At 42.5% G+C, this 133,877-nt stretch overlaps 2 protein-coding genes across 5 annotated transcripts; both read left to right on the top strand.

Annotated features, from left to right (window-relative positions):
* Positions 1 to 310: 310 nt before the first annotated feature.
* Positions 311 to 13,527, top strand: LOC105285369 (cytochrome P450 4C1-like). Its single transcript, XM_026969582.1, has 9 exons — positions 311 to 325; positions 438 to 528; positions 876 to 1,070; positions 1,188 to 1,254; positions 1,644 to 1,770; positions 3,191 to 3,269; positions 3,463 to 3,575; positions 11,018 to 11,255; positions 13,141 to 13,527. The coding sequence occupies exons 1-9, from the start codon at positions 311 to 313 to the stop codon at positions 13,476 to 13,478; spliced, it is 1,263 nt and encodes a 420-aa protein (XP_026825383.1). The 3' UTR covers positions 13,479 to 13,527.
* A 36,040-nt stretch (positions 13,528 to 49,567) lies between these two features.
* On the top strand, positions 49,568 to 132,948 carry LOC105281462 (lachesin). 4 transcript variants are annotated; one of them, XM_011342713.3, is made up of 8 exons: positions 49,568 to 49,691; positions 84,049 to 84,146; positions 106,209 to 106,416; positions 116,999 to 117,145; positions 121,857 to 121,985; positions 123,112 to 123,249; positions 125,127 to 125,279; positions 129,858 to 130,099. In XM_011342713.3, exons 1-8 carry the CDS (start codon positions 49,619 to 49,621, stop codon positions 130,097 to 130,099), a joined length of 1,188 nt encoding a protein of 395 aa, XP_011341015.1. In that variant the 5' UTR covers positions 49,568 to 49,618. The 4 variants fall into 4 exon arrangements, with proteins under 4 accessions (XP_011341015.1, XP_026824048.1, XP_026824045.1 ...); XM_026968243.1 differs by lacking the exon at positions 49,568 to 49,691 and adding an exon at positions 59,900 to 61,457 and having other exon boundaries at positions 129,858 to 132,948; XM_026968247.1 differs by lacking the exon at positions 106,209 to 106,416 and having other exon boundaries at positions 129,858 to 132,948.
* Positions 132,949 to 133,877: the final 929 nt, after the last annotated feature.

Genomic DNA, 133,877 nt, shown 5'->3' with positions numbered 1-133,877 from the left:
CTGAAAAATTCAGGTTCTAGCTTTAAAATAGTGTATCGCACGACCTTTTAATGTCACGGAAAGTATTAGTTATATTAGTCTGAAACATGCTCTAAACAGTTATTTTCGCAACTTTGTCTCAACTTTTCGACAACTCCCGCGACTTTTAAAAGGGTAAAGTCCATGCAGATTTTTTTTCGCACAATTCAAACACAAAACTTTTTATTGAGAATTGATATAAAATTTTGCGTTCAATTTAACTAAAAAAATCTGTACAGGCTTCTCTATCAATTCAATACGCGTTATATGCCATTCTGACATTTGCTTGAACATGCAAAATTTTATTGTTAGTTCTGTTATTGCTGAATTTTAATCCGTCCTCATTTAGAAAGCAAAAAGAATTGTTACAGATGGTTTGGAAACTCTGTATGTTTATATATTGCTAAATTGTTTTCTAGCCTATTTTGACTAGTTCTGTGAATCTTGACAAGGGATTAGTTTACACCTTGGTAAAACAAACCATAGGGAATGGACTTCTCACTTCTGGAGGTATAAATAAATAAACAAAATTTTCATGAAACTATTTCTATAATTTCATGAAATAGTTGTCATATGATAGACTTACCTTGTACATATGTATCTGTTTATTTTACTTTTGTTATATAATTCATTGGATTAGTTATACGTTTATTCGCTTACTTTGCTAAAACGCGAAACTGAAGCACAGAGAAAAGAAAATATATTCACACCATTTTAAAAATAATTGAAATGATAATAATGGACGTACAATGTATTTTTTACTTGGCTTCTATATTAAGGTTTTATCAATATTCGATTATCTCCTAATATTCTGTTAAATAATACTACTTGTCTGTTTCATTTTCATACTGCTTCAGGAACACAATGGGTCCATGATAGGAAATTCATTGCTCCAACATTCCATACAAGTATATTGAACAAATATACCATGACTATATCGGAAAAAACAAATATCCTAATAAAATGCCTCGAGAAAGAAATCGAAAGAAATTCAGGCAATGCTATCGATATTGTTCCTTTCGTTGGAAAAGTTATTCTCGATATTACATGCGGTAACGTTTGTATAAATTATACTTATTACTTCGAATTTCAACTTTATAAGTGACATATTAAGAAGAAAATCTCACTACAAGAAATAAAAATAAATCTCACTAGGTGTTAAATTGCAGATACAGCAATGGGAGTGAATTTACGAATCCAAGAAGTTGAAAGTGACCTTAAGTCTGTAATAGATAGGTCAGCTTACATATTTCGATACATCATTGTTAGATATTCTTAAACTAAATTTATTGAGAGTTAACACAGTATGAAAGGAACGAAACAATGTAAAGAACGTATATAAAGAATCACGGCTACACGAAACTACGTCTGCTCCGAAACGCGCCTGATTGGCAAGAGACCGGAGCACACGTCGCTCGGCTACAAGAACCGAATACTTGATCGTTTACACATGCGCACTTTCTATCGTATCGATTATCCTATCTATCGATTTAAACTTCGATTACATACATCGATTATATATCCCTTAACAATCATAATTAGTTATTCATCCTATTAATAAAATAATAACATTTATTAATTAAATAATATATATACATTTATAACTTAGTAATTGTATTGCTTAGAATGTTTCAATTAAACTTTGAGCGGATACTTCAACCGTGGTTCTGGATTGATTGGCTCTACTATCTGTCGAGTAATGGAAGAGAATTTAAATCAGTACTTAATAAATTTCAAAAATTTTCAAACGAGGTATGCTGAACACTGACAATATATACATGTTATATCATTAAAATAGTAGATGCGGAAATTAATTCGGTACTTTTACATTTAATAAATCATAACTCCTTTAAATTCAAATATCTTCCAGCAATTTAGTGGCTTTTGAAGTGCTACTCTTAAGGTCTAAAATGTGCTAGATATGTAGCTTTACGAAGCTGACAACATAAACTCGCAAAACAGTAACGGATACAATGATATTCGACAAGCAGCATATCAGACACTGCATTCTGTTGGTTTTCCAACTGGAGAAAAATGCTGCTCGGGCTGGAAAAATGATTTGCTCCGTTTTAGGGGAAAGTGCTGCAACGCATAAAATCTGTAAAAAGTAGTACCTTAAACTTCGGAGTAATTATTTCTGTCTTACCGATAAAAAAAGTGCTGGAGAAAATACTTGAGAACGAGGAGCTCGAGAAATTATTCAATGGGAATCCTTCTCAGATTTAAAATGAACTTCCGTTACAAGTAGGAGTAACGTGTAAACCCATGTTGGTTTATATAAGTTGGGGAAGATTCAAAAAGTAAAACGATAAATTCCGCATGAAATCAGTTCGGAGCAAACGAGATTCGAAATAGCGGTTCTGGTTAAAACGATCCTGATAAACGATACACGTAGAAGATATAAGAAAATAAAAGACACTTTTTGTACAAAAGCATTACTGGCGATGAAAAGTGGGTTTTGTATGACAACCCTAAAAGAAGAAAATCGTGGATTGACCATGGTCAACCACATCGACCACTAAACCCAATATTTTCGAAAACCAAAGTTTATTACCTATATAGTGAGATATGAAGGCCGCGATAAATTATGAGTTACTGCAAACAATTAATGCCGTCTATTACCAACGATAACTGGTTTGTTTGATCGGTGAAATAAAGGAGAAAAGTTCGTTTAGTAGTCATGAAACACGGCCAGTCATCTTACAGCTATAACGCTCGGCCACATGTTGCAAAAGTGACAAATATTATTTATTCGTAAAGTTGGAAAGTTCTGAGAAATGCGGTTTATTTGACCTCAGCAGTCTCTACAGATTACAATTTATTTCGATCGCTCCAGCAGTACTTGACCGATGCATATTTGAATCGCGTGATCCACTAAAATAAAAGATATCCGAGAATACATCAAGGATTTCATTGATTCATAGCTGCCTTTTTTGCGAGAGAAGATTCGTCAGTTACTCGATAGATGAAAAAAAAGAAAATCATAATGAAGTTTTCCAAGATTGATATGTTTATTATTTTTCTATAAATAAAGACTCGATTTCTTCAACCAAAGATACCGAATTAATTTCCGCAACTAATATTAGCAAATATATTACGTTAATATACGATAGCAGTGTATTAAGCGTTACAAAGATTGACCAAATTCTTATTACAAGTAGAAAATTTTCAGATAATACGCAAGAAAAAAGCTTTACGGCAATCACAAGGCAACCACGTCAGTATAAATAATGATGACGAATTTCACATAGGTATGATTGGGAATGATTGAAAAGTCCAAGCGAATGTTTTTAACAAAATTTAAAACCACTTTATATTAAGTATTAATACAAAGTGTTGCGTTGGAAATTTGTTTGAAAAATTCGCACAGATTTTCTTGTAACGCAATATAATAATTTTGCTATTTTATATAAATTGTATTTAACAAAAACTTTTTTGCTATAGGTGTACAAAAGAAAACAGGCTTTTTAGATTTGCTGTTAGACGAGAACGAAAAAACTGACAATCCCTTAAGTGATGATCAATTGCAGGCACAGGTTCATACATTTTTGCTTGCAGTGAGTCAAAAATGTTATTTTCATGTATTTTAATTGGTATTGGTTTTATAATGTATATATAATAGATAAATGTGGGATAGATGGCCATAGTCGTTTTTTTTAGTGCGAAAAGAACACTGTCTGCTTCTCAATAATAAAATGTTAAAAAAATAAGCTAGTAGTATCTTAATGAAACATTAATGTTTATAAAACGAAACATATTGTAGAATGGCAAGAAGATTGTTTTAGTTTTGGAAACGCGACGTTGTAATTTTAGTTTTGTTTTAATAGCGCGGTGATCGCGTTCAGTTTGATATGCGGTTGACGACTTATGTTACTTTGTTTCCGCGGGCGACCACGCAGCGGCGTGAGCAGCGCGAAGGGAGTCGAGATCTGGCAACGAGCGAGTCAAGACGTGTTACGCGCAAGCCAGTTGTTACATTACGTTCTTCTATTTTATTGTACCGTATCTCAGTAAATTCTTGTGTGGATCATCAAGGATTCTTGTCATCTTTATCCCACTTTCGATAACATCCCACATATAAGTTGGGGGCTCGTCCGGGATTCGGACAAAATAGAGGAAAAAAGAAGGCGCGGTGGCAAGATGGCGTCGAACGAGGAGAAAGGCGAAAAGAACGATGGACAAGACGTTGCGGAAGCGGAGGCCATGACGGTAGCCCAGTTAAAAGACGAATTGAGACGACGTAAATTAAAGACGACCGGAAACAAAGCAGATCTGGTGGAACGTTTTCGTGCGGCCATGTTACTCGATGATCAAAAAGACGAAGATGCTGATGTTAGTGACGACGATGTGCACGGCCAGACCGATAAAGACGACAGCGAATCGGACACCAGTGACGAAGCGGAAGACGATGGACGACGAGGGGCACCCTCGGGCGCATCACGCAGACGAATAAGGTACACGCTAACCTTTAAGGACGTTGAGGATTCCATTGATACGTTTAGCGGCGACGACGGTAAAAATATCAAACAATGGATCAAGGATTTTGACGAAACAGCAACACTGTGCCAGTGGAATGACGTGCAGAAGACGATTTATGCGAAAAAACTTTTACGCGGGTCAGCGAAGATATTCGTGAAATACGAGACACGAGGGAAGACATGGAAAGACGTGAAGATCGCATTGAAGCAAGAATTCGCCCAGAAAGCCGATAGTCATGATGTACACCTGCAGTTACAACGGAGAAGAAAGAAGATAGACGAGACATACCAGGAGTATTGTTATAAGATGGTGGAGATCGCTTCCAGAGCAAAGATGGAAATTAGTGCGGTAATACAGTATATAATAGACGGCATTCACGACGATGAGGTAAATAAGGTTATTTTGTATGGTGCGAAAAGTATTTCGGAATTGAAACGTAAATTAGAGATATACGAAATAATGAAAGGTAAATTAAAGCATGTAAAATTAGATGATAAGAAAAAGAAGTTTGCGCATGTTGAGACGGGTAAGCAAAACGTGAAACGTTGTTTTAATTGTGGTAATCAAAATCATTTAAGTGCGGCTTGCCCGAACAAAGAAAAGGGCAACAAATGTTTTCGGTGCGACGAATACGGGCATATTGCGGCGAAATGTCCCACGGTAGAGAATAAAAAAACGACGGATAAAGATAAAAGTTGTAACGCGACGCAAAGTAAGACGGGTAAATGTTACAAAAATATTACGGTGAACGGAATTGAATTACCGGCTTTAATAGACACGGGCAGCGATATTAGTTTGATGCGAGCGGATTCGTATGTAAAAATCGGGGCGCCGACGTTAACAAAGCGACAAACGAAATTCCGTGGGGTAGGTTCAGAGGAAATCACCACGTTAGGTGAAACCCGAATAAATGTTATTGTAGATGAATGTACGTTTAGCGTAACGGTTCATGTGGTTCCGGAGGCGTTTTTGCAATGTGAAATTTTAATTGGTACGGATGTTTTGTTTAGAGATAACGTTGAATTACGAGTAAGAGATGGAATTGTTAAAGTGTTTGAGATTGTTGAACAATTCGCCGAATTACCTACAGTAAACGCAATTAATGTTAGCAATGAAGCGAACGCAATAGATTTAGTTCACATCGAAGATTTGGAATGTAGAAATAAAATAAAAAAGTTGGTATCAGAATATAAGCCTGAGAAGATGCGAGACGCAGGAATTGAATTGAAGATTGTTTTAAAAGACGAAATACCAGTGTATACGCGTGCGCGTAGGTTAGCCGAGGCAGAGCGAAAGACGTTAGACGAACAAATACGTAAATGGTTAGATGATGGTATTATTAGACCATCGGTTTCCGAGTACGCTAGCCCGGTCGTACTGGTTAAAAAGAAAGATGGAAGTACGCGAGTATGCATTGACTATCGGAAGCTTAATTTGAAGTTAGTAAAGTTGAGATACCCGTCACATAATATGGAGGAACAGATAGATCGTGTACAGGACGCGCGAGTATTCAGTACCATCGATTTGAAGAACGGATTTTTCCACGTTCCCGTTGCAAAAGACAGTTGCAAATATACGGCGTTTGTGGTCCCTGGCGGACAGTACGAGTGTTTACGTATGCCGTTTGGACTGAGTACCTCCCCTGCGTATTTTCAAAAATATATTAATGAAGTTTTTTTGGATTTAATTGCTAGAAAAATAGTGGCATTATACGTAGATGATGTGAATGTTTTAGCACGTACTGTACATGAGGCGCTACAGAATTTAGAGGAAGTGTTACGAACGGCAAGTTCGTATGGTTTAGAGATAAACTGGGCAAAATGTCAGTTTTTAAAGACGAGGATTAATTATTTAGGATTTATCATAGAGAACGGAACAGTTACTCCGTCTGACGAAAAAACGAGCGCGGTAGAGAAATTTCCCACACCAATCGATAAAAAAACGATACAGAGTTTTTTAGGCCTCACGGGGTACTTTAGAAAGTTTATTCCGAAGTATGCCTCTATCGCATATCCGTTAACAAACCTGTTGAAAGATAACGTTCCGTTTCGTTTTGACGAGAATGAGAAGTGCGCATTCGAACAGCTGAAAACAGCTCTGAGTCAAAAGCCGATTTTGCGGATTTATTGTCCCAGTGCCGAAACCGAATTACATACGGACGCGTCATCCCGAGGTTACGGAGCGATATTGTTGCAAAGAGATAGCGAGGATCGTCTTTTTCATCCTGTATTTTACGCGAGCGGCAAAACTACCGAAAGTGAATCGAAGCTACATAGTTACGAATTAGAAGTTCTTGCGATTGTTAAGGCGTTGCGAAAGTTTAGGGTATATTTAATCGGAATACCGGTCAAGATTGTCACAGACTGTCAGGCCTTCACGCAGACGATGAAGAAGACTGACATTAGTCCACGGATTGCACGATGGGCCATCTTTCTTCAAGACTTCCAGTACGTAGTTGAACATCGCCCCGGAAGAAACATGCGTCATGTCGACGCGCTCAGCAGAAATGCACTACCGACAGCTATGGTTGTGTCAGAATGCGAGAGTGGGCTGCTGGCTAAACTACGCAAAGCCCAAGGAGATGATGAAGAAATAGCGGGCATTCGACAACAAGTAACGAATAATCAAATTGAAGAGTATGTTATTGAAAACGGATTGTTGTGGAAGAAATTAAATAGTGATAAGTTAATTGTAGTCCCGAAGTTAATGCAGAATAGTATTATCCGACAGGCGCATGAACGAGGACACTTTGGTCCAGAGAAGACCGAGAAGCTGATCAAGATGAATTATTGGTTTAAAGGAATGCGCAAGCAGATCGAAAACATCGTCCAGAACTGCATAAATTGCATCTTAGCCGAAAGAAAATCGGGTAAGAAAGAAGGTTGGTTACATCCTATCCCGAAGGGGGAAAGTCCGTTTGATACCTACCACGTTGATCACCTAGGTCCTTTACCGTCCACCAAGAAGAAGTATCAACACTTATTCGTAGTTGTAGACGCCTTCACAAAATTTGTTTGGCTCTATCCTACGAAGTCGACCAGTACAGCTGAGGTATTGGATCGATTGATGCAGCAGAGTGCTATTTTCGGAAATCCTAGGAAGATAATTTCCGACCGAGGGACAGCATTTACCTCACACGATTTTCAAGCTTACTGTAAAGAAGAAAATATTGAGCATGTAACTATTGTGACAGGAGTTCCCAGAGGAAACGGACAAGTCGAACGGGTTAACCGTATATTAATTCCCGTGTTGACAAAGTTAGCAGCGCCGAATCCAGCCCAGTGGCATAAATACGTTGCACAAGCTCAGCAATGTTTGAATAATGCACCATCACGAAGTACGGGTGTATCACCATTTCGTCTCCTGTGTGGAACACATATGAAGATGAAGGAAGATCCGAAGCTCAAAGATCTCATCGAAACCGAAGATGCTGCGTCGTTTTTGGAGGCACGAGATGATATTCGGCAGCAGGCGAGAGAGAACATTGTTAAGGTTCAAGAAGAAAATAGACGAGGCTATAATAAGGGTAGAAAGGCTCCGAGCGTGTACAAAGAAAACGACTTGGTTGCCATTAGGCGAACACAAAGCGGACCCGGATTAAAATTGGCGTCAAAATATTTCGGTCCATATCGAATCAGGCGAGTACTCCGGAACGACCGATATATTGTGCAGAAGGTCGGTGAAGGAGAAGGACCTCGTGAAACGTCTACAGCAGCAGAGTTTATGAAACCATGGAGCACCCCATCGAATGATAACCCAGAGAAACGAGCATAACATCTGAGGACAGATGTCGTCGGATGGCCGAGAGTGTAGAATGGCAAGAAGATTGTTTTAGTTTTGGAAACGCGACGTTGTAATTTTAGTTTTGTTTTAATAGCGCGGTGATCGCGTTCAGTTTGATATGCGGTTGACGACTTATGTTACTTTGTTTCCGCGGGCGACCACGCAGCGGCGTGAGCAGCGCGAAGGGAGTCGAGATCTGGCAACGAGCGAGTCAAGACGTGTTACGCGCAAGCCAGTTGTTACATTACGTTCTTCTATTTTATTGTACCGTATCTCAGTAAATTCTTGTGTGGATCATCAAGGATTCTTGTCATCTTTATCCCACTTTCGATAACATCCCACAATATATATTTAAATTTTTACAAAAAGAATGTTAGAAATAGATTCGCTTTCATATACTAGAGAAAACTGACTCTAAAATTTAAAATTAGTTGAGCAACTTTAAAATTAACGTAAATATAAACAGAGGAGAAGAAATAATTTTCAAATTAAAATAAGACGTAAGCAAATTTCTTATATTTTTTAAAAAAGAGATTGAGAAAAATTGTTAATACTACCTCTTAGATCTTTTTCTTTCCTTCATGGATGTAGCGTTAAATACCTGATGAAAAATAAGAGGGAAATTTCGTAGAAAAATATAATAATAATGATAATTCAATGACAACTTGACCAAGTATTTCGAGGTGCTATAGCCACCTCTCATAATTATCCGAGAGAGATCAAAACACTTCGTTAAATATAACGGACGCAAGTGGAAATTGTACATCAGGCATACGCAGAGAGTTTTGAATAAACCTAAATTCTGTCAGTTTAAGCTAGATATATTTCTGATAGTTAAACCAAAATAGTAACACACAAAACAATTACCAGCAGACAGTAAAGATTCAAATAGAAATATTTTCTAAATTATCAAGCGACGCGGTAGCGTCGCGACGCCAAGTACATAAAAAAATTAATAGCCGCATGAGAAATAGCCTCTTGATACAGCACTGGCGTGACATCGTCGAGGCGCTACCAAGTAGCTTATCCGGAATTTACATCGTTTGACAGGTCACATAAACTTGTGATTACAATATCTCAGGAACTAAAGCCGTAATAAAAAATCTAACGGCACTTTTATAATATAATATGGGTGCACGCTTTCGAACGCGATCAATTAGAATTAAATTGGTGCAGGCAATCCTGAGATATTGCAATCGCTATGTTAAAACTGTGACGTTTCGGTTTTCATAGAATTCAGACCACTCACGTACGTATGCTCGCACAAACCCATGCAAAGCGATTTTGTCCCTCAAGCTTGCGTTCACACATGTGTTCATACATGCATGATTTAATTTATTCGACGACGACGTTGCACGACGACGACGACAATGACGACGTTGCACCACATCGACGTGCTGCAACGTCATACGGCAACGTCGTCGTGGTCGTGGTCGTCGTGGTCAACGTCGTTGACGTGGTGCAACGTCGTCGTCGTCGACGTGGTGCAACTTCGTCGTCGTCGTCGATGTGGTGCAACGTCGTCGTCGTCGTCGATGTGGTGCAACGAAAAAAAAGTACAAAATCGCTTTGAATGTGTGTGTGCGAACGTATGTACGTGAGTCTGAACCTGATTTCGGAAAAGGAGAACGAAACGTCACAATTCTAACATTTAATTACAATATTTCAGGATTAACTGAACCATTTTTATTTGAAGTGGTCGCAACCGAAAGCTTGCACCCATATTATCTTATAAAAGTGCCGTTAGATTTTTTATTACGGCTTTAGTTCCTGAAATAGTTTAATCATAAGTTTATGTGACATGTCAAATGATATGAATTCCAGATAAGCTATACGTTAGCGCTTGACGTCTATGCACTGAACTTGGTAACGCTCGATGTTTATGCAGTGACTCTCATTGTTCGGTACCTTATTGTTTATTTTTATGTACTTTTCTATAAAAACATTAAAAATTAATGAAATATAAAAATGTTTACAAAAAGTAATGAGATCCCTCTAAAAAACCTTACAAAGGTAAAAGAATACGCCAAGTACATAAAAAAGCAAAACCAAATATGATGAAATCCATTGTTAACTAGCCAAGTACCTAGAAGCAATTCAGTTTGAGGATTTGTAATTTGAAATAATACTTGGCGTGCCCGGGTCGCATTAAAACGTACGTCCTACCTATACTTTGTGTAAACTGTATGTGTAAATTATTTGTATTGAGTGAGTAATGAAAAGGGATATTTATAATCACTCCGCTAATGTGCAAAACTGTAAACGTATTTGTTTTAATATTACCAAATACAAAGATTTACGAGTCATTAGTGAAAATACTCAAGGCAGTACAAATTTAGAAGAATGCATGTCCAATGCGACCCGGGCACGCCAAGTATTATTTCAAATTACAAATCCTCAAACTGAATTGCTTCTAGGTATTTGGCTAGTTAACTATGGATTTCATCATATTTGGTTTTGCTTTTTTATGTACTTAGCGTATTCTTTTACCTTTGTAAGGTTTTTTAGAGTTATATTTTTCTACAAAACCTCCTTTTGCAAACATACTAATTAAAACTCATCACAGATTTAATGATAACACAGTTGTACAGCCAGTAGCGAAATTAGAACGATTGATTATCTCTCTCGTGTGGTCATCTATACTGGAATTACCCCATAATGATAATACATAAATATATATATTTTGAGATATTGCATGTATGTATGTTAAATTGAAACCTAAATTTTATACATATAGGCCTCTGATACAACTGCAGCTGTACTAATTTGGACGCTTTTCCTCTTGGGTAATAATCTCGAGCATCAAGAAAAACTTCACGAAGAACTTGAAAAATATTCTCAAGATGCGGAAACACTAGCTGATGGAACCAAGTTATCTCAGTTAAAATATCTTGATAGAGTAATAAAAGAAGCGCTTAGATTATATCCAGCCGGACCTTTCATCACAAGATATCTAAATGAAGACGTAAAAATAGGTACGATGTGCTTTTCTTTTCATTTGTCAAAATCACCATATATATATATATATATATATATATATATATATATATATATATATCAAGCGACGCCAAGTACATAAAAAATAAATAGCCGCATGAGAAATAGCCGCTTGATACAGCACTGGCGTGACATCGTCGAGGCGCTACCAAGTACCTAGAAGCAATTCAGTTTGAGGATTTGTAATTTGAAATAATACTTGGCGTGCCCGGGTCGCATTAAAACGTACGTCCTACCTATACTTTGTGTAAACTGTATGTGTAAATTATTTGTATTGAGTGAGTACTGAAAAGGAATATTTATAATCACTCCGCTAATGTGCAAAACTGTAAACGTATTTGTTTTAATATTACCAAATACAAAGATTTACGAAAGTTGCTAGGCGCGAGAAGTTGTTTATTACAAATGGCATGCCTAGCCATTACCACTGCGATCGCTAGGTACTCGATCGCTAGGCGGTCGCATCTCGCCGCGCGCTTGCATTCGGCGGTAGGTCAGACTAATAGCACGATTTTTAATAATTAATAACTTGTTAACTATTGTGAAAATTGCAAAATGGTATAGGACTTTCCATTCAGTTCAGTCCGCTTTATCCACTCACGAGCGTTGAGTCGTGAGTTACCGGACACCCTGTATACACAAACACACACACACACCCTCTCTCTCTCTCTCTCTCTGTGTGTGTGTGTGTGTGTGTGTGTGTGTGTGTGTGTGTGTGTGTGTGTGTGTGTGTGTGTGTGTGTGTGTGTGTGTGTGTGTGTGTGTGTGTGTGTGTACAGAGTGTTAAAAAACTGGCGGATTTGCTCAGCACCATTCGATAGAGAAAAAAATATAAGAAAAAAATGTGTAATACTACTTTTCGATGCGATGAATAGTTTCGTCGCAATTGATTATTGTAATCAGTCAATCAGCGCGGAGCTACAAGAGTAAGCCGGGAGCGGAGGGCGCGAAGTGAAACAAGCTGCGACGCGGCGGCTACCGCGCTCATGCTCTCGTTACGATTGGAGAGGAAGTGCTCGCGACTTATTTATTTATTTTATTCAGCTTGCTTATAATATCAGTAACAACATAATTTACAGAAGCAATCATCATGCAAAACATTTGCGTGATTCTGTATCTATTATCATTGCGTGAGTCTGGTTCTATCATAATATCATAATGTCAGAGTTTGTTAATTTAATTAAAACTTTAGTTTTAATAAGCGGGAAGATAAAATAATTATTATCTAGAATAATTATTTTGCAATATTATTGATCATTAGATAAGCAGACTTTAACTATTGAAAAACCGCTTACGCAAAAATTATCAAACTGACTCTTATTTTGATTGCAATTGACATTTATCTTCTTATGAAGTTCATTGTGCGCGTTGATATTAAATGTAAGTTTTATTAGAATAAAAGTTGGTTGCATGCAATACATGCAATGTAACAGAGTTATGATACAAAGTAAAGAAAAGTTATTTAATAAAAAAGTAAATTTATTTATTAGAAAGTAATAAAGCATTTTAATTAATTTTATAATTTTATATTTAAATAATTTTTTAACATATTGACTTATTTGTATTTATTTATATTTATTTGTGGTCGATTTAATTCCAGTATTTATAGAAAGCAAAGTATATATTTCTCAAATGTGGTTTTTTGTTTGTTAACGAATAAAGATGAATATGATACAGTGGCTATTATAATACTTTAGCCTCTATAATAATAAAAATAATAATTTTGTACAGAATCTTCATATGTATATATTTTTACTCTTTTATATAAGTTGTGTATATATATTTATTTATACATATACATTTATTTAGAAAACTAATCTACATATTATTTTGGGATTGTTATGTTGATCCGTTTTATTTTAGGTGATTACATTCTTCCGCAAAATGTTGAAGTTGTGTTGCCAATTATAACACTTCATCGAAATCCGGAACTTTGGCCGGAACCAGCAAAGTTTGATCCGGATCGATTCCTTCCAGAAAATTCGAGAGACAGAAGTCCTTATGCCTATATTCCATTCAGTGGTGGGCCAAGAAACTGCATTGGTCAGAAATTTGCTTTACTTTCAATGAAAACCATATTAACGGCGATTTTCAGAAAGTGGAGGGTGAAAAGTGTAAAAACTTCGGACATGATTCATTTCCACTTCTCGATAACTTATCGACCAACCGAAGTTTTCCTTTATTTTATTCCGAAAAAATAACTAGCTAGCGAATATTATTATGTCTTGCACAGTGTGGATTTATTTCTGAAATTGATTGCAATATGTTATTATGTTGTTATATTGTTATTATGGTGTTATTATGTTGTTATGTTATTACATGTTATTATTGTATTCAGGTATCAAGGGCTGTATATAAAATATAATTTAATATTAGGAATATTGCAATTACGCAGATTTCAATACCTTTTGCGATGGAAATGGAACTGATATTTATATTATTTTAATTTTTTTCGCCTTTTCGAATATTCCACCGTTTAATAACTTGACCCTCACGCAACTAATGCACGCAGCGAATTCGTATTCGCTAATGATAATACGCGCAACATGGTCGGCGTGCGGCGTCACTGCAGCTTGCAACTTCGCTACTCATGCATAGTTAAAATATATTTTCGATTTTTTCTAACATGTAGGAACAAAAATGCATTATTATACGTTTTCTTATAAATAGAACCTGTCCACTAGAAAAAATTTCATGTTTATTAGTGGAAAAATAAAAAAGTTGAGTTCTAGAACTCGTATTTTTTTATGCAAAACATTAAGTTTTATGTCGGTATATAGCTTTCGAAATTTTGTACATTTTGTATATTTACAAAATTGCGCTATCATGCTTCATTCAGAAGTTATAGCCGAAAAACGAAAATTTCATCGATTTTCGAGGGTTGATTTCACCTCTTAAACATGTTTCGTTGCCAATAAAAAAAAAACACGGATCGAATATTTTGACCCCCTCTACAAACCCACCAAGTTTCATTAAAATCGGATAGGGACACCTGGGATATCTTCCTTGTCAGTTCAATTTACTGATTTAATAGGAGTAGATGCTTTTCTATGTAGAGTTGTGCATGCATATACGAATTAATGATTGAAGATTGGTATAAATCTTAACATGTTCAGTTTAAAAGTTTTCATAATAAATTTGTTTTTAAATCCAAAATATTTTTCTGCCAGTTTATTGAATCTATATTATATATATATTTTTTTTTCATGATTGATTTATACCGCTTAAATCATTAATTTAAGTTTTTGTCGTGGATATACATAATTGTTCAAATACCGTCGAATAAGGCGGTACTGAAATTCGCAGCAGTCGTATCAAATACGGCGCCACACAGATTTCGCGTAAATACTTTCTCGGATGAATTAATATTAATTGTTGCGGTAGTTAGTTTCATTCATTCATTTGATCGAATATATATTTTGCTCGCAACGCTATTAGAGACACGGCTATTAGAAACGCGGCGCGGTTATACACGCGACCAAACAATAAGATAAAAAGAATTTCAATTATTTTACTAGTATTTATTGAAAGATGCTGCAATCTAATCGTGATTCTAGTTTATTTATTATTCAATTTTTCGTTATCCCATTGGTCATTCGTTTATATGCTATTCGTGTATATACTGGAAGACTTCGCGATCGCGTCATAAATCTCATTTTGAATATAGAAACGTAAAACATAAAATGTTGTTAAATTTAATTAAAAGTAAAGTCGTTCTAAAACTAAAACTCGTAATAAATATATCGTACATACAATCTTCAATACATTACGGAGCAATGTCCGCTATTGCGGAAATAAGCTTCGCTGTTGTGCGGAGTACTTGCACGCGTGCGCTTAACGTTTTTTATTATAACGTTTATTATAACGTTTATTGTTTCACGCAGCAACACCAACTTGTTTCTCATAAAAATATATTCAGTATATTTTCACAATATATTGTTTTCGTACTGCAAATATATTCCTCTTATATAGTTATGAACAAACAGAAGGTAGCTTTTATATATACATATATATATATATATATATATATATATATATATATATATATATATATATAGCAATGAAGAGATGAATTACAGATTACGTTTGTATTCAGATTTGTACCGCGCATCGCCAATAATGCCAATTCGTTGTTGCGATCTTCGCGAGCGAGTGAGACAGACAGTGATATGCTTGTCTTCTTCTATTGCCCGACGTTACCTGAAATCGCGGCGCGCACGAAACCATCCCCACTCCATCTCCACCAATACTACCGTCTACTGTTAGAGTCCCATTACTGGCAACACTAGTTCCGAGACGGCCGGGCCCCGGCGATATGGCAAGTGCATCGAAGTACATTATATGAAATTATTTTATTATCGCAAAAAGATTGGAATAATGCCGCAAATTAGAGATCCGCAGACTCTAAGCGACGGCCATCGTATGAAACGCGTCGCGAGTATTCGTTCTGCTGTCACGCATTGTCAGCCCGGGCGAACGTTTTGTTTGCTGATCCGCACATCAGCCGACGCGCGACGCGATCCTTCCATGGTGCTAAACCGCGTTTTAACGCTTCGCGAAGGCCGTCGCGTCGGGAGTGCTGTATTTTCTATGCAGCGCTAGCTTTAAACTTGGTAAACCGATGGATATATGTGATCACAGTTACGAATTTATTTTGTCCGAATTGAACCTGTTGACACTTACGAATCGTAGATCGGTAACTGATGTGATGTTCTTATGTAATCTTATTTGTGGTCATATTGACTGCCCGGAGCTGCTGGAATGCATTAACTTGCATGTTCCTGAAAAGTCCCTAAGGCATAATAATCTGTTCTTTATAAGACACCATAGTACCTCTTATGGACAACATAAGCCGCTGAATCGTATGTGCGGGATGGCGGATAAATTTTCTCTTCAATTGGATCTTTTCTTTTTGACCCCTCGGGCTATTAAAAGCTTTTTGTCGAATCACTTGTTATAATTTATGTTTGTGATTATATTTGCATTTGCGTTGTGTGCTATTTTAAGATATGTATATATTTGAATTGTTATTATTTGAAGACTACAGTATTCTTTTATATTATATTTACAATTTTTATATCATTTTACTTATTTTATATTATATTATATGGTAAACCTGAAGAAAAGGGGAGCAGTCTCCGATGACCTTGACCTTGACATATGTTATAACGGTGACCCTCCCTAAAATCTTTTGAAGTGACCTTCAAAAGATTTTAGCCGGCGCTCGTTGTTTATTAAAAAGTTATTAACAAAAGAAGTTTCGAAATAGGTAATACTGAAGGAGAGTCTCTTCCTCACCGTTTTCGCGGGGTTCAAAAGCGGGAATCAAAAACGGGCTTGGGTTGGGTTAGGTTATATTTTCCGACTCTGAAGCCCCGGATAGAGACGCATCGTTTTCAGCCCGCTTCGCGGGAGGGCGGGAGGCAGGGGCTTCGCCCCTCCCCCCCGCCGGGTTCCGTCCCGTGTACTACGTGATCACAATAGATCTGTTCTTTTTAGCTGCACTACTGAACTAGTGCAGTTAGTTAGAATGAGACGAATATACTTTCTTTCACTCTAACTTCACTAGTTCAGCAGTGCAGCTAAAAAGAACAGACCTATTTTGATCACCTAGTACACGGGATGGAACCCGGCGGGGGGAGGGGCGAAGCCTCTGCCCCCCGCCCTCCCGCGAAGCGGGCTGAAAACGATGCGTATGTGTCCGGGGCTCCTTGAGGGATTCTCACCCTCTCGCGTGGATCTCCATTTGTGTGTAAAATTTGTGTAAAAGTATTTAACTTCTTTTGTTAATAACTTTTTTAATAAACAATGACAGACGAGTAAAACCTTCTGTATGTTACTTAGGGTCCTCTATAACATATGTTAAAGTGAACATGATCGAAGCTGCTTCTCCTAATATATATATAATTACACGAAAAAATCGATATCTCGAAAACCAATAGAGATATCGATTTAAAACTTTCAGATTCTTTTTTCCCATCCAAAATCGTATAAGAATCCACTGTCAAACTTTGGGACCACGAAAATTATAATCTTGCCGAAGATCCGGAAAACTATGTTGGAAAAAAATAGTTATTGTAAAAAAATATGAAGGGTGTGTATTTTGCGGGCTCCCCCGATTGATTATCAATGTTAGAGTCACAACGAAGATTTTTATCAAAACTGCTAAAAAAAATCGGAATTCGGAAAAGGCCTTATTGTAAATAATTATCAAACATTAGGTTAAAGCAGAGAATACTTTGTAAATACTTATAGTAAAACAAACTATTCTAAATATTAACGATTCACTGCTTTAAATGACTTTCTTTCCTTCGTTCATATACATATTCGTCGTTTATGTCTTTGAATATTCCAAATAACTACTACATTTTCGAAACTTCTTTTGTTAATAACTTTTTAACAAACAAAGAGCGACGGGTGAAACCTAGTGCGGGTTATTCGGGAAGGTGACCTTTGTAATATATGTCAATATCATGTTCTTGCTTTGCGTGGACAGTTGAAAATTCGTGCGAAATCATTAAACTTTTTTGTTAATAACTTTTTGATAAACAACGAGCGACGGCTAAAATCTTTTGAAGGTCACTCAGGAATGTGTTCTCTATAATATATGTCAAGGTCAAGGTCATCGGAGACTGCTCCCCTTTTCTTCAGGTTTACCGTTTAAATTTTGTATCATTATTTATGTATGTGTATTTTTCTGATGGTTGTATTCTTGGCGTTTCTTTCGTATACCAGAGGGTTTGATTTCCCGTTTATCAGAATAAATATTTTCGAGTGCAATCAATCAAGGACTGAAAGGAGGAGGAGGAGGCTCAGGAGGATCAACGGGCGATGCCAGAGCAATCGTAAGGTGAGTAATTGATAAACTTATTTAACAAAAGTCGAATTTATTTAACAAAAATAAATGAGTAATTGATAAATGTATTTAACAAAAAGTCGAATTTCCACGTTTTATTATTCATGAATGAGATAAATACAATTCTTCTATCAAATTTGACTTGCAACATCAATTAATCACAAGTTTTAATTGCAATAATGTAGGGCTACCATATGTATTATCGAGCATATATCGAGTATAAGTAAGTCGGCGAAGCACCAGAGAGCGATGCGTCATGACGTGAGCCGCGAACGCATAGCATCGCAGCGAGTGATTGTAAGATGAGACTGTGAGTGAAGGAGTGAGAGAGAAAGAGTGAATTCCAAAAAGCGTTTTATCTAATCGAGCGATGCGGTAAGTATAAGGCGACAAAGAAAGAGTTGCAGAGCCGAACTGCAGAATCGCTGAGCGAAGAGTCTAGCGAGACACCCCACGTGAGAGTAATAAGACCGTGCAAGAACGGAGAATCGGTTGCGTGTGGTGTGACGAGTCTTTATCTTGTACTGACATATTCTGTATTGGTTATATCATTTTTATATTTTATATTTCATGTATACAACGTATATTACAAAAAATATATATTGACATACACTATATAATTTTGTGCATAGAATACCACAAAATTTGGGGGCTCGTCCGGGATCGATCAATCAAGCCAGCCAGTCGGGATTGTCAGTGAGTCGAGATAAAGACAGGGAGCTAGGACTGAGTGTCCAGCAAGCAACGACGATTGTGTGATCAGGACTGAGTGTCCTGCAACAGCGAGGATCGTGCAGCCAGGACTGAGTGTCCTGCGACAGCGACGATTGTGTGATCAGGACTGAGTGTCCTGCGACAGCGACGATCGGTCGAGAGAATCGTAGCCGAGCAATTGGAAAGATTGGTTCGTGAAAAGCGTGCACTCCGAGAGGAAGTAAAAGGATTGAGGCAAGAGGTAACGTTCTTGAGAGCGGGATCGCAGGCAGCTGTCCACGCGTCAGGAGCACCTGCTGAAGGATTGAGTCAACCGAGGATCAACATCAGCGGCATAGCTGAATTGCTAGCTACTTTCGACGGTTCAACGGGTAACGTAGGAGCATGGGAGAAGCAGCTAAAATTATTAAAGCGAACCTACAAACTGGACGACGAACACGCCAAGATACTAATTGGAATGCGGCTAAGAGGAAAAGCGCAAGAGTGGCTCCACTCGAGGCCGGAATATCTTGAGATATCGACGGAGACGTTACTTTGTGAGCTGAAGAATATGTTTGACCCAGCGTGGTTATGTTGCGTAAAGAATTCGAGGGGTGTGAATGGAGAAGAGGCGAAACATTTAGCGACTACATGCATCATTCTTGGAAATCGTATCCCAATCAACGAAGACGAGATGGTCGAGTACATCATCGACGGTATACCCGACCGCATACTCAGAGACCAGGCACGTGTGAGCGGACATAGGACGAAGACGGCGTTACTAGAGGCGTTTGATCGGATCACATTGTGGGACAGGAAACACCATGCCGTGAGTGCTGTAAAGAGAGGAGATCAGCAGAAGTCAAGCGACGGGAATCAGCGGCAGCGAGGAGGCGAGAAGGCTGAGAAGAAGAACGCATCGAGGGATGAGACCATGAGGCGTTGCTTCAACTGTGGATTGCGTGACCATATAAACGCGGATTGTCCGACGAGAGTAGAAGGACTCAAATGTTTTGAGTGTGGTGAGCGAGGCCACATTGCGTCGAAATGTGTAAAGCGTCAAAGAGCGGTGAGAAATATTGATACCAACATCCGTACCGTTTATAAAAAATGTAGCAAAGAGGTAGAGATTAACGGTCATAAGATGTTAGCTCTAATTGACACCGGAAGTGACATGTGTTTATTGCGTTCCGATAAATACTTCCGTTTAGGATTTCCTAAATTAGATCCGAAGAAGTTCGATTTCGCGGTGTAGGTTCAGGCGATAATTTAACCTTGGGTGAATTTAACGCAAACTTGACGGACGGAAATACATATCCTATTCTTGTACATGTCGTGTCGAATGCACTTTTAAGTTGCGAGCTGATTATCGGTGTAGATTTTATTAATACGGTCGAAATGACGATAAAAGGGGGTGAGATTACTATCAATCCATTGCCAGAGCCAGCGCGTGCGGATGAAACTGTGCCCGAGATTTTGCAGATAGATTTGGATCCGAAAGCTAACGACGAGATAGATGTAGCACATGTACCGAACGAGCATAGAGCTCAAATCGAAGATATGATTACTAGTTATAGTCCTAGTAAAACGCGAAACGTGGATCTTAAGATGTCGATAGTCCTCAAAGATGAAGAACCTGCCTACCAATGAGCTAGACGATTATCAGTGTCGGAAAAAGAGCACGTAAATGCGCAGATAAGTGAGTGGATACGCGACGGTATTGTACAGCCATCACTATCAGAATATGCGAGTCCAGTAGTGTTAGTTAAAAAGAAAGATGGTTCTGTTAGATTGTGCGTTGATTATCGATTATTGAATAGAAAAGTCGTTAAAGATCGGTATCCGTTACCACTTATCGAAGATCAGTTGGATCAGTTGCAAGATGCTAAATATTTTACCACGTTAGATTTGAAGAACGGTTTTTTCCATGTAGCGATTGACAAGCGAAGCTGAAAATATATAGCTTTCATAGTTCCAGACGGTCATTATTATGAATGTTTGTGTGTTCCATTATGTAGATTATGTGAGTGATGATTCAGAGAGTGAGAATGATGCGGAGATTGATAATGAGAGCGAAAACATTCGAGGGCGAATGTTCGAGCAGGATGGCCGAATGTAGGGCTACCATATGTATTATCGAGCATATATCGAGTATAAGTAAGTCGGCGAAGCACCAGAGAGCGATGCGTCATGACGTGAGCCGCGAACGCATAGCATCGCAGCGAGTGATTGTAAGATGAGACTGTGAGTGAAGGAGTGAGAGAGAAAGAGTGAATTCCAAAAAGCGTTTTATCTAATCGAGCGATGCGATAAGTATAAGGCGACAAAGAAAGAGTTGCAGAGCCGAACTGCAGAATCGCTGAGCGAAGAGTCTAGCGAGACACCCCACGTGAGAGTAATAAGACCGTGCAAGAACGGAGAATCGGTTGCGTGTGGTGTGACGAGTCTTTATCTTGTACTGACATATTCTGTATTGGTTACATCATTTTTATATTTTATATTTCATGTCTACAACGTATATTACAAAAAATATATACTGACATACACTTATATAATTTTGTGCATGGAATACCACATATTTTCTTTTTTATATATTTCATATAGATATTTTTTATGTTTTTCTATATTTCTTTTGTATTTACTTATTTATTTTATATTTTTATTAAATACGTGTCTGAAATTTAATCAGCTTTTCATCATTTTTGTTTCAGAAGTGAGTAGCAGAATGCAGCCGATCCTGAATTGCGGCTAGTCGGTGAGTGAAGAATTAGCAATATAGTGTTTTCTATGGTGGTGGATATATTTTTATAACACTCAGTGTGATTTACTGATTTAATAGGAGTAGATGCTTTTCTATGTAGAGTTGTGCATGCATACTTATACGAATTAATAATTGAAGATTGGTATAAATCTTAACATGTTCAGTTTAAAAGTTTTCATAACACCCAAAAACAATATTCTAGTCTTAAACTGGGAATTCCTCTAAGGATTTCCTCTAAGCAAAAAATCTTACATATTAATGGTATATTCTTTTAGATATACGTATTCATCTATAAAAGAGTGAATACGTGAACTATACTCAATAGTAAATTCCTCTATCAGAAATATTACTATGTAATTTGAATAGCCTTTTGAAATAAGAGGATATACAAGATATTCGCGGCACGCGCGCTTGTTAGAAGAAGATTGTTATTTAAGTATTTGTTTTGTGACAATCGACTGCACGATACGTAGAGATTCCTCTAGCATTAAGGCCCGCTACTACCAATGCCGTTTAACTTTAACCGTAGTTTAACTCACTCTTCGTCCTTTTCTAACTACCTGCCTTAGAAAGAGACGAAGAATGAGTTAATCGACGATTAAATTAACTGGACTTTGGTCGAAGTGATCCTCCCTAAGAGGATTGTAATCTTAATTTCAGGATCTCATAGTTATAGGATATTCCTCTAGATTTCAGAGTATCATCTTGAGACCATATAACAGAGGAAAATCCTCTATAATCAAAATGGAACTATTCAATTTAAATATTATACATATGCAGTACGGCATTATTTAGGAGAGCACTTTTCAATTAGTGTAAAACAAGATGCATCCGAATTTCTTACAACTCTTTGTGCAAAATTTGATTATATAAAACGTTTGGTTCAACATCAAATAACTTCTATTAAACGATGCAAAAATTGTGAGAATACAAAAACTATTATTGACGATAATAATATTCTTCTTTCAATTTCTATTAATAATTTAAAAAAGAAGAGTTATGATCTTAATGATTTATTATTAAATCTTATGTTATCGCATTGGTGTGAGTCATATAAAGAATCATGTGAAAATTGCGCAAGTAATGACATGTTAGTTAAAACTGAATTAACAGTAACAAGAGAGATAATAATCATTCATTTAGTATTATTTTCATCACAGGATGGTAACTTAATAAAAACGAACAAAATTAATTTGCGTGCTGTTCCTACTACTAAAGTATTAGTAAAAGGACAATTATACAAGGTAATGAATGCTATATTCCATCATGGACGGAGTATTGAAGAGGGTCATTATACAAGTATATGCAGAGAAGCATCTGGTTGGATTGAAGTCGATGATGTGAAAATTAGAAAAACGCAATGGCCTAGAAATGCTAATGATGTTTATATCCTCTTTTTACAGAAAGTTAAAAATAATAAAAATAAACAAGTATAATAAAAAATATCAATGGTTTAATATCAGATATGATATCTATATTTATTCATGTTCAAGATAACTGTAATAATTATATAATTATAGCTCAATATTTTTGTATATAATTTTATCTATATAAATTTTTACTGTTTTCTTTCTTCACAATAGAAGAGGATTGTCGTATTTTACAAACTGAAAATACGACGGGGGTGGTGGCGGGCCTTCTTAAAAAATCTAATAATGGTTTTACCAGTCCTAAAAAAAGAAATGATATCTCACAAAAATTACCTTTTTTAAAAAAAGGGAAAAAGGCGCCAAGTACACGTGCCAATCGCACCCAACCAAATAAAAATTAACCTATTAAAAAAATTTTAAATTAACCAAGTAAAAATTAACTTATTAAAACAATCTCGTATATAAATATGTTTGTTATATACATAAACCTATAAAAAATATGATATCAGAAAATGGCGCCAAGTAAAAATTTATAAAATAAAAATTAACCTATTAAAAAATGTCGTATATAAATAACATTTAAAAAAACTAAAAAATCTATAACATATGAAATTCATCATAGATTATATTTTTATATTACAAATACTATTTCTATGATATTTCTATTTATATATTAATTGTTTTAATTAATCAATTAATTATTTTTTAAAGTAGTTAAACAATTAATTATTAAACCAAATACTTAATTAACAAACAATTAATTAATTAATTAAACAATATTTAAAACATTTAGACAAAATCAAATGAAATTTAATTAAAATAAAAAAATAGTATTGCTAAATAACTTGGCGCTGCTACATGAAATAATACATTAACTGAAAATGTTGACTAATGTAAAATTGTTATTTACTTAGTGAATATTGTTCTATATTGTTCTATGTAGCAGCGCCAAGTTATTTAGCAATACTATTTTTTTATTTTAATTAAAGGCTCTAGCAGGGTATGTAGGGTGAATCGGCCCCAGGCGTGAATTTTGATGACACTTGGCTCAAAGTTAGCTCCCTATATGAAATTTAAATACACCAAGTTTTAAACATGGGAATCACTTTTTTTAGAAGTTATGTTAATAAATGTGATTTCATGATTTTTGCGAATATCTCAGTGGTGTTTAGAGATATTTATTTATAAAAATACTGGTAGATGCAGGGCCTCAAGACCAATAAAGGACTATATATCAACTGGATTTTGGCGCGAAGTTCAAATTTTTAAAAAATATTAAAGTTTTGAAAAATTTTTTTCGACATGTTCCCTTAGAGCGACAATCATAAGTTTTTTTCTATACAATGCTCTACTACAAACCTACCTATCAAAAAATCAACAGCCATGTATCCGTGGTGCAACAGTATGAAAAAAACCATAAACCAACTTTTTCGTTTTTTGATGTTATTATTCATGAAAATCACATAAAATACATCCGCAGGGTCTATATAGCTTTTATTAATGTCATATAGTTATATGGTTAATTAAAGATCGCGAAGGATTTCAATTTTATTATAAAATAATTGTAATGAACACACAATTTATTCTTTAATCCTCATCACTATCTTCAGTTATTATTGGATTCACCAAGACTGTATCAAAAAGTTTTGTGAGTTTTTCAGCTGGTCTCACAATTTTCGATAAATATCTTGCATGCGCAAGGTAATAAATGACCGCTGCTACATGAGAGCAGCATCCAACCGTTCGATTACCATTTGGACATTCGCAGCAATAACGTGATATACCAGAATATCCATTTCTGTTAGGAACATACTCAACAAAACAACGATATGTTTTTCTACTTATATGTCGAGATTTTACAAGAACTTTTAATATATTGATGTGATCCTTCTGATATTGTAAATAAACCGTACCATCTTCATCAATCATTTCTGCTAAATACGATACAGCTTGAGATAACTGATAAGAACCTGTAAATAAAATTTTCAAGTCTCTTTCAGTCATTTCAGGGAAGTCCAGCAAGTCTTTTGATGTTAAACTACGGAAAGGAAGCTTTCGTCGTATCCATTTTTTGGCTTCGACCTCGGCAAATAGAGTAATTTTTCGTATCTGCGTAGTTTCATCATATCCACAATTTCGTCTGTGAGGTCATGATCCGAATTTAAACGTTTCCTAAACTTATTGTGCAGAAATGATGCAATCTGAAAGTATAATTTGGCATTTGGAAGCACTTTGTTGTCTAATTTTTGGTCTAATAGCTTGTATTTTTTTTTCATTATTTCATGAACAGCTTCAAGAAAGAGAATAAGGCAATTAACATATTATCCAGCGAAGCTTTGTGACAAAACGTGATTCGTTAGAACATAACTTCTAAAAAAAGTGATTCCCATGTTTGAAACTTGGTGTACTTAAATCTCATATAGGGAGCTAACTTTGAGCCAAGTGTCATCAAAATTCACGCCTGGGGCCGATTCACCCTACATACCCTGCTAGAGCCTTTCATTTGATTTTGTCTAAATGTTTTAAATATTGTTTAATTAATTACTTAATTAATTGTTTGTAAATTAAGTATTTGGTTTAATAATTAATTGTTTAACTACTTTAAAAAATAATTAATTGATTAATTAAAACAATTAATATATAAATAGAAATATCATAGAAATAGTACTTGTAATATAAAAATATATAATCTATGATGAATTTCATGTTATAGATTTTTTAGTTTTTTTAAATGTTATTTATATATGACATTTTTTAATAGGTTAATTTTTATTTTATAAATTTTTACTTGGCGCCATTTTCTGATATCATATTTTTTATAGGTTTATGTATATAACAAACATATTTATATACGAGATTGTTTTAATAAGTTAATTTTTACTTGGTTAATTTAAAATTTTTTTAATAGGTTAATTTTTATTTGGTTGGGTGCGACTAGCGTGTGTACTTGGCGCCTTTGTTTCCTTTTTTAAAAAAAGGTATACTGGAAGACTTCACGATCGCGTCATAAATTTCATTTTGAATAGAGAAATGTAAAACATAAAATGTTGTTAAATTTAATTAAAAGTAAAGTCGTTCTAAAACTAAAACCTCGTAACAAATATATCGTACATACAACCTTCGCAAATACATTGCGGAGCAATGTCCGCAATTGCAGAAATAAGCTTCGCCGTTGTGTGAAGTACTGCATCGAGGGTTCACGCCACCAGTGAAGTGTATTGAAGTGAATTTCGTTCAGACGATATTCCTTACATACATTATTCAATCGATAACTTTGATGACAGTATCGCGAACGCGAGTGACAGTGCAAAGTAAACTGAAAGACATCCGTGCATTTTATGCCTTTTCGAAATTTCAAGGAATGGTTTCTGCAAGTTAATCCGTTAATACATTAACATTCTACAGCTTTTCTCTTAATTTAGCTGTCTCTCAGAGTTTAAAAGAAATACTAATATATTAATTCTTAAAATAAATTGCATTAAATTTAGGAATTTAGTTAAGATGTGTAACGTTTAGTCAGCGGACCCACACTTCCGAAAGATGTTAATGTGCGAAGCTTTGCGACTAGCGTTCACTTCCTGTGATTTTTCTTCTCAGCTTCGGGCTCGGCGCACGGGAGATGGGGAGCGATCTTCCTAAAACTCTCGCGAATAGGCCCCTTCACACTTGGAACGTCCACCTGCCGTACGAGTCTCATGAGTCGCGGAATGACTCGTGGGGTTTGTACATATGTACGGCGTCCAAGCATCGCGTAAACGCGAAGTTAGCGCTGTTTGCGCGGGTCGAGAGACTGGGAATCCCATTCGCGTTAATCTCACATTAATCTAGCTCGTTTTACCTCGTGCCTAATCTGGCCCTCTGTTCCGAGACGGCCGGGCCCCGGCGATATGGCAAGTGCATCGAAGTACATTATATGAAATTATTTTATTATCGCAAAAAGATTGGAATAATGCCGCAAATTAGAGATCCGCAGAAACTAAGCGACGGCCATCGTATGAAACGCGTCGCGAGTATTCGTTCTGCTGTCACGCATTGTCAGCCCGGGCGAACGTTTTGTTTGCTGATCCGCACATCAGCCGGCGCGCGACGCGATCCTTCCATGGTGCTAAACCGCGTTTTAACGCTTCGCGAAGGCCGTCGCGTCGGGAGTGCCGTACACCGTTAAAAATTGTGCGTCCATATGTTAAAATTTTCTTGTGTTGCCATGTTTTGATTACTACTTCAATGTAAAATTAACATACAACTGATATGTTATTATTTTTATAACAATTTTATATGTTACATTACTGTTACCTTCATAACTTAACATTTTGTGTATGTCTCTTAGAAATGAAATATTATTTGAAATGCTTTTAACACAATAATTTTTAAAAATCAACATGTCACAAAGTCAGTTTAACATTCTAAAAGAAGTTAAAGTAAATCTTCAAATAATCATGAACTTTGACATATAAAATAATCAAATTTACTAAAATTAAATGTTTCTATCAAAAATAAGTGTTATATTCTTCAGGATTTTTTGAAATATATGTCAAAATTTACATATTTTTGTGTTAAAACATTAACATGTCATGTACGGTAATATGTTAGGTGACTGAAGAATTATGTTAAAATGTATCAATTGTTTTGTTCATAATGTATGAACGAAAATGTTCTATCAACTTTTCTGATGAGTTATTGTAACTTCTCTTCCATGTAGTTTTCAATTACTTTGTATGTTATTTTTACATCACACTTAAAGTTACAATAACAAAAATAAATGTAAAGTATTGTGTTAATTACTTAACATTTCTAGTTTGTCAAGAAGTAACATATGACGAATGAGTTACTTTAACTTAAAATTTAGAGTGGACTTTCTGGGACATGCAAAAAATGTTAAAATTAACATTTTATTTTTTACTGTGTATTTTCGAGTGCAATCAATCAAGGACTGAGAGGAGGAGGAGGAGGAGGCTCAGGAGGATCAACGGGCGATGCCAGAGCAATTGTAAGGTAAGTAATTGATAAACTTATTTAACAAAAGTCGAATTTATTTAACAAAAATAAATGAGTAATTGATAAATGTATTTAACAAAAAGTCGAATTTTCACGTTTTATTATTCATGAATGAGATAAATAAATTTCTTCTATCAAATTTGACTTGCAACATCAATTAATCACAAGTTTTAATTGCAATAATAAAAGTTGGAATAATTATTTCTGTTCCAGATTGAGCGGATCTTACGATCTCTGCGACAGATTTGCGGCACCGGGGGATCCGGTTCGGGCCAAGCAGGTTCGGCTCGAAGGTAAGTTAATAAACTCTATTTCACATTTTTTATACTTTTTTGCGGTCTTGTGGTTCAAAATGCATTGGTTAAGTTAATTCAAATCGCTACGTAACACCGCAAGGATTTATATATTTATTAAATATGTGTCTGAAAGTTAATTAGCTTTTCATCATTTGTGTTTCAGAAGTATGTAGCAGAATGCGGTCGATCCTGAATCGCGACTGGTTGGTGAGTAATAAGCAACAAAATGTTTCGCTTGTAAAGTAGCAGTAATGCATGCCGTAGTTTATAAATCGTATTTAGTTTCACAAAAAGAGTTAAATGTGTTTTACATATACATTTCCTACGAAATTTTTTAAAATTTTTAAAAAGCTTTAAATTTTTTTTTTAATTTGTAGGAAATAAATGTATAAAAGAAAAGGAAATAATGTTATGTCTAATAAAAATTTCTTTCAGTGACTATTATTATGCTCATAAATTGTTTGTAGAAGTATATTTATTGTATATAAATTAATATTTTTATTATGTGTAATTTAAGAGGTTTAATAGGATAGTAAACGAATTATAGAAAAACGTACAAGATAATTCTGTCTACATGAAACACTATAATGCAATTTAAGTTTTGCGCAAATGTCATGAGGATTGCAGGAAAAGCGGTACGTTGTAATTGTTATTTTACAGGTTAATTTGTAAAATAGAAACTTATTGTTAAATGCGTGCGAAATCTCTCAGTAGGCTTAGTTAGGTTTGCGAAGCGATAGCATTACTGCACAATGTATAAATCTGAAGATATAGAATATCCATCTATGAATATATCAACACTTTGATATATTGATAGATGACTTTGATTATTCTGCGATTTGATTATTATGCGATTTGTTATGTGCATACTTCTTATTACTTGTGAAATCTTTTTTATTTTTGCCGTTGTCTGTGATGTACAAAATGTATAAAATTAAATTTTACAGATACATTTAATATTTCTATGACTAATTATTTTTATATCTATGCAGCAATCATATTTTTTTAATTATTTGAATCTTACTTTACGTGAGAAGTCGAAAAGATTATTTTTTGAACTTCTCGTTATAACAGTTTTTCATCACTGACGGAAAGTCTTTAATATTCATTATTATTACAGAATAGTTTTTAAATAAGTAATAAGAAGTACCTTTATTGAAAATGTCAACATTTATCAGTATAATGTAACACATGTTGTTTTATCAATAAATGATAAGACAATTTGTTGTATTATTATATTATATCAATTGTATTATTTAATTGTTTTAAAATTGTTTATTAAATTATAGAATATTATTTTTATTGTATTATGTAAATAAAATAAAATGTAATAAATATTTTAACCAGATGCAAATGTACTTTGGTGAAAGAAATATTTTATGGCAGAGGCGATTTATTATATCATTTCTTTAATAAATATTTCGCATTAGATGCACATTGTAAGTGCATTCTGGTTAAGAAAAAAAAATCGGAGAGATGATGAAACAATATATTGGTTGCGTCTAATAGAAAATGTAATTGTTATTGCACATACATATTAAATATTTGTTTTGCACGCGTAATATTCTTTACTGTTTGTTGCAGCTGTAAGAACAAATGATGGTAAATATATACAATAACGGACCCAGCTCCGATGACCTTGACCGTGACATATATTATAGAGAACACATTCCTGAGTGACCTTCAAAAGGTTTTAGCCGTCGCTCGTTGTTTATTAAAAAGTTATTAACAAAAAAGTTTAATGATTTCGCACGAATTTTTAGCTATCCACGTGAAGCAAGAACATGATATTGACATATATTACAAAGGTCACCTTCCCGAATAACCCGCATTAGGTTTTAGTCATCGATCGTTGTTTATGAAAAAGTTATTAACAAAAGAAATTTCGAAAATATAGTAGTTATTTTGAATATTGAAAGATATAAACGACGAATATGTATATGAACGAAGAAAGGAAAGTCATTTAAAGCAGTGAATTGTTAATATATAGAATAGTTTCTTTTAATATAAGTACAAAGTATTCACTTTAACCAAAAGCACAAACAGTTAAATACAAAGTATTCTCTGCTTTAACGTAACCTAACCTAACCTAACCTAACCTGGTTAGGTTATATTTTCCGAAACTGGAGCCCCGGACACATACGCTCATTTTCAGCCCGCTTCGCGGGAGGGCGGGGGGGGGGGCAAAGCCCCTCCCCCCGCCGGAGCCAGTGTAACAGATTTCACCGTGCAGATTTTGATCACCTGATACACGCCACGGATCCCGGCGGGGGGAGGGGCAAAGCCCCTTCCCCCGCCCTCCCGCGAAGCGGACTGAAAACGAGCGTATGTGTCCGGGGCTCCAGTTTCGGAAAATATAACCTAACCCAAACCTATTTCTGATTTAAAGCTAAAATTCCATCAAATATATTCTTTCGTAAACGTATATGGTATCGTAAAATTATGCTTTATTCATTAAACATTTTTGTTAATAACTTTTTAACAAACAACGAACGAAGGGTGAAACCTAGTGCGGGTTATTCAGGAAGGTGACCTTGTAATATATGTCAAACTCAAGTCCTTGCTTCGCGTGGACAGCTGAAAATGCGTGCAAAATTATGAAACTTCTTTTGTTAATAACTTTTTAATAAACAACGAGCGACGGCTAAAACCTCTTGAAGGTCACTCAGGGAGGTGACCACTACAATATATGTCAAGGTCAAGGTCATTGAGGCTGGGTCCGTTATTGTATATATTTACCCAAATGATATTACAATTGGAGTACATTATCGTACCCTCCAGAAATAATATTGGAATCATATAATTCAGAGTCGTGCATGCTAAAATCTTCATAAGTCACGTCGGCAGAATTGTAAATGTAAGTCTAGAACCTGCTATCAGCAGGTTCCTTAGGTTATAAGAAGACTCAGTCTTCACGTCTTCCAGGATCGGTTAGGGCAAGTTGGTTTGAACTTGCGTTTTATCTATGGAGGTAATCTCGAGTTAAATTTGCATTTAATCTCTCTCTCTCCCCCCCTCTCTCTCTCACCCTTTCCCTCCCTCCCTCCCTCCCTCGAAGTGTTATATAAATCTTGTTTCAACTTTAGTTAAATGTACATTATAAATGTAGTCTAGCTTGAACAAAATCACGGTAAATGAAACTTTCTTTGGTTCGACAGAACCCGATTGCATCCTGAAACGAAATGTGCTGCAAAATACGCGAACGTATTATGGTATGTAACAAATGGTTTGCCTAAATTACGCGCATTTTAAATTTTATGTTTTACATTATTTTAGCATTAGGCAAATTATCCGCGTACAGGTACGGAATAAAACTCACGTTTTTCATGCGAAAAATTATTGATGGCGATGCCGACAAACAAGTTGTTTTCGTTTAGAGTTATGCTGTGGTACTAATCACGGAATTCACATCCACCGCTATTTTCTTTGTAGCGGATTGCGTATCTAAACGGTGCATATACATATCTTCACTTTCCACTTTCGAGAATCTACTCGGCACGCATACTTTGCATACTTTCGAACGTTTCTCATTCACTTCACGAATGTTCCGACAAACACAACCGATCAGTTTCGCAAATAAATTTCTTACGTCGATCGTGTAATTCGGTCGTTGCTTTGCATACCAAGCGGCATGTTCGCATGAAAAATTTCGGGTATTTTGTATCTGACTTCGGGTGGAGGAGCGTCGATATCCTGTCGCGGATGTTTCCAGTGAAACAGCTGCGAAAATACCTTTTTTTCCGAAGGTCCCGGCGAATAGCGATATATTATACATACACATTACCCGTCCCAGAATTTGAGGACACGTGGGCATTAGGTACCTGCAAATCCATGTGGTTGACCTCGACGAGGAAGACGCGATCCAACATCCAGAATACGATATATATATATATATATATATATATATATATATACACACATATATATATAATGTTTTTACTTTTACGTAATTATACTTTTATATAATTATAATTAAAAATTGTCTCGCATCGCGAAAATGCTAACCAGCTATAATAAATAATGACTGTCCAAAATAAAATCGCTTACGTGAGAAAAACCATAAACAGTTTTTAGTGCTGGTCTGTATTGAGATGTACCTTTTAGCAAAATTACTCGGGGATCTCGAGACGAGAAATTTCTAAGTAGAAGTGAAAAAAAACACTTTCCTTCTTCTTTTTTTTCCAAACGCCAGTAGGTTTATTAAATAAAAAATTTATCAAATTCCGTCTCACTCGTGACACAGAATCGCGAGATATACGGGGCGACCTACGCATTACTGATTGTGTGTGCGTATATTCGGACAGAATAATCTTCCTTTTTCGTAGAAATTCCCAAGACAACTTTGTGAATAAAATTTTGAAGTTTGTGTTTATCCAAATGATCTAATCCTTCGCAAATAAATTACGAGCGGGATTTGCCGTAGTCCAGGGAACTGTACGGTCTGAAAGTATGGCTTAATCCATAGCTTGTAAAATAACAGCTGAGAAAAAGTACGTTTTAAAGCAAAAGTGTGGTATTAGAAGAATTAAGTTGTAATCTTATTATTAAGTGAAATTGAGTAGAAACCGTAAAAATATCTTTGTAGGTTTTTTGCGCGACGCACATACCTAACTGCAAATATTTCTAATTTTCTCAATTATTTTTTTAATTTCATTTTATACAGTTTTTTAATATTTTTTATATTTATACTGTTAAGTATAATATAAATCGCTCGCATTGCGTAATAAATTGTTACGCGCGTCTCTTATTCAAAGTCAGTTTACATAAAAAGCAAAATGAATCCTTGATCGCACTTGATGAATCCCATTTAAAGCATTCCAGTCGACGATTAAAACTTTGCTGCATAATATATTTCAAGCGTTCCCGGATGGATCCCTGCCGATATTATTTCTTTCTAAGCGGTGGTACGAGGTTAAATCCATTTATCTTTCTCCTGGGTATCAATTCGCGAAATCGATAAACGTCGTATCTCCATCCGTTAATGCCGTCAAAGTCCTCTCTTCTCTTATGCTCTCGCAGTGATTTGAATAAGTAACCGATACCCGAAGCAGCCTCCAGAGAGCATCTGGGAAAAAGTTCGCCGTACATTCTTGTATCTCCTGTGATGGACACACTCAATGTGAAGTCGGCTGTGCGTGAGGCGAATACTTTTCCACTTTTACCCCGAGTTCGAACGCCCAGATACGGATACACTCAAAGCCAACGAGAAAGATGCTCTCTTCTTTGCAATCCATCTCAGACTGCAAACTTTAAACTTCATACTCAATAAACTCGAATCGGAGCATACTTTCTTGATATCCATGATCTGACTTATGATTTATCGCGCGCGTTATGACTTACTGCGTTGCGTTCACCGAACACGCATATTCAATTTTCCTGAACAATAATCGTTGGAAACTTAAGTCGTTGATTATAATAACGGTATACAGGCGCGCACTGCACATTAGCCTGTTACTATACCTGTCTCAGCTATGTTAATATATGTAGACACGCGGTATAAGCTTTGTTATTTTACGAGAGCTCGTGTATGTACAAGAAGCAACGAAGTTAAACTCGGGGGATGATCGCCGGATTGACGTGGCGTGCTCGCGTTTTGTTATTTATTACGTAGATTGGCGGCTCGTGGTTTTTTAATGCCGTAACAAGTGACGTGGGTGTACCTACCTCCGCAATCCAGCCGTTTGTGACGAAATAAGATTGCGATTACCATCGACTCGTTCGCACGCGTCAGGGAAGATGACGTTTCTTGGAAGACGAGTCCTCCTCAATCAAACGCGAACGACGCAGATCCATCAAAACTACAGAACGGTCTCATAAAAAGAGGAGACGGGGAAGCATAAAATAAGAGACAGATTAGAAATCCGAGATTGTCGCGAGCAAAGAAATAGCGGAGGAGAAATTGTCGCAGAAGGATGCACCGTGCAACCGCTTTTCGCGCACAAGCTGATCTTCCTCGGGTAATTTAGGCGTTAACGGTCGTTATATTATCCCTGTTTGTGCAGGACGATCTCGGCAACAAGAAGCCTCCGCTAATGTAGAATGCTAGTACGCTTTCTGAGAGTGGCTTCTTGAATCGTGATATTTAGCATACGTACACACCGCGTGTAAACCACAGCATACTAGAGTCCCTATAATAAGAGTCTTGCCATAAGGCGATCGGGAAAAATCCTGCGAGAGAGAGGGATACATTGGGTGCTTTCCAATTGCTTACACATCTTAACATAAAAGCATTTTATTGGCTATATATTATCTTGTAAGGTTTTTTAAATAATATATAGCCAATAAAATGTTTTTGTGTTAAGATGTGTAAGCAATTGGAAAGCACCTAATGTATCCCTCTCTCTCTCAGGATTTTGCCCAGATTGCCTTATGGCAAGACTCTTATTATAGGGACTCTACAGCATACCAAGTTTTCGCAACGCCGGGTAAATAGCACACCGTTAACGTTATTCTCATTCGCGTACTGTTATCCTTATTTGGATATTACACCACACGCGAGTTGCTCGCATCTGTTTCTGAATTAATCCGATTCACGCTTGTTGAAAATTTGCTGATGAGAGGTCGAGAGACGCAGGCGGATTGATACTCGTGTAATTCGCAGGGGAACCAAAATGTGATTTACGATATGGTATAATATAATGCATGATGTATTTTGATGCGATTTTCGCATGATAAAATACTCATGTAATGTTAATCAAATAGACATAAATCACGACGCGCAAACGGATGAAGATAAATAATTGAATTATCAAGGCAAATGTGCTAACTTGTGTCTGTCACGGCGAAAGCTGTGAAAATCGCATACGAAAGAAAGTGATCAAATGAAACGCGATACGTTTTCAATCAAGACGATGTCCCAGCGCGCTCGAGTTCTGGTCATCAATAACTGGGTTTTGATTAGACAATTTATATATTGCGACAAACATTCTGCATAATCTTAACGTAACTCGTTTGCAGAGATTAATCCTGCGATGAGGTTCAGAGAAAGAACGTGTCAAATTTGGAGACAATTAAAACGTGACAGAACGTTGCGTTTTAACAGACCTGGATAAACAGCCGCCGTTAAAATTCTTAGAAGATCTCGGGATCGGGGACCATTCCCAGAACATGCAGAATCAATTGCATAGACATTCTGTTGAAATCTGCGGAGATCCATTTGCACGTGACGTAGATTTCTACGTCTTTATCCTGAGGAATAACATCATCAAATCGAACGAGCGTGCTGAATACCCCGGTCAAATCGACAAGCAACACTCGCGTATTTATCCCATCGAGTAGCAGCTCTGCGGACCAGATGGCAATCTCGACCGCGACGAGGCGCTAGGGTGTGATCCAAAAGGCGCGGAGTCAAAGAACGGGGTGTGCAAGAGATGGTTTGCGCGTGTAGCGCAACGCATCCTCTAGAGTGAACCAGCATTTTGAAGCGTTCACAGTTCGCCTACGAGGTTCCCAGTACGGTTGTGCCGTACTCTGTTGATCTGGTACGCCAGCTTTCCGGCACGCGATGGGAATCGAATCGAAAGAAGATGTACACAATCAGTGCAGATCACCGACATAATACATCCAATATTGATGAGCCGATCAGACAATATCACGAACGAGCGAGGACGGCAGGGCGTGACAGATATGCGGATAACGCGTCATTCAAATTCCCGAGCCAACGTGAAACCCGTCGTCGTGTTCGCGTTACCACCCGCGACAATGACACGAGCGCTTTCATCTCTGACCCGCAATTCTTGACCGTTTGCAAAGGTTGAGAAAAGAAAGAAGAAACAGCAAATATCCGTTTGAAGATCCTGGTTGCAAAGTGGCAAAGACGTGAGATGCATGTTTCTAAGAGATGTTAAAAATTTAATCGACGTGCACCTGTTAATGACACTTTATAACTAATAGCTCGTTAGAGCAGCGGTAAATGTCAAACATCGATGTCCGTCGAAGAAACTAAAAATGCTAAAAATACTTCAAAGATTACCGTCAGTGTCGACCAGTGACGTGATCTACGAAAGGGGAGAAGTCGCCGAGATATTACAGTACGATAAAAGGATCCCCCAGAGGAAGAATGCTCGAATTAACAACCACGCCACTGTAGAAATCGACCACTCGTGGCACCGGGGCGACTTCGATCACAAAGTAATTTTCAGTCGCCTTCTCAATGAAATACCCAGATTGCGGCCTCAGTAACACACGTCACAATCATCGTTGCCGCGCATGCGCGTATCCTCGAACTTCCACAATCTTATTATCCACGTAGACCATGTCACTGGGAACAATAATTTCCCATTGACAAATTTACAGCGAGATCGATAGATCAGAGCCAGATCGAAATCACCCCGAATAAAACACATACATAGCGATAGTCTCCTCAACTCCTGTCAACAAGTTTGGCAAGCAGCGCGGTTGTCACGAGCCGAAGTCGAACGTACTGAATAACACGGCGAACTTTTAATGCAGACTCCGCATTCGTAATTATATCATACGCATACACTTTCAGCTAGACAATCCTTAAGGCCACCATAATGTCGCTCGCCGCCTGGCATCTGATTGTGAGTTGAATCGCAGAATCGGTAACCCTCAGACCAATCGATGCGAACGAATCTGTGTGCATCCGAAGGAGAAATCACATGAGACAAATAAGTGAGGTCACAGCGCGCCGCCACGATCGCGCACAGCAACCCCGCAATATGAGCGGCCTATCTCAAGTCTGTACAATTGCAGCGCCGTGCATCCTCGAGCTAATTACCCTGTCCGGCATCGCTGAGGGAGAGCTTAGCCGCGCCACGCGCCACGGCACATAATCGCGATTTATACGCGCGCACTTGACACAATTCTCGAGCGAATCGCGGCGTTTTTTGATTCTGAGGGTGATGTTAACGAGAGACGAGGTGCGTTGAATCGCTTACGGCAACTTTTCCGTGGATGTTTTATGCATCGCCGGGCACACTGAATCGCTTACGGCAAATCACGGCGGCCAAGTTCCGTAAGTTCGGCATTTAAAAATTTTCCAACAGGTAAGATCGACAAGAAGGACGAAAAGAGAGAGAAAGAGAGAACGAGCAAGAGGAACATCGATCCGCAAAAATAACCCGCGTAGGATGCAAGCAAAAATTTTAAGCACGACGAATGTCTACGAAGACGTAATTTTCATTGATAATTGATAATTGATAACTTCAAATGTAACATAAATGGGATCGGGAGACTTACATTTGCGATTAAATTATGTGATTAAATGTGATACGTTGCGGTGCAGAAATTATTATACGATTTTCTGTACGATCCCTTTCGTCGTCGTCGTTACCGCCATATGCGCCATATCCAGCCGTACTTATTATAAAGTATCATACGGGATTATTGCGTAAGGAGTTTGCAACGGTATCATGTTTGCGATATTGAATCATCATGAGCAATATCGAGTCGCGAACAGATGCTGATCAGCGAACGTCACGAGTCCGTATCTCGATGCGGCGTTTATAACGGTGTCGTAAAGGATGCGCCGGTAGCATTCCGCTCCGCGTTGCATGAACTTGTAGCGAGGCCGAGAAACGCATCCCAGACGGCGAAACACGCGCGGAAACATAATTAAAAACATAATTAACTTCTTCACGCTGAAGGTAGAATTTCGTTCGCTTTACTCGAAGAACTTTATAATATTGCAACCATTTCAACGAAAAAAAAGAGAGAGAAAAGAAACACAATAAAACGAAGAGAAAATGATGCAAAATGTCGAAAATAATGCCTATTTTCGGTAAGTACTTTTTTCAAACTTTCGAGACACTTGACGCGCGTAAGTCACCGCGGGTCGTCACGAAACTGAAACTGACTCGCGCAATCGTGGAAGGATGTGAGGGCAAAAGTTTGTCGTTCCTCGCTGTTTCATCTGCGAAAATGAATAAGCGTGCAACGGCGTTTGCGTCTGCTTAACGCTTAACTCCAGAGATGAAAACTCATTTCCTTGCTCATGTGATTGCATAAAAGTGAGTTTGCCCGTTCCGTCCCGACGCGCGTTACGCGCTTTACAAAGGCGGCTGGGCCAGACCGAGCCGAGCTGAGACTGAGGCAAGCCGCGGGACCGTCTTTCCTCTCGTCTTTCCCCTCACTTATTGGAGAGTGTCCCGCGTCACGTACAGGCGAGTCACCCCCGCGGAATTTATAGATCGACCACGGTCGATCACTTGCCTCCTCGACAGTGTCTCGCGGATCTGATCTCACACGCGTTGATTTATTCTCTTGGAAGTATCTATAAGTAGGCATCTATATCTATCACGGGATGAAGATAAGGCGCGCGAGCGTGCTCGTGGCACGTGGTGGTGCGCGGTGTCGCGGGCATCCACCGATCCTCCTACGCTTCGCTCGTAAGTCACGCTGATGGGACGGCTCAATAATTAACTTCGCGAGAAATCGGTTATCGGGACGATATTATTTCGGGCTCTTACTTCCCAGGTAATAACCGGGCAACCGCCCGCCGCCACCGCTTCATCCCTGCGCGCCACCTCCGCGCCAAAAGGAAGAACCGAGAGACTCGGTCGTGTCTCTCACTTAGCGGATTCAATTTAGATGTAAAATTTAGAACCGCGGTCGCCTTTAGAATCGCTCTCTCCTTTCCTCCGGCACTCTCGCGGGGGAAGTACGAATGCCACATTATTATAATAGACCGCGCTAATGGCGCGAAAATAAAGACTACCGGAGCAATGAGGAACAAGGCGCGACCCGAGAGGGGTGCGGGGGATGCAAAATGAGCGCCACGGACGCCACGAGGTGCGTAAATTCGCGCGCGATTCCTTGTGAATCGGCGGCGAACAATTCTTCCTCTGTCCCGTGACTTTTCCACATCGTGATTCGTGAGGGAACACGAGGGAAAAAGGGAATACTGCATCGCGCGAGTAATCCATCTCATCCACTTGTCCGCTTCGCTTCTCCGCTTCTCGAGTTACTTTCCCGGATTTCGCCCGTCCGCCATCTATGCTTCGACGATCTAACGGCCCCTCCGCGCATGGAAATGACCAGCAAGAAGTACCGGCAAAAAACTATTAAACGCTCTCTTACCTGAAGTTGACGCGCGGACAATAGTATCCCTGGCGCTGGGCGCAAAAACCTCCGGCCGTTGTCCGCGTGCCAGCTTCAGGTACTACTGCACATGCACTTCTTTTTGACCCGCAGCGAACACACGTTAATCCGCAAGTGCGCCCGCGTACCGCGTTGTGGGGCTTTTTACCTTTCCGGTTCACCGTGAGGGAGGATCGGGAAGAATGAGAGAGGATTGAGGGCGGTAACTCGCCGCCGTTACACGCCGCACCGATTGTTACCGATTTTGAACGCGCTCGAATTTAGCAGAAACTAGAACAATTTCAATAATCAGCGTACAATTAGCATGTAAAATGGCTCGCGTATAATTTAAGACGAGTCGCGAGACCGAAACGATCGATGCTATGAATTATTACTGTAGATTTTCGCCACCGCGGAAAAATCCCGTTGTTTCACGTGAAAACGTGGTTGATATCGCGGCTAGTGGTTCCCCGTTGCTTTCCCGCAGTCGCTCCGTTTAAGGCGAAATTAAATGTACTGTGTAGCTGTCAATTTTTCGCGGCGAACGTTTCGGAGTGCGGTACGAGAATTTCGAAAATTTCCAAACACCGCGCGTTTCTGAATCGCGAGCTTTATTTTAAGAGCATCCGCGCTACACAGAATATATCGCGACGCGGTGCGTGTTCTAAAATGCGTACGCGTGTATATTTTGAAGCGCCGTCTTTGCCTTTTAGATTTTCAGACACTACTTATTATATATTGTTTCTGTTGCAGCACCACTGTCGTAATTGTGGCAACATTTTCTGTAACGCCTGCAGTGACAATACTACAGCTCTGCCGAACTCGGCGAAGCCGGTGCGTGTCTGCGACGAGTGCTACGTGTTTCTGGTTAACCGTTACTCAGTGGTGCGTTAATAACCCGCGCCCCATTGTGCTTTTTCGTAAGCAACTCCGGCAAACACGGATATTTCAACTCAGTATGCAGTATCTCAAAAAGGGCAGGATCAAGGACGCAAAGCGGAAGGAGGAACAAGGGCAACACGAAATCTGTCCGAAAATGTAGTGCACGAGCGTTTCAACCTGCGTTTCACTTTTCACGGCACGATCGACTACGTTAACGGTATTCCGCACGCTTTGCGGCTTCCCGAAATCTTTTCGCGATGTTTGAGAAGCGCGCGTTCTGGTTTGCACGTCCAATCTCGTGGATGAGTCGCTCCGAGTAAAATTGGGAAAATCGATGAAGCATTTTTCGCGAATATTACGCGCGACACCATTATTTGCAGTCGATCGTTATGTTATTTCAGCGTTTATGCCTGAGCATTCATTGTAAATTGGTTGCGTGCGATGACAGGTGAACCAATTTGCCGTGAGCAACATTTTGTTTCACGTTGATTCTTTTTTCACGAAAATACTCGTACGATATTTTAAGGTTTACACGATTGGGTAGGGCGGGAGGGAGGAGCGGCTGGAGAAATGTACAATTTATCAAATTTTACTGCTGTGTAACGTAATGTTTAATACATTTTATAAATGACCGACAAAATATACGGCCGATGGGGAACCGGTAATATTTCGTTTTTGTCCAGCGGTATTTTATTTTGTCACAGAGATGCGTTTCGCTGTGCTACAATCACAATTATCTCAACGGCGGCGGGCGAAGGAATATCCGACGATTGTATCGGCGTTAACCGCGAGAACTTTACGGGAATTCAGCGGGAATTGCACCCTGCTTCTAGTACGTCTTGATAGCAGCCGCATCCGTCACGTTCCGCTCATGAGCGGAGCTAGGTCGTATCATTGTAAGAATCGAGGGTCGATTTGTAAATTCTCAAAACTGCGGAGTCGCCTGCTCGCGCTGCAGTGTCCAAACGCGTGTGCCTGTACAACGATATTTTTCAAAAAATGTTCTATACCGCCTATAAAAAAAAGATTATACGGAAATAAATGAAATGGTTTTTTAAGCTGCGTGTCATTATTATTGCCCAACTCTCTTCGATTCATTTCTTCAAAAAATGCAGATAGATCCACTTACGATCTCCGGACAGCATTTATGAAAATATATCACCCAACCACATGGCTCATGATTTTCACGGAATGGAGGAGACATTTAATTAAAGATGGTACCATGAAAGGAAGAAAACGACTTATATTTAGAAACTCTTTGGTAAGTACTTCTACTGAGACGTTCTCTTTAACCGGAAACTACAAACGATTGACGTGAAAATTAATTAAACGCACTCGTAGCGATCTTATTAGCTTAGTAACTTAACTTCGTACGCGTACGAATGTGTGCGGTGGTGCACCAGAAGACAGTGATTTCGTCCTTCGAGATCAAGGAAATTTTCCGAAACTTTTATCACGAAGTACTACGTTCGATATCAGAACCTTCAATTGTATTTAAGTCAATCGTATGACCCGATTGTTGTCGAGTACCTCGCAGAAACGAATCTACCGATCAAAACCCTCGACTTAGAGTTCCCTTAGAGCGCCATTGCGGAGAGACGCATCGATCCTTCAGGGAGAATTAACGAAGGGAAGAAGCGGGATGGCTTCTTCTTGCACGAAAGCGGCTCGCAACGAGAACGACGGTGGCCGTAATGTGTAATCTACCTGCCGAACGTAAATCCGTTTCTCAGGTGCATACTCACTCGCCAACCATCTCTCCTTTTTTCTCTAATCTCGGCAACGAGAGCCACACGCCACCCCATCGACTTCTACGCCGCTGGAAAAGCAGTAAAACAGTCCGCGCGGCCGCCCTCCATCGCGCCGTCCTCCTTATCCTCCCCGGACAAGTTAACAATGCCTACCGCCACCCCTGTCCTGAAGCCCCTGAAGCCGCATTACGTGCATCCGTGTGTACGCGCTCGTGTAACGTCCACCGGTATCCAACGGTGAGGGAGTTAGCGGGTGTCGTGTTACGTGTAACTCGCTCGTGGTACTCGCGCCGCCCGACCGCGGGGTGAGACTCGCGCTTGCTACCCCCTCGTGCGGGGGCCAACTTGTCGGGGTATCTACGACTTTCGAAAGCTCGTTAGCCGCGAGCGTGCACACGTTTAAACGGCCGCTAAATTGAAATCGATCCCGCAGCCGCGGGGGAACGATCGATCGTCTGCTGCAACCACCTCGACGATTGGGGAGCGAGCGATCCGCCTGCTCCACCTGCTCGCTCGCTCGCGCGAGAAGTATGTACCTAGCACGAGGAGCGTGCACGCGACAATCGTGCGAATTTTGTAATACTCGTGTTGCCACCAGGATGCTTCGAATTGTCAGAAGGCAGACTCGAGTCTTATAGCGCGTATACACGATGACACCTAGAGCGGACACTTATATCTAGATTAGTGTCATTACAGGTACAATTTTCTTTAGCAACACGGTCTCAAGCGCTGTACACACGTCGACACTTAATGTATACACTTCAATCTAGACACAAAAGTGTCGTCGTGTATACGCGCTATTAACGTTGCGATGACAGTTAAGTGCACTATTCGCGTAAAACAAAGACCAGATAAAATTGAGATGAAATTACAACTTTGATCTTCCGTGACAACTATGTACTTGGAGTTGATGATCTTTCCTTTACGCTTCTCATTACGCGATACACTGTTTTTCATGCAATCATAAGGAAAGCCTGCTGCGATAACGTTTGATTCACGTAATCATGATGTGAATTTTGCGTTACAGCTGAAAGCGAGCGAGCGTAATGCCGTGATCGCGGATCGTTCGAAATCAACTAGCGAGGAGAGATATAATTCATGGAGTGCTTTTTCGTAAAGGCCTAGATTACACACCGAGCACTGTCCGACCTGTCCAAAATAACGAGTCAGCGCAGCTGACGATCATGCACATAAAATAATGCACTGTGTACCGCGGGACACATTAATGATGGCATGGCGTGTTTCACCAGTCGTGGAACGCGGTGCCAAGATCATGAGGGTAAAGTTGCCTTTACCGTAGAATCACTGACACGCGAAGTGGTTTGGTCGCACGTTCTCGTGTCGCATGCCTCCGTCAGAAGCATCGACTGGTTGCTCTCCCGTCTTTCACGACGCGAAGCTAACATGTAGCAATGCACGGTGATCGTTTACAGATGTTTGTGTTAAGACATTATTGACATCTCAGATAAAATAATGCGGATTATGACGTCAATCGCGAGAGTTAAAACTGGTACGCGATGACGTAAACTAAAGATTATTTGCATCCCTCGTTGATAATTTTTTAAATGTACGATTATTTTAACACCATTGAACAAATTTTTAGACCCGCAAGCGACAGGAACTTTCGATCAACATTACTATATATACCATATAAAGTACAGAAATATTTGTTCATGTCATATATCGAGGTTGCTTTAAATTTCTTTTTTTATCCACATTGACAGCTACAATTGACCGTAATGATTGCATATTTTTACGCGAAGGTTGGATTGACGATGGAACTCGCGCATATACATATATTTTAGAAACCCGCTCGTATATCATGCCAATCGCTTCAATATTTCGCGAGCAGTATTTTAGAATGGAATACATGTTATTTGACAATATGTATATTTAGCCCTCCATGAAAACTGTATGTTTCTGTTTCCTACGATTCTTTTTTCCCTCAGTACTAAAACGCAATAGCACATTTATCCCTTAACACATTATTTTCAGTATTAACGTAGGTCCTTTTTAATAGTAACGTCGACGAGGTTTTTCTCGAGTCCCGCGCGCGATGACGAATTGAAAATTTCAGTCTCGTTAGGCTCGCGAATGAAATGTATTCTCCAATTACATCCAAGAACCGGAACGGACGTAAGGGTGTTTCTTGGCGCGCACTGCACATCTGCACCCCGCGGGAATCGCATGCATGTAACAAGCGAAAACAATTGTACGTAATAGCACCGAACCGGAGGTGCGATTCCATCAAGTGGCACGCGTGCTCGAAATAGCATCCGCGCCGGGCATGAATTATCACGCGAGCCGCCACCGCTGCGATTCCTCGAGGGGCGGAATCGTCCAAGAAGCGCAGCCGGTTCGCCGCGGGTGTCCCTTCCGATCTCGCCGGTTTACGTTCATCTGTCATGAAACACTTGTTCTGAGTCATGCGGATTAAACCGCCGCCGCAAACGTATCAGTTACGTACGCGCGACCGGCAATCGTGCGGAAGCGAAATTTTCCGCTACGCCCGAGCGCGCAGGAAACTCGCGCGAGGAGATCCACGCTGTACGAGCACCGCCAACCGATTCGACAAAATGGTGACAAAAAAAAGAAAAATGTAAACTATACGGGGGGGGGGGAAGCAATATTGCGCGCGTATCGTGCTACCGAAGCTGAAGTGGACGATTCGCCAATGCATCGAGGCATACAGAGAGTTACGGGCTGCAGTGAAAACAAATAATTGTTTTCCGTAACGGTGCACCGATAAACTGCTTTGTATTTCATCCGCAGTTGTATTTATCCGGATATTACCAAATTTCGGTGACGATTTCTTGATTTAACTCTGACGATGATGCGTGATGATGAGGCAGGTAGGTAATGCGGATTTGCCGAGTGAAATTAGAAAATGCTATTTTGAGTGTGACAGCGATTTACCAAACGGCGCAAGTTAACTGCAATTTGAATAGATGAATAACAAAATTAAGCGTTATTAGGTGTCATCCGATAATAGAAACGATTTAGCCATCGAAGAAAGATATATTGTTAGATCTTTATGATGTAAAATGAAATATCTAAAATTATGTTTCTCTTCTCTCTATATTTGTCAACTCCTAATTAAAAGAGAAACAAAAAGATATTTCTGATATTTCTGCGATAGTGTGTGTGAAGCTGGCGTATCATTTCGCGGAAAATCATTATAATTATTGAGAGTTCTGGCTCCCTTTTTACTAGTTCTAGAGTTCCTGATAGGTTAAACGCATAGTTCTGGCCATTAAGCGAAAAAATCGCATAGTGCAAAGTGAGACGCCAACTTCACGCAGCGTCTCACTTTGTCTTGCGACAGTTTCCGCCATAAGTCCGGCTAGATTTTAAAAGATTTACAGTTCTACATGAGTTCTAGAAAGAGTTCTAGCGAAAAAAATTTTTTTCATCTTTTTATAATTATTAAAGCTAAAAAATGTTTAAGGGAATGACGACTGGTTAATTTCAGAGAATTCTGTGCTCTATGAAATATTTCGCGTGTAGTTCTGAACATATTTAACCATTTTCCAAAGAGTTCTGAATGCAAACATTAACAATTATTTAATAAAAAATTTTATTGTCCGAGAAAGACGGATATACAGAGATATGGGTGAGACGCTGGTCGATTTTCGAGAGTTCTGTGAAGATTAAAATATTTCTCGTATAGTTCTGAACGTATTTAAGCGTATTCCAAAGAGTTCTGACCGCAAACATTAACAATTATTTAATAAAAAATTTTTATCGTCCGAGAAAGACGTATCTACGGAGATATATGTGAGACGCTGGTCGATTTTCGAGAGTTCTGCTTATTCTAAAACAGTTCTCGTATAGTTCGGGACATGTACAATGCCTTTCCAAAGAGTTCTGACAGGAACAACGATTAAAAATTTTTTAAAAACTTATTTCACCCGAAGAGTGGACGTTTTCGACTTTACCAGTGAGACACTGGTTGATTTTCGAGAGTTCTGCTTATTCTAGAACAGTTCTCGTATAGTTCGGGACATGTACAATGCCTTTTCAAAGAGTTCTGACAGGAATAACGATTAGAAAATTTTTTAAAAAATTATTTCGCCCAAAGAGTGGACGTTTTCGACTTTACCAGTGAGACGCTGGCCGAAATGTCGGAGTTCTGGCTTTCCTAAAATATTTTTCGTATAGTTCCGACGGTACTTATGAATTTCCTAAAGAGTTCTATGCACCAGCGACATTGTATAATTTAAAAAAAGTTAAAACTGCTCGAAAACTGCATTTTAGGACAGAAAAGGGTGAGACGCTGGCCGAACTGTCGGAGTTCTGGCTTCCTAAAATATTTTTCGTATAGTTCCGAAGGTACTTATGAATTTCCTAAAGAGTTCTATGCACCTCTCATACATAGCACTCTGTAGGAAAATCATAAGTACGTGCGGAACTATAAAAGTATTTTAGGAAAGCCAGAACTCCGACATTTCGGCCAGCGTCTCACTGGTAAAGTCGAAAACGTCCACTCTTTGGGCGAAATAATTTTTTAAAAAATTTTCTAATCGTTATTCCTGTCAGAACTCTTTGAAAAGGCATTGTACATGTCCCGAACTATATGAGAACTGTTCTAGAATAAGCAGAACTCTCGAAAATCAACCAGTGTCTCACTGGTAAAGTCGAAAACGTCCACTCTTCGGGTGAAATAAGTTTTTAAAAAATTTTTAATCGTTGTTCCTGTCAGAACTCTTTGGAAAGGCATTGTACATGTCCCGAACTATACGAGAACTGTTTTAGAATAAGCAGAACTCTCGAAAATCGACCAGCGTCTCACATATATCTCCGTAGATACGTCTTTCTCGGACGATAAAAATTTTTTATTAAATAATTGTTAATGTTTGCGGTCAGAACTCTTTGGAATACGCTTAAATACGTTCAGAACTATACGAGAAATATTTTAATCTTCACAGAACTCTCGAAAATCGACCAGCGTCTCACCCATATCTCTGTATATCCGTCTTTCTCGGACAATAAAAATTTTTTAATAAATAAATGTTAATGTTTGCGGTCGGAACTCTTTGGAATATTGTTAAATACGTTCAGAACTACACGAGAAATATTTAGTCTTCACAGAACTCTCGAAAATCGACCAGCGTCTCACATATATCTCCGTAGATACGTCTTTCTCGGACAATAAAATTTTTTATTAAATAATTGTTAATGTTTGCATTCAGAACTCTTTGGAAAATGGTTAAATATGTTCAGAACTACACGCGAAATATTTCATAGAGCACAGAATTCTCTGAAATTAACCAGTCGTCATTCCCTTAAACATTTTTTAGCTTTAATAATTATAAAAAGATGAAAAAAATTTTTTTCGCTAGAACTCTTTCTAGAACTCATGTAGAACTGTAAATCTTTTAAAATCTAGCCGGACTTATGGCGGAAACTGTCGCAAGACAAAGTGAGACGCTGCGTGAAGTTGGCGTCTCACTTTGCACTATGCGATTTTTTCGCTTAATGGCCAGAACTATGCGTTTAACCTATCAGGAACTCTAGAACTAGTAAAAAGGGAGCCAGAACTCTCAATAATTATAATGATTTTCCGCGAAATGATACATCAGCTTCACACACACTCTGCGATAATAAAGACAGATTCAATTTAACAATATATTCTATATATTCCTATTCTAAAAAAGGCGTTCTATATATAAAACTTCTATATATACTTGTTTTCATAGCAGTGATCAGATAAAAAATTATTTAAAAATTATTTGTCCGAATTTCTCTTGTATATTTTATTAATAAAGTAGTCCACATTTCGTGTCACATGACACGAAAATATATAAATATAAGATAAAGATGCTATTTTATCGCATATGCCAATATTGTACCACTTGTTAATAATTGTCGTTTCGAGAGCCAAGAAAAAGCAGATATAATAACATCTGGACCACGACGAAGCAAAAATGCGATGTTAAAAAGCACATACGCATGTAAAATTTATCAGTTTAAGTCATTACATACTTATATTGTGAACAGCATAAATAAATCCAAGGTTGATTGCGTGCTTCCGAATAACTCTAATAACTCGATATATATTCAAGTACCAACCACTACCGTTTAAACGTTGTTTCAGCAAAAACTTTGGCTTCATCGGAGCTAGATCAAATCTGAATTATTTATTATCGATTGTCAAAGCATATTGTGTACATACAGGGATTAATTCTTGGCTTGTTATGCTTTTAACTTCAAGTTTCATCCGCTTAAAATTTTGCACTTTGTATAAAACGGCTTGTCGTATATAATTTTATAGTACGTGTCTTTATTTTCGGTTTATGTAAATAACAGTAACGAGAATCTGTGATGAAAGTAAGCTTAGTAAATCATTTATTACAAAACATTAAATATATGATTACATGTATTTACGTGCTATTTTTCAATGATTAATAACGCTTGTTATTAATAATACTTTATCTTTGCCTGGACTATTATTCGTTAATATGATCCGTCATCAATTATAAACATACTCTGAAATTAAAATTTCTATAATTATGTTACGTGAATTGAATGACGTGAACGAGATATGTGCAAAAGATTATACGTATGGTGCGTATCTGAAAATTTTCAAACGGAAACGATATAAATTAAGTTCTATAATAAAAATCTATTTCGTGAATAAATATCAAGACGTTTTTAACTTCGTTCGTGTCGGAGAACAAGAAGCAGATGCGAAATGAAATAAGATCGTTAGAACGATTACAGGGCAATGTAATTATTGCGAAAGTAATTACATGCAAACTCGCTCTGACTCGACTTTTTCGACAGGCGTCCTCGTTAATCAGAATAAAAGTGAGACTCACAATTAGACGAGTTCCGTTTTTGCGTACGTTTCTTTATAACTTAGAACGAAACTCCTGACATTAATCACGAGCGCGTTAGACGTCTCAATTTCACGCGTAAGTTTTATGCATTCTGACGATTGCATTAAAAAGTCTGTTTGCGAGAATGATTGACGAAGAGGTCTCATTAAGATCACCTGCTCAACATTAACTTTACAGGACATAATTTTAATAACAATACACGTGCGATTTCATTATAAACAAAGCAGACAGCGTATCAATTGTGTCTTCAAGATAAGTATGTTCTGCCAGGAATTTAATCGAACTCTCCAAAAGAATTTCAGGAAAAACGCTGTTCAAGCACTTCTCGAGAAAAGATTCCGTCGTTGTTTCTGTGCCAAAAAAAAGAAAAAAAGAATAAAAAGGAGAGAGAGAGAGAGAGAGAGAGAGAGAGAGCTCTCGACATCTCCCGAAATACTTTGAGAAGATAATCTGGAAAAGCGCAGCGCATACATATGTATTCACACCCCATCTCTCCTTTTGCATCCCGTATCACTGCATCTGCAGCCCCCTTTTTCGCGGAGCGCGTATGCGCACGCGAAACGCAATCGCGCCACACGTTTGCGCTTCGTCGCGCTAGCGTTTGAGTTACGCTCGACAGTAAACAGGTACCTCGCCACATATAGCCTGGTAGCCCGTTTTTAGGCACCGCGCGCTATGCGAGAAGCTGAAGTCGCAGGAGGACGCAGCGTGGAAGCGAGGAGGCCTGGAGCACGCAGGCGCCCGCGTGGTTGGCGGCAAAGCGAACCGCGTCGCGGCGGTGGCGGCGACGGCACCGCGCCGCAACGCCTGGCGTCTACTCGCCAGTTGACGTAGCCGCGTCGTCCACGTAACAATATGCTCCCCGTTCTCGCGATCCCGGTGTTCTACATCGCGACATGGGCATCCGCGCTGAACGATCCGTCATCAGGTAAAAAAAAAGAAATCCCATCTCTAACAAAATTAGCCACGATCCCTGCCTGCACCGGAACGCACCCCAACGCAACGCACTCCTCTGCAACGCATCACCAATCCAACGCGCCGTTACACGCACGTTACACGCACGCACGTTACGCGATGCGATTGCGGTTTCGTCTCGCGGTGAATTCCATGTTTACGTTATTTCTCTCGTGGAACTTTTTCGATGCTACCTGCTGCTGCAACCCCCTTTTGTCACGAGGGGCGCGTGAGAACGAGTGATCGTCTCGCGATCGTCGGCAGTCCCGCGCGCTCCCGATGTCGCTCGCGATCGTGAGATCGCACCTCGAGATTGAGAACGGCCAGGGGGTGAACAGGGGTAGAAACTCGTTGCATCGTTTTACGAGCGTTCCGCACGAGGTCCGCGTGCGCGCATTAACCGCGCGCGCTGTCGCTGTTCCCTCGTCCCCGACCGACCGACCGACCGCGACGAGGATTTTACGGGCAGCTTTTACGATTGCGGTTTGTTTATTACGCGGATGATAAAAGTCAGTGGGTGATTACGAGGCCTGGGCTGTAATTCGAACGAACGAGATTGCCGCGACCGGTGTTCCACCGACGCTGACGCCTCGCATGCCCGGGGGATCCGCGATGATCTCGCGGGAACGATCCGCGTCGAATTAAACGCGAATTTATATTATCCCGTCGCGTCGATTACAAGATTGGCGGGACTAGTCGTGCAGTTCAAGCGTGAAGTTTCTCTCACGAATCTCGGAATCTCGTCGACTCAGCATCTCCGATGGACTCCTTTGATTCGACGCTACCAATCTCGCAACGACTAATATGACGTTTTTCAATGAGTTTCCGCATGTCGATCGGGATCGCGGACATCGGCCTCGTGCCTACAGCAAAGCTGCGGGTAGCCGAAAATAGGCGCATTCAAATGGAAACGTACAAAGCTGCCGCATTGTGCCACCTCCCTCTTTCTCTGTCCGTCCTTTCTCTTGGCTTATTCTTTTCGTCTCGGTATCCCTCCCTTGTGCGAATTCCTTCGCATTCTTTTGCCTTCCATCTCTTGGCCGCGCCACCCTCGCTGGTCGCAATCGCCCGTATGAATCGCGGCGAGTATAAATTATCAACGGCGGAAGTCAGGTCCAATGGGCTGCCCTTTGTCCCTCTAGCGTGATATAATTATTCTCTCTTTCTCAGTCGGTCGGCTGAGGAAATGGGTTCTTTAAGCGCGTCGGACAGGTCGCTTCGCGCGTGCGGATCACGCGTCCGGGTGATTACTCGCGATGTCCTGAACGCGCGCAAGATAAACGGCAGAAATTTCGAGAGAGGTAATCGTGGAAGATTTCCGGCGTGATGCCGCGCACTCGCACGTGGGGCACCGCCGCGGCGGATTACGGCTGCTGAAATATACGCCGGCGTCCATTACGCGCGCGCGGAGAAGGGAATGCGGCTAATGACTTAGCGCCGAATTATCGCGTTGTCGACCGAAGGCTCCGTAAATCCATTCGGCTCTCGGAGCCCCAACCGTTAATTGCTCGCCTCTTACCGGCCGGAATTAGTCGCGAATTAGTCGCGCGTACTGTATCCGGTGCCGCCACTGCGAGGAACCTCTTCTCCTTTTAATCGGCGCGGGTTCGGCTCGCGATACCCGCGCGATAAGGCCGCAATAAACGCCGGCAACCCTTAAATCTAGTCGTCACGTGAGTTACTCACGCCGGAATGCCTCTCTGCGAGGAGATATCGATAAAAGCCGCGCGCACTCGGCCGCGATTTACGTCTCGCAAAATTGTTACAGTCCTAATTTATGCACGGCGCGGCCGAAGTAAAGCTGTCGGCTGTGCCGCCGACTTTTTATCGCGCCCGAATAAAACAGATAATCTGGACAGGGGTGGTTTATGTATCTCGCGAATGAGCGCGGGCATTTGGGCGCTCCGCGCGCAATTTCCGATGCCTTCCCCCGGTAGCTCCGGATTCTAGTGCCAACTTCATTTTTACGTCTTTCTCGGGCGATCGTTTCGATACATCTGATTGTAGCTTGAGAGAATCTCGAAAACTCTGTGAATGATTCATGTGGAAATGTAGAAGAAAAATACAGCGATTTCTCACATATACTATTTTATTTGTAGCTAGTTGAATCTTAATTGAGATAGTATGGACAGATCACGAAATGTATGATACTATAACATGAAAGTAGATTCCCGCCAGATTCTCCAATAATAGCGCCATTAAAAGTAAACCGCTTATTGGAGAAATAGACTTCTGGACTGAGAGAGAGAGAGGGGGGGAGGGAGAGGGAGAGGGAGAGGAAGATGGGGGAGAGAGAGAGGGGGGAGAGGGAGAGGAAGATGGGTGAGAGAGAGAGAGGGAGGATTTAAGTTTTTCTCGTGTATCTATTCAGTACGGGTGTATATTTAGCTTAATGGAGCGTTAAGAATATTCAATTGCATATTGCACCATTTGATTGGCAGTCCAAATTGATTGTACAAATCTCCTCTCGCTGTGGTCTTCGAAATAATGCACGCAACAATAATCAGATAATAGACGAGGGAAATTAATCGCTGAATTGATTGCTGCTTAAAAAGTGAACGTCACTCCACTGACATTTACAAGGAACAATTTAATTCGTTAAGTACATAAATCTGCTAGGAGATCAGCGGAGCAATTATCACACATTTCGTATCTCATTGTGACAGTTGACGGCGCGTGATTGACGCACGGGTCATACCTTATTCACGCTAGAAATGGCTCACGCTCGCGATAAGTTTCTTCTTTCGCTGTCATGCTTTTATTAACACGGCGAGTATTCCCTGCCACGTTAGCTGTTAATGGCACTCTCCGACGCATTCGAAATCCTCAAAATTGAAATTATATTGCTCGACGCAGAATCTGTTTATATCGGGATTCGCAACGCCGAGAATTAAGTTGAGTTTCAAATAAATCACATGTTAAGAATATCAAGATTGACATCAAGAAATGCTTCTTTTTATTCAAAAATTACTTTAGGGCTTAATTTCGGTCGATCTCTTACTCGAAATTCAATCATAAAACTTTAATACTGAAGATCAAGACGTCGCAGCGCTTTTGACAAACTTCCATCGACTGTTATTAAGTGAACGACTCAATAAATATTGAGTAATTTTCGTCAAAACATTTTCCTCGCTGTCGAGATGTGGTAAGACGGTGCAGCAAAATGTGCGCGCAATCACGGCGTCTCGGATAGTACCTTCTCGACGTGATCAAGCACGTCTTGGCTAAATAGCGCGTCGCACCGAATGATTAATTGCGGGAGCTTCGCGATTGGTAAATCGCACGATATTTGCCAGTGTGATTTTGCGTTTGATTACACCTAATTCGCAAACAACGCACTACTACCGGCCGACACGGTCGCCCGGTCTCGCATATTTGCACGCGGAAGCGCTATTAAACCATTTAAACCGCAGCAATTCCGCGCGTCGTGACGCGCCGAAATCTCCGTACACAGCGCCGAGACGTGGAGATTCGCGTGCGTTACATGAATGTGAGACGCAGTCGTGATTCGGTATTCGGTACCTATGCGGTTTCTCGGTTCTTTCTCGTCGCACACACTGCCATTTCGACTGTGCATCCACCTTTGCTACAGGCAAAGGAGAATGCATAATGACACACGAGCGGGACCACTGCGTCAAAGTGCATTAGCATTATTCGCTCAGAATGGAAATGCTGTCTGTAGCCGGCGATAAGCTTCGAATTCAGCCCTTCGTGATCTATACTTAATCCAAAATCGCGTCTCTCTCTTGTTGCCTCTTGTTTTTAATTCGCAGCCACGTTCATAGGGCGAAGCGGTGGAACGGAGAGCTCAAACGCGCGAACGGGAAATGTGCAGTTGCGCCAACTTTTACAAGCCGCCTTCGGAAGTAATGAAAGGATATTCCTCAAAATATCTCGAAACGTATGCCGAAGCGGAGCCACTCTTATTACGAGATAATAAAAGTTTATCTAATATTTCGACGGGCAAGTTTTGGCGGTATAGTCTTTTAATTATTTTGCCCTCGGGCCCGGAGCCCGCCGTTAAAGTTGAGCGGCCGTACTTCATGCCCGGTGTGCTTCGGAGCTGCTTAACTTCAGCGACTTATCATATTTTAATACCATTGGTAAATTCAAAGTTTCGTCCGTGCTGAGTAACGTGTGAATCTTTTGAATCCTGCTTCTCCTGTCTCCTTTATGTGCCGTTCGTGGAGGATCAGATTTTGTATCGTACAAAGTATCACCTTTATGAACGATAATTATTATCGCAAGACAAAAGGTATTGTTGTTAAAAAGTCGACATTGTTAAAGAGATGCATGCTGATGCACGTTGATATAACCACCGTAATTTTTCTAGCGTCTCGCAAGTGCATGCGCGAAGACGACTCGAGGTTAGATATTTATAGCCGGGAAACTTATTAGGGCAGAGGGCAACGAAGTATTTATGCATTCGGTGCACTCGGAGTGTATCAGGGATGAGATTTCAAAATACGGTTCGCGATTAGCCGAGTTGCTATCGCGAAATTAATTTCTTTCGCGCTCCCGACTCCGAAACACTCCTGGTCTAATGACTTAACCGAGCCGATAAAATTCTCCTCTCGAGTGTCCGACAGTGTGGCCGTATCAAGCTCACTTTCCACAGGACGACACGGATTTAATCGCGTGTCTTCGCTTTTTAAACTTTTCAATCGCGCCTAAGTGAAACGAGGAAAATGTGAGAACCGTTTCAATCGCACACGATTGTTATTCGAGGTCTGTTTAGTTGAAACAATATTCAAGTAACGAAATTCAATATCTGTAGAAAAGAATATTTCATTCTCGACGAGGTGTCATTAAAAATCTGCAACGCGAGATGCACACATACGTATAAAATACGTATAACATTTATTTGAATTCGCTCTGACAGTTAACTTCTACATTATTTTGTGTGGATACGTTAGATATTTTCTTTCGTGACACAAATGCGACGAAAGACTGATTTAAGATATTAGACTGATGAAAGTACTTGAGTGCTATAGATATTTTAATCTTCTTTTTCAATCAGGATTTTAGCAAACCTTTCAAAAGATTAATCTATGAAACGTATCGAATTACCAATATCTATTGGAAACAGCAAAGTACAAAATGATCAAAAGACTATAAAGAGCTTATAGCATGAATATTTCGACTAAATGTCAAGAGTAAAATGAAGAAAGAAATTCGATAGCATATCGAAACAGCAGCCGAATACATCCAAGTATATCCTATGTAATATCATACAAGCTGAAGTCCAATTCATCGATTTTAACATACAGTCTGGTCAGCTTGTTCTCTATTCCGATGCACATGCAAAATATGTAAAACCTATAAATCCGTAAAACACGCGCATGCTGTCGGTGGGGCATCCGTGAAACGTGAAGAAAGCAGAAATTCCTTCTTGCTCGCGTATCGCGGGATGAAAATGGAGTTGGATAGGCGTCGGAAAGGTACGTCGTCCCGAAAATTAAGAAGCTCTCTCTCTCTCATCCGTAAACTCGTCGAGGGAGTTAGCCCCGGGACCAACAGTGGTTTGGGAAAGCGAAACGTTTTCTCTGGCGCGTTCGCGCGCGCGACAAGAATGGAATTGTTAAACAGTGCACTTCCGTGTCTGCATGTGCATGTCCCACTGCGAGAACGCGAGCTAGACACTCACAAAGCGATACGATCTCGCGACAGGGTCGAGTGGGACGCGACCGCGTGAATTATGGCGGTGTTTCGAGTCCGTCGCCGCCACCGCCGCGCCGTCGCGAATTCAGCTAACAACCCTTTAAACTCGCCACCTCGCCATTGGATTCGCAGCGTGATTCGCACCATGACACGTGCCCCACGACGATGACGATTCGGGGATTTAAAACGAATCGTCTCCGCTATCGGCCCGCACGGCCGATTTGTCCGCTTCTAATTGTCACGCAAGCGGCCGCTGCGCGCGCGGAACCACATGCTCGTCTCTCACGGAACGGCCGACGCGGAGGATATGGCGAAATTGGATCGTTCCATCGAATAGGCAGAAAAAAAACGTGCAACGTGCTAAAGGCAATGTTATTGGGAATCCGGTGAACCGAACGTTGTCATCGATTTTAATTCAATTTCTGCGGGTTTCACGACCCTTACAAGCGCCTGTAACTTGCCAAGCACACCCGGCGATTTCACCGTACCTTTTCGAGACGACAATGGAACGCGCGTGATCGAACGTACCACTATGTATGTATGTATCTACGTATCAATCTCATATTTCATACTTCTTACTGACATCTGACTTGCGGTATCATATACGTTCGTAGTACACTTTTAATATGCTTGTTAACCAGCCGATCGATGCGCGGTGTCCTCGTTATGGATATCATCGATCTACCTTATTAATGCATAAAATCCGAAATCAGCTTGTAGTTTGTACCAGTGACAGGCGACATAACTTCATGAACATGATTCTTCTTCTGCTTTCGGGAGCTAACGAAATTTCGCGAAATTCGTGCGAAGGATGACATCGCGGTGATACCAGAAATATTCCTATAATTCACTTATGTATCTTCCTCGTCAAAAATTAAGCAGTATGCGCATTTTCGAAATATCTCGCCAAGATTATTCTAAGAGTCTATCTTCTCGTGTTTATCTTTATATTTCTATATCTACATGTCCAATAATATAGCAAGTATAAAATAATAAATCAACTGCTATGTTCAATAAAATTTAAACTATTCGCATATCTATGCTATTTGAAACATTAATATAATGATTTAAAAGGATAACGCTACTTAATATAAGCACCAGTGTGTGTCTAACCCGCGAATAGAAATACTGAATCTGCGCGGGATCCGAATCCACGAGCAAAAGAGCGCGAACTTTCGCGTCTGGAAGAAGTTGGAAATCAACGTGGATGTCACGTTGACTCGTGCACGTTTCAGATTTTCCTTCGGCAAACACAGCCGTCGCGGATGCCGGCTAAAATGCTACAAGAGTGCGCAGTCATCCCTCGTGCAAGTTCAGTGTTCCAGAATTTCTTTCGTTCTCTCATTCACCGCATCGTCATTCCAATGTCGGAACAGGCGTACGCAATTCTTCATGTTCTCTCGGTCATGCCAAAGTACTCGTGTGCTGCTGCGGTTTTCATGGCTAATTACCAATGATGAATCGCAGGGCAACGCTAATGACGTTCGTCGAAGGAAAAAGCAGGCATTTATCATCGCCACATTTTCGTCAGCGGCTTACAAGCGACGCGACGTACCGCTTCGTAATTCCCTGATGTTGTACTCGTTTCCTGCGACCGTATATGCGACTCTCATGTCCGGAGAATGGTCACGGTTGATTCATAATAGACATCAGTTGCACTTTGTCGCTCGTCCTCTCGATTATTCGCGGTTATACTTGAGTGCTGGACTTTGTCGCGTGTGCTTATTACGCGCGTGATGGAAAACTTGCGTGAAAAAATGCATCAAAGAATGCATTTGCACAGCGAGAGATTTAACAAATTCTAAGAATCATTAAGACTTCTCTAAGATACCATGTAAAAGTTGTTAAAAATTGTTACGAATTTATCTTAGGCCAATTATGTGACGTGTTATCGTACATATCAATTATCAGCTTAAAATGTCAGCTTAACATTCTCATAACACGCGAAGATCTATTTTAAAACGAATTTGCACATGAAAGAAAGATTTAAGTAGGTCAATCTGCTTATTATTTACTTATAATATTTTACAAAACTGTTTTTACATTAGAGTTGCATGCGAATGCAATGCTCATATTCATAATGTATGTTCGCGATATTTTTTTTCTAACATTTAACGATCAGTTCGAAAATATCATAAAAATTGCAGCGTTGTATTTCGAGGATGCTCTTATATTTCTTAAATAAATATCGCTCGCGCGTTAGAAAATCTCGTGTCTCGTTGCCTTAACGGAATCCTCTTACAAACGATTTTAATCCTCTATAGTGTAAATATCTCTCGCTGTAAGCGCCGTAAGAGCTCAAAATCTCCCGCACGTAAAAGCAAGTTAAACTTCTTAATTGATATTTTGAAGCGAAAACTGCGGAGGCGAATGGGTTGCTCGTTGATGTCATGATGATCATTAATGCAAATCGCAAGTTTGGGACAATTTTCGGGCATACGTACAAAAATCGTGGTGACAGCTGTATGTCCGCTCCTTCGCGCCGACTAATGATCTCATTAACCGGCCGAAAGGAATCTAGTAACCGTAATTTTTACCGTATACTGATTAACAATACATTAATCATCCCACGATCGTACATCACGTGAATTTATCGCTTGTCTGAGGCAACCTCGTTGTGCCCGCAGTGGTAACTCTTTCGCGAATTAACAATCGTAAATTAACGATCCACCGCGGGGAGGGGGAGAGATCTTGACAAATATATCCCGCTTCCTCTTTCGCTCTCTGTCTCCTCCCGCATTCCTCTCTTCTGCCCTCTCGTTTCTCTCTCCATCTTTCTCGCTCGGCCGCGTTCGCCGTCACTCCTTTCCACGCGCAATCAATCACTTTATTTCGTAGGCTGCCCGATGAAAAATCACCGCGGTCGCAATAAATCACGAAACCGAGTTATGAAGGATCCACACGCGCTCGTCGGCCGAAAGATCGGCGCGCGGTCGCGCATGATAGCGCACCCCTTTTCGATCGTGTCGGATCGCTCGACCGTTTCGGCGAGCGAGCTAGACTTTTCGACTGGACGAGCCTCGGCGACAGTTTCGGACAGTTTACGCGGACGATGGAGCAACGGACGCGCGTAACCATGCGCATCTTTACGGCTGTTTTAGTGTCGACACGAAAGCTCGACGGCCTGTGTCGCGCGTGCACATTCGCGTTCCTCCGATGTCACACTTGTTCGAGGGGCAGAAAGAGAAATAAAGAGATCGAGATACGAACAACCCTCTCCTTGTTACAACATTGTGTAACGAGTTGCGTTCATGCTCGAGCGGATTCTGACTGCCACTGTCGTCGTCGATGTCATCGTTCGCCGCGATTGTTCGCTGAACATTGTCGCCGAGTGCGGTGTCAAACTCGTCAACCGAATCCAAATCCGGGGATTCGCCTTTACGCTCGCGTTATGACCAGTTTGACAAGCCGCGCGGACCTTAACGATCCCCGTTGACGATCCTTGCGCCTGCGAATGAATTTATTCGTTGCGCGAGTGGAGGCGACGAAGACGACGGGGGCGACGGAGTGTACGAGGCCTTGTTTTCCTCGACATTTTACCGGCATCCGCTGTTTACGCGTTTCCGCGACATGAATCCCTCGCGCGCGCTTTAGTCACGGCGCATTACACCCTTTGCGCGCAAGGGAGGCGTGCGAGTGGAGAACACTCGATTATTCATTTGCGCTCGCGCGAAGGAGGGCGTACGCGTGTCTCAGCTAGACACGATGACGTATCTTAAGGAAGACGACCCGAGGGAGTATTTTTACAGGTGGAACGCGTGGAACGAGAGCGATAATTGCTCGTCCAAACACGACTATTTAAACAGCGGCCTCGCCGCGCGTCTCGCACGCGGGTTTGCACGACCCAGTTCTATTGTCCGCCTCGGGATCACGGGCCCACGAACGACAGTTCAGCAGAATCGAAAATTATCTTGAGCACTCGGGGAGCGTCCGTCAGTCTCTCACGGTCGCGCAGTGTACGTAGAACCGCCGCGTGGAACTGCAACTGCTCGCCGGCGCGAAGGGTTTCCATTTTCCTCTCTCTCTCTCTCTCTCTCTCTCCGCCAATCCAACAAGCGAACGCGCGAGTAGAATCGGCCAGGAGGAGGGTCCAATTAATGGTGCTTCTCAGGCGAGTGTTTAAACTCGCGTGGAGGCTGAAAATCCGCTGAAATACGAAATTCTCATGGCCCGATTAACCCCGCGCCGCGAAATCAATGAGTGGCGGGAAGAAAGCGCGCCGCGCCGGTAGAAGCAAAGGATGGAGGTGGGCGAACTATCGCGGTCCGTAGACGAGAGGGTGGGCCGGGCCTGTATAACCACCCCATTATCAACCTCATTAAAGGTACCTTGCCTGCTCTCCGACCTCCGGAGTCGAGTCGCTCGACCTCAACTCACAACCCATGCCGAGACTAGTCGGGTGCGCGCGCGCGCGAGTTCGCGTCCGCTCGCGGGAACCGGAGTCGACACGCCAAGTGTTTTACAGTCAGTTATTTAACCCCAATTAATTAGTCTATTCGCGCCACGCCGCAACTTTTCTTCGCCCTCCCGCGCGGCTGCACTCTCACGACCACTCGAACGATCGTCGTGCACCCCTCCGTATCACGCTACCTCGTGTTGCGGATTATCACTGCGAAGCTCGCAAACTTGGCTCGTTCTCGTTCCACTTGCCGCGGTGGTGGCATCGCGTTTCACCGATCACGTCGAACATGCTCGTCGGCGGGGGTGGTGGCGGTGGAGCACAGCGGATTCTCTGGTGGATTCTCTGATTCTCCACAATTCGCTCGCGTTCGAATCCTCTCTCCGTGCCTTTACGATTTTGATCTACTTTTCTGTGCGTTTCAGTCGGAATTATCTTATCAATTGTTGTGCCGCAAGCTGCGCAGCTTGCCAAGAAAATTCACGGATATTTCACAGAACGAGATTGCTCTCTGCGAGGCTTGAGCTTCATTAGTTCCCATATAGACCGCCCTTTGTAGACCGTAAACTAATTCATTTGGTGTTTGCAACTATCGGGTCGCAGGTTGCAAGGAACTCACGAACCGGCGTCTCGTATATCTACCGCGGAATTATCGTCGGTCTGGTAACGGAGCGATGTCGACGTGCACGCGCGCGCGCGTGTTTGATGCAACGATGGTTTGATCTGTCGTACGGATTCTCTTTCTAATAACTTTCCCGACGAATGATTTCTTTTGTGTCCGATAAATCCGTGTAATTCCACCACGTTCGGCAAGGAGACTCCGGAACGCCGATTCCACTCGCGTACTCTCGCGCGTCTTCGCGAGTCCGTCGTCGTCGTCTCGATCAATCGATCGATCACGTTCCGTTTTCTCTTCGCGACTACAATGGGGGACAAACAGTTTTCCGTTAACGAAGCAAGACGGATCGTACGGGATCGTGGCTGAGCGCGAAGCGTTCCTTTCTGTGTCGATGCGCAGATAATGAAGGAAAGCTTTCTCCTCGATCAGCCGTGCCGTAAAAACCCCCGATCGTCCGAAAGGTCTCGATGCACCATTGCGCATGTACACGTGTGCGTACTCGTTTCCGCTAGCTTATCTTATGTGTTTCCTTTCCTACTCTTCCGATTTTTCTCTCGGATCTCTCTCTTTTCTTTCCAAAGTCGTTCTTCCACCACTCACCCAACACTTGCACACCGCGCACGACCTTACTACTTTACGATATCTCGAGAGAAACCGGTTCCCTTTTTCCCGCATGCTGCCGATGCCCCATAATTCCCTGGCGTCGTACTCCTCCCCTGCTTTCCTTTCGCCAATGTCATTTGATTATCGTCGTGAAACTCGCCGACTATCTTCCGAAACACGGCCGCCTCGTGTTTTCTTATTGCTAGCTCCTCTAAACGTATGTGGTACTCGAGAACATCGAATGGCGTTCATCTCGCAAATAATCGCAGCTGGCGTTTCCTTCGATCCCGCTCGATATCGCCGGCTCTCGCCCCATTTAATCCTCCCCCGCGATCCTCCCGGTCAGTGTACACGTGTGCGACGTAGTGCACACGCTATGTGCGAACATACAAACGCCATCGACATGGACTGGCAGCGATTCTCCATCCCCTTTGGTCGAAATCGAAGCAAACGCGAAGGTAGGAAGGAACTCACCCCTCGAATGTCACCGTCGTTAGCACGATACCGGAAGTTTATTCGCGAGCGTTCCGAGTGGCCGATCTTTTCTCGTTTCCTCGCTCTGTGAAAACGGTAAAGCTGGTCGTCGGAAAGCGAGCGAAGTGCCGGCAGTTACTTTTTTACACGGAGAGACAAGACTGTCGGGCAGTTTATCGCGTCCGGTCGAATGTCAGGAGGCAGTTGTTAAGAGGGTTGTCTTGAGGTACGTGCGCCCTGTGCCATACTCGCCCGAGATGAGGGATCATCCCGCGAAGTCCGCTTTCGAAAGAACGTGCATCGTTCGCGCGCGTGCGAGTACGCGGCCTATGACTCGCGCCGCAACCGCGTTTACGTCGCGAGGGGAGGCACGTTATTCCGGATTCTACGGCGGCATCACATCCTCCCCTCGTGTTCCTGGTACTCCTTTCGCTTTATTTCTTCGAGGGAAAAAGGCGACGGCGAGTTCCCGCCCGGAAACGCTTCAACGTTGTGGACGTTTAATATCCTGGCTTAATATTATAGGAGCGAGGGGGCACAGAGTCTTTGTCTCCTTCTCTCATTCTGATTGGTCCACCCCCGTTTCTACTTTACGATCCACCGCAGCTGGCCACCGCCAGCTCGTTCTTCAACGGCAGCCCGGTGTCCCGCGAACGATCGAAATCCCATTTTCCACTGTCACAGACCGTCCACTTTTTCCCGGGAACGAGATTTCTGGTTTGTCGTGTGCGCGAGAAAGCGAGAGACGGGCATTCTCGTCCTTAAAGTCTAATTTCGCCTGGGTATTATGCGACACCGCATTAACGAACGATACCCGGTGGATTTCAATTTACAACGAAGACGGGCGATTTATTTATCTCGGGGATTTTCCACACGTAGATATATATATAAAATACACGTCGCCGTGATTTCTTCGACTGCATCGAGTTATCCCGCGTTATCCCGTATTATCCCGCTGGAACCAGTCGGTTCTGCGTTTTTAACGCGGCTCTGCTCCCAAAGTAACGGCGGAAAAATTTGCGGATTAGAGTGATAATTTTATTATGTTATAATATTATACGATTACGCGATGTTCTTACTGCTGCCTGAAATCTTTCTTAAATGCATGCAAAATAGAATACACTTTATAAACATTTCCATGTGAAACTCAACTGAATTACTTGGAAACATTCGAGCGAACGATAAAGTGCTCTCACAAGTAATAGGATGTCTCTTTCGAGACAAGCGTTGTTTTAATGGGCATTACGTTAAACGACATTGCACGATTGAACGCATTAACGGTGTTCAATGCGCTTATGTTTAATGGTCAATCTTCTCCATTATCTGAAAAGCATGTCTTCCTGTTCACAAGTAATCGCGTGCTTTTTATCTTAAGTAACAGAAGACGGAAGTTTCCATCGCGAGATGTAATCTTCTGTAACATATAACTTCATCAGCGAACATATTGATATAAGGATATCGTGCAAAATTACGGTCAACCTCTTTCTTGACTTGTATTTTTATTCGGTTTCTGTTCTTTTTACATGAAAGCACGTATTTTTAAAGGAATTGAGGGCAGTTATTTCATATCTAAATTCATTCCTCGGTTCCCCACAGTATTCACAAAAAATAGGAAATAACCCGAGTCGAAATTTTGCTCCTACTTTAATGCTTTTAGCAGTCGTACGAACCTACTTTTAGGAAAATAGAACCTAGAACTCTTACATTGAAACTCAAACTCCTACAAACAGATGTTAAGATGCTATTTTGACCCTGCAACATTCGGCTATAATCTTGATCGTAACCTGCTTTGACGCTCTAGCGGCAAAAAAGGAAATTTCGGACATATTTTAGTATTAAAGTAGTAGCTAAATAGACGCTGAATAACGCCTCAAATGAAGAATTCAAGGTTCAATGTAGAACTAAAATTTCGACTCGGGAAGAGAAATAGTCAGTGAATCGCGTGTCAAAGAAGTTTTGTGAACGCAGTTACGTCTGATTGTTAATTTACCCGCGATTAATTGCATTTCATTGTCCTCTAATTAAATCCTAATCACGTTATTGACAGATTTTTATGCATTTTCTTATGAAGAGGACGTACATTAATCGAGTATTATTTCGTGAATACGAAGCAGCAATTTATCTTTGGATAACCGAAAGCTGTCGTTACGAGGAAAACGATTATTCTCTGCACTAATCAAAGCATTTGCTACAACATACAAGGAATTCCTTTAAGTATACCTACCCTCAAGCATCCCAAGTATTCTTTCCTTCAAGGATTCCTTCTGTTCAACGCATTATTTGTATTCTTCCAGCTTATTCCTCTTTCTTCTTACAATTCATTAGGCAAGCTTTCTGACTACTTTTACCCCTTTGAGTCAAGTATCTCTATATGAATAATTGAAATCGCAGTGACACAAACAAAATTGTCGAATTGCATTCACTCGGCGTTAACGCGCGTTGATGAAAAAAGTGTGTGTTCAAAACGGACGGACCGAATCCAAGCGGAGACAATTTCCGCCGCGAGATCTATTATCTCCCAATTAAAGCGATCGGTCATTAACGCGGATCTCGGTTCTTACGCGATCGAGCGCATGTCGCCGAGCAGCGGCCGATCGAAAACCCATTTTCACCGTGTCACCGTCGGCGCGGCGTTTCTCCCGCGCGGCGGCGGGCAAGACGAGTGTTTCCAGGAGGATGGAGAACAGGAACATTGGACAGAACGGCCTCTGCTGCCTTGATGTACTCCCCCGCCGTCCTCGAAGTCCGTTCCTCGAGTGCCTGTTCGTACGCGACTTGTCACTGATTTACGTACGTTCAAAGGGCAGGATCTGCGTGCTCGTACCGTCTAATGGAATCCTTTGTGCGGGCGTGCGACTGTCGGCCGCAATACGTGTGCGCTCACGTGTATACGTGCGATGTGCCGCACACATCTAACAGTGCTCGTTACCTGCGACAGCCGCAGGTGCGCAAAATCGCGTCCGCGAGCTACCGGAAATCCCTGTGCAACCTCCCAGCGGAAATATGCGCTGCCTTGAGACGAGAGTAAAGTCGTCCGACGAGCCTGACTCGGCGGGAAGATTTCTGCGTCGGATTTTCGCGGAGATTAACTTGGTAGACTTAGTCCGACATGCTTGGTAGGTCCGATATATGCCTGATATATTTTTGGGTACGTATCGGTGATATATTCGGTATCCGATCGATTCCGCAAACGGGTGGATGCACTTCCGGCGTTCCGTGCCAGGAAGTGTCTGAACCGAGTTTCAGCTGTAAACCACCACCACCCAGTTTAAATCTACGAACTCGCGGAATTCGCCGCGTTTCGCTGGAATTCCTGGAAACAATAAAAGTTGCAGGTTTTAGCTGGTTTCGTCAAACTTGTCTCAATGAAATTTTACGGAAGACTGGTAGCGCGCGTTAACGCACGTCAGAGAGTAAAACCGCGTACGCCACGCGAGCGTACGCATCGCGACAACTCGTTATTGCAATTTCGCAATTATAATTTGTACGAGAGAGCATTTGTTCGATTATTTATTATATTACTGAGCATTATATTTCTGATTTATCAATACTAATGATCTCACTTACATACACACCGAAGAACGGCGTAATAAACGTGATTAACAATTGCCAGTGTTTATCGGCTAGATTAATCGAGATGTAGACACGCACGTAATAATGTATTGGGAATTATCGTAAATGCGAGGTTACAGCGATGCTGAATTATTAATCTCCCACGTATGCGCGATTACTTTCGATCGAGGGAGAATAAATCGAGCAACATCGTGGTATTATCAGGACGCCGTTCTCCGATATAAGGTCACGAGCACGGAAGTGGTGAGAACCGCGATTCGCCGGAGGGATGCGGAGTGCACTCGCTCCCTCGCCTGTATGGGAACCGTGGAGAACTCGATGAAATAACCGGAACGTCTGCGTGGCGCCAGCCAGATCCACGTGACGGCATCAAGTTTTCATTCGGTGCGAGATCGCGTGTCACAAATTACCGGTATCGCGCGGGGAAGAGGAGGGACAGCAGGGCACCCCACCGGTACACGGGGAATCGATTTTCGTTGGACGTTCGGATTTCCCGTTTGGTTGCGGCTCGCGAGCGCTCGTCGCCCTCGCCGATGGGGGTGCGCGCAGGTGCCCATTCACCGATGATTGTAAGCCAAACAATGGGCACCTAAAATACACGCCTGCCACCCGAACTTCATTCGCGATCGTGGAAATTAAAAGATAGACGTGCCTCTCTCGACCCAGGTGAGGCTCAATTCGCGCGTTATTCGCGCGGGGATTTTTCACGAAATGTGAGGCACGGTTGGCCGAGCACTGACGGAATTTTAGACGGTTTTTGGCGGTGTCTCTCTTTCTCTCTTTCTCTCTCAGTACGGTGACGGGACATTCCCAGTGAACCGCAACACATTTTTTTACGAGATAGAATCACGCAATATTCGTGGACAAATGAGTATCAGTAAACCAGCGCTCGCGAAAGCCTATTTCCAACCTGGCATTATGGGAAATGAGCAATCTTTAAATTTTAATGTGGAAAGCCGATGAAACGTGTGTCACTTCTCCGCCTGATGAAACGTTTCATTATAATCGGTTTCTTTCCGTTTTCAAAGCCACTAAAAATATCTTCCTTGATTATATTTCCGCAAGTTTATGAAGAAATAACTATATTCCAGTTACAGAGGAACGCAATGAAAATTCTTCCGCGCTCGAAATGGTGTCTCGTTAACACGGGCATTTAATTACACAATGAGATAAGATGCTGAATGGCTGTGCGAGTAAAGTTATCGCGATGCCGCGCTCAGTTCGATGAATCAGATCCTCGGTCCCAACATTTTAAGCCAAACTTTCGTCATAACTCCCATTTATCTTAGCGATCGTAATTTCACGCAAGCGAAGTCACGGTAAAGTTTAATCTGACAAAAACGTTACTCGAGTGTCGCATAATTAGGATTCGTCTTGCTTCATCGCTTAAATAAACCGCCGCTTGCGGCTGCTATTATCAACTGTAAAACTATTTCGATTAGAATGAAAAGGAAAAAAAAGAAGAAAAAAAATCAAGAACACGCTCAACGAAAAATGCCTTCTTGCAGCTTCATGTCGCGAACACACGTAGCGATCTCGATTATCTTGCATCATCCTCTTCGCAAATACCCTCTGCGTTGCAAATAATTTCACGAGGCATTAAACGCAAAATCTTCGCGACAGAATCTCGTTAATCTTCGCTGATATATTCTGCAGATTATCTTTCCATGTACCCGTGGTGAGGATCAAGAGGGGAACCGAGCCGCAGCAGCGAAAATATCCAAGTAAATCCGAAAGAACCCACCCCTCGCGCTCTCCCCTATTTGCTGAACCTATTTGTTAAGATAAGTAAATAAAACCGGGCATTATAAAACATTCGCGCGATGCATGGCGCAAGTACCTGTTAATTGCACCGGCGAACAGAATTTTTCCCCGGGACAGGTATTTTTCCCGGGCACATCCAAGGTGGTGAGAATGCCCTCCCTCCTGCTCTCGACCACCACGCGAACGAGTTGCACCGCTCCGCCTGTTTTCCGCAAACTATCTTACCTATTTCGCCGTCGGATATAGGGGACACGCCGTCGCTAAATTGTGTTTTAAGCTCGAACTTTACACCCGCCCATCCACCCACCCGCCGGCGACCCCCGCGCACGCGGGATGGTTCCTATAGAAAGCGCGCCGTTATCCTGCGCTAAGTGTGCCAGCAGGATGTTCCCCTTTACAAATCCCGAAGCCGAGCGACGACACACGGCCGTGTACTTATGTATATATAGGATGGTACATAAACGTCTGCCGCGCCGACAAGTCGAAGCGCCACGGATGTTTCTTTGGCGGCGCCGAACGAGCAAGCGAGCGCGCGCGAACGAGCTAGCGAGTCTCCGCGCTCAGTAATGAGATGCATTAAGTTCCCGGGGTATAGTTCCACTCGGGGCGCATGCCGATTAATTATTATTCATATCTACATTATTTCAGCGCTCCGACACGCGGTCCCATACATCAATACGTAAATTGGATATTCAGATGTGACCGTATTTTGTTACGGATGCACTTTGCAAGCTAATTGCTAATTAAGCTGCGCTTCGCGCGGACGCGGGCGCGCTCGCGCGCGCGCCACAGCTAAGATACACGCTCGTTCGGCCACGTGCGCAGTCGTAATTTCATTGCGCACCCTCGTCGCATCTCCTAAGTTTTTAGTGTGTCGGTAAAGCCGAAATCATCAGGCGGAGGTGCTCGTTGTCGCTGGTGAAGGACGCAGTTTCGCGTTACGTCGCTGGCTAATTCTAACGGGGTGCAAAAATATTCTGACACATGGGCGATATATACTTATACCGAGCAGCAAAGTTTCTCGCTGGCGCGCTGCGTTGCGTTTTTCCACATCCGCGAGCGCAATTGGTTGAAACTCCGACGACTTCCGCGTTCATTCGTTCGTTCGTTCGTTCGTTCGTTCGTTTCGCTCACCCCCTGCGGAATTAACACTTTGTTAAAGAGTCGGAGAAATTAAAAAGAAAATGAGGGTGCGGTTCTGGCGGAGTCGCAATCCACCCTTGCGGGAATTACGCGCGCGGGGTATCGGGAGGTCGCCGTGGCCTTAAAACTATCTTTTAATACTTCGAAACGGCGTCGTTTGTTCCGCGGCGGTCGTTCGCACGAGCCCGCGGCGAATTAATAGAATTTTTAATTAAAATGCGCGGTAATTGTTCTGGGAGAGGAAGAATATACATGAGGGTGGGCGCAAAGGCACGAGCAACGAAATTGTGTGCAGGGGGGGGGGGAGAAAAGGCCGCCACGGAAACGCATGCACGGGAAGGTAGGGAGATGCGGAAAAGGGGTGCGACGCGAGCGCATGCGGGGATAGAAAGGGGGATTTATAGATAGAGAGTTTATTACCTGGATCTGATTACGACAGTCGTAGAGGATTTAATCTCGTGACAATTTCGTCGCTGCAGGTGCATCACTTAAATTTGAACGCGTCGTTATTGCTGTCCGTCGCATTGCATCGCGTCGCGTCCCATCGTGCTCGCACTGGTCATACATAAATTTTTTGTCCGTTAGAGTTAGAGTTTTAGTGCGAGATAGTGCGGAAATGTCTTATTCCGCCTCGGTTATATCGTTGAAGTTATGCCTGGTTAGCGGAGAAGCTAATGCAGATAATGGAGACACACTCGAGTAACTTGCAATGTAATCTGCTGCAATTTGTCGCAACAGCGTTTCTTCTTCCGCGTATATTTCTTTTTTTAGCGGACATTATTAATAAATATGGCTTAATGCAGTTTTTCCAGGATATATCCATAATCCTTGAATTTTGAATGAGTGACTTAATGCGCGGAAAAATCAGATATTAGCTTATCGGATATGAATCAGCTTTTTTCGAGGGAAACGAGAAAACATCTGCGAATGAGATCTCCAGTAATTCCATTTCATTTTTAAAGGGTATTACCTGTACCGCGTGTAAAGTATTTCTGGAAGTTTGCACGTTTCCGCGCCGCGTTGGGAACTCCCTCGCGCGCACCCTCGGAAAATACGAGATATATACGGGATGTCAATGCCGACGTCCAATTTCGCGGATGTGCTCGCAATAAAATTATTATGGGAATAATTCTCGCGCTCGGACACACGCTTTATTATGGCCAGTTCCGAGAATCGTGCAATTTGCGGCACGGATGGAGTCACGGCGTAACGACGCGAAACTTTTCCCCTTGAATATTCCGCTTTGCGTTTCGCGTAACGCAAGTTTCCTCGCGCATTCTCTCGCATCGGACGCAAGACCGGATTTGCCAGTGGATAATCGATCTCGGGATTCATTAGTGAATCACGCGCGATCACATTACTGCAATACTCGAAACCGTGCCTCCGTCGTCCCCGATGAGAAGTTGTATCGCTCTCACGCCGAAAGGGCATACTTTACAGTCGCCGCGCCGGAAGCAGTTGTACGTGGATAAATGGCGAATAAATTAAAGCGCGTTGCATGCGCCCCGTTAATTCATTTCGCCAACAATTAAGCCCCGTATCGTGATGGGTCAATTCCGCGGGCGGTCTTATCCCGATCGCGCCTATCGATCACGATCGCGAGCAGATCCGCGCGAGATCCGCGCCCTTCCGAGTATCACGGAATATATTCCGCGTTCACCGGTGATACATCTCGCCAATATCTTTATTCGCGACCTGCTCGACCTGGCCATCGATAAAAGTTCATCGCTCGCCGTTTATTTCAAGTACGTATAACGATTTGTTAGTTAAGATTGGATTCGCAGTATCCGCACGGTCGAGCGAACGCGGTACGATACGTAATGCACAACTCTCTTATCTATACTGCTCTCTTATCTGGCACCGCGCCCGCCGACGTATATCCGAAACAGAGAGAACGCAATTTCGCAGATAGAGGAACGACAAAAAATTTGTGTCGAGCGTAATCGTCGAATTTTCCATGTGAATAAAGTTCCCCCGGCGATACCGTCCGTCTGCCTTGCGTTGTTACACGTTCCTGGTAAAATCAATGAAACTTCCAAGGATTTTCCTGAATAATACAGTGAGACGGAGATCGATTATTAAAAGAGCACACTTAGTAGATGAATACCGGAGGATCGTAGTACCGCGGGTAGCAACTATAGTCCCTTTACTCGGCTGTGGGGTGAATAACGAAAACTTTAGTGTGGTACTAAAATCCTCCCGGAATCTGGATGATTTATTCAAGGAATTTTCCCTCGTCATTCTTATTACGTTTAGCATAATGCACGCGTGTAATTGGACCGCTGATGTATGAGATAAATGTTAAAAATATGACCCCGTGCGCATGACCACGTAAACTGAACCAAAATCGCATTTTGCAACATTTCGAGCGTTCACCGTGTGGAGAAATGGGGAAAAGAGAGCCGGTTCGACAATTGATATCAACTATCAGAGTTTTCCCTGGTACAAAGACCACCCAGGCCGAAAGTAGATTGACGTCGTAGAGTTGCAACTATAAAGAATGCTCGATTTAGAAACTCGTTCAGCTCCGTGATATCGCAATCGCGCGGGTAACCCGGCTTGTACCCGGATGGCCGGACTTCGATCGCTTCGATCTTGGTAAGCCACCGATCGATGAATCACGTCTATCACGGCCGCAATGGCGACCGTCGTTACGTTACGTGGCGTGGCGGGTAACCCGGCGTGTGTGTCTGTTCGAGAAACGGGGAAACCACGACCGCTACAGATAGGTGCTGGCGAAAGACCGCGATAACGCTTATCTGCTTCCTGGATTTATTGCCGGCGCAATGAAAACGCACCCGCCAGCCGCGCTTCCCTGCCCATTCCGATGTTAATTAGCCGGAGCCGCATTCTTAGGGCGTTATAGATTATGGTTACGACGTCTATCAGCGCTACTGAGAACAATGCTGAACGAAGTGACGACGTTGACACACTTTTGATGACGGCGGACGCGACACGCTATGCCACCCCTTCTCTAAATTCACTGGTTTCATTGCCACTGGTCGACATCCGCCGCAACTTTGGATCAGAAGTGCGGGAGATAGGAAAAAGGAGGAGAAAAAAAATGAGGATCTTCTGGATCTAAGGAAGTTTGCTGATGAACGGTGGATTGGTCGGTACTTTATGGCGAGTGTCCTGTTGGCAAAAGTGTCGCGTCCCGCGACGGGAATTTCGTTGGCGACTGCGCTAAGCTCGTTAATCCGTATGGTATCAGCGTGTGCAGGCAGTAATTTGTCTTGCTGCAGGTCCAGCCGAGATCTCTCTGCTCTTGCGAGGAATTTTGCCTCGAATGATACACCCGGGAAAAATAAAAACGTAGCCGGAGCTGATTGTCAGCATTCGCTATATAAACGAGCCATCGAGCAAGCTTAATTCGTGATTTTGTTGAAAAATATCAAATAACATTGTTGTTTCGGTCCATCTACTGGATATCATCTGGACACTGCATATATCACATTTCGTTTCATGTTAACGTACATTGCGTAAAAAGCGGGAACATGAAACATTGTTCTGCACGAAAGATTTTTGTCATAATGTGATGTGTGCTCAACTTTTATTAACATATGCTCGATTTTTCATTTAACTGATAAGGATCTGCGTATTCAATTATGTACATAAACGAAAAGAACTCAGAGTAAGTAAAATTACTCCTTATTGTCAAAAAATGTTTTACATATTTTTCAATTACGACTTCACATAATCTTACACAATTTATTTTATACATTATATCGCATGAAGTAGTACATAAAGAGTGATATAAAATATAAAAAACAATCTATTGGGTTGGCCAAAAAGTAATTGCGTTTTTTTTTATATAAATAAAAGGCGAATTTTTCATGGGAAACAAAAACTTTATTAAACAATATATTGTCCATTTTGTTTGATTATCTTTTGCCATTTTTCAGGCAACTTCATGATTCCGCGCTCAAAAAAGTTCTTATCTTTTTCAGCAAAAAATAATTCCAAGAACGATTTGATATCCTCATCAGCAGTAAAGGTTTTACCATTCAAGGCGTTTTGCAAAGAACGAAACAAATGGTAATCTGATGGTGCCAGGTTTGGCGAATATGGTGGATGTGGTAACATCATGGTAACACATCCCATCCAAGCTGCAACAATTTTTGACGAGTGACCAAACTTGTACGTGGTCTAGCGTTATCATGGTGAAACACAACACCTTTGCGATTCACCAATTCTCGACGTTTCTGTTTGATGGCATCATTTAATTTATCCAGTTGACGACAGTATACGTCTGAATTAATGGTTTGATTCCTTGCAAGCAGCTCAAAATACACAATACCTTTAAAGTCCCACCAGACTGACAGCATAATCTTTCTTTGGTGAATATCTACTTTTCAAGTGCTTTGAGCAGGTTCATCACGCTTGCTCCACGATCTTTTTCGTTTGACGTTGTTGTAGACGATCCATTTTTCGTCGCCTGTTATCATACGTTTCAAAAATGGATCATTTTCCTCACATTTCAAAAGAGAATCGCAGATGTCAATACGCTTAGTGAGATGAATTTCTTTCAGCTCATGTGCTACCCAAATATCGAGCTTACTAATGTATCCAAGTCGTTTTGAATGGTTTTCAACACTCGATTTCGATATGTTAAGATTCTCAGCAATCTCTCGTGTCGTTAAACGCCGATTGGAATCGATCAGTGCCTTTATTTTGTCATCATCAATTTCGATTGGCCTTCCTGAGCGTGGCGCATCTTTCACATTAAAATCTCCAGATCGAAATTTAGTAAACCAATTTTGACACTGCCGCAGTTTTAAAGCATCTTCGCCATATACATCAGATAACTTTTTATGAGCTTGCACAGCGTTTTTCCCTTTTCGGAAGTAATAAAACAAAATATGACGAAAATGTTCTTTTTGATTTTCCATTTTGAAATCGACGGCAAACAAACAATTGTTAACGAAATCGTGTACTTTCTTTTTCTAAAACAAGCTTGAACTGTGAGTTGTTAACCTACATAATGAATTTGCGGTTTAGAATGAAGTTAGTTACATTTCAAGACATGTATGTCCATCTATTGGAAAAAAACGCAATTACTTTTTGGCCAACCCAATAGTTACAGTTCGAGCAAAGCTTGTACAATTTCTACTGCATATAATGTTGTTAAAATCTACATTAGCATTACGATTGGACATACCTAGAGAAGGAGATACAGTGAAAAAAAGAGAGATATGGTATGACACGACGATTATGGAAATAATCAATATCGGTTCAATAATTCGGTGAATTATTGAAAGTCATAGATCGTCTGTTTCAAGAATAATTTCGAAACCTTGCCCTATGTATGTATCCTGCCCTATATATCATGTAGTGTTACGAATTTTTTAAATCCTGCTCCGACGATAGATGGCATGCAGAACATAATCGTCATCATTATCATCGTTGTCGGTTTTATTTATCAGCAGCGCTACGCTCAGCCGACGATTGCCAACGATTTGAACTATTCGCGTCGCCAAGTTTATTATGCGTTTCAGCAGGTAACAATGTTGCTGGTATAGCTGGTAGCATAATCAGGTATGAGTTTCGAGCGCCGATTACGCAGCAAATCCGAAGCGGCTAAACTCGATTAGGCAGACGACAGCTCAGGGTTCTGGTCGGGATTAGGATCAAAGCCCGGGGTTCACGAGGACACGAGATGTCTGGTTTAATGTTCCTTGAGGTTCCTGGCGTGCGCGGGAGCGTACTACTCACTCTCACTCTCTCGACTCGGCTCGGCTTGGCTCGACTCGGTTCCCCTTCTCGCCCTATATCGTATCTCACGATGATTCCGCAACGACTCTCGATCTCTCGGACCGGCAGACCTTATCAAAGCGAGGATTCGTGCTCGTATTCGTTAGCACCGTCTCGCCTCCCCCGTGACTACGTCCCCCTATCCGCTTGGTAATTAATCTGATTTGCGTACGCGATATTCTCACATACGTGTGTGCACGGAGACTCTGTCAACCCCGTCGTCGCGCGACCAGCACGCGCAACCCCCGTTCACGTCGTCACGTTACGCTATGCGCAATTAATTTTCCTCCTCGCGCCTTCCGTTCCGCCCATCGCGCCGGAACTTACGCGCTGACGAAACCGCTTATTCGTGACTTCCTGCCGTATCTGCCGGTTCCTGTGAGATCGTGGAATCTCCGATACATTTTTTCTGACCGCCACTCCGGAACCGCTAGATCCTCGTATCGAAATGTGGCTAAGGGAGGTGGACAAAGCGGTAAATTACTCGCCGCTAATTATCAAGGGAAATGTATTGGACGTCATTCCATAATCGCGCTAAGTATCTCGTGACAGAGGCGCGCCGCTCGAAAGGAGAGCCGGATAATACGATATAATCGCACGAACGCGGCTCTTGTGAATCACCATATTGCGATTTGATGACGAGTTTTGTTCTATCGATCAGATTGTTGCTCGGTATTTCCATGATATCGGATCAAGCTAAAAGAGGGTCCGACCAATTCAGAAAGCGGCGAGGACGAAAACCAGATGGTAGATAAGATCTCATTAAGAAAGATTCACTCCGATGATTTAATTCGCTCGTGAATCAATTAGCAAATTCGGACGTTATAAATTTACTTCTTCAACCTCTCGTCCCGATTTCGAGAGTAATATAATGGGAATTGCGAATTGCTTTTATATGTCATTATTGGAAGTTTGAAATATCAAATCACGACGTGATTTTAACGCGATTTATCGCGATTTATGAACATTGATTAATTCCTCAATTATTTAACAGTAGATCAAATGGACGGGGCTAAAGTTGCCGCTGACGGGGCCGCTAACGTGACGAAACGCTTCGTGAAATATCGAGACGCCAACCGGATATGTTGGCAAGGGGTTAAAGTAAATGATTTACTTTCGCGTGACGGTAACTGCCGGGAACTCACGGCTGCTCGAAACTACCACGATTGAGGGTATAATAGGAAACGTGCGAGGACACGCAGAAACTCCGATGGAGACAACCGTGCGTATATAATATCTTCCAGGAACCGTTAAGCGTTTAGCTTGTTACACGCAGTGAGTAAATTTCCATGCGTGTTAGAATTGATGATTTCTTCATCCGGATATCCCTTATTAAGGCAATGGGTCATTTTATTAACACGTCCTTGTCCCACGCCAACTTTTCTACAGCACCGACGCTTCGCCGGAGGTGGATCTCGCACTTGGAAATAATTAAATCGTGGAACGTGCCTCGACGCGCAGGAAGAGAGGCACACTGAGAGAATGCTCATTGTTATTCCGTGAAGGAGCCGGATGGTACCCCGTTATCGAGGAATTAGACGGCAACACGAGGAATTAAACAAGAAGGGCATTTCAGAGGTATAGCGTAATAAAATCATTAAAGAACTGACGTACGAACGGAGGATGGGAACTATCAGGGATTGCGGTAAATGGCCCATTGCCTTAATAAGGGATATCCGGGTGAAGGGATCGTCGATTCTAACACGCGTGGTCTGGGCATGTCTATCTTCCTCGGGGGAAAATTGAGTCCTTTGGATGTCTACACTTGCAATCTCGACGATGCGGAATGAAGGCACTTTTCCGAGAGCATAATAATTCCGGAGATTATTACTACGGTCGCTTTCTCTTTCTCTCTCTCTCTCTTTCTCTCTAAATATATCGTTAGTATACGTAACGGTACGTTTCGGAATTCCACGCACTGAGCTTTTTATCTCGTCACTTTCATCTGTTTTATTTGGCGGACGCATATGGTGCTGGCACAAAAAGCATCATTTTTATAAATATAATATAATATCGTATTTCTTGGTCATTTTACAGCAAAAAGTGGAAGAGTAAGTATTTTCGCTCATGTGCAGTTACGTTTCACTGCGTTAATCATATTGACATTTGAAACTCTATTTTGTGTAATTCGAATCGTGTATCTTTATATCTCGATTGTAATATTAAAAACCAGCAAAATTCTTTCTCCCTTCCTGTCTTTCTCCTTGTCCATCGCTTTAATAATTGCATACAGATTATCACCAGGCCAATGCCAGTTACGTTACTCATCGCAATAAATTTTCTCTGGCACCGCGATCAGCGCGATCTCGGCAATAATCCCGCGTCACGTAACGTGATTTCGCAGGACGCGTACCACGTAATCAGAGCTCGGTGCGAAATTTCATTCGCGACTTTTGCGTGTAGCATCGCCGCGTACATTTTCACTATATTCCCACCCCGTCAACGGGATTTACGCGTTACGGTGATGCGCTGCACGTAAGCGCGACTGCGACCGCTTCATCTTCTCCAAATGCTCCGGAGACGCGGTTTTTCCTCACGGAATCACGTCGGGATTGTTTTCCAATTTAGGAGATACGATTTATATAGCAGCCAGGCGATCGAGGTACTTGAGCGTAAACCTCTGTGGAATCCCAATAGCCCAGGGGGCAAACAGCACGGCAAAGTGCTGTGTCTACGTCCTCCCTGGACGACCGTCGAAAACCGTAACGATATTATTGATACTAAACGATTTTTATATCGCTTGCCAGATACCCACCGGAGGTCTCTCTTTTTCCGTGTGTATCTCTCTCTCTCTCTCTCTTTCTTTTTCTCCGTTAGAAATCCTGATCCCGGCAATCGTCAGAAACCCGCTATGGACCGCCATAAATTTTCAACAATCGGTTCATTGTCGTTCTCAAGGATCTCGTTAGAAGCGAATTTGAAGCGATATCCGAGAGGCGGATTGCAACTCGCGAAGAAAAAACTCGTTCCGGCAGTAATAAAACGATGATGTAATTTAACGCGACGCGATCCTGCCTTTGCGTTTCTTTCTGTTATTAGACGAACCATAGCTGCAACGCGCTCGCTACATTTTTCAGGTATCAGCCTTCGCGCTATTCATCATCGTCGCAAAGTTTAATAGCCTATGGTAATAGAGAGTTACCTTGCAGCGGCATACTACAGCGCGCGCCGCGAGTTTCCGCCATGGTAAATAAATATCGCGAGAGGCGTCGTTTAATATCCAAGAAAATGCACTTTGTTAATTCCAATCTCGATATTCATGGGACGTGTTCCGCGCCGTTGTTTCCCGATTACTTTCCTCGCGAGACCGGATGTTCGCGAAGTCTTCCTTCCGCTGCAACGCGAAGCGACTTGCTCGTAAGTCCAGTTTGCGGTACCACCGGCTGAACAATTCACCTAGCTTTTCATGCCATATACGAAACACTCTTGCGATTTTTCGAAACGAAAAAGTAGAAAAAGGGCTTTTAGCAGCCGCGCCTCAATCTGTCGCGTTCACGTGTGGTATCAGGTGTGCATGATGCACGAATTACGCTAAAGTGTCTGATACAAGAACGATAGCGGCGAACCGAGATCTATAACATGTATAATCACGCGAGGGAACAACGAAATGTACTTTACGCACAAATGCTAATGCGTTACTATTGGACGATGTGTACACGATGGGAACGACCGCAGCGTTGCTCTGCGCTCGGTCTGCCTGGTCAAATTCAGCCCCTCTTCTCCTATCCCTTCATAAAATGCGAACAGTTTTATTACGGAAAAATAGAAATTTCTCCGTTTGCGAATATTATTACTAACGGCGCTGCGGTACAATGTATGATAAAATGTTTTCATCACACTTAACAGCCTTTATAAAACCGGAATAATGCTCGCATTTATTCGAAAATGGGTTTTTTAATTATATAATATATGAAACAGTGTGTTCCTAATGAATCAGTTCTCGTGAACCAGATGCCATTATCGAGATTTAAATTATCTTATTTAATTTAACGAGAATCTGACGAAAGTGCATATAGTGCGCTGCATTATTAAACGCGTATTGAGATGCAACATTCGATTATCCTTTTATTCTAATTTGTGTCAAATCAATTTGGACGACTAATAATACAAATTTAGGATAAAACTCTATTTAAAATTTCATAAAGTCAAGAATCGAAATTTGCTTGGTATATAAATGAGGATACATGACACATAAAACATAAACAAAATTTTATCTTGAATTTTGTTGTTAAAGGGGATATATAATAGAACAAAATAGGAAAAATTCTCTCTTACACAAAACTTAATTTACATATTAGTCTAGAATATTTGTTAATCAACTTTATTATCTCGTCTGGCGAAATAAACGCGCAAACTTTCCAGAGAATTTAAGAGGTCAAGTTTGAAAAGATAAACAGACATGATCGTTCGACGTAGAGTGATCAATTCTTTTAATTTCAAAATCACGAAGAAAGCTATGAAGAGTCACTTAGAGAGATTTGAAATTCTTCCCTTACTTTATTCCAAGTGTACATGAAATTCTTGTACGATGTTTAATTTCTATAATACTATATTTATTCTCCCATTTCTCGTAGTTAAGTGAAAATGGTAGGATTAGACAGTGCTCCTATAGCGCTGCAATCTAACAAGACCTACGCACCCGCGTAAACACTATATATGGCTAGCACACATTAATAAATATCCGTCACTAATTCCATATCTATAAGAATCGATTAAGATTGATTGATTCGTAATTCAAGATGAAGGTTTACTTTCGTGGAATGACAGGAAAAAAGGAGCAGCCTTAATCCCGATGCAGAGAGAAAAGTCCGCGTTACATTCTCGAAATACGCGGAATCTGGTATTCTTTTTACGGTGGGATGAAGGAATGATAGATAGTATCGCACGAGGCTCCTGGGAAGATGAGTGAGGGAATGTTCGCAGAGTATGTGCAAGTTTGTCTCATACACATATGAGGCGGGCCAGCTCTCCTCCACCTCGGTAGCCACCCGACGCGCAGGATTGATGAGCTTCGCGGTCGGATATTGTGCCCGAAATAAGAGATACCGGAAGCTGTCACTCCGCTTAGATGAAGCCGTTGCGCTTCTGGATCGCGCGCTCCCTGCTATGGTTCCACTCCGGATTAAGGAACGTCGGCAACGATGCCCGCGTGTCGTTCGCGAGTATAATCTGGAAAACGATGCTCAGTCGCGCCGCTCGCTCGAACCGTTCGGCCATTTTACGGGTCATCGCGGTGCGCATTGATCCCTCGATCTTAGATAGAATCGTTACGTTTATTTCCAAGAGGAACTCGACGCTCCTATCGATGGTAATATGCGAACGTGTGGAGGATTCGGAAGACGTTTTATCCACAGTCGTTTCTTCTCTTTCGTGCGCGTCCCGGTGCCTCCGTCTTTCTCTACCCAGCTCGTTCTCTCGCGCGGCCGTGCGTCCGGATCTCTCCATCTGGATTTACATAGATCCCCGGGTCAGCCTGAAGATTACACATCCGGATACACCGGCCGGACTTGGCCGGCCTTGGCCAGCCTTGCGTATGAGGGCGGAATCCACCCGTGTTTCCTAATATGATTTTCGCAAGCGCATCGCAATATAAGCTGAATACGTTAAATCGGCGGATTATCCATAAAAAGCACGTGCGCGCCGATTAGTTTTAGACCCGGTGTGACCCGGTTCTCCGAAACGGGATCGCGAGAATCGATGATGCAGATTAAAAGTGAAAAAACATTCGTCGATGTGCGATGTGTCTTATTTTGCAACCTGCTCTTATTTTGGGATCAATAGGGACAAATCTGATTTTGTTCTCATCTCTCGCCTCGAAATTTCGATTTTACTAGGACATTTGCTCAAATTTTCACTTTTTTGTCTTTCACTTTTTTTCTTCGATTACTAATTCTATTTTGCGAAAGAAGTTCAAAGGCGAAAATGCCACTTTCCTCTCTATCATTCGCGACGTATGCACATGCCGAAAAGTGATATGCTTACAACAGCTTTTTCTCGCAACAGAAAAGAGGAAAAATAGAGAGAGAAGAGAAAGAGAGAAAGAGCGAAAGAGAGAAAAACATTCCACCAACCGTTTTGCGCGAGACTTGCAGGGATGCAGAGGAGTGCATTCTTGCTAGCGCGGAAGGAAGTAAACGCTGCGCGTTTCCTTGCCATACATATACGGAGAGCGAAGCGTAGCCGTCGTAAAGGGAGATTTAAGTTCAATTAAAAGTGTATTATGGCTGCATAGCCCTTAAGCAGCCCTCGTCCGACCGATGGAGCGATGGATTTTGTGCCTGCTTTCCACCGGAATAATTAGCCTCTCTCCCCCAGTTCGATTACTGCGATACCATCGATCCATAACATCTTCGCGTGCCGATCTTTATTTTCCATTTACTCGGTTTACCAGAAATAAGATTAGATGGCTATTTAAGGGCAGCGTAAGTGGGGAGGGCAGTGGGAGAGGCGCTCGTTACTTTTCATTTTAGTTCTTCGTGAACCGGGCTATATTAACACGTGATTTATAACTTCAATTTAATCTTTACCGGTGCATATGCGGCGCACTTGAGAGATTACGTCATGAAACGTGTCACTTTGGCGCAAGCATTTTCATATGGCATATCGCGCTTTTACATACTTTGGTCTAAGTCATTAACAGGTCTCGCGTTTAACGAGGCAACGTTGTTACGTACTATTGAGCATTTTTCGCGTATGAAATAATTCCGTTCGTCGAGTCTCCGGGACGGTACAAACAAAGAACTTATTCAAATCTTCAACGAATCGCAAATACATTATTTATTCATGAAAAGTAAACAGCATTAAAATCCAATGTACAGTTGAGAAATTAGAACTTCGTGTTGCGACTCCGCGATTAAATCTGAAAAATGCCGTCGTAATTGATTTTACATACAAACGCACATAGATGCACAAGTGTACTGCTCCATTAGTTTAGCCCGTACTTCTGACAAGTATGTCATAAACATTTGAATTATTTGTTATATAAAGATATTTTTCTCTCTTTTTTACACCAAGCATTCCTTGCGTTTTATCTGTAAATTCTGAAATAGCTTGCCATGAGAGTTTCAGTTATGCCGAGTTTACGTAAACTGCATTAATTAAGTCGATTTTTCATTTTTCGACACATTAAATTTTCAGTTTTTTGGTTCAAGACTGTGATTTTTGGCGATGTCACGCGTCAAATTTCGTATCACCGCGCAAGGTAAATAGCTCAGTTCGACGAGTCGGCTGGATATATTCAGACTGCGTTATAGATCAGAGCGTACGGGAAAAAACTTGCACGGACTTTCGTTTGGAAAATAGATGCGTCCTAATGAAGTTAAAAACTTGTTTACACGCTTCCATTAGCGTAGGCGAGAAATTTGATTATACGAGAGCAAACAGCGCGCACCCCTGTGTGCATTAAATACCCCTCTCCGCCGACGCTTTCATACGGCTCTTTTGAATGCGGAGATCTTGAAGATAGTCGCCGCCTCGACGGTTCGAGAGAGATAGGGGAGAAAGGGAGAGAGTTTAAAAATCCCGATGTAGCAACTTCTTTTTCGTGGCGTGATTCATGAAAACATCGCGAATATTAATGAATATATAACGACTTTCTTGCATGCGGACGTATAAATCTTCTCCCACAAAGGGACCTGGTTTCGAGCGGAGATCGTATACGTCGACTCTCGCTCGCATCTTTCGCGTAAGGTTACACGCAAACATTGTGAATTATACATGTGTAAATGTACGTCTCTCTTTCTCCTTCACCCTCCGGCTCTTTCTTCCTCACTCTCTCGCGGGCGCGCGTGCATCTGCATTTGCACACGCTTAATATAACTTACGAGATATGTTAATATATCGGTGAAACTCATTACGACGCAGAGTGCAACATTACGGTAGCGCAGTGACGACGAGATTGTTGATACAACGTGCAACAAATGTGCGTGTCTTGGTGTGACTTGAATTTATATCGCGACACCGTTTCCGCACGTCGGAAAGTTACTGGACTGTCAAATAGTATGGGCGTCGTTTTACTCAATTCATTTCGCGTGAAACTATCAGATTTGTCCACCAGCAATTGCAGTCATCTGTTCGAGCTACTAGACAAGCAAGATAAAATCGTCATACCACTACGCGCGAATGGTACTCCTAATCGTGCAAAAATAACCGACAATGCGGGAGGATATTTATTGCAACGACGGATACGTAATGTATCTAGCGTGGTAAACGATGTGTGTCGCGTGAATTGAGTAATCCGCTAATCTACAGACCTTATTCATCTCTTTCATAGGAAGCTAATAACGGGAGACATCTAAATTGGAACATTTTGCGGATATTGGAAAATTATTGTATTATGTTCCGAGAACGTGTGCGCGAATAGATTTCGGTAACCGTTACATATATGTAATATAAGGAGGAAAAAGATGTATTTGTAATATTGTAACGGATGTGATACAATTTTTTGATATTCAAGACGGACGTCCATTTAGGAGATCGATAAAATCGTATTTCTCATAACGCGGATAAAATGAAATGTCAAACGCGAGCGATTCATACATTTCTTACATTTTGTGTATTCAATGTATATAGTTGCCTAGTTTTTGTATATCGTTCGTTTTGATATACTTATCTGAAAGCTCGCAAAACTATAGAATTTAGATAAAATGACGAAATTTCACATTTCAAAATGAGATAAATATAATACGGAACTTGGAGGATAAAAATAAAAACAGCTTGAAATAATTAGACAATTACGAAATTCTTTAAGAATTATGATGAATAAAATGGATTTAAATTTATCACAATTTATTACGATATTCCGAGCTAGTTTTAGAGAACCAGATTTGATAAAATTGACTATACTAAATCAACTCTGTATGCGAAATTGAACATACAGATACGGCACAGAACGCAGCATCGATTCCGTTAGGCGGGAAATACTTGAGTACATATTAAATTCCGGACTAAAGCGGCATGATCGTGCACGTACCATACCATGAACTGTCACTAACTTAGTCCGTATCATCACACGTAGTTTCGTAAGTATACTATCGCGTCTCGAAAATTTTCTTTGAAGCAGTAATTGGCTTGCTTGTTAATGGCCTCTTAGAAGTTTCTAAGCTTGATGCGAGCGGATTATCTATAAAGCTGAGCTTAATGAAAGGAATTTTGTTACATATTACGCAAACAATCTCGTCACTCCGGCGTAGCAACGTTTGCGCCACATTGCGATATATTTCACCACGAAATGTCGCTAAGGCAACTGTCAAATGATCGTTAAACAGGTTCGTGTATTACATGATACAACTATTGTTTGTCATTCAATAGTTTTCTCTGATGCGATGGACAGATTTTATGACAACGCAATTTACAAACTGCAATTTATTCATGCGCTATTACTATTCTATGAGCAATAAAATTAGACATTAATGTATGCCTTGAAGTCTATCACAGTCCATTGTAGTCTATCGATAAAATTGATCGTGTGGAATCTCGTGTCCGGAATCCTTTGTATGTGGAACTTCACGCAAATTCGACTCTTTTTGAGCTTTTTGCTTGATTGTGCTTGCCTCTTGTCGAGCATGCCTCGTCGATTGCTCTCTAGTCTTCATTTTACACTTTATACTTTACACTTTATACAATTTTGAAATCTTGCAATATAGGTATAATATACGCGAGTACGCAAAATACAAACAATAATTATAAAATGTAAGTCAATAATAAATATGTATAGTTTTTCAAAAAACATAATATCCAGTCTTAAGTTAAAGAAATTCTAAATTTTCATTATCGTTTTCATAGCCTTGCCTTTGTAACTATAAAAAGATAATAAGATGCGACATATTAGAAAAAAATTGTCTCACATCATTATCACGGATTAAGATAAAACGAGGTTACGCAAAGATCTCGCCGGGAGCGTCGTTAACGTGATAACTCAACGGCACTGCAATAATTCGTTACTTTGTTTGACTAAAGCGAGGATTATCTCACAATCGTGCTTTTCACTTTTGTGCGGAGGCAAAAGAGGGGAATGAGAATAACCGAAGGGGCATGCGAACGCCTTGAATGCGCGTACGATGCTGCTCTCGAATGACTTCCTCCTGAAATCGAGCACGCAGCGGAGCATCGCGGTAGAATTATAAAATGGCAGGCTTAGTCCTCGTTTGACCCGCTTACGTTAACTCGCGCCATTCACCCGCCATACTCCGAGTTCCCCGAGTACTTTGCAAACTTGGCCGCGCACGTAGGTGGGCTATAAGTATAAGTACCAGCAAGTAAGTAAGTAAGTAAGTATGTATACTATCGGTTACGTAGAGCCGCGCGACACTGATACTCAAGTCTTGGACGTTCCTGTTACAGATTTACCCACATTCGGCAGGCCGTTGAACAACCTCACAGTCTCAGTGGGTCGCGAAGCCATTTTCACCTGTATCGTCGAGGGCCTCGGACCATACAAGGTAAGAGGGAATTGCGGATTACACATCCCGAGACTATTCCATTTCTACGCGTGGTTGCGGCCATGCATCCGCGCCCTGCTGCTGCTGCTGCTGCCGCTGCAATTGCACGCAGCGTTGCGCACGCTCTCATGCCACCCCCGTGTCGTGTACGATCGGGACCGATTTTGATAAGCGAGTGCGTGAATATTCAGCGGGTAGGATTCAACGTGACGAACCACGTGACGATGTTGCCTGTCGAATTTTGAGATGATAATTTCATTTTCCGAAAGTCACCTCTGACCTAATCATCTGAATTATTTCAATAATTCTTTCTTAAGGGGAAGAAAAACTCTGTTGTTCTACATAATTGTGGAAATTCGTAAGAGAGTAATCACATGTAAATCGAATGGAAATCGGTTCAAATCGTGGGAATTTTCCGGGGAATGTAATAGGTGGAAATGCGAGGCGCGAATCAGATAGTCACGTTTCGTGCTAAGTGCACCGTGCAAGTACTCGGCGGATCTCCGTAGCCCAAAGTTACGAAGATCGCGTCGGTTAACTGTCGCGCCGACAGTATAGATACGCTGTAATTTGCGATTTCGAAAATTGCCGCGGAGGTGCTTTGAGCGGCGCAGCGACGTCATTACCGAAGTACCGTCGTCGGCGAAGTTCCACGGGGAACGGAAAAGTTAACGAACGGTACAAATAAATTCAAAGCGAGGGATTGGACTAGGATTACAGTGCGTATCTGGGCAACTCCATTTAAGTAGAAATAAAATCCCGCGGGGTGTGAGTTCAGCAGTTTGTTAAGCGGCTCTGGTACTTCCTCTCTCCGCTCTCTTTCTCTCTCTGTTCCTTTCGCTCGTTCCTTTTTCGTCTCGCGCCCGTCGTCTTCCAGCCGATCGTTTCCCTGTCGTCCGTCTATCTCGCTTCCCTCGTTTTCTCCTTATTTCCCATCCTCCCCGGAGGGCGGAGGTCGGGCGCTCTTCCTGGGGAAATATCCTCCTCCGATTCTCTCTCTTACGCGATCCACCCTTACTGGGCTCGTCGGCGGCGCACTCGAACGCCGCGCGTACGTAGGAGTTATAGTTTTATAGATAGTAACCACGGCTGTCACCCCCTCCCCGTGTAACCTCGCGGAAATGTTTTAGTGGTAAAAATGCGCGCGGGATTGTTTTATGGCGCGAGTACGTGCACGGGTTGTAGTTGTCCGGTATGCCGTTGCGATCGTTGCCCGCGCAACGTGCGTCCGCGTGGAATCGACGCATTAATCCTTAACGCGCTCGTGGTCCACGGCGCCAGCTCTCCATCCATTCCTCTCCCTTCCGCGGAAATGAAAACGCGGGATCGAGTCACGCCGGCCGACACTCGTTCGCGAAAAGCCAGTCCAGTGCAAATAATGCAAGAAAAAAAAGGAAAGGAAAGAAAAGGAAAAAGCAAAAAGGCAGCACGCGCGATCACTTTGCTCCGAGTGGCCGGAGGGTACAAAAGGGGGTGGCGTGCTCTCAATAATCGATACCGGTGACGACAGTCACCGCGGAATTAACGCTTTTTAGCGTTAGCTTGCTCCGAGCGCACGGCGGCGCGCGGTTATAACCGATATCGCGTGATTGGCTCTTTGCACCGGAGGTATTGCAATTCTCTCGCATCGCTAATAATAAGTTATTAATTTCCTTTGATGGGGCACGCGCGCGATTAAATGGAGCGCGAATTTATAGTTTTCTCGTTTTATTCGAGGGCGAGGAAGGAAGGGAGAGTGACAGAGAGAAAGGGCTGAGCTTACTTTCAAACGATAACTATAGAGGAGATGGTGCTCGCGTTGGTGCGACTGATGCTGTTGACATCGCGTATTCTATTTATATTTCAAGCTGCTGCACCAGTAATGGTGGATTTTATGTTCCGTAGCTCGAGAAGGAGTCAAGAGAGTAGGAGAGTATCGTGGACGCTCTCTCGAGTGCTCGAATAATAAAGTGCCTTATTACGACTTGTAGGGTGTTAGCGCATTGTGTACTGCATGATATAACGGCAACAATCCCGTTAATTAGCAACGAACGTATTGATTGCACAGGATATACCTTATGACAGCCAACGAAATTAAACAACAGACACCGCATTCGATATTGCGTATCAAAATCGATCAATGCACGTTTCTAAATTATGTATCGTTAACGAGTTAAAGAGTTAAAAAAAGAGTTAAAAAAAGAGTTGCAACGGTGGCGCAGTTTTTCATAAATATTCTGCATAACTATCTAGGTGAACTCGATCATTTCACTGGAATCAACTAATGCCTTTTTATCGCGATTCTCGAAGTGCAAAAGGTACAGTTTAGCCGCGACGCGCTCGCAGTTATAATATTTTCGTTTCCGCTGTGCCTTATAAAGTACGGAAATAAGCCGCGTACTCTTCAGGAATAAAACGATTTATGCATTATCCTGATGCTCCTCGCGGCAAATTTTAAAATTTCATTAAAGGGTCGAAATTGCTTCTAGCGGAAGAGGGAGCAGTAAGGAAAGGAGGCACCCCAACCAAGTATTTTTACGGTCCTAAACCTAATTGAAGCCGAGTTCTTGAAACTCGCCGAGCTCCGCGGAGATTAGCGCTCCGAGGATTTTTCTCTCTTTAAATAATCATGACTCTCAGCATTATGTCACCGCGCGTATTCTGCGCACCGCTGTTTCCCGAGCGCGGGACCGTGTAACATATTACGCAATATATTTGTATAATATATGCGCAAAATGATATTTGAACATATGTTATTTTCGTAATGCAAAACTCGTTAACTCGTTTGCGCTTTAGAGCGTTTTCGGCATTTATGTCTCCTTATCAAATCAAGATAAAATTATTAAAACTTCTGTGACACGTTAATTTTGTTAAATGTGAATTAATTTAAATGCGTACGTCGATAAGTACTTCCATGTGAGAAATGAATAATATAGCGCGAATTTATAAATGATTTTCAGTACGAGACACGTGAGTAGAAATATATATATATATCTCCACATCTATTTCCATAATAGCCTGGGTGCATAACTTTTACTTCAGACGTGTCCACGTATCTATTGGCAAAACGTCTATATGTTATATTGTGAGTGTTTGTAACTGCCCCATCAGATTACCAGTTTGATCTCGCAGGAGCCAACCGAGGCTGCCAAATGGTTGTACACCATCATGTGCCATCTATTGCTAAGCTGCAAGCGAAATGTAATCTCATTTTCCGGACGGAACTTTATTTTGTCCAAAATTGGATGTTGGAAGTATGCAAAAGTTCTTCGCGATGTCTAAAGACCTTGCATATTATGGTGGAATCATCAATTTATATATTATGCTTAATTGTAATTAATTAGTATAATTAGTATAGTTAAATTTATTTATATAATTATTTTTAATCAGCGTGATTTGTGTTCGTTGGCTTGTTTCAAAGGCAAAAATAACAAGTTGCATATTGCACTTAATTACATTGAAATAAAAATATCATTCTACAGTGATGTAATTTTCATTCTTGTATAAGGCATAGCAAGTCGAGAAGATTTATATTAATTTATATTTATATTAATATTCAGTGAAAGAGGAAAAGAAGAAAGAAACTCTGCGACTGCAGGGAATTTGAAAATATTTCTGCACCTCCACACGGGACTTGATCGGGTTCCAAAGTTTCCTTCAGACTTTAATGAAAAGGAAACGCTCGATATCCGCAGCTTCCGTTTCCCGCTGCGATAAGACGAGCGAAATTCGGCGCGACCTTATACGGGCCGCTACACATCGAGCGATGCAACGCTCTCAGAACTAATATTCTCTCCCGGGGCAGCTAACTCCCGAAATCATTACGGCCCGTTGCAAACGTATTGTGTGTGTACCGCCTCATCGTAGCATTCGGCAAATTGCGCATCCACGTGAGGCTGTGAGGTAGCGCGGAATATTCCACGGTCCCTTGACGATCCTTGATTACCCGGCGGGCCCTTACCGACGCGCGACGCGCGATTCCCTCCACACGCCCGCGATTCTGACATCCGTGACGGACTGCGGATCAAGGAGCTCGACGTCCGGAGAATGCAGGCGCATCTCGCAGTTAATAGCTTCCACGATTGCGATTGCGGGATAGATCAAGCATTGAGGGAGGAAGCCGGCATATACGCCATTCTATTGCGGCTCTATACAATTGTTCTCGCACGCGGATGTGCCGCGCGGTACTAGGATGGCAGTCAGTCAGTGAACCGAATCCGGATGTCGACCGGAAAGAAGAAGCCGGCAGGAGTTACGATCCCGTCGACGACCGACCGACGGCCGGCCAGGATCCTCGGAGACAGAGCACGAGCTACGAGGCACTCGAGATTTCCTCTCGGGAGTAACGACGCGTCAATGGTCGTCAGGGTCGTCGTTTCTATTTCACCTTTCTCGGTCCCAGCTTCGTCCCGTCTTTCTTCCATCACTTCTCGATTCTTTCGAGTACGCCTACGAATATAGACGTTCGCGTTACCCATCAGGATGTTTGGCACGGTCATCTTTCTGTGCTATCCGCGTTTCGTGCGTCTCGAGACGAACGATCGACTAATTTGCACTAAACTTGCGAGGTAAGGACCCGGGGTGCGCGATCGATGGAGAACGACCGACGAATTGACCCTCAACTCGCGGACGGAAGGCGAAGATGAGATGACCGATGCGAAATTCCGGTACCGGTTTAATCGCCCTCTCGCTCGCTCGTCGTCTTTCCTTCTCCTCCTCCTCCTTTCCTCGGCGATATCTCAATTTCTCCCTTGATTCTCAAACCCGCCGTCCTGCTCAGTATTCTCCTCTCCTTCTCACCACCATTATCATCCCTTAGCGCATTCTCTCGATTCGGTACTTCCCGCTTATACGGACTGCTGATATTAATATCGCGGGAGCACTAATTGCTCCGGTCAGACACGTAGAACTTCGTACGTATTACGATCCCACATCTCCTTTGCACCCCTGCGCGGCCAATGCTCTCATCAAGTAGTAACATAAAAATGAGAAGCTCAAAATAAGAAATTATATATGAGTTTCTCAAATCAAAATAGTCACGTTTTTTTAGTTGTATCCATTAGTTCTTAAACATCCTCTAATATCATACCCTGTTATAACTCAGGACAGAGAGACGAAAACAATTAAAAAGTATCTCTTATTTTATATACGTTATACACAATTTATGAGCTTGAACTTTAAAAATATTGCATTTTTGAACTGTAACCTCTTTATAAGAATATTACCCCTCATCATCCGGACATTAAAGACAAATAGATATATAATATTTAATCGTGTGTTTGAGAAATAATAGAATTCACAATCCCTGTGCACATATATGTCACGCCTTTTGTATATTATGTGTGCGTATATGTACGTGTTGCACCGCCGATCGAGGAAACCATTGCATTCGAAGTGGATTATAAGTGGGCAAGGTCGGAAACGCGTTTCCTCTTCCGTTTACGGATACCGGTCTACGATGCAAATTTGAATTTACTATTGATTTCGAAGCGCATCGCGTCGGTATTCACTCTACACCGTTTCGCTATTCACAATGTATTATACTACTTGCGCTTATAGGCGATGTAAGGGTAAGGGGGAGGCTCCATGCCAAGCAACGAAGTCGATGCGATTGATCAGTTTGATGTGCGCTTGATGGAACGCACGATGCACGTTTGCCGCTGAATTACATTTCGCGAAATTTACGTGTCAGTATTTAATATTCCACTTGTGGTGAGAGCATCACGAGAATCTTTCTTCTCTCCGCATTCCATATTATATTCCATATTTTTTCATCCACTTGTAATATTGACCGAATGTTTCTTTTTCCTGTGTATCATGCCTGTTTTCGTTTCTTGGGGATCGCTATGGATGCAGTTGCAGTTGCACTACATATTGTTCTGTTTGGTGTCGCTCGAGCCTTTTCTGTTTTCAAAACAACTTTCGGCCGATTGTTTCCTACGCGTGTCGTTGCAAATATTATTGCGGTCGGCGTGTCAAAAATAACGAAGCATACCGAAAATGTTTGCGCATACGGCAAATGAAAACCGGCGGAATTCCTGAGGTAGATGCCGAAATCGATTTCGCGCGCGCTCGCTTTTCGAAAGCCGATCTCGTCTACGAGAGATTTTTGCGTTGCCAGTGTTATACTATGTTAATAATGCTGCACAAAAACGAATAAAATGCAGCCGAGCGAAATGGGTCTCTGGGTCGATTCGCTTCTGGGTCGGCGACTCCTTCCCGCGGCCAGCTGCGGCGTTTCAGATTACGTCGAGGAAGGTGCCACGGGCAAACGATGCGGACATGTGCAACTTTCCGCTAATGGACCTGCGAACTCGCGCTATTTGAACTTGTTGAGAGATTGGTCCCGTGTAACCATAAAGCATTTATTGCGATGGAAAACGATATTATTGATACGAGAGATGCACTCGGGAGGAAACCCGCTATCTCTCAACTCGCATTCTGTCTGTCTTTCTCTCTCTCTCTCTTTCATCAGTTTCTCTTATTCCGTTCCGTTCCCCAACTGGATGCGCGCGTGATAGGGTATGCGCTTCTCAATTTCGTTCGGGCCTCGTTCGCGCGCATTACGATGCAGCCAGTTGCCGGTTGCCGTTGCGAGCGGCAGCAACGGCGACTGCAGCTTGTAATCTGGATGCCGGCGAGAGCCGTGAGAATCGAAGGGTGAAGATGAAGCGCGGGCGGAAGTAGTCGGTGGAGAGTGAGGTAACGTTTCCTCCTCTCGACTCTCGCGTATCCCCGCGCGCACACGGTCTCCACATCTCCACGCACGAGTGCATGTGGAGCGCACACACCAGCATTCACTGCTTGGACGAAAACAGCTGGCACCGGAAGGAAGCTTACCCCATTTCCGACCTTTCATTCCGCTCGCTGTTCCTCCATTTTCCTCCCGCCTCGTCGCCGCGCGAGCGGATCGCACCGTACCGCCACTCTCGATTCTCGATTTTGAAGGCCGCACGCGTCCTCCCTCTCTCTCTCTCTCTCTCTCTCTTTCTCTCTCTCGGGGCCATCGCGGGATCCGCCACGTGCATGCGGAAACCACGAGCGGTTAATTGGACCTCATCGATGACAAACGATTCGGCTCGGCGAAATTACTTCGGTGGTTGTTTAGTCGTGGATCAGCGCGAGCGGCCGGCAGAATCGAGTGCACACGGTCGCCGTCAATGGCTGGCGATAGTTATACCCGACTACAGCGAGCGTGGTTCGTCTACTTTTTTTATTGTACGAACCGGGGTGAGAGCATTTCTGAAGATCGTAAAAAAAGCTTGGTGTTCCTCGAATCGTTGGTATGATGGTGAAAAAAACACCGTGTGAATTTTTCGCTACCGATTTGCGGTAATAAAATAAAATCGGTGTGTGCGAACGCGTTTTGATGAAGTTAGTAAACGCATCTACGAGAATACGTACATTAATAAATGTACGTGTATATATATATATATATATAATGTATGTTTGTAGAATATGTCTGTAGATTAAAATTAATGTTACAAAAGAGAAAAAGAAATTTAAGATACACATTCGCTATCTATATCATAAATGTATCATATGGGCCGTAGTTGTTGATTGCAAAATGTAATTGCGTGCATTAAAGGGTGTAAATTCAGATGAAAAAGCAAAGTGATACACGTATCGGCAACGATAATTAACTGCACATCGATGTTTACTCGACCCGGTCTGTCGAATCGATCTCTACAGTGGATGTATCACGTCTTCCTGAAATATCTATTATATCAAAATACGTCACATTACGTCAAGAGACTTTCATATGTAGTAAATCTTATATAAAATAAATCATGGTCAATATATATAATACAAAAATGGATATCTAAAGTGCAACGTGTATCAAAACGTGCAACAAAAGAAAACCACGCAAGAAGTGTGCCAGACAAAAATTACGAACGAATTAATAGAATGCCAGTAGCAGTTAATTGATAAACAGCACAAATTATTAGTGTAATTAAAAGCGTAATTAAACGAACTTCGCGCTTGCAACCTATTTGCAATTCAATATATAATTCTACGTTATATATTATATATCGCAAACTGTTATATTTTATTTTACTGCGTACAGGCATTTCGAGACGAGTTAGTTTCGATGATGATGGAGATCTCGTTATAACTTTGGCCACCACGGGAAATCGTTTTGCCGAGGCTAAAAAATTGGGGAAGACTCGCGTGAGGAATAAATCTCCGGGCGGGACGTGTGCGTGCAATGTTTCTCGGGTTGGGTTACGCAGCGGGAATAACGAGTGATCAAGGAACTGCAAGATAAATGTCTGCGAGGAACATCGGCCGATGGAAAGATAGCCGGTGGAATAAAAAATTATCGTCTCACCGTTATTGCTTCATACCGCGATGGAGGATTAACGAGAAGGGACCGGCCAATTCGCGTGCTCTATCGCCGTTGTTTATCACGCTTGTGAATTTTATTATTTAATCTAAATAGCAATGTAAACGAAATTTACACCTGCCAGTGGAAATGCGTGTATCTCTCCACGGTTTACATTATTCGCCATCGCCAATATCTGTTTTTAATTTCGTTGTAAATTAATGTACACGTTTAATTTTTCCTGAAACTAAAGGATTTTATTTTCAACATATAATCGGCATTTTTGTCGAGTAGAAACAAACAGAAACGAATTTGTATTACGTACATATATGCTGGATGACGTAACAAACGTATCTCGCGAATATTGTTATTAATCTACTTTCTTTTTATATCAGTGCACATACACGTAATACTCGCTGTACGGATATATAGGTTTTAAATGCCGTTCCGTAAGCATTACATTTACGTAATGAATTGCGATTGGAGGTCAAACGAGATGCGGGGTGGAGCGGAAGCGGAAGCGGAAGCCGTGCAGCGGAGCTTAGTAATCCAGCGCGTAAACGAGATAGTGGCACAAGTTTCAGTTAACGTAATGAATATTTCTTGATGAAAATTCGTCGTGGAAGAGAACGGACATTTAAAACACATTCTCGGTACTCTCGGGGAGGTTCATTAGCCCCCTATTTAAGATCTGCCCCTGTGTAAGTGCGCGAACTCAGCGGAGGGAACAAATTACTCTGTCAGATTGGTTCATTCTGTACGTCATAATCGCTTGATTAATGATTTCGTCATTAACTATACCGCGTCGCATACGTATAAAATATGGTTTATCAGCCGGGGCGAAATAAACGGTGTATCGCCTTGAGCGACTGGTAACGTCAGCCATGTCAGCCATGTAAAGTTCTTCCATGATGCCCCCATTAAGAAACTTCGCAGTTTTTCGGACGTTTCCAAATGAATGCATTCTCCGATCTTGTAAGAAGGATTAACTGTTCGGAATTGCGATGCACATTAATTTATCGCCACTTCGAGAGCCTCTAGATGCGCTAGAAAAATCGATGAACCGTGAAATGACGGTGTATCGTATCGTTATCCATCGACGCTCTCATCAAGATTGATTTTTTCGCTCACATTATGAATCGTTAGCTTGAATCATGATGATTAATATTCAAGCAGATCCGCTATAGCTTCTGCTCAAGATGAAACTTAATGAAATAGTGAAAAGGGAAGCGTCAAACGAAAGAGGAGCATCGGAATAAAACTACGAGAAACGATTATTCAAACGAGTAACTCTCGTAATTGTTACGTTGCAAATTGCCTATTAAATTTAGTTCACCGGTTTTCCTCATCAAGCGGGTATTTTTCAGCCCTCCCACGAATACTAATGGCGCACCGTGAAAGTTGGGCGCGCAGAATTCCTTTCGCTCGCCCCATCGCCGAGCGCAGCGCGGTAATTCGCACGTTAATGCGTTCCACCGGTTGCACCGTCCGGTACAAGCGAGAGCAAATGTCTCTCGTCGTGTAGCTTATATTCCGTCTCGTCTCTTGAATGCGAGTTGCATCGTCCTGCGGTGCCGTATGTCGTATTCGCGCCTGAAAATAAACCCGGTCTGAGGCGTAGTGAGCTCGAAAAATGCGAAACGACGTCGGCCGGGATGGCTGGCGCGCGCGACCGGGACTTCGGAGACGAAGGTGTGACATTTTCGTAAGCTTCTCGTGGCGCGGCGAGCGACGGGGTCGCGGCTGACATTTTGCGGGTGAAATGGCAAGATGACGAGCAAAGTAAAATGTCATTGTCGTGACTTGTCGCACGCTCATCGGGAAACTTCACGGCAAGTCGGAAATATAAAAATTTCCAGGGAAACGTAGCGTGGAGAACGCGACGGAGACACATCGACAATTACGCGAGCACGTTCTGATGAATCGCCGCGAGTGTCGACCGGCGCTCGTGGAGATCCCCAGTACTCGAGCTCTCAAAACGGGCGAGTGCGATAAAGTGCCCGGAGGAATTGGCCCGGTACAATTCGCCGGCGAGTGCGCCTTTGCGCAATCCGCCTCCACATTCATATTCCGGATGTGCAAGTTAATAATCGTAATAAAGTCAGTTATACAAGCGCGAATGTCCCGAGTCGGACTGTATTGTTACGCTGTTTCATTTCTGCATTATTAATCATACTCGGTCATACGAATGTAAATGACGTTGGAAGGATTTTTGTCCACGTCATGATGGCCGAGCGGCGATTCAGAGCGGATTTACATGTCTGAGAAAATTTCAAATACGGCATGCCTTTATCGTTATTCGCGGATCTCGCTGTACAGCCAGTTCGTTACAATTCCATCGCGGACAATTTCCGTAGTTCCGTCAAAGTCGGTCAAAAATGAGAGCTTAGAACTATACTTGGAAAAGAAAAAAAGAAAAATACGGCGTTGATGATATCGATTCGAGGTGCGATTGCACGAACGCACGTAAGCGATCGTGATAACAGGTAGAAAGAAAATGACAACAAATTTGTATCTATCGAGCGCGAGCTCTGTCTGCGTTCGCGCGAAATTAATTTTGCCGCCGCGCCGCGCCGGTCGAAGCGAAACGTCGAACGTAACGCCCGGCGAGACTTGATTGCATCCCATAAAATTATGCCGCGTTTTAATGAATATGAAATAAGTCCAACGGCGAATACGCCGACTATTAACCATGCCGGCGGTAATTGCCGTCTCCTTGTGAAATTTCGCGCGTCAGCGTCGCGCTCCGACTCTCCCATCTCGCGTACGGGAGACAAATTAAGAGAGAACCAAATGGTCCACCAAGCGCGCTGCCGTTTTTTTTCCCTCCTCCCCTGCCTCTCCCATCGCGCTCATACTTCATTAAACTAGAGTAGCGCCAAAGGAGCGCCGCGTGTATGCGTGCATTTGCTTCAAAGACGGTATACCGATTTACATATGCGTATACGTCATTGGCTTTCTTGGTCTCCGTGCGACTGCTAAATTTATGAATATGAAACATTCAGAAAAGATGCTACAAATATCGCGGCACACTTTACGTCGCAATGAGATTATTATTTCCACAGTTATTGTGGCATTAAATTGACCGTTTCGCTGATTCGCGGAATTATATTAGTTCTGGTTTCACACCACTTAGCACTTTAGCGGGGATCGTTAATAACCTGTTATTCTAGGCTCTTTTTAGGCTGACACTGGGCCAATTTCAGAGCTATTCGCGAGCAGTATCACAGATGAATAATATGAGCGCCAGCAGTGCCGGTTATATTCGGAGGCACCTCTCGTATAGAGCTGTAATCGATACGTGGTACCGTATTGAATATTGTATCGTTGCGCAAAGAATGTCTCACGCGTGCCCTCGCTTGTCTCCCCCGACCCTCCGTGGCCACCCTTAACTGGAATATTACTCGTTGGGTTTTTATTTCGACCGCAAAACCCGATCTAGTTTCATAATTCTGAGTACGGTCGCCGCCACCGTGCGCACGCTACAAAGGCCGCGGGGGGGAAAAAAAGTGTCAGTTACAACGAAATTCCATTAGCGTCAGTTTTCGCCGCTTTTAAGTATTTCCTTTGAATTTCTCTCGCTAAACCGAGCCGGGGAGCTTGCTCGCTCACTCGCACCGGTTGTGCCTGCACGGCTGCACCGTGCTTGCGCCGGGTTGCAAGTTTACGCTCAAAGCAAAACGGAATAAGGGTGGATATATTTTTATGTCCGGCCGACTTTCCGCTGCACGGCGACGCGCAGCCTCCTCCTGCTCTTTCTCGCGCGGGCGGCACGCGATTACGAATTATTAAACGTCCGGCATTCCGCGCCGAGGAAACGTGCCGAGCAACGTCGTGCATATGTACATTAACGCTTTGTTCTGACAGAGACAAACCGTTACGTTATCCGTAAAGGAATACGGAAGCGATGGCCGTTTCTTCCTCGCTACGGTACGTCTCGCAGCATCCCGTTTTCCGGTCAGAAAGAAGAAATCGATGTGACGTAGCAGAAAGATACGCAAACTTTTTAAATTGCTCGTGCAATTCTCCAAACGATTGTCATCCTACAAGAAGGCACGTTGTTTTATTAAAATGCAAAGTTAAAAGCACCAAGAGGATTCGTAAATCCAACTTGTTCTGTACTATGTCTTTCTTCTTCTCCTGTCGACACGATTATAATTTATGAGATTATATTTTTATGAATAAAGCATACAAAACAATATAAAAGAGAAAAAGAGAGAGAGAGAGTATATGTGCAATAAAATAAAATCGGGTTAAAATATCAAAAAAGTATACAAATTAAGGTACAATTCTATATTAACGAAAAAATACATTTTACAGCAACATTATTGCAGCGATTATTGCAATTAATCCATTTTCTATACATAATAAATTCCAGTGGTCGCATCGCCGATACACGTCGATAATCGTACCGCAAGATAAGCGCGCCACCGTAATTCCCGATCCCGACCGAAACCGCGACGTTCTCCACCGTGTCAACGTCGGGGGCTGAAATTGGAAAGCATTTTACGACGGGGTGGGTTAGCGACCAGCGAGGATTGGCACGCGGCAAATGTCGGAATTGACCGCGCCACCGTTCTTCGGCGTATCAGAGCGATTGGCGTTACACGAGCGGTTGCGCCGCGTGAATTACTAAGCGCGATCTCGCTAAGGATTGTGCTGTGAGCTTGAATCTCGGTTGAGAGTCAGGCAATGGAGTGGAACGAGGCAGAAAAAGGAGGAAATTAAATAGAGAGAGAGAGAAAGAGAGCTTGAATGAGGAAAAAGGAACGATCGCTAGAAAAGCGATAAAGAAAGAGAGAGAGAGAGAGAGGAGGATGAGTCGGAGGGTGGCAGGGTACGCGCGCCTTGACGTTCGACGATTCAATCAACGCAGCATATTGTCGACGTCGGAGGGTTGGAGGACGTCACCCCGTCGGCGGATATTCCTGGGGTCGAGATATGAAAAATGATGTCTGACGGAAGGGGACGAGGTGGCAGAGAGTGCGCCGGAGTGCCCGTGCTTCCAGGATCCTCTCTATCGGCAAGGTTGTTCGACAGATCGTCGTGGTACCCTGCGGAATACCGCGTGTTGCGGCAGCCGTGCGTAAAAAGCATATAGCAGCCGGCTTCGTATCGGCTGGCGACATGTCCCTTAAATTGATCCACCTTCGTCTCGATCGAGACTTTTTGGTTCACCAAAGAAAGGCGAGATCTTTTTGCTCCCCGCAGGTTCTCGCTTTATGTTTCGTCGCCAGTGTCTAGAGTTCACATAAATGGTTTCCGGAAGAATGCAGCGAATATATTAATCGAGACGAGTTCAATCAATTGTGAGATTCGTTGCGAGCAAAATGTTTGTATTACTCACGGGCTACCGTGACGTCGAAATGGACTTGCTTTCGTTTTGCAATAATTTGTTTCGAGTGGCTTCTTGTAACGTCCCTGTTTGGAGAAGGGTTGCATGATTTACCTCGCGGACTGGTTCTGGCATTTACTGCATTCTCTTTTTTTACGCACATTCGATCGGAACTATACGGCCGCTCGTATTTTCCAGCGAAAGGAGGACCTCGCGATCGGCGGCGCGCGGTGCTCGCGATTTCTTTATGTGCAGATTGTTTTTTTCTTTGACGTTCGGGCGGCGGTGAACCGACCGGGGCTCTTTAATCGATAAATACGCGAGCGGCTCTCCGGTTCTTTAAAAACGGATGCCACGGCGGTGGTGAAATATCGGACGTTCCGGCCGGCTCTGCGATATAATGACGTCGCCTCCGTTTAATCGGGAATGGCAGACGTGCCTTTTTAATCATGCGCTACGTGATCCTACTTCCGGTTCACGCGAGCTAGACACGTATAAAACGCGCGCTGTCAACATCGTCGCGCGATAACTTATAACTTATCGCTCCTTCGGAAAGTATTGTGCAAGAATACGCCGCGAGCTATTACTGACCTACTCAACGGCTAACAATATCAAGTGATACGTCTACCACTACCGGAGCTGATAAGTTTCGATCGCTTCAAGCGCGGAATAACGTAATCCTTGACAAAAAGGCTGCTTGTTCAGAATAATGAAGGAGCCTCAAGTTTATTATAAAATTTCAAGTTTGCAGTAAACAGGCGAAGCCTCCCCCGCGAGTTGGCTGGATTGGAGACTGGAACTTAAGCACTCAATTTATGTGATGTACACTCGGCGCAAGGCGCCGTTAATAGATCGCGGCAAGTTAAACTAAACTGGCGCTCACGGGGTGCAGTGCAAAGCGTCGAATCTTTCGGACTTTTCGTCCTTTAGACCTGTCGCGGAGTCTTCTGTACAAATTGCCCCTTCATCCTGCCCCTTCAAATTTTCTTAACTTCCAGATCTCCAATGCAAAGAAAAGATATTGCAGCAAAGAAGATTAAGTAAAGTGCACAATATTTTATTCGTTATTATTAGAGAAAAATATAACAATACATCTCTGAAAGTTAATTACGCAAGATGGATCAAATTACTATTGATTATTTGGAATTATTGGACTATTGGACTATCGAATTATTGGAGCTGTCAATGACTAACAATTAGGACTAATTACCGTTCTCAATTTTTCTGTGAAATCATGAATGGAGTCATTGAGACGGAAAGGATTAACAATCCGTCGTGGTTCCCCGGAGGACATTGCTAATTTTTTCTCACTCGTCTCTCTCGTGAGCAAGTATCTCCAGCAGCACAGAGCGTGCCATTTATCACTACGGTCGCCTTATGCAATCAGCGGGGTTGTTGGCTGTTGAGGGTGAAACGCGCGAGCGTTTCACGTATCAGCTTATGCTCGAGCGGAGCGCCTTCTTATTGCGCGCATAACCGGGTTAATGGTAATGCGCTAGACAAATAAGTCGTAGAAACGCTCGCGCGCCCGAGTGCCCGGGCTTTGGGAATTACGTGTCTGCCTGTCCACGGGTAACACAAACGACCCGGGGATATAGCGTTATCTGTATTTGACATTCGTTACGATGATTGCCTTTGTAATTAGCGCGTCCGCGGTTGACGAGCGATTACAATTAACAGGGCATTCCTTGTTTAGGCAAAACCCGTTCAATCGGCTCTTGTTGGGCTCATTAATGTGATCGTGTGTTTTGTCGGTGGCAGGGTCGTTTGATGGTGTAAAATGTCGAACAAATAGAGAGAGTGCGAGAGAAGGGACGGGTAGAGACAAATGATAAAGAGAAAGAGAGGAAGAGGGTGACGAGAGAGGGAGAAGTTGGAGTACTCACAGGATGAAAGTGCGCGGGGGTGTGTAGGCCACAACAGACAATAATTATGCCGATTGTACCGGCGGGGCTAATTATCCGCCTGTACAACTTGCATCGCGAATTCGCCGACTAGGTATTCCTCGTCCTCCGTCCACTCTGGCAAACTTTGACTGGCCGTGAACAGACGTCTATCTTGTCCGCTCTTTGATGAACGTGCGGTACCGACTTGCAGCTTGATCCGTATCTAGACGAAACAGCGATCGCTCGTTGACGCCGCCAACGAGATCTTGCACGAGGTACATTTTTCCTTTTTTCCCCCCTTTTTTTCACGACGTCTTCTTCACAACATTCTGCCGAGCAGAGTTCTCGCGAGTTACGCAGAGAAGAAGTCGTTATATCTCGATGTCTTAGAATTCTCTCTTTCTTTCGCTCGCTTGCATTTGTTTTTCTTTTCCTTTTCTTCTTTTTCTCATTAGAATATTGTAAACGTCGTCCGTGAAACAAACATAATTTTACAAATGACACTTTAATTAAGTTAATGCGAGCCTTCCCTGTCCGGTCGCGTATCACGTGTATGTAGCTCGAAAGTGAAGTAAAATTTAAAGCAAAACGTGAAAAACAATTGTTTTTATAATGTACGTTTTGGTGGTCTTCTTTTATTAAGTGAAAAGGTTAATCTGGGGCAATTTCTACAGGCACGCCATATAATTTCGAATGCAGTTAAGCCCCGCGAGAGAGACATTCACGTTAAAAATAAATTTTTAATTGCAACAACGGGGCAAAGCAAAATTAAACACTAATTGAATCTGCTTTCCGCGCGAATGCAGTAATTATTAGCCTGGAAATATCAACGCGCAATCTTTTTCAGCAGTACATCATTTCGTGCGATAAAGCGTTCTGAATATAACGTCGAGCATAAACGAGTTTCGCGTATCAAAACTGCGCGCACGTGCGCACGCGCGCATCGCACGTGTATGTGCACAAACATGCCATCCACATACGTGCGCGCGCGAGGAGAGGCGAGAATCCGAAATTTTTCGAAAATCGTCAAGTGACGTTGGGCCGAGCCGAACGCAAACGCGGAATCCGCTAACGAAACGTGCGTACATCTCTATCCACGTTGGAAAAATTAAAATATGTATGTGTGCGCGCATTAGCGATCGCTTGTAACGCGGGTAAGCCGAGTGCCTTCATCACGCGTGAAGCACCGCGAGATGGTAAAACCGGATGTCGTGACGGATTATGCGCGCCGCATCCGCTTCAGCGCGAGCGTTCCGCTCGCTGCATACGTCACGTTTTTTTCTCTGTTTTTCTCTATTTTGTTTTTTAATTTTCAATAGATCGTCGCATAGTATGTGCGATCGCGCCGTACATACAACGATCGAAGAGTGAATGACGTGCGTTAGACATTTCAACCGCGGGCGTTATGCAAACGTGATTATTACCATACCGATAGCCGCCCGCATCGTACGCTGCGCCGTGAGCGCGCGCTTAGAACCTTTCAATATTTGCACACCGGAATATTCAACGTTGCCCAGCGTGCCGCTAGAAAACCTGAATAACTAACGCTTATTTTGTTACTGGCTACGTTTTAATGTATTTGCCTTTAATACGCGCGAACACGCGCGCGCGAGCGCGAGCGCGAGCGAGACCGAACCGACCAATTTTCGCGTGCACGCTTTAATGACGCTTTGTTTTGCGAATTAGCAATACGACACGCGTTACCCGTGCATCGCGATATCGCAAACAGCAAATCCCGCTCGCGCGATACTTCCGCATCGCTCGCTTCCGATCGGAGAGCTCTCAGTGTAATTTAATTCACGCGTAGAGTCGGAAAAAATATTTTAATCGCTTTACCTCGGAACGGATAACGTTTGCTTTCGGTGACACGGCGTGCAACCCGCAATCCACATTAATGCATATGAAAATTTCATTTGTCGGTGATCGTGATATTTAAATTCGGACCTGATTACATTTTCAATATCGGTCGTCCATAAAACACTCGAGACAAGTAACTTTTAAGTACTTATCTCACGTATACATGACATAATTCCTAAATGGAATTACGGTCTCTATGTACATGTATCATCCTGAAATCAATCGATATCGCTAATTACACTAAAACCTGATTTAATCAAATCCTGACTGATATTTGACAAGCTACGTTAGGGATCCCGCATGGTCTCGCTCCAAGTGTATCCGGCTTTCCTTTTAGAGCAGATTATCGAGAATTTGCTCGTCATTCGTCGCAAGCGTGTCCGTGCTTTGTTGAAATATTTGATCGCCTCCAAGCACCGCGCGTGGACGGATAATAAGAATCGCCGTCTCCTCGTTTTTCCATCGCTCACTGAAGCCGCGAGCAATTACGCGCCATCCACCGCACGTTGGCGAGAAAATACTACTTTTAATTCATGTCGCGGATTAAAACGCGTTTCCTCGTACGCAATGATACCCGGATGATATCGCATAAAGCGACTCGCAAGGATCACAGCCATTTTCTTCTGCTCGCTACCCGCGTCTTCCGCTCCCTCGTACTGTAGCTATATGTACCTTGATTGCGACGACAATGCTAATGAGTATAATTAGCTTGCGTTTGGAAAGTCACGTCGCGAATTTAAGTAAATTTCCGTACGCGCACGGCAAACGCCGCGTTCCTGGAATAATATTTACCGTACGCCGTTGCATTAGCGCGACACACATGAGCGTACCCGATACTGTAATCTAATTATTGAAAAGCACTTCCGGCAATGATGACGTAATTAACGCGTGCGATTCCGTGTCTCCAATTGCCCAATGTTCAATCGCAGAGCAAGGATACTTGTCAATATAATGCAGCATAATTACGGACAATTTTTATGAATCAATGTGGTATATTTTAGAGCTTCTATACAATACCGTTAACGACATTGTTCACCCCTAGAACAGACTACCCCTAAGAATAGCTATTCCATCCCGTTGGTCGGGCGACGATTGCATGAGCACACGCGAACGGAAGAGAAATCGAAGAGGAAAGGATGAGCGATCGTCTGCCGGGCCGGGACACGGTGCATCCCCCGGACGGGGTAAACTTGGCCGAGTCATTTTTCACCCGGCGCGAGAAGTCCGAGTCGCACTGATGGTGAAGAGCGCCCACTCGCGCGCCTCCGCAAGATATCTCGCGAAATTAAAGAACTCGCGGATACCTTTCGTACTCGCCGCAACTGAAAGGGATAAAGCGAGGGTTGCTGCTGGAGGAAAGAAGGGAAGAGTACGGCAGGTGGTTGCGGATGGTTGCTTGGTGGTTGGGGTGCGCTAAGGAAAGAGCTCGGGTAAAAAAGAACGGGAGGAAGGAGGGGGAGGGGGATGTACACACAGGTATCGTCGTCGCGTGCAACCGACTCTGACGTAAACGAAAATAAAGAGTCGCCCGCGCCGCGAGTTCTGATTTTTCCCCTCGCCGCTTTCAAGCGGCCGGCCTGCCGGCGGGAGGGTGGTTGCGCCACGTCTAAAGCAGGAAACAGAGAGCGAGCGCGCGTGAAACGAAAAAAGGGAGGCGGCGGAAGTGGCCCCGCCGGAGGAAGAAAAAAGGGGGACACGGGGTGAAACGAGAAAGAGAGTGAGGGAGAAACGCGGGGAGAATGAGGGATTTCCGTGGTGTTTATTCAGGATTCCGCGGACGGGATTACGGCGACGTGCAATTATGTCGTTACCGCGAAACGAATCATTTGTAAGAGCGAAACTTGCACGCCGCACTCGCTTACTCGCTCGCTCGCATTTCGGTATGCGCGAGCTTAAGTAATTGCCTGGACGGTAATTCGCGCGCCGAGTCGCGCGACCACGATCGCACGCGCGCGATTGCAGCACGCGGACGACATTGCCTTCCATTACGTGCGCGCCGATACGCCTGGTACTCTCGGAAAGAGAAAGGGAGAGAGAGATAAAAAGTCAAAGAGAGAGAGAGAGAGGGAAGGAGAAAGGGAGCTTGAGAGAAGAAAGGACAGAGAGGGTGAGAAAAGAAACGAAGTGCATATGCACATAGACGCGGCGCACACGTCTCCTCTATCAGCCCCGGAGAGCTTTCGCACCCCCGTCTTGCGCACACAATTTACAACCGACCCCCTGCCGGCCCCTGCACAAGGAGTCCACGCTTCGGCGCCGTTTTCTTCGGCGCTCGTTCGCACACCCCTCCACCGACACCTACCCTCGCCGAGCGTTTCTTTCTTGGCGGACGTAACCATCGGCTTTTCCGCCCTCGAGTCTCGCTCGCCGGGAAACGTCCTTCTCCTCTTTCTCCACCTACCCCGTCTTCCTCGTCTTGCCTTTTCCTCACGTTCTTCGCGACTATCACCTCCAGCTGTCCGACATACATGAAGCGCAAGACGGGTGCAACTGTACGCGACACACATCGCCTACGGACCGAGGCGCATACGCGGGTATACGCGAAGACCGCGCACACGTTAAAACGCTGTCGAGAGAGTATATTACGACTTCGGTGTAACAAGAAGTTCCTTTCTCTTGCTTCCTCATGCACCCTCTTTCCGTATCCACCTATCTCTCACTTTCTTTCTTTCTCTCTCTTTCTATCTCCATTACGCTCTCTTTATGTTACGAGCGTAGTTGGTAAGCGCGTCGAGCGCATTGTCGGTAGCACTTGGACGATGAGACGCGTTGACGGTTTCCACGATGAGAACAGGAAAGACGGTCGAGGGGAATACCGGGAGACAGAAGGGGACGGAGGATGAAGTTGAAGGGAAAAGCGGAAGACTCGCGCAACGGACATTCATAAATAAAACCGCGTGCGCTGTGGCGTTGTCGTCGTCGTCGTCGTCGTCGTCGTTCCACCAAGATCTTCGTCCTTTCTTCCGCTATGAGAAGAACAAACGCGGGAACCGCGCTCCATCTACTTTTTTAATGAGATATCTCGGCTGGACTGCGACGCGATTTACAAAGCGACAGGTGTGTTCTAAAGCGCCGCATATTCCGCGAATATTGGATCAGATAAAAGAAGGATTGCTTTTGTGTGGGCGAAGGGAATGAAGGGGCACTGGGTGGCATGAGATACGATAAAGCGGTAACCGGGTCGCCCACATTATTATTCCCTTTGATTCGGTTCCTGATATTATGATAGCCTTACAGGGGATGACACTGTAGCTTTGACACATCTTTTGAGCGCTCCCTCCGGTTTCCGCGAAGAATTTAATGCGCAATCCTGAAACGAATTCTGAAACGTCTCGTTGCATTCTTATTCGACCGGCAGATGTGTCTTTTGAATTCGTTAAAGTGTAGTGTGGAATTGAATTTATAATCGATGTAACGTGAGATTTATGTCAAGAGTATCATTATTATATTATTAAAGTGATTTATATATAGCGTTATTCGGTATAAAAGAATGTTCTCGTTATTATTATTTTCTCCGACTATAATGAAACTGATTGAAAATCTGCCGAAAATGTCATTTTGCTCCTCGTGTTTTTCGTCGAGAGGGACTTGCAATGTAAATCTCTTTTACAGCACGATATGGTAAAATATTAACTTCTGTAACGCTGTCTGCAACAGGCTAAAGTGGTACAAAGTAGCTATCCAGGTTCGCGTTCTGTTATCACTGTGAATATGATAGCGCTGCGGGAAAGCAGAGCACGAAATGCATCTCGAAAATTTAATTCGGTGCATGTTGAAACATGTGTCTCAAAATACTTGCGAGACTCTATGCGAGCATATTCCCCTCCAGCTGAAGAAGTTGCTTCATTAAATTTTACTTGACGCTTTCTTACTTTGTTTTCTTACCTATTCGATGTGGTTAATGCATGTTCGTTATGACGGCAACTAAAATCGTCCTATTTCGAGTGCAAGCGAAGTACCGTGGAAAAACAGTATTAAACATGTATTGGGTTGTAACATGTATTTGCCCCGTTATTTAAGTGCTTTTAGTAATGAATACATGTTACAACCTAATAGAATCGACAGATATCTCGATGTGCTGCTAATAGTAATTGATCGAAGTGAAAATAAGAATCTGTTACCAAAACTAATACCTTACTCTTTTATATTTCTATCGATATTTTTCTTCTACCGTTTTATTTTCCGCATATTCATTCGTCCGAGCTGTCAGCGAGAATTGATTTATGCCTCTAGCGGAGGCATCGCGTTTCGCGTATATTTACACGAAACTTTCTTGCTCTGGAACCTTTTCAAAGAATCCGCAAACTACTTAGAAATAATAAGACCTCTCCTGCGTATGCGATACGATAGACGTTTCTATTCATGCCGCATTTTTAACGTCGGGGCACGGCGCGGGCTTCGAAATTGTATTTACGTTATGCGTTGCATAAACTCGGTATAAACAAGGCATCAGGGCATCCGAATAGCGCTTGCACGCGAAAACGCGAAACCGGAATAAATAAAGTGCGCTTGCAAAATAGCGCGATCACGGTCTAAATATCGTCCCGGCCAGAGCCGATCATATTTATATGCATGCCGTCGCACGGCCCAGTGCCCGGTGCAATAAAACATACCATTTGAAAAATACGATTCTATTCGAATGAACGTCTCCATTTGATCGGCCGCGCTTTGTGTTGCAGGTAGCGTGGCTACGAGTCGACACGCAGACGATACTGACGATAGCGAATCACGTTATTACGAAGAATCATCGGATAGCAGTGAGTCACAGCGGCCACCGGACATGGTCCCTGCATATAAAAGACACACGCAGGAATGACAGCGGTTGGTACATGTGCCAGGTTAATACAGACCCGATGTCCAGCATCACTGGATTTCTCAAAGTCGTTGGTAATGATCACGATCTTCTAATTTTCCTCGGAAAGAATTTGTCGTTACCGTCGCCGCGTCGTCCGTGCGTAATCGGTAGAACGACCGTTAACGAGCCGGTATTTGAGGAGCGGGACGTCAAGTGCACACCGGTGTGACAAACGCAAAGGATAATTAAACCCGATATCGCGTAAAACCCGCGAGGCATCGGAGCACTTGTCGATAGCCTCTAAGCCCGATAAAATTAATAACGGATCACGGAATTACCTTCATCCCATAATTTATTCAATGTTCTGCAAGGAGGCAGCGTGCTGACGTGCCCACAAAAAATCCAGATCGCAAAGAGTAAACCGGATCCGTCACGGATCGCGGTGTGAGGAGCTTTTAAAATTGCATCAGCTGAATTACCGATTCGAGATGTATGTTCTGAGGTTTATGAGCGCTCTCTCGGATGTTATCCATAATATTATTTATTACAAACGAAATTACACAACGCGAAAATTGAATCGGTTATTAATAAATGCGCTGTATCCCCGTGGAAAATGTCACATTGTTACTGAGGCAAACGTACGTGTCAGCGAGTGAGCGAGCGAACACGCGCGCATGAAGTCGCGTCAGTTTCCAGTGCCATTAAATCCAGGCGTTTTATTATCATATCAAACAAATGACGAATCATAATTATTGCACGCTTTTGTCGTGCGATCCCAGATATCCGCTGCTATCAGAGAGAGAGAGAGAGAGAGAGAGAGAGAGAGAGAGAGAGAGAGAGAGAGAGATACAAAGATAACACCGGTGTGTCACGCGCACCGGATGAATGTGATGCGTGGCTTTATTATCGTGCGTTTGAAAGTTACAAATGCTTTCCCACTCTCTGTAGTCAATACAGATTATTGTATTACACAAAAAAAGCGCAGCGCAACGTGCGCGACATGCAGAAGCTGCAATAACTCGTACAATTTTACTGATGAGCGCCAATGCTGCGCGACGCTTTGAATGTGCACGACTTCGCCGGCTCGGCCTGTCCGTTTCGGCTTTATCTGCTGGATAACAGTGACGGAATTTCTTTGACCGGAAACGCCTGCCGCGCGTTATACAAGGCGCTTTTGCCATTGTGATGTTATTATTGTTCGCTAATTGTGCGCTAAAGTCAAAGAGCTGCAGAGGCTCTTTGAAGAGAAAGTGTGCAAAAGGTCTCATTAATACAGTGACTTATCTGTCTTTTATTTGCATTGATGAGGTCTTTCTTTCGCAACGTGACGTCAATTATTAACTTCGATAATTGGAAATTAAGTAGCTATAAACGGCAGCAGATTGAGCGTTTATTAAGGAAAATATGGCTCAGGTTTATCTGTTTCGACGCATAGGATGTGCTTTGAATTTTTTGTCTTTCGGGAACGATTTTTTCTATGCAGAATGCAGAATTAAAAATATGAATTAAAAATGTGAATTCATATTTCAATAATTAATTTTTTTTTAATTATGTTATATGTTATAATATAATCTTCTGAACATTTTAATGTAAAATATTTTAGTACGTTTATTTGCGTAAAATTTTCCAATCGCATAACCAGATACAATAATGCCGCATCGATTATTAGAATTAATAAAAGAAAAAGACAAAGAGAGAAATAATAAAAAATAATCAAACAAATAGTAAAATAAGTGCATTCTAAACAATCGTCGAAGCTGAAGACAGTAAAGTGCCATGTGTCGCGCGCGCATAATTCCGTGATTGACGTCGAACTGATCGCGGCGCGAATGAAACTTTCAATTTTCATAACACCTAAGAGGCAGAAAATTGTTCGACGAGGACTGAAAGTCACGGAATAATTTAAGGAACGTTGCCGACAAATATTTGCGAGCAAATCGTGCGTTCGAGGTTGCTCGTGAATTTGTAACTCGCGCCGTCAGGAAACTCCTCGTGACCGGGAGATCTTTGCAAGACTCCACTAAGCAGGATTCAATTTCTCTCTCTCTGTCTGTCTGTCTGTCTGTCTCTCTCTCTCTTTCTCCATGTACACGTAACTCGCGATTGTCCCGCGGAACACGTCCTACACTCTGGCAAGGAGCATCCTTCTTCCCGCGACTATGCATCAACTGATCCTGCCTTGGAACTTTCTTGGCACTTGGCGCCGCCCGTCCCCGTTACCGCCAACTTGTCAAACTTCGCCAACAACGGTCCTCTTAGCGGACACCGCTGGTACCTCTAGAGGAAGCCGTGATTGCTACTACGAGACACCGATATTCAATCCCTGATTATTTGTCCCGCGGCTACCCGCGGACACCACCATGCACGGCCGCTCCCCCGCAAGGCTGACCTTCACCTTAATTAAGCAATTCCCCAGGGCGAAGAGGAAAGGGGTGGAGACAAGAGATATATTATCCTCTCTCGTCTGCTTCATGCGGAAGTAACGCGGAACGTACAACCTGGCAGCAATTAAATTGTTATAAATTACTGTTATTCTATCATCACGGCAGTGAGCTGTTTTAATAATAGTTACGCTAAAATAATATTTTCTATATTGTTACTATTTCCCTTTTTTTAAATAGAACGTTGTATCGAATTCACTATTAAAAGTGGCCGCCGGGTAAAACGACGTGGCTGAAACGGTTGAAATTATTACCGTTCATTCGGTGCGTTACAATACATACAGGACAATGAAAATATTACCCGGTAGAAGTCTACTATACTTCATCCCTCCACCTCGGTCAATTATTGTCAATCCGAGGTATATTCATCCTATATTTTTATTAGATCGAGCCGTTTTATCTCCCTGGTTTAACGAACGTATCCTTTCCACTTTGTGCTACCAATTATCAGTTGCCCTGACGAAGGTCTGACACAATTCCTGATCTCTGGAGATTGTCGGCCGGCTCTATCGCGCGCACTGGCGCAATAGCATTTTCGAGAGATGAATATCGGGCTGCCGGAAATTACCAAATAAACGCTGGCATTCTATACTCTTGTGGCGGTGGCTAATGCATCTCCATAAATAGCTCAGCTGAACCCACTGATTTATATCTCTTAACAAGTTCACAGATAGTATCCCATTGATACATTGCGAAGCTCACGTTAACTAGGATTTAAGTGAGACGGGTGGTATGTTCTCGCGGATGGATGCACACCGAGCATTTATTTCCAAGAAAAATCGTTCAATTCGTTTGCGTCACTGTAATATGATTTGACAGGCGTCATGGCACCAAGCGGCGCGGTTATCTTATATTGTCGTCGGACGATCGATACGTTGAAATTTGTATTCTGTTAGGTGGAAATTGACATATGATGATCAAAATAATATGCAATATTCCAGAATAATAATCAGTATTATTTGCGATAATCATCAGTTGATTATTATCGATTATCTATATAGGCGTGAAACTGTATTAATCACTGCAACAGTGAGACGAGTGTAAACCACATGAAACATTATAATCAAGCTCATTTGTGATATTTATGACAGAGCAGTATATTATAAAAATGCGCTCTGCATTCAACGAACGTGCTTTTCATATCTTTACATTGATAATGAAAGAAGAATCCATGTTTTATTTATGTACGTTTCGTGTATACAAAAATAAAACTAAAGAGATCATGTACGATTGGAGACCATCTGGGATATCGATTTAATCATAAAAAGAGCTAAAACTGATATGTATAAAGGTTGAAATTGGAGCAAACGCTACTATTAAAAATATCTCTCTTCTTCAATATCGATTGCATCTTGGTCAAAACCTCCGCAACTCCTTGTAGAATGAACGTTACAGAGCAAACGCCACGAGAAAGAACGTCTCGTTGCACTTCGAAACGCGTAACTCGCGACTTGTCGTTTTGCTGTCGGACGGCCGAAGGCGGCCCGAATAGATTAAAGATTTCACACCTCGGCAAGCCGGTTCGGGTGGCTTGCCAAGATAGAGACGCCATCCGTGGCGTTACTCCGCCCCGACCTTCCGCGATCGGCCGGATTTGTGGCGGCGGGATGCAAATGTATGTAAAGTACGTACCTCCGCGGCCAAAACCACCCGCGAGCGATTGTACTCTTGGCGGGCTATTAGACACCTTCCCGCTCTCCACTCGTGCACCCCCCCCTTCTAATAACCGGTCGACCTCTTCGCGCCACAAGTCGTCCGGGCCACGGCTGCCGCTGAGTACCACCCGCTCTCCAACCCTCTCGTCCGGTGTATAAGCGTGTGGTTTAACCTGGGTCGCGCCAACTCCCCCTCGTTAAGATTCTTCTTTATCGGGCCCGGCCTATCGTCTACCGCATCGTCAAGGCGCCGGTCGGGGCCGAGAAGAAGAGAAAAAACCGGCAACCGGTTATTTCGCCCCTTTCCCACTTTATCGGATGACACATCGCGTCCACCCCCGCACCCCGACAATTCGCGTCGCTTTCGAGCAGGAAGAAAATGGCACCGACGCACGATCAGCATTGTGACACCGGCAAGGTTTAAGGGAATAATAACGCATATTGATTAATACTGATCCTTTTTTTAACTCGTTAAACTATACTTTTGCAAATATAAATCTGAAAATACGTTCTGCGATGAGTGTGAAAAACGTGATAATAGGTTGTTAATTTATTATTGCTTAACAATACGTTTATCGTTGACGCTTTTCAAATGTGAGATAAAGAGGCAAGGAAAAAGGAGAAAAACGCCGACTGGCTGGTTAGTTTTCTTCTTACGCTATCGAACCGTCGATCGCAGTTTGCTCCAATCTGCATTTAAAAAGGGGGCGGGATGCAGGGAGAAAAATTATACTTGCGCGAATTCGTTACGGTCCCTATTGTGCATTCCTGAAACTCTCGCACTGGCATTATTTGCCGGAACAACGATATTGGCTTCTTTGATGATGTGTGCGTGAAAAATTCACCGTAATTATGTAAAACTGTTTTCCATGGATTACCATGGGCGTGAAAGTCGTAAAATAGCACTTGCGCTGAATTTACACTAACCAAGTACTTACTACGAAACAGTATAACGATAATTTTCTCTCTACGCTAGTAAAACTCGCGCGAGCGCGCAATTTGTAGCGGATGCTTGCGTTGCCCCCGCGTTAATCAATTTCGGACGATCGAATCGAGTCGAGCGAGTATTCTGTTTCATCTTTTTCGAGATTTTTTTCGAGAATTCAGGAAACAGATAAATATTAAAACACAGGAAACTTGATAAATATAACAAGTGCAATCGGTACGCCGTGCTGCGCGCTGTTTAAAATATTAATTATTCTTGCGGAAAAATATTTATTTTATCGTTCAGGGTGTTTTTTTTTTATTTAGCGCCACGTGCACATGGCCAAGCGCGCACGTACGGATCTCTATATCGCTTTGTGTCAACGGTATCTCGTTCCATTAACGACTATCAATTTGCCGTTGAACTTATAACAGTTTGCGGACCTTAACACGTGTCTCGTGCGCTCATGCGTTCGCTTCCCGTATGTAGGGTGCATACGTGTACGAGCATAAAGCTCGGGCTTATCGCGCGCAACCCTCGTTACATTTCTTGTTTATCGTGGTGGAATTAGTGACTTGGTCAACTCACCCCGGTGTGATATTACACGTCTCCCGCTTACGTGACCGATTGGTCGAGCGTACACTTTTCGGAAGTGAGTAAACGCGTGTGTAGAATCTGCAAGTACCACACATGTGTGTAATTATTCTGATTGGTATCGGGGTAATTAGATTCAGATTTCACTTGAAAACCATGAAACCTATTATAAAACGGAGCAAAGTTTACTCTTTAAATTTGGATCATTTACGTCAATTAGTAAAAAATCCATGAGAGAAACTTGAAAGTTCGTTGAGTGCTTCTTTTACTGAGCTTTTCTAATGAGATGTCGATTCAGCTTTAACGTACTCGATATTACGGCGTACTGACTTTTCCGTGTTTTTTTTTCAAATTATTCGTTTTAAATATTTTATGAAATATATGTTTTTAACTTTGCAGAACGTAGAGAAGCGAGGATTTTCTGCATGCAACATTAATAAGGCGACGACAGAATCGAAAGCTTCCGTCTCGCATTACCCGTAATTGATCTCCGATTGTCAGGCGGGATTGACAGGATGCCTTTCGCTGCTCCTTTGCGTAATACAATCTTGACAGACTTTGGTGCACGCGTGCATCAATTTAGTGTCACGTTGGTCCAAAGCGTCTCATACTGACTATCTGCCCGTTCGATCGCGAGCTTTTCAAACGTTATCGGAACGTCACGAAATATAGCGGCTATTCGGAGGGACCACTCGAAGATATCGATGGTATGAAACACGTTCGCACAAGCTCTGTGTGTGTGTGTGTGTGTGTGTGTGTGTGTGTGTTTGTATTTGTATTTGTATGTGTTTGCAGTTCTGAACGCGAATAAAACGCGATTCTCTTCCCTGCCATCCCCTGCAAGAACAAACAAAAACGAAAAACGTCGCGCGGCGATGCATGCGCGCGCGCGCGGGCACGCGTGAAATAATAAATTCGACCCAATTGTTTTCCCGTATCAATAAATATACTATCTGCGGATACGACGCTTTTTTTCGCCCCGTTTGTTGCGCCCCTTCCCTCCTACACTCCCTCCGACGCAGTTCGGGCAAAATGAATTGCACGCCCGCGACCGGTGATATCTCTGTGACCCGTGATGCCACCGGGCATAGCGCCGCCGGCATGGAATCGCTTTTTGCCCGATGTCCGCTTAATTCTTTGGAAGAATTCGCTCCGTACTGCCATTCAGTGACGCGCGTTGTTCGGCCGCGCACCGTCGCGATTCGCTACCGTCGCGTCGTCAGAAAGCCATTCTCATTTCGGTTCTCTCTTTGTTGGGACCGCGCAAACATTATTGTGAAAATACCACGGGGCATTTCGGTGCCGTGCAGCGCAAAAATCCCTTGCGACCTCCCTGCACATACCGTCTCATCGGTATGTTGCCTTTATTAACGATTAAACTGCGGTGCTCGTAATATGGACTCATTGAATAAATGAGAACGCATCAATGTATGGCCGATCGTTGTGAGGGCGTATCGATGAAATCACGCTAGTGAACGTTACGTCACGTTAGAACAGTTAGATGGAAGGAGGCGGAGATAAAAATGGAAATCGGAGAACTTGGATTTTGTTTTGCGGGCAGGAATGTGTTTCGACTAACGAGACCGGCGATGTTAGGAATGAATGAAATATACGCGCAACTTGCACAGAGAAAGAGAGAGAGAGGGTGAAAGAGAGGAAGAAAAAGAGATTTTTAAATAAACCTATAAAACAATATTGCTTCGACTGCGTTGAGCCTCGGAATTCTCATCGATGAGGTACATCGCCATTAAAAATGGATCGGAAATTGGTCGGATTTATACAGTCGCCGGAAGCGACCGCTCGGGCAGTCGATCGCCAGCGGGTAATTACAGATTGACTCATCAATTATCGAAAGAGCGTTATTTTATCGATTTCAGCGTATGGATAATATCACCATCCCCTTCTCGCTTTTTTATGGGGTACACACTCATGCACTCGCGTGTGCTTGTACCCTTATGCAATCGCGGGGCCCCGTCCATTCGCTTCCACCGTCTCGTCGTTAGTGCGCGGAAGCGCTATCCTCCCCCGTCCTCTTCCCATCTTACTTACTTTTTCGCATCCGCGCGGAAACTTCGTCCCGGAGAGTCTCTTTGCCTTCCCGAACACGTCTTTCGTAACTCACCGGAGGAGGGACGCGACGTCGGTCTCCGAGAGAGGACTATTCACGAAGGGGGTAGTCTCTTTCGTGACCGGGTGGGAATTTGGTCCGCGTAAGCCGTGGGAAAACCATTCCCGGCCCAACCGTCTTTCCGGGCGCGAGCAATGCCTGCATGCGCACCAGCCGTATTCGGCTCCATTCCGTCCCGAAAGGCAACTCGATAACGAAATTCCTCGCATTGTGCAGCGCAAAATATATGGAAGGGAGGAGGGGGAGAGAAAGGGACGGAAACGGATGGACAGTGAAGATGATTCTCGCGAAGGGCGCGGCTTGATCATCGTGAAGAATTGGCGACGTCATAAATGTCCTATACTTTTTACGCTGCTCTCCTTCTGTCGAAAGGGATGCGTTTCCTCTTCCCCTTTCCTCCTCCCCGGTATACATACACGAATTATCGACGACGTAAAACTTGTCGTCAGCCACGTCAATCCATTCTAAATTATAACTCACTCGAATGTAGGAATCAATATAACGAATGGTATAAGTATAGGTGACAATTTTTATCAAAATGGAAGTCTTAGTGCGGAATTTTTTATGATCCTCGGCGCCATGCAAACGTAAAAATAAGTAACTTGCTGAGCTTCGCTTCATATGCATTCATAAAAAATTTTTTATTGTGTAATTAATATCTTAAAGAGAAGATATTTTAGTGACAGTCGAACGTTTCTGTCTTGATCGATTGTCTATATAAGGAACTACTTTTCTGGTAAAATGGAACAAGTTGCTTGAAATAATCGTAATATAAAACATAAAATATTCTTTACTTCCACAAATTTGAAACTCCATACAATGTTAAATGCGAGATTTAATTTAACATCGTTGAAGCGTGTAAATCGGAGGCGGCGCTATGCCCTCTTAATTTTTATGTCGGTAGCTCTTTTACATTCAAAATTTAATGTAAAACTGAATTTTTTAGCTTATTTACGGCGCAGCGGGCAATCGCGTTTTTATCGTGCAAGTATTTCATAGCGCCTCCATGCAGTCTGAAGGGAATGTTTATGCATTCTACGGGTTGCGGACATTTTCCGGCCAGATAACTGCGTTATTTTACTTTGTCATGCTGTCATTTTATCATATCTTGCGTTTTATCCAACTATCTCGTATGTATGCTTAAATAAGGGCATCGATTAATTTCTAGCATCGTGAGTAAATCTATTCCATAGCAGAAACACTGACCTCCTATTCTTCATTTTAACAATGACGAAAATTGTATTTATTCGCTAACGATATTTTAATCATATCTTTTCGGAACTCGTTTCAGCATACTCGTTATTAAATTAAATTATTGTAATTAAATTATTGTTTCTTGAAAGCGTTATCAATGAATATATCAAACGAGTGTAGAAATAATTTACAATTCGGTAAACCATTTTACCAGCATGTGGATTTCAACCGTGAGGGAAACGAGGCTGTTGCAAATTTTTGTCCCCGTCGGGATAGGCGGCTTTCTTTCTCTCTCGAGTATTCCGTTGCGTTTGCGTCAAAGGGAGAGAGAAAATTGAACGATCTCGCTCAGCTTCCATATATTTTTCTATGTTACGTGTCGTCATCTTACGGGACGCGGCCGCGTGCAAAGTGGCTCAATGATTAATTCAAGCTTCTCGGAAGAAAATCGATCAGTCGAAACATAGAGGCCTTAGTGATCCATATTTAAACATGGTTAAACGGATCGGTATGGATGCAGCCGCGTATACATAGAGTGCTCGGTTTTGATATTTTGGAGTTGAATTATTACGTATATCTCTGTTACCGCGTGGGATGGACGGCAAACTCTAAACTAACCGGTGTATCGCGTCTAAGCATAGAATATAATCCGCCGTATCGTATGCTATATCTGACTGTCACTTACTAAACTCGGATAAAGCGACCTGATGGATTTATTTTGCCTGGCGCACTGATTGCTCGCAACTCCGCTCGGTAGTAATCCACTTAGATCGTTCTCTTGGCCAGCTTAGAGATAACATTCGTGCATTGATTCATAAAACAATGGCAGCTGTTACATTTTCACGTTACAATATTGTAATGTGAATAACGTATTCCCGGCATTTATAAAAGCTGCGGTAGACATGAATACAACAGAATATGCACACATATGAAATTACGTAATTATTAACGAAGTAACAAATTAGTAAATTAAATACAAAAATAATTTTATACTTTACGCTTTGCGTGCAGTCACTCGAATTATTACGCAAACAATTATAATACACGATACATCATCGTTTTGCATAAAGTCCGAAACACGCGCGCGAGAGAGCAATCGATCCTCTTATAGCAAACTCGCGTCTTTCCGAAGATTTATCCTTCAGCGTATTCGAGGACGAGCACGCATCGTAAAAAGGAAATAGATTCGCCACCCTAATATCGCGCGTCCCTGCACGCCACCTCATCCTGCTGCCGATGTTGCTGATCCGAACGACAAAGCGACGTGGGTTACGATCCGTTAAAGTCACGCGCCGTAACCGCCGTAACCGACGCGCCGCGGAAAGATCGTCTCTTCCCGGCGAGAAAGCTCCTTCAAAATGGAACAAAGGGGTTGTCTCCCGGAGCAAGCGGAGGCACGCTCGCGAACCGCACGTAGCCCAGGACGTATCGGGTATCCGTCCGAATTCGTTGATCAAGGGGGAAGGAGAGCGAGACGAGGATTTTACGAGCGGTTGGTCATTCGCGAGCGAACGGGCCGCGAACGTTTCGCGCGCGTGCTCTCGCCGCGGAGTATCGGGCGCAGAATCGGTGGTTAAAGCCGAGCACGATCAGGGTAGGGTAGCCGCCACATCCCCTAGATAGTAATCTATCCGACCGTGTGTGAACGGCCGCAGCGCAGCGCAATATTATCGCGCGCGCGAGCGCCCGCAAGTGTAATCTCTGGAACGTCTCGTCGCAATGTGGTCATTGTTTCAGTGCCGCCGGATATCCTGGACTACCCCACTAGTACAGACATGGTGGTGCGAGAGGGTAGCAACGTGACGCTGCGCTGTGCAGCGACAGGGACACCGGAGCCGACGGTCACGTGGCGTCGCGAGGCGGGTGGCATGATCCGCCAGGAGAGTACGTATCTCACCACCTCGGGTTACTGCTGCTGTACGCCGCCTCCTCGTCGTCGGATGCTGCGATTGTCGCGTCGTTTCATCAGCCGGATGACTCTCTACGTGTCTCTATCTTCGTCTCTCCGTCGCCCTGCCATTGCACCGTTGCTCCAGATAGAGCAGAGTTCCGCTTCCTCTCGCGCGATCACCGCACCCCGGCCTTTCAACCCCCCCGTGTCGCTGTCCCGCGTCGTTTCGCGTATATTGAGCGTAAGCCCGTTCGCGGAAGAACATTCGCCGCCCTACGAGGCGCGCCCTGTCTCGCTCGTCCTGAAACAGACGTGACGGCAAGCCCACTGCCTTGTTTCGCGCTGATCGAGCGAGACGTTTATTGTGCGCCCGGCCGAATCATCGAATGAGTTCTGATGGACGGCGCTGAATCTCCCTCGATCGAGCGAGCACGCCTTTTGTGTTGCATTCGCCGTTTGACCGAACACGTTTGACGATTTGACGAAACGTCGCGGACGTCGCTCGTGTGGACCGAGTAAATTTGCTCATTGGAATTGATTAGATACGGGTCTGCACAGGTACGCTTGACTTGGCAAAAATTCAAATATCGTAGAAATAAATGATCGTTAATTTTTCATTATTCCATATATTTTATCTGCAGCTGAGCAGATTCAATTATGAATCGAAGCGAAATAATTAAATGTCGGTGCGATGCAACACATTCCGAATAAAATTCGGCGAGGGCATCGATAAAATTAACGGGTATCGCTCGTTTTTCGCACAGTCTACATTCAATACTTATGTTCTACGTTTCTGTTTTAAATGATGATATATTCGAAAATTCCTCTCTTCCTCTCTGAGTAAATAATAGCATGAAATAAATAATCATAAATCGAATTTTTTACGTAACTGTAGCTTCCAGTTTATCAAAATTAAAAAGAAAATGGAGTCATTAATAATAATATTGTATCACGCAATTCAGATAATGCAGGAGAAATATTCCATTGCTCGATGATTTTTCATTATCTCTCACCAATTTTTGCGCTTTTATTGTATATGCATACATTTTCTCTTTTTGTAATCATAAGGCGTTTGATTCAATTGACCATTTTCCTTGTTGCTTTGACGATATGACATTCAACAGTAATTTACTGTCCTGCCGTTTTACATTGTCCTTTCCAGTTTCTCTCACAATCGGCGAGAGAATTTAACGATTCGTTACACAAACTGGTTTCTTTCTTGATGCTGTTATCAGTAAAGTGCCGGCGGCGCAATGTCTATCGAAATAAAATCGCCGGGCATTTTATAATACAAACTCGTTTATTTAAACCATTCGCTCCGAGAAATTAATTTTGTTTATAATTCCGAACAATTTTCTGTCATTGTGTGCCATCTTTGAATAAAGTCTAACAGTAACTAGGCTAATCAACATATAACTTAATTCTCTGACTCTTGGAAGGAACATTATACAAGGTGTTTGCTGCAAGACATCTTAACAGAAACTTTCTGTTAATGCATGACGTTTCCTCGATGCAATACGACGGTTAATACATAAAACGATTATTATAAATGTGAATGCTCGTGAAAGAATGAAAATTGCATTCGCAATTGTATATAAAATAATAATGAACAAGAAACGTAAAAATATTTTTACCGCAACGATTTCTTTCAATCGCGACACACAATGTATCGGAAAAGATTTCAAGATTCGGTTATTTTAACTTCTCTGATTTCTTTTTAGATCGATGTGTAAGGGCAACATTGATATTTTGCAATTCAATTCAGCAATTGCGTTCATTCTCCGAAGCAAACAGTAGCGTTTCGAGGAATCCATCGGCCTCACAATCCAATCACTCACGCGCTTTCGGTTTCCAGTTTTATTCAGTGGCGTACCGGTTTTTCCTGCCGTCCGCGTCAGATCCGTTCAGATCCTTTGCTGACTAATTGCGCAAGCAAGTGTCAGGGACATTCTCGATTGTACATCAGGCAGGTACAGCTAAAGTACCGCTTCAATTTCTCTATTTCTCTTTTCTCTTCTCGATTTTCCCGGCTTTTCTCTCATTCTTCCGATCTTCTACTCTTGCACCTTATGTTTCCTGTCTCTTCCGCGCCAAGCCGGTACCGTGTTCTGCACTTTGGACACCGATGAACCAACGTGCAGAGCTAACACCCTCGCAGAGTATTTTCGTTTCGTGCTGTCAAGGGGCGGTGAAGGGACGGAAAATGGGCGGGTTCGCGCGAGGTCGGTAAGACATCGCAGCGAGCACGTTTCCGGTGATTTATTCGCTGGACGAAATTTCTATCTTTCGCGGCCGATTTCAGGGAATCGTTTTAAGGATTTTCGCCGCATCCCGTTGTCTTCCGATTCCTCTCCTCATTTCGACGCTCGTCTTGCGGGAACGTACAGCCACGATTCCATTAGACCGATAAGTACCGGAAAATAGAGTATTCTCCGTCGAAGGGACTGCTGCGAGCTCCTTTCACGATTTTCGCATTCGATCCGCGCACTCCGTTTGACTTCCAATAATGGCATCGGAAAGACGAGAGAAAAGACCAGTCCCGCTCTTTTATTCTTGTATGATAATCCATAGCGAGAGACTCTGCTTTCTACGAACGATAAAAGTTTGATGCGCCGACTTTTACTCCAACAGGTGCGCGAATGGAAACGCCTTCTCTAATTTATCGTTGGATCAGACAGATATTGTGTGCACATAAGTTTTATTAGTATTTATACATATTTAAACGGCGCGAATTAAGCACGGATGAGAGGAATAATTCATGCTCTTGAGTAAATGGGTCAACGTAATGCTTCTCCAACGATAAAATCGATAGCTATTACAAAATCATTAAGGAACATTGGATATTTTATGCACGACGGCATTCAATTATCATTTAAGATTATGAAAACTGATTTCTTTATTGAAAACTCGTTTAAGACTATCTGATGATGAAATTATTTCTTTTTAGTAGTCTCAATGAATGTGCTACTTTGATAGCATTTTGCGTTTACCGTGTTTGCGTTTACCGTGACAGACTGATCATCCGTGAAGAAACCGCTGTAAATTATATGATAATCAATCTCTGCGGAATAAATGCGCGTGCCAGATTGTCAATTTAACTACGTTACGTACTCATGACGCGTAACTAATTGCAATTTCAATATACAAATCGATTAGCGCGATTAATTACATAATATCGAAATTAAGAAAATGTACATTTTAATTAAACTTGAAATCAATTGTTCCACGATATTAAGCCAGTCGACCGTGTTGCAACATGTGAGGCAGATATTATCGGAAAACATGAGAGAGCAAATATTAATTTGCAACATATGAAATTACAACTGACATAATAAATACTACTTTGTGCACTTTTCGTGGGACACTGAAATATTTATATTACGTTCCGTTTGGTACATTTTTCACAGTAAACGTGATTACGTCGTTTAGTACTGAATCGGTTTTATTTTTTTCCGCTGCATGTGAAAATGCGGCGTAATTGTAAAATCTCTTAACCGTTTTACCGTATTTTCGATGGAATGGTACTCGGCACGTATATATGCCACCTAAATTCGCGCGTTTGAATATTTCGCAAGGTCGTGGAACATAAGTTTAAACATGTTTCATATTTCACGTTCTCACCATACTTACCACGCAATTATTCTATACACATAGTTGCGGGCTACAATATGCGGTACGCGTAATGTTTACGTCGGAGACGGTAATAATACGTCCGGAAAATGAGAAGAGAAAATGCAAATTGCGTTATCATTGTTGAAACAAAATATACAACTTGGTATATTATTATGTTGTTATTTTTATTTTTATGTTCTCCAATCTCTTTCAAACTGAGATATAATAAATTGAATATGGAATGAATTTGTCAAGCACCAACAATCGATTTCCGGAACAAAATTAATTTTAGTTTAATAAAATTAATTTTATTTTAATTAATTAACGATATTTCGCGAAATAATTATATAAAATGAATAAGGCCATCTCAAGCTCTCAGTTTTTGATCAAGACTTGTTTCATCTCGCTGCGATTTTTCTGTGCAAAGATATTGATAATTACATCGATCTATGATTAATCTAGAGATTGACTAACTGGAGGCTAGTGGCGGGAGGTCATATATTATGATCTCCGTTGACCAATGAGCGTCGAGCACATGCTTGGTCCACGTGCTCAATCTACGTGCTCGCGACCACGTGCTCGTGATGCAAAACTTATTGTTTCTAATTTGTAAAACGTTATAACTCGGCGAAAAATTGATGTAGAGACATGAGACAAAAACGTATCATCTATTCTTTACGCCTCCCGCACACACGTAGAATGTGTTTATATACTTCTGAATATCTGTGAAAATTATTGATTGGGCGGAATAAACGAAATCATACCGCGAAAAGGGATAAGAGATTCAATCTGACTTTACTTCCTCTCTGTTAAGAGCGGATTACATCTGTGAACTGGTGTCCCGTAAACAACTATCCACTTTGTAACGAATTTGCATATCGCGAAAATGGCACTCGTGATCCGCAACGCTCCGTTACGAATTAACGACGCGGCATTAACGCATGCAATTGGCCAGATCGCCAAACGCGCTTCGCTGAGCGATGAACGATGCGCGCGTAACAACGTGCGGTATAATCCACGCTTGTATATACATGCATGTGTACGCACGCACGCAATTTGTGTATGCCTGCATCTGTATATAAACTGTTGCAGTGTCCAGTATCGAGGGCCCGGAGCTGGAAATAACGCGCGTCACGCGGGTCCATATGGGGCCATATCTCTGCATAGCGTCTAACGGGGTGCCACCGACTGTCAGCAAGCGGATCGTCCTCATTGTTCATTGTACGTATAACTTTGTCACGCGGGAGATCCTAGATCCTGCTTTACGACCGGCGTTAAGGAACCGTTCTATCAAGTTGGCGGCGAAATGCGTAAACGAGCCGTTTCTATTGAGAGAAATATTGTGAGGACACGTTTTCATTTTCTATAAATCTATAAAATAAATAAATCTATAAAATAAATAAAAGATAATATTATTATAGAATTATTTATTTATAACTTATTTATAATAATATTATAGAATTATTTAATCTCGCAATTTTAAGTATGTGTCCAATCGTTACTAACGCGTCAATTAATCTTCCATTATGGAAATGCCGTAAGATATAATGCGCGCATTACTATTTAGGTGTTGAAATCAGAATTCACAATTCAATAGAGAATCCGACCGTTCAGTTTCCGTTTCGTGGCACTTTATTAATTTTTCACAGAAATTTCCTCTCGCGGGCGCGTCACGCTTGCCACAAAATATAATTTGAATTGTCGTATTCGCGCGAATACTGGTGTGAACGATCTCTTGTAATGACGGCTCTCATGGTAGGTACGGTGAATGGTTGATCCCGAGGGCCATTGTTCCTGAAAACGTAGTTAAATCTTTTGCCCGCCGCTGGCTGCGTAATTTCACCACGCGATGTCACGAGTCTCTCACTACGAGGACAAGTGACGTTTCTGGATTGATTAAAGAATAAGAGGGCCCTATTTACGAGGGAATGAGCTCTAGAAATGAGCAGAGCTGTTTTCGTGAGATTCGCATCGGACGTCGGACGCCGTAGCGCGTGATGAGCCTGAAAACCGTGCACAGTGAACGTTTCATTAAATTTTATTTTCTTCTCACAACTTTAAAGCTCTTGGCATTCACGTATTTCGCCAACTCTAATACTCGTGTGAAAGTCCAGTAAATCAAAATAAAATTGATATAAATTTAATCAACTCTCTACAACGTAATTGTTTTCTTTCAGAAAATGAAACAATTCAGAAACGTTTTATTTATATAACACTATACACATTTTATTTAAAGATTTTTGTTCACAATAGAAATTTAAGTTATTAATGACACAATGCAAGTATTTATCACATGATTATGTTTTAATACATATTTTATTGAAATCCCTTTATTCTCCTTGCATAGTTAAGCCTATGGTTCGAATCGAGAATCAACTGATGGGTGCTTACGAAGGGCAAACTCTCACGTTGGAGTGCGACAGCGAGGCCTTTCCTCCACCTATCACTTACTGGATTAGATCGTGGAATGAAACCATCACCAATGGTGAGCAGAAATTTAAGTTTTCTTTCTCATACGCAGTCTTATTCTCACTGGAAATCAGTGAAAATACACAGAATTGCTATCATAATAATAATCAATTAATTTACGAATAAGTGTATCAAAGGCGAATCAAACAACTACGCATACGGAGGATATCGATTCGTATGACGCGTATTAAAATAGCACCGTGTTGCTCGCATCGACGATTCCATCCTAGATATATTCGTCCGTAGAAAATTACATTTTTGCTGCTATTTGAGCCACGTTTTTACGTCTCCGTGTTTACTGCCCATGGGCAAATAAAGCAGTAATTTGCGAATTTGCACTCGTTAGGGCAACATTTAGAGATGAAAGTTTTACCGAAATCGGGAGTTCGTTTCATGCAAAACTCGGAATCATTATTTCTAGTCCGTTTTCTCTGTTATTTTTCGCATATTATTCGCCGGCTGGGCGAAAAGCGCGACGCGACACGGTACACGCGCGAGCAGTTGTAATGCGATTCGCCTTAATTACATCACGCTAATGCGGCTGTCTCACTCTAATTGCTACTGTGCGCCCTATGTGATATGCCAGGGGGTTAAGGGCAAGGGCAACGACATTAAGAGCGGCATCAAGATGTGTGCGTGCCAGCGCACGTCGAGTCGCTAATCCGCGACGGCATCCCTTGTATACACGCGGAGGTGGGCTGAAATCCTTTTCTTAAAGCGTTGCAACGCTACAACGTGCATTCGAATCAATTAACCACACGCGGAATTGCCTTCATGCAGATCTGAGATTCGTATCTACTGCCGTAATTGCGCCTAATTGTGATTTTGATGGAAGTTCCTCAGGGAATAAATTAAAATTTTCGTTGGTTAACGAGGAAGAGGATATTTTTAATTTTAGAGCTCGCGATAAAAAATAACTTTTATTGGAAAAATTATTATTAAATACATAAAGAAGAGATAAAGTGGAAATTTTATACTATCGGAAATATAATAAATATATTAACGAAATGACACCAAAAATTCATCATCTTCATGAATACAAATAATAGCGCTATGAATAGATAAGTAACAAAACGACGTTATAAATATCGGATCGATATTACATCAGACCTGTTTCATCGATCTCAGCACAGGGATACGTACGCGTGCATCCAATTTCATTACCGGAAATATCCCTGGTAGATGTGCCTACGATAAAACTTACTTCTCGATCGTATATCACGCTCGCGCGCCTTTGAACAAAGAATACCCATAAAATCGCGCGTATTATTCATATCCGAAGCGGCGATGCGGCAAATAAACTTTCGCGAAAGAGTGCGGACACGATTACGCGATAAAGCGACATGCATCGAACGGGTGCGCGAGTGCACGTCAGTGTGCACTTCCTTCGAGGCAATACTCTTTTCCGCGCCGCGAAGGTATTATGGATCCCGAAACTAATAACACGAGAACACCGACATTCGTGCCGTCATCCGCAGTGCAGCCCCAGAATGAAACCGACATTCACACGAGTAACGCAGCCTCGCTACTTTGCGCGGTTCCATAATGCTTAAGCGGCTTGGAACATAAATACGAAGTTTACTGCTGTGTGCGCGCATTGATCCGGAATTTTCTGTCATTCCGCTCGGGCTGCCTTGCACCAGGGAGCTCGTCTAGTCAGTGTTATTCCGTTTGAGGCGATGAAACGAATCAGCTTTCTAACGAGAAACAAGTACAATTACGCCGTGCGATGAGAAAGGTCTTTGGCACGTCGCGCACTTCGATTCATTGACGAATCAGAAATGTACCGAAACTGGCATCTTGTATATTTTAACATTATTCGTCTCGCCGATGATTATGTGCAACGTGACATTGATTATTGTTTAAACACCGGATATTTATTACAAATTTCAGACGAAAACTATAAAGTCGACACCTTCGCCAAGAAGAAGTACGAGGTCACGATGAGGCTAATCATAAAGTCCGTGCGAGCGCTGGACTTTGACTCCTTCCGGTGCGTGGCAACCAACTCCCTCGGCCAAACGGACGGCAAGATAAAAATTTACAGTGAGTACTATATTTACATAAGTACATTCGTCTGTAAATCACATAACAGGGTAATGAATGTCACACTTTAGATTATAAAATTCAGAGCTCATACTGTTTACTTTTACAGTATTCTTGTATCAATTGTACGAATTGAAATAGTTTCTAATTTTCTAAACGATTTGAAATAACTTGTACGTATTACTGTGAGCAATCCCATTTGTTAAACTGCGCGACCACGTCGCAGACTGATTTTCTAGTTGAATTCATCTCATGAAAATACGTGAAATGACCTCGTTGCCGCAGAATGCGCTTAATGCGCGAGCGCATTTTACGGTGGAAGCGAATTTTACGGTGGAAAACGAGCGAAAAATCTGCGTATGCAGTACGGCGGAATGATATTCGGAATATCCGAAATAGTTATTAAAACAGCATGGTATGTGCTACACGGGATGCATGCAGTTATATTTCGCGGCAGCGAAACATCTCGTTCCGGAGTTGAAGCGGCATCGTGGTCGCGATTCTTAAGCGGATAACTTATCGGTTTATCACCGATCGATGTAGCTGCTTTCTCTCCCTCCCTCCCTCTCTCTCTCTGCTCCTCCACCTCCTCCTCGACGTAATTGCCCCAATCTCGGTGTACCAATGCGCCTCGTCTCTCGCTCCACCTCGGCGCCGTCGCTAGATTCCATCATCGTTGCCGTGCATACGAAGTTCGGAGGCCAAACAAGCCCTTTTCCTGTCCTCTCGTCCCAATAACGCGCATCCCCGCTTATCCCTCTCGTGCTGATGGGATAAAAAGAGCGGTGATCTCTCGCAGGATGCGAAAGATGTTACCGCTCGTTAAGCTAACGATGTTAGTAGCTTCGCCGTTTCTTGGCGCGCGATGGCGAACGAGAGGGATCTTTTTATCCCCCAAAGGCGCACCTGCGAGGGCCTGGGAACCGGCTACGAGAAAATCAAGCGGCATCGCCTCGCATCACCGTCACATCATGTCATGTCATCCTTGCGTCACTTTATCCGTCACGCAACCGTCTCTCATGCCGTGTCATTATACATTTCATTGGGTACCTCGCGCGAGCGCACAAGAGAGAGAGAGAGAGAGAGAGGAAGAGGAAGGGTAGAAGAGGGATTCAAGTGGCAAGCACACGAAACGCGTAAAGCACGAGCCGTCCACTCCGTTCGACCTCGCTGATGTTAATTGATCGCCTCTCCAATTAGAGTGTCGACAGGACGCGCGGCGGGAGGGCGTCGAGGATAGGTATCGGAGAGGTGAGCAGAGAAGAAGGACGTGAAGCGGTTCGTTCAAAGGGAACCGGAGAGAGGAAGGAGAGATGATGGCTTTAACGAAAATCGCCGTTCATGATGATTGGATAAAGGGTGAATGAGGGCGAGTCAGGTAGCAGGGACGAAAGAGAGGTAGCCGCGGCCGCGCGAGGCACTTAATTACCGGCAATTGCAAATAAAACGCTGCGGTCGCCGCGACGACGGGGCAGAGTAAGAGAATCAGCCTGCATACCTTTACCTCATCGTCACGAATTTCCATTCTCGCGAATCACCTCTCCAGTAATTAGCCCGTTAGTTTAATCCAACGGGTCAGAAGCTCGCGCGCGCGTGCGACATTCCGTTCAAATGCCGATCGACCCGCACGTCGACGACCCGTAATCGGCGAGCTTTTTTTCCCCGGGCACCGTCGCGGTGTACACGCTTAAACGATATTAGTAATAATTACCGCGCTGGGGGTCGGAGGGCGACCGGAAGGCGAACGAGCCGCGGATTACATGCCCCGTCGAAGTCGGTTAACTTCCATGGGAATCTCACCGGAAAGCAGAGAGAGAAGGCGATGAGAAGCGGCGAGAAAGGACAAATTACGTCGACGGACGTGGATGAGCGAAACGTCGTATGGATGCGGAGGCGGAGTGTTAGAATTAGGGGATGCTTTAAGAGTAAAGGCTGAGACTACGTAGGGAAACTTGGCGGCATCGCGCCGGTCGTTCCGAGTCTGTACAATGACGTGCACGCACGGCATGCAAGTCTGTGCATGATGGCCTATATTCAAATTGCATTATATCGCCGGATGAGGGAGAGAGAGAGAGAGAGAGAGAGAGAGAGAGAGAGAGAGAGAGAACGCGCGCGCGTATAGATGTGACCGATAAATGCACCGTGGAAGCCGTGGTGGTCGTTAGTTCACTCTTGCTTCACTCGCTTGCTTTGCCGCTTTGCCGCTACGAACAAGGCGTTTTCTTCAAGGAGGAGTCGGGCGATTGGCTCCGGAAATCTGATTTCGCAACGGCGATATTTTGAAATAAAATTTTCGAAATAATGGAGAGCACTTGACATGACACTTTATAATGTAGGTACTTGCTACTCTATTGTTATCTAATCGACCTTCTTAAATTATACTGAAACTAATTGTCTTCAACAAAAACGTTTAATTACCTAGTATTAATTCAAGATATACTGAAATTAGTACGATTAATATGCGTGAAAGTATGGTGTCAAGCTGTTTTCTTCACAGTTTAGCTCGGAAACGATAACCGCGTCCCTTCGCGTTTTACCGTATCTGCTGCCGCGGGGTTGATGATGCGGACGAAATTATTAACATCGGGTTACCCGTAATTCTCTTCTACGTTGCTTGTGATTTTTTGCAAAAGATGAACAGCAGGCAAGCTTTAAGTTTCACCCTGCATGCTTGATCATTGCTCACCCTCAGACACTATTAAACGTGTTACCGTGGAATGGCAGGCATCACCGGTAGTGAAGCGAACAGAACTGCGGGTCTTACGATGGAACACATTACCGGCTAATTGCAGTGAAGTGGAAGAGCCCTCGAGACAGAGGAAGAGAGAGAGGCAGGGAGAGGGATGGAGCACCTTGAACCGCAGTCGCGCAATATTCATTACCGCAGGCATGGCGAGCATCAAAGAAAATGATATAACGGCATGCTAATAAATGTAAACTCGTAATTTAAGGCATTCCCGACAATAACTGTTTCAGCGGATTCCCGGTAACTGCGCGCGGGCCACACACTGCCGGGATGACCGCGATTCCGATATTCGACCGGAACGCGGCGCTTGGCCGTATTAATTAATGCATTTATTAAATTACGTTACGTTACATCAAACTGTCAGAGGAGATCGGCCGAGAGCATGCGCGCGCGCGTTCATATCACGCCTGGACTTCCGAATGCGCGGCGAATATGCTTTCCGAGATTTGCAAACAGAACCGCGCGGGAGTAAACACGAACGCATTGGCCCCCGCGCAAGTAAACACGATTGTCGTTTGCGAATTGAAATCAACGTTGCATAAGCTCCTTGCACATCGAATGAAAGTTGATTACTGTTTCAACGGTGCTTAGTCCGAATTTCAGGGATAACTTTCACGCCCGGAAATGTGTCAGGAATTTGAAGAGAGTTAAACAAGAGGAATTACTGGAAATAAAATTTATGGAACTAACCACGGAAATAATTACGCATAATTACGTGCCATTATGCTATTAACAAAATAAATTATCATGCGAATAAATGTCCTTTATTTCTTTCCTCTGCGAGAACATTCCTTCTTTATTTTTCAAGAACTTCTTTACTATCAAAAATACAGTTTGCAAACTCAGTGAAAAAATTAATGCTCCTTGCTTTAATTTTCCGTCGTTTTAATTTCATTAATTCAATTCGATCGACTTGCATGATTTATTCAACGTATTCTTACTGAACGAATACACTCGCTTCTGCATTTCAACATCTCTCGCGAGGAATGCAAAATCCTCACGACGGAACGACCGCATAACTCGTTACAGAATACGATAACTCAAACCCATCGAAAGGACTCTTGTGAGTGGTGCATCGACGATTCAATCGACTTTGTGCAATCCCGATTGTCTCCCGGTTGTCACTTCGGCATGCCGTCTGTGGTCGGGGCGCGCTGTCATTCTCGCGGATTAATTAGAAAAAGTGTAGTTGCCGTCTCGGGATATGCGGCGATGCCAGTGCACGCGCAAGAGAATTAATATCGCTCCGGAACTCTCCGGGAATTCGACGTTTCGACGGAGCGTGCAAGTGACAAGAGCCCTCGCCAGGTTTTGCGGGGACGGTGCGCGGACGAACGACATTCCAATACGTCAAGAGCGGTGGAGCATCGCCGCGGAAAGCTCCGACCGGGCCAGCCGATTATTTTTCCGGTTATTACTCGCGGACGGCAGACGGTTCTGTCCCCCGTTATACTCGATTCGCCATTTACGCGCGCGCGTTTTTTGTTTCAAATACGATCCCGACACAAAGCGGCTTTCCTCGCCGTGTAGGCGCGCGCTCGCGCGCGCCACGTGTGATGGACGTTCGATTCCGCTTCCGTTCCGATGATCGGTCCGAATCTGGACGCTCGCGTTCATCAGCAATCTCGGCGATTAACTAACGTACCTCAACCATTCGCCATCGTCAAGCTTTACGTCACGCGAGCGGAAACCGCGACTCTTTGCGTCGCTGTGCGACAATTTCACTTGATATTTGTATTTAATATTAAAAATCCAAGCATACACTTTGAGTGACATTAATTGCGAATAATTTCAAATTAAATTATAATTATATTAATTTTATGATGTTTTAGAGTTGGACGACCAACCAACGACGCGCAAGTCCGGTGTGCGACGGGATTCGAAGAAGAAGACAGATCGCAACTACGAGAAGAAGGCTGCCGGTATGAAAGACGACCCGCTGCTGAAGGGCGGCGATAGCGGCGACGAGCTGATCGAGTTTCAGTCGGCGACAGCCTCGTCGGCCCTTCATCGTCATCTGTTCACGAATCTCGGGATAACCGCCGTAATCCTGGCCGTCGGCTTATCCACGTAGACATCGCCTTCCGCGCGCGTCTACACGCGAAACCCACGCTGAGGGAAGAGAAACGCTTAATGTAGAAGTGTGTTTCCGGATGCGAGAGACTGGACGTCGCGCGTGGCGAACGGCGCCGATAAAGACCCCATGGGTCGTTACTCCCCCATGAAAGCGTTTTCTTCCCATTGTATTATACATGAAATTTTCATGGAGCTGACAGTGGCGCGCGAGGACTTGTTTTTACACCGAGAGATCGAGCCCGGCTGATGGAGCTGGAAACGACTGGGTTACTTTGCGAGAAGCAAGTAATTAACGCGTCATAAGCCGAACGTGAGCTGACGGGAGAAGGTTTCCTTCCTCCTTTGGAGACGCAGAAAGCTACTGATCTGCTAACCCCTTCGCATCGGGGGTGGCACCGGCGAAGCGTGGCTTTTACCGTGCTCCACTCCGAGCAAAGTAACTTTGTTGACCCCGCCGTCGCTCAACGCCGGAGAAGGAAAATCCGCGGATCTGAACAAAAGGGGACACCCATTATTCGTGACTGCGCGTTTGTAATAAATTGTTAAAATGAACTGTCGACGGTAGCGTAAAAATTGCATTTCGATTCGTCTAAAAGCTTTACGCAAGCACGTTTTTTACTTTTATATTTGACGAAACATAAAATACGTCTATTATGATTTTTTAAATTAATTTATGATTTTTCCTACATACATATAAATGTTAATAGATGTGAGGGTATAATAATACGTCATTATTACTAGTTCTGCATTTCAAAATGTTAACAGAGCGTAATTTGCTAACAATGTCTATGCATAAAAGAGAAAGGAAGGAAAACGAGAAGAACTATAATTAGATTTTTTTAAATAATCATTGCAGCGTGTATAAAAGATCATCCATTATTCACTGGCTTTCCACATCTAATTTCTCGAACGTATAAATTACACCGCTAAAACAAAAGAACATATCCCGTCGGAAGACTCTCGAGAAGGGATTCATCTCGCTTAAGCGTGTCGCAATAACTTTCGGACTGAGAGAGGATTGTAAGATGGATTTACGATGTTACATTATAAGTGGCTATTCGCCAATGTTCTATATGGCGGCTGTAAAGAAGACTTTATTTTCCATTTCCTTCTCAACCCTACAAATCTGAACAGTCTTTATTTATTACGTTCGAGAGTGCAAATGATCTAATAACACTTCATAAAACAGTTGAGCAGCGTTATGAATTCAATATATCGATTACCAGAGAAACGATAATTACATTTCGCTGCACAAAATTTATTTTCGTGGTTTCTATTATCTCTTATTATTTAAGTAATAAGAGACTGTCCAATAACAGATGGATTTACGGTCATCGCGTCTGACTTTGCAATCTTTACACAACTGAGCGAAATATGAAAAGTATAAGTATGTATATGAAGTCATAAGAGAACCTTCGTCTTTCTGAAAATTGTTCAATTTCAAAAAGCATCAGACATTATAGCCAAAAAGTTGTATATTCTCTCTTTCTCTCTCTTTGACTGCACGAATTTGTTTTTCCGAATTCGCACATCTGAATCTTCATTAATTGCGTTTATGTTTATGTGTTTACAGAACGACAATAATTTTCAGAAAACCTCTCTCTTCGTCATTTACGGAATGATCGATAGAACATTTTTAATTCGAACACATCGAGACCATAGCGGTTCTAATAGATACATTACATATTGTTATTGTACATAAATGAGACGTGCGGGTCTCTGTGTAGAAAGCATTGCCGATAATTTTGCGAACTCCTTATCCGTACGCCAGAATTTAGCGAATTAGCGTTCTAGATAAATAATTGGTGGTACGTACATCGACGAACGGTGGTTAATATCATAATGTAGTGTTTCCTGGATTGTAGACCACAAACTATTAAAAAAAATTACGGATTTCTACAGACGAATCAAGTTGCTCCAAGTTTCCATGCGTTATATTCGGCGATTTATACGATGCTACTTCGAGCAATTAATTATAATAAGTAACTAAGTTTTAATACGAATACTCTTCATTGATACATTGTATAAAATTGCGAGATGTAGAGTTCTCGAGAAAACTCAGATTACAATTAAACACTTTCAATTTGTACGCGTTTTGAATTGTTCTTTTTGCGCGAGAGACACCACGCTGGTTTTGTAATCTAGACGCGTTTTAAATGTAGATGAAAATGAATCTGTAGACTGCCACGTATTACAAATATCGAGATCGCTTACAAAATACCGAATGCGCATCAGTTTCAATCGTCACGCCGGCGATTTGGCGAGTCGGTGCGGGCGTTCATTTCATTTGCCTAACGAATTCGTTATCGATCAATCATGTTTCGCCAGTCGATTGCAAATTGCGTGCACGGCGCGAATTTTCCAAATGGATCCATCAGTTTCGCGATGCTGCTTGCATGCGTTTGTGATGATTCCGAAATGTGCTCTGTACATATACATGTAGACGCGCGACAACCGGTAAATTATAATACAGCGCTGCATTTATTTGACGCGTAGTGCTATCGATATTGTATAATACGAGTAATAGTGTGTGTACGATATTGTAGAATGAGCCTCAGGGACATGTATATACGCTAAGCTGTAAATTACATTAGTTTTTGCATTTGTGGTCACACAGTAACTTCCCTCCCCGTGTAAATACGATGTACCTTATCGTGTAATTGGGCAATAAATGTTAGACAATCGTGATAATCGTTCGTGCGAATTGTTACGTATGTATTATATACTTTAAACTGCTCCTTTTCTTTCCTCTTTCTTTCATCGAACCTGGCGTTAAACAATAGTGCAAACTTGTCAAATTACACACTGAATTGAGAGAAGATTGCGTATGAATAAAAATATATTATGCAAGGCCGTTCCCATTTTGTTTTCCACATTTCTCTTAGTTTTCCTTAAAATTGGATTTAATTTCATTATTCAATTACATCTCTGGAAATTGTGGAATAAAAACCTATTGTTTTAGTTTCTTCTCTCTTTCCATAATTTATGTATAACTGAAATATATTATTAGTACAGTAGATGAAAAACATGTTTGTAGATTTACATATTTATTAGAGTTACATGAGGTACAATAGAAGTATAATGACTCGTTTAACGCGTACCTTTCATGTTACAATAAATTAATAAGGAATAAAATTCAAATTCAAAATCTGATAAAAACGTAAGTAAACATTCCATTCATAGATATTACATAATAAGTAAGAACATACATAAAGTAGTTTCATATTCATAAAAATGTTAGTTACCTTCTTGAGAATATAAAATTTACAACGAAGATTTCTAATATAACATTTGCAAATAATAATAATAGCCGCATTTATTTTCTACTGCAGCATTAACTGATTAACTGATATTTTTATGCACCAACAAACGATAGGGTTGATGTGATCCCTTCTAGAGACGGAAATATCGTTCGCGCGTATTATCGGGGGTGTGACGATGCTTCCAGCTTGCAAGCTTCCCTCGTAGAGGGCAGACGTAGATACAATCCACCCTCCAATCGATCGACTATGGCCTCTTTAGTAAAAATTAGGAAATCGATAAATTTCGATTTTATTCTATTTTAGGCATCTCAAGGAGAAAGAGAGAAAGGGGGCAAATAGAAAGAGATGCTTGCTAATGGAAAATATTTGGTGGAAGTTTGAAATCGCGAATTCTGCTTTAACTAATTTCCTGTTTTGTTTTTTTTTTCACGTGCGGTCAATTTATTAAAACATATCGCGTTACTTCGTAATCCGGATGTTTAGGATTAACCTACAATCAGTTTGTTCGCGTAA

Source organism: Ooceraea biroi, chromosome 1 (assembly GCF_003672135.1).
Source record: "Ooceraea biroi isolate clonal line C1 chromosome 1, Obir_v5.4, whole genome shotgun sequence".
NCBI lineage: Eukaryota > Metazoa > Arthropoda > Insecta > Hymenoptera > Formicidae > Ooceraea > Ooceraea biroi.
The sequence above is the reverse complement of the archived record's forward strand: the minus strand, read 5'-3'. Positions and strand labels throughout refer to the sequence as shown.

Coding starts and splice junctions, on each gene's coding strand:
- LOC105285369 (XM_026969582.1), top strand. Junction 1,255..1,643: donor CTTAAGTCTGTAATAGATAG/GTCAGCTTACAT, acceptor TGTATTGCTTAG/AATGTTTCAATTAAACTTTG. Junction 3,576..11,017: donor TTCATACATTTTTGCTTGCA/GTGAGTCAAAAA, acceptor TTATACATATAG/GCCTCTGATACAACTGCAGC.
- LOC105281462 (XM_026968243.1), top strand. CDS start 60,878: ATGTACACGTGTGCGTACTCGTTTCCGCTAGCTTATCTTATGTGTTTC. Junction 84,147..106,208: donor AGGGCCTCGGACCATACAAG/GTAAGAGGGAAT, acceptor TTTGTGTTGCAG/GTAGCGTGGCTACGAGTCGA. Junction 117,146..121,856: donor TGGCATGATCCGCCAGGAGA/GTACGTATCTCA, acceptor AAACTGTTGCAG/TGTCCAGTATCGAGGGCCCG.